The sequence below is a fragment of the Cibotium barometz genome, chromosome 9 (genome assembly GCF_041138505.1).
Source record: "Cibotium barometz isolate CiBa-2024 chromosome 9, ASM4113850v1, whole genome shotgun sequence".
NCBI classification, from domain to species: Eukaryota; Viridiplantae; Streptophyta; class Polypodiopsida; order Cyatheales; family Cibotiaceae; genus Cibotium; species Cibotium barometz.
In genome coordinates this window covers 14,617,761-14,761,939 of record NC_141054.1, presented here as the reverse complement: position 1 = coordinate 14,761,939, position 144,179 = coordinate 14,617,761, and the positions used below count along the sequence as shown (strand labels likewise).

Sequence of the window (144,179 nt, the reverse complement as noted above, 5' to 3'; positions counted from 1 at the left end):
ATGCATGTATTTACATGATACCAAAGCGATATCCAAAGGGCCTTAAAATGTATTCGAGTATATGCATGCCCTTACAAGCCACATGTGACAGCACATTACGCACCATTACTGACATGGATTCATGGAGTTGACACCCTTCTTTTAAGGGATTCAACAAGACATGGCCACCTCCATTTCTCTAATTCATTGCTAAAATGGTACCACATCACTTTCAAGTGCACAATAATTTGGTAGAGTTAAAGGAGTCAAATGAGTCATTGCTAGAATGGTACCACATCACTTTCAAGATCCTTGCGTGCACAGTAATTTGGTACAAATAAAGGAGTCAAATGAGTCATGATCCATCCGCAGTCCACCCCTCATGTGCTTCTCTTATTGCCTTGCTTTTGTGTTTCCATAAAATGCAGGTGGATAAAAGTACATATTGTAGAAAAAGCACTTAGAAAAACATAACAAGCTGGCAGCTGCAGTTGCCATGGCAATGGTGAAGACACAAAACCACATCTCCACGAATACTTAAACTAGCAAAGACGTATTTTCTTTCATGGTTGTTGAATGTTTGGCTGCTTATATATACCTAGATAAATCCAGGAACATGCCCAAATTCACCTTATAATAAGAAGGTGCAATTTATAACCTCATGGTAGTCATCCACAAGACAATAAACCATCAACTCCATCCAGTATGGACTAGATACTATGACATCCCCACTAACGTCTTCAGTGCCCAATAGTGGGTGTAGAACTTGGTATCAATATATGCTCCCACACACACCCCCAATAGTGTTGAATGTCAAGTGAGATTTGGCTGCTTGCCTAAAGGGATGCTCCCAAGACCTGGAAGAAGTACATTTCAGGACTATTTTTAAGTTGACCTGTCAAGTGTGAACACTAGCCATTTGTATATAAGTAATTTTGACATTAGTAAAGGGTTGCCATATCTACATTGGGGTTCCTGGCCTGAATGAAAGCAGGACAAACATTAAGATAATGACCACCATTGCCGCATACAACATTGCATCTCCATTGCCCCAAAACTCAAGAATTCGATCTGCTCCTTCACCTAGCTGGTACTTGCCTCCTCTTACACTTCCACCCCACTGTAAAATGAACAATTCCATTTAAAAGCAATAAGATACAACAGAAAGTAGCCTCAAATAACCATTGAATTGGGGCCAAGCAACACCTGCATACTCGTTTCAAAAAACATTACTAAGCCTGCTGTTGTTAGGTTTGCACTGTACATTCAGAATCAGACGGCCTTTGCAAAGGTCATCATCAGGTTTCACATATCATTCAAAGGGCCAATTTCTGCTGCAAGTGCTAGACACCAATACTCAATGGTGGTACTCAATGGTGGGACTACCAAAGCACGGTCCAGTTAACTGAGTGACAGAAGTCCTAGTGAGAACCAAAGCTAGTACACTCTTCAGCACTGTATTAGAAAATTGTAAAGGCCAGAGGGTCCTTGAATGCATGATGAGGAAAGGGTCAATATGTATCACTTGTGACCTGCAAAAATGTCAGCTGAGTACCAATTGTCCCATACTGCATTGTGTTAATTTGTGGCAAGTGCTCTCCATCTGCATACAAGTTCACACCATGATAATAACCTGCATAGCCTTGCCCAGAAAATCATTGCCAGCTTGACAACCAGGCAGCTTTCATTGCCATCATAGTAGATGGTGTTGATTTATCACTCTCTGTGCATATGGTAACCATGCCGGGCATCTTCAAGACCATGAGCTTGAGAGGACTACCTTTGTGAAAGTCAGGACCAATTTGAAAGAATGTGCACAAGCGGAAGCAAATAAACATGAGAGAGAAAGATTGCAAGCAAGAACTAGAGCTTTATTAGCTTGAGGTTACAGAGTACAAGAGCCAGCAAATAGGGCAATGAATGATGATTGAATGAATAAAAGAGAGCAACTTTTATATACTTGTGCGTGAAGCAATCGGCTGTAGAAAACAGGCCGACAGGACTCCACGACAGCATTAAGAGAAAGATGCAATATTTTAACACCCCCTGTGCATCTTGAAGTGTGCAAAAAAGTCAGAAGGAAACTGATAACGAAGGTGCGACTATGGACACCTCAACATGGCCAGTACTGAGTACACCTCAGAAAATGCACATGTCAGCTTGTTGTCTTCAGAAAACATAATGCCACTATAAAGAGCAAAAGAAAATCTGCTTGGCTCCAAACTCAAAGTAGAACTGTGAACACATCACATCCAATAACCTCGAACAAATGAGCATGAAACACATCCTGTCCATGGTCTCTGCTGACCAATAATTCTCGAACTCATCCGAACCATGAAGCAAACTTGGTTAATCCTGGAACTCATCCGGACCATCAAGTGAACTTGCTTGTCTTTATACTTGGAACTCTGACACACGGGTCCCATGCTCCAGATTTAATATAAGAGAGCTTTTGAAAGCTCCCTCTCCCGTTGTTAAAACCCTAAGATCTCTCTAGATAATTGTTATGCATAAATCAGGCATAAATTCATCCACCCGACCACCCCCGAGCCCAAGGGATGCACACATGAAATATAATGAAATACATCATACCTTTACCTTGATGTCCCATACCATCAAGAGGTATAACTCAAATCCAATAGCATGTAGCTATAGTGTGAAATGGTAGGTGAGTAGATATGATCCTCTACACAAGAGAGCATAACATAACCTCGCCTCAAGCTAACATCAAGAGACCATAGCCTAAGTCATCATGGAAGTCCCTGCTGTAAACTTCATGGAATTACCTTAACCTTCATCACAAATGACTGCATGGAAGTCCCTGCTGTAAACTCCAGGGAAAAGAGCTAACCCAATAGATTGACAGACCACATTGTAGAGTCCCGTGCATATAGATCTATCAGCTTTCTCCAAACAGAAGCACCACAATCCAATGTTTGTACGGCGGGGGAGACCTCTGGTGAGATGGCTCGTACAAGTGCAAAGTGAGCTTTTGAGTATTGATTCTCCCAAGCTGAAAGTTCTACGAGAAAGGCATCCTCTTGGTCCTGAGTCCACTTCCTAGAGCTGGTAAGGCGTTCGGGCTTTCGTTCGTGGCCCTGAACAATCTCCCAAAGACCCTTGTGTGTGAACCAGACCTTCACCTATAGCTTCCAGTGATCATAGTTTGAACCACTGAGCTTGTCCTCCTTGTTCGTGCAGGGGGGACCCATGTCTGCCTCAAAGAAGCTATGTCTCAAACAACCTTTGTAGCTAAGCAATCCACGTGCTCTCTCAAGCACCTTTCCACAGGATCCAACTAGGGACTAGTAGCCCCCTCTGAAGATGCAGGCTGGACGGCAGCAAAAGAAACCCAAAAAACACACCACCGGGAACCTCCTACCGGAAGAGGGAGGGGATCTTGGATGGAGAAGAGCGATGTGCCACTTGTTTGATGCACTTACTGAATCTGCAGCTAGAACTCCTCCACTTGCCTTTGTAGAAGAAAATGCAGCCTGGGGGCTGGCCGACAACAATTGGAGAGCTTGTAGAGTAAAAAACGCAGCTAAGAAAGAAGAAACGCAACCACTGTTTGAAGGATCTACAACCTAGAGAAACTAGGGAAGCAGAAAACGAAGAGAAGCAGATTGTGAAGCAGCCAGAGCCTAGGCGTATGATACCATGAAAGAATGTGCACAAGCGGAAGCAAATAAACATGAGAGAGAGAAAGATTGCAAGCAAGAACTAGAGCTTTATTAGCTTGAGGTTACACAGTACAAGAGCCAGCAAATAGGACAATGAATGATGATTGAATGAATAAAAGAGAGTAACTCTTATATACTTGTGCATGAAGCAGTCAGCTGTAGAAAACAGGCCGACGGGACTCCACGACAGCATTAAGAGAAAGATGCAATATTTTAACACAATTATGGGTCGTTTTTCATGTCATAATGGCAATCTAAGATGCCCCCACAATTAAACAGAACCTCCTATTATTTAAAGTAGTTAACAAACCACCTTGAACTCATAACATGGGTCACACACGTAAAGTCAAAAATTCGAATGAATATTGAGGTTGTGTATGTGTTTATAGACACACTTAACATACACATATATGTGTTTATATACACACTTAATACACACATATATGGAGGGGTATGTGTGTGTATTTATATGCACACACATGTATGGATATGTACACACGTATGTGTATATGTAAATGTATATGTATACATTTTACTTGGTGAGGCATTTAAGTAGAGTATGATTGGATGATGTTGTGCTATTTCTCCTATGTTATGCATTCCATTGATATGTTTGCAATCTCCCTCACATTTATATACGTTTTGCCATTTTGATAGATATGCTTCAAACCTGTATGATCTTTAAGAAAATGCAATGTTCCACTTCAAAAATACCTTGGTGAAGCGTGGGCCGTTGTCACGCCCACCACCGACATCCTTGACCTCAAACTCTCGTGATATCCTCCCAACCTTTGTTATCTCCATTTCAGAAGTAGTATCAGGAAACTTTGCATTCTCTCTTGCCTTTCGCCAAGCAGCGTCCCAATCGACGGTTTGTTCCGAATCTTTGCAAAACAAATCATGTATCTGTAAATGGTAGATTCTGGCTCAAGAGATCTGCAAATTCATGTTTAAAAAAAGCACATGCTATGGTATGTTCAATGAGTCACATCTATACATTTAGATCAATTACGAAACAGCCAAAAATTCAGAAAAATAAGCGAAATGAGGGTTCTGAACCATCAGAAATCATCAAGGCATTTGTTTCCATACTCTAGCGCTAATGCTATACTGAAATAAATGAAAATTAAAACTTCAACGGTCCTTGATTTTACCTGAGTTATCCGATTGAGATCCGGCCAAGCAAACGATGGGCGAGGATTTTTTCGCAGGGGCGAAACGGGCTCCTGTTGGTGTCCACAGATGCACATGAGACAGACAAGCATGGATACCATAAATACCCTACATGGGGGGGGGGGGGGGGGGGAAACAGGCGATACAGAGCTTGACAGAACTTAACTTGTGGAGGTGTCCCGATTAAGCACCGAACTCCCACACCCACTAACAATATTGCCATCTTCTTCCCTCCACCCACACACACGCACACACGAATCAAGGCACAAACTCGTCAAATTGGAGGACCAATGGACCTTGTGTGGACAAAACACCAGATGGGCGGCCTTGTGTGGACAAAGGACCTGCTTGGACAGGGTGGCCTCTTTCTTCCACACACACACACACACTCAAGGTGGTCCTGTGTGGATAACGGACCTTGTGTGGACAAACAAATTGTGACCATGTGTTCACAAGGGACCTTGTATATGAACCCACAAACGGTGGCCTCGTGTGGACAAAAAATTGGCAGCCCTCATATATGAACAAAGCACCAAAAGGGCAGCCTTGTGTGGACAAAGCCCCAAATGGGTAGCCTTGTGTGGACAAGGCACTTGTATAGAGAAAGCACCAAATTGGTGGCCATGTGCAGACAAAGTACCCAATGTACCAATGCACATGACTAACTATCTAAACTATTAAAACAATGCACATGACTAACCATCTAAACTATTGTACCTTAAGCAAGCATTAATAGCATTCTTTTTTCTCATGCCAAAACAAGGATGACCCACAATTACAGCATCTACCACCCACACAAAGTTGCTAGGAATTGTTGCCAACCTTTGATCATGAGCAAGTCAAACAGGTATAGACATACCATAACTCATGATGTGTTCAATGGATGCAACACATTATGCAATAGTCATATCAAGGCTACTTTTGCAACCATACCATGAACTTACCCTACCATGGAGTGGCTATGTTATAGAGATTAATAATATATACGTAATGTATGGTGTCATATAGGATAACCATATGATATTGGCGGAGAGTGAGTGATTAATGTTGGGATTCAGAGCTTTATGTGTGTAAATCAACCCTTTGGAGTGGCTATGGTATAGAGATTATTAAAATATAGGTATTGTATGGTGTTATATAGGATAGCAATATGATATTGGTGGGATTCAGGGCTTTATGTGTGTAAATCGACCCTTTGATAGTGTATGCGTGTGAACCACCCATGTACGTGTGCCTATGTGTGTGAACAGCCTCTAAAGCAGTGATGTCATCACATATACCATGTGTCACTTTTTCAATGTGTGTACTTGAGTCATAAGATAAGGCTTTAAGCCTATAAAAGCATTGTCCTTGATGAAGGATTTACAACATCATCATTAATCTAATCATCATTGAGACATGCAACACTCTGAGCTTTGTCATCTCTCTCTCTTATATCTTATTGTCTCCACACAGTCACACCACCATTGTCTTTCATCCACCCTAGCCTATGCAACATTTTAGTATTAGAGACATTGTCGCCCACCTCGAGAGTCTTCCTAAATCGAACATCGACATCGCCAGTGCCATCTTTGCTCACTTGCAACTTTCTCAATTTCGCCAAAACTCTGCCACTCGCAATGCCATCTCCTCCACCAGCCGCCAAGAGTGGCAAAGCTTGTGATAGCCCTATCGGGCCGGGCTAAGCTGAGGTGGTGGCTTCACCAGTTGGGCGAACCTAGAGGGCAAGGAATGTGGCTGAGCCGCCTACTCCTTGGGTGGTGCTCTCTTGCCTTTCCCTTCTTTCTTTCCTAGTCACATTAGCCCGCTCTAACACCTATGTGTTGTCTAACTGATCTAGAACCTTTGCTGCATAATTTTCCAACATGGATTGGGCAACCTCATCCAGTACCTACTTCATGGTCAAGTTCAACAGCAGCAGCTCTTCCCCACATGGCAAACACAGATGCAGCTCATGGAAGGGCAGTAAGTCAAGAAAAGGCGGGTACCCAATCCCTTCCCAAAGAACCCTACATGATACTTGTGAAGGGTGGGCTCTTGGAACATTGTCGAAGGAGTTGACAAGAAGCCTCAAACTGAGGAGGGTTGAGAAAAAGTTCATCTGATCATTACGATCGTGTGACTACTCTTACTGGCCTCAGTCTTGATGATAGTTTAATACATCACCTCGATCTTACAAAGTCGTCCAATGAGGTATGGATAAAAATAGAAGTTCTATTTGGGAATAAGATTATCAATTCAAGAGTATTTTTGAAGAAAAAAAAAATCTTTGGTCTAACATTAGGGGGCATTTGAACATATTTTGGGCCTTTTGCCAATGAAAGTTATTATCAATGGACCAATAGGAATAGAGGATTGTGCACATTTGGTCTCCTTTGAACATAGGGAGGGAGACTAGGCTGTAAGGAGGGGGACTAGGCTTTCAGCACTAATAAAGGATGGTGGCAGCTCTTGGTGGAGTGTGGAGGACCTGGCTTCCCATCCACAACAATATTTGGAGAGTTTTTATGAAGCCCTTTTAGAGTTCTAATATTTTCCTTTTAGAGATGTACTCGAGTCACGAGATGACATCTAAAGGCAATTCTAGCACAATATCTCAAAACCATAGCCATCCCATTACAAACTCATGTTCCTACCTTGAAAAATTTAGTACAAATGTGTTTTGATTAAAAAACATGATAAAATGAGAAGAGAATTTCTCAATCTTTACAAAAAAGATTATAAAATTAGAAGAAAATTCATAAATATTTAAAATGATAAATAGGGAGGAGAATAAAGCTTTCTATTTTGTCTCCATCTCCTCTAGTTTTGTCTCCATGTCCCCCTTTGTCTCCTCTAGTTTTGTGGCCTCCTTTGTCTCCATGTCCATTTCCTTTGACTGTTTCTAGTTATTCTTACTAGCAAACTTGAGTTCCTTCTTACCTTTCTTGCCAACACCCTTCTTGGCACACCCACTTGAGGACCACTTTTCTTTGAGGTACTTCCTGGTTTTGTTATGAGTGCGTTGTTGAGGAGCACCCTTGGTTTCTTTATGTAGAGTTCCTTGCTTAAACATAAAATGCTTCAGTGGTGAATGTATAGGCATATTCTTCTTCTTCTTAGATGGAGAAGCTTGGGGTGGTGGAGAGTCTAGATCATTAGGAGTAATTGAATTATTCAAAATAATATTGATTGCTCTTACATGAACACTCCACATCCAAAACTCGTGAGATCCAAGAGTCTGTTAAATTAAGAAAATTTCTCAGATTTAAGAACCTGGAACTATAGAAAATAAGTTGAAAAATTAGGTAAAGATTTACTACAAAAATAGTGGGTATTTAACATAACCTACATTGCTATTAATCTCGGTATATTTAGACAAAAGATATTTCCACACATTGGCAATAACATGCCATCCACATGAGGTAGAATCTTTTTGTAAAGCAACTGGCTGATTCAGAAACTTATACTCTGCCTCCTTTTTCAAATTTGGATATTCGTCTTTAATAACTGCAATAGCTCTCTTACATGCCCTATTAAAAATTAAATTTGAATATAAGGAAAAATAAAGTATGAAGCTTAGAAGGAAGATTAATATTCAAGTTATTAAGGAGAACTACTTACAATTTAATTTGCCCATGCATGCCAGTCAGGCTATTCATAAAAATAACACTTCTTCTCAAAATATTGATAACGCAAGCACTCCAGTGTCCACTGGAAAAAAGTAAAAGAAATATTTAAGAAAGCAAATATCCTTAAAATAATTCTACACATATGTCATATAGTAAATACATAGGAATCATCAGTCAGAGACGAACCTCTCTACATAACTTGAGGTTAGCAAGACATAAAGTCACATCCATTTGGATTGTACAGTTGTTTTAAGGTGTACTTACATCACAAACATGTTCATTGTCTTTGTGGAGGCTTCTATTTGAAAGTCATTATCAATTAGTCTACCCCCTCCATTTCAGCACTCAATCCTAAGCGTGTGCATGTGAAATTGAGAGTGACACCCTCTCTCAACCTATAGCACAATATTACATGATGTCATCTTATATTCTAAATCTTGAAGCAAAAAAAAAACAATCATGATTGTAAATATTACCTTTCTAAGTGGGTTTTTTTGTCGCCCAAGTTAGGGCTCATGCACTCGATCATTCCGTAAGAAACTCTGAAGACTACTTCGTTCTTGGCCATGCCGGGTGTAGGAGATCGAAGAACCTCCAAATCCTCCTCACCTAGGCGCTTCTCAAATACCTTAATTGGGGAGAAGGTATCATAATCTCTTCTTTGAGCATCTTTCTTTCGTGCCATGCCCGCGTGCTCAACCTTTATTCATGACAATGTTAGTATTCTCTCAAAATGCTAGACATGTGGACAATGCGTGCCCAGATTCATAGACTTACCGGACTCCCCGGGATATCCATATCTTCGTTCTCCTCCTCACACGCTGTGGTCTCGGCCTCCGCCTCTCTTCTCCATTTCTACAACACATTTGCTCAAAAAGTATAAGTCTAATTCTCGTTTTATAATAATGTATTTAATTTATTGTAATTACATCACTCACAGATTTGTAATTCTCGTTTTGTAATAATGTATTTAATTTATTGTAATTACATCACTCACAGATTTCTCGTAGCCACTCTTGATACGGCTGTCGATGTGCGAGATGCGACTCTCCTTTGTCTCCATGTATGAGATCTCGGCATCTTTAAGTTTGCCCGTTATAAATGCCTCTCTCGTAGTGGTGCTCTTATCCTCAAGAGCCTCCCACTCCCCCTCTATTTGTCGTTGACGCTTAAGAAACTTGTGTAAGTTCCTCTCAAACTTCTTCGCCACATTCCCAAACCTAGACTTCGCTTGTCGCTCATAACGAGGACAAGGTAAGATCTTTGGATGCTCACCAATGCCCCACCTTAAGCTTGGGGACGTCCACCACTACTTGGTGTTCATTCTTCAAATGGCACATCATGTGGACTCTCTTAACATACATAGTGTCTCTCTTGGAGCATGTTTGTGATGCTCGACATTGTCGAGCATGACCAATTCTCCCATCAGGGAGTGTAATCTCCTCGTAATATGGATTCATCTATAAGTAACATAATAAGGTATGAGATTATTACTACATGTATCTCTCTCTCTCTCTCTCTCTCTCTCTCTCTCTCTCTCTCTCTCTCTCTCTCTCTCACACACACACACACACACACGCACACGCACACGCACACACACACACACATGCACACACATGCACACGCATGCACACACACATTTGGCATTCATGTATATTATCATTCATTCATGTATTCTATCATTCATTCAAATATTATTCAATTTGAGTTACACATTCATTCATGTTATTTTATTCCTCACATATGTCATATACATATGTCATATACACCTCTCTCTTGCCATTCATTAATAATCTTTAGCATTGATTCATTTATGTCCACTGATCTGTCTTCTCTCATGGCCGCTCTCTCTCTCTCTCTCTCTCTCTCTCTCTCTCTCTCTCTCTCATGGCCGCTCTCTCTCTCTCTCTCTCTCTCTCTCTCTCTCTCTCTCTCTCTCTCTCTCTCTCTCTCTCTCTCTCTCTCTCTCTCTCTCTCATATATATATAACTCGCATTCATTATATATATTATACAAAGAAAATGGAGCCTACCTGCGCAAAACCCAAGCGCTGGGGTAGGATGTAATGGCCACAGGCATCGAGCGGTGGGCGTCATGTAGCAGAGGACGTCAAGTAATGGTTGTATCTGTAAATACCCTACAATGACAATCATGCACAATAAAATTACAACCTTTGTTCAATATCACACTCCTGCACTAAATCTTTAATGTATGCAGTCCAATATTATCACCTCCTTGTTCAATATAGAACTCATGCCTAAATCTTTCATGAATGTACTCCAATATAGTGACTCTTCTTCTTACGTGTCAATATGATTAGTATTAAATCCATAACAAGAGTGGCTCTTTTCTACACCCTTCTTCGGACCACAAGTAAACTTGGCCTCATGACTAAGTCACACGTGGTTGGAGTGTTGAGATCAATGGCTAAAAACGTTGGTGATCACATCTAGCACCCATCTAGCACCCTCACCGCCACCAAAGTGAACTTGGACCACAAATACTTTAATACTAATTTTTTTGCTTCATTTTTTTTGGAATTTATGTGTTTGTTAATTAACTTACAAGATAAATGGTAGCAAGAAAATCACTCAGTCAAAGACTTCCACTAAAAATTAATAGGGTGGCACCAAACTGAACCCTTTATCACCATGTTACTATACATAGGTGATTGCCTAGGACTTATAAGAGATGGGTGACCATGGAAGGCCCACCCTTACTTATTAGAACTTGGGCAAGTTTATGTTTATGGATGCTATAAAGAGCCACATACATCCTAGCCTATCCTGGCTCTTTCTCTCTCTCTCTCTCTCTCTCTCTCTCTCTCTCTCTCTCTCTCTCTCTCTCTCTCTCTCTCTCTCTCTCTCTCTCTCTCTCTCTCTCTCTCTCTCTCGTTTAATTGTAGCCATGTGGAAGGTGCAGTGTCCTAACCAAGTACCCCTAAATCAATGTTGTGCACACATTGTCTCATGACCTATTAGTCACATGTTGTTTTCGCACAAGTTTTTCTTCTAGTGTGGAAGGTGAAGTAACCTAACAAAGTACCCCTAAATCAATGTTGTACACCCTCAATGTCGTGCACACATTGCCTCATGACATATTAGTCACATGTTGTCACACAAGTCTTTCTTCTAGTACTTCTGGGCTGCATTTACTTGATCTGATCCAACGGTGCGTGATGCCCGTATCCAGCGGGACAACACCTACAACCATTGATCCCAACACTCTCTCCTCGTGTGACTTAGTGTCGATGCCTACCTACCTTTCCTACCTCAACACTCTCTACAACCCCTTTGACATGGCCGAAGTCTACTTAGTGAATCAATACATGCAAAAGATGTATATCGAGAATCAGAGGAAATTGGCATTATAGAGATCCATGGTTACTACAAAAAGCCAGTAGATCATATAAGAGTGCAACCCGAGTGGTGCAAGCCCTATCTCTTAAACAATTATGAGATGTGGGCAGAATAATGCATAGCCATTCTAAGGGAAGTCTGGATTGACTTTGTCTGAGCCAATGCGATTGTTGGATAATGAAGGAGAATCTTTGCCCCCATCAATGCTATGGCCCTAGTAGAAGCTTCTGAGAACCACTGATCCCAACAAATTGCAGCAAAGTGAGGGAATATATGAGAATCCAAGCTTATTGGCATAGATGCATTGGATTGATATCATTGTAAAAAAAGACCATGCATCATTAAAAAATACCATGAGGAGTCTTTATTCCAAAGGTTATGGAACAAACGTCTTTTGATTCTCTCAAAAAATGCTTTCACTAAAGCACCCATTATGAAACCACCAAAACTTCTGATAAGCTCACCAACCAGTTATTAGGACTCTTCACACATTGAGAGAGAGAGAGAGAGAGAGAGAGAGAGAGAGAGAGAGAGAGGGAAATGAAATGAAATCTGTATTAATGTCTTCGAAAGGCCAAAATGACCTATGAGACCAAAAGTTACAAAGAATTTGGTCAGATGAAGTACAAATGTCAGTGGTGTGTAACAAAAAAAAAGTGAGAAAAGATCTACAGATCTATAGATTTAGAGATCAAGAGTAACATGGGAAAATGGGAAACCTCGAAAGCTACTAAGAGGGGACAAAAGTGTCCACACATAGACATCTCTGGGTGCGTGAGGCTCATGAATGTGTGAGGGTATAGACACGACCTCACTGGATGAAATCCCTCATAGGTTGTTGAAGCATGAAGACAAGCACCTCTGAGGTGAACTGCCTGGAGGGTATCTGCTGGTGATTTGTGAAAGAAAGAAAGTTATATCAACATCCACAAAAGGCGAGCAGATATATCTTTGTAGAGTTATATCTTTAGAATGAGCCAATGCGATTGTTGGATAATAAAGGAGAATCTTTGCCCCCATCAATGCTATGGCCCTAGTAGAAGCTTCTGAGAACCACTGATCCCAACAAATTGCTGCAAAGTGAGGGAATATATGAGAATCCAAGCTTATTGGCACAGATGCATTGGATTGATATCATTGTAAAAAAAGACCATGCATCATTAAAAAATACCATGAGGAGTCTTTATTCCAAAGGTTATGGTGTGATTCCCAACAAACGTCTTTTGATTCTCTCAAAAAATGCTTTCACTAAAGCACCCATTATGAAACCACCAAAACTTCTAATAAGCTCACCACCAATTATTAGGACTCTTCACACATTGAGAGAGAGAGAGAGAGAGAGAGAGAGAGAGAGAGAGAGAGAGAGAGAGAGAGAGAGAGAGATGAAATGAAATCTGTATTAATGTCTTCGAAAGGCCAAAATGACCTATGAGACCAAAAGTTACAAAGAATTTGGTCAGATGAAGTACAAATGTCAGTGGTGTGTAACAAAAAAAAGTGAGAAAAGATCTACAAATCTATAGATTTAGAGATCAAGAGTAACATGGGAAAATGGGAAACCTCGGAAGCTACTAAGAGGGGATGAAAGTGTCCACACATAGACATCTCTGGGCGCGTGAGGCTCATGAATGTGTGAGGGTATAGACGCGACCTCATTGGATGAAATCCCTCATAGGTTGTTGAAGCATGAAGACAAGCTCCTCCGAGGTGAATTGCCTGGAGGGTATCTGCTAGTGATTTGTGAAAGAAAGAAAGTTATATTCACGTCCACAAAAGGCCAGCAGATATATCTTTGTAGAATTATATCTTTAGAATGAGCCAATGCGATTGTTGGATAATAAAGGAGAATCTTTGCCCCCATCAATGCTATGGCCCTAGTAGAAGCTTCTGAGAACCACTGATCCCAACAAATTGCTACAAAGTGAGGGAATATATGAGAATCCAAGCTTATTTGGCACAGATGCATTGGATTGATATCATTGTAAAAAAAGACCATGCATCATTAAAAAATACCATGAGGAGTCTTTATTCCAAAGGTTATGGTGTGATTCCCAACAAACGTCTTTTGATTCTCTCAAAAAATGCTTTCACTAAAAAACCCATTATGAAACCACCAAAACTTTTGATAAACTCACCAACCAGTTATTATTAGGACTCTTCACACATTGAGAGAGAGAGAGAGAGAGCGAGCGAGAGAGAGAGAGAGAGAGAGAGAGAGAGAGAGAGAGAGAGAGAGAGAGAGAGAGAGGGAAATGAAATCTGTATTAATGTCTTCGAAAGGCCAAAATGACCTATGAGACCAAAAGTTACAAAGAATTTGGTCAGATGAAGTACAAATGTCAGTGGTGTGTAACCAAAAAAAGTGAGAAAAGATCTACAAATCTATAGATTTAGAGATCAAGAGTAACATGGGAAAATGGGAAACCTCGGAAGCTACTAAGAGGGGACGAAAGTGTCCACACATAGACATCTCTGGGCGTGTGAGGCTCATGAATGTGTGAGGGTATAGACGCAACCTCACTGGATGAAATCCCTCATAGGTTGTTGAAGCATGAAGACAAGCTCCTCCGAGGTGAATTGCCTGGAGGGTATCTGCCTGCTGGTGATTTGTGAAAGAAAGAAAGTTATATTCACGTCCACAAAAGGCCAGCAGATATATCTTTGTAGAGTTATATCTTTAGAATGAGCCAATGCGATTGTTGGATAATAAAGGAGAATCTTTGCCCCCATCAATGCTATGGAACTAGTAGAAGCTTCTGAGAACCACTGATCCCAACAAATTGCTGCAAAGTGAGGGAATATATGAGAATCCAAGCTTATTTGGCACAGATGCATTGGATTGATATCATTGTAAAAAAGACCATGCATCATTAAAAAATACCATGAGGAGTCTTTATTCCAAAGGTTATGGTGTGATTCCCAACAAACGTCTTTTGATTCTCTCAAAAAATGCTTTCACTAAAGCACCCATTATGAAACTAGCAAAACTTCTGATAAGCTCACCAACCAATTATTAGGACTCTTCACACATTGAGAGAGAGAGAGAGAGAGAGAGAGAGAGAGAGAGAGAGAGAGAGAGAGAGAGAGAAATGAAATGAAATCTGTATTAATGTCTTCGAAAGGCCAAAATGACCTATGAGACCAAAAGCTACAAAGAATTTGGTCAGATGAAGTACAAATGTCAGTGGTGTGTAACAAAAAAAAGTGAGAAAAGATCTACAGATCTATAGATTTAGAGATCAAGAGTAACATGGGAAAATGGGAAACCTCGGAAGCTACTAAGAGGGGACGAAAGTGTCCACACATAGACATCTCTGGGCGCGTGAGGCTCATGAATGTGTGAGGGTATAGACGCGACCTCACTGGATGAAATCCCTCATAGGTTGTTGAAGCATGAAGACAAGCTCCTCCGAGGTGAACTGCCTGGAGGGTATCTGCTCTGGTGATTTGTGAAACAAAGTTAGAGAGAGAGAGTTGTATTAACATCTACAAAAGGCCAAAATGACCTATGAGACCAAAAGGATTACATCATGTCCATGGAATACATCATCATGGGTACTAAAATGAAATGAAAGAAAATGGCAAAGCTAGAATGCTAGAGTTGAGAGAGAGAGAGAGAGAGAGAGAGAGAGAGAGAGAGAGACAGAGAGAGAGAGAGAGAGAGAGAGAGAGAGAGAGAGCACTCTTCATTGGCATGGATGCATTGGATTGATATCATTGTAAAAGACCATGCATTAAAAAATAACACCACAAGGACACTTTATTCCAAAGGTTATGTCATTGGGGGAGAGAGAGAGAGAGAGAGCACTCTTCATTCTAAAGATATATCTTTGTAGAGACCACGTATTAAAGAGCTGATGTATAAGTGTGTACATTAGTGCTGGTCTGTATATTATGTAAATAATTTGAATGATAATCTTTTTGTTGAGCTAGTCCAGGTTCTGCAAGTTGGGATATGTTGAGTTAGGTCCAAGTTGCACAAATATCAGCACATTCTAGGGCATCCTAACAATTGTTGATATGTGGTAGGTTTACATAGGGAAAGACTTGAAGATAAAGTATCCTAAATTTGGTCCCAAATCCAGGAGATGGTACCAAAAGGAGAAGTAGCCTGTGCACACATTTGTGGCCTTAATTGAAATTCCCTTGGGTAGAAGACCAGATGGGAAAATTTGGACTAAAGGGGATTACTGGGAAAAATAGACTCCTAAGGGATGTACCTCTAAATCATTACATGTGGCTTGTATGCAGTTGGGGTATCGTATTTCATGGGAACATTCATGTTTTGTTTGGGAGGAGGAGAGATGGGACCAAATTTGTAATATGCTTAATAGTGAGTGGGGGTAAGATAGCTATGGTAGGTGTAAAAAGAGCTCTTTTGTATATGGTAGTCTTGTATATGACACCTTCAGCTTATAAATATAAATATCTATTGTTACCCAAAAAACAACAACGGGAGGACTCTATATCATTGTAGAGAGAGAGAGAGAGAGAGCACTCTTTATTCCAAAGGATATATACTTGTAGAGACTATGCATTAAAAAGTAATGCATGCACTCTTCCGAAGTCATTGTGTAGAGGGAGAGAGAGAGCACTCTTTATTCTAAAGGATATAACATTGTAGAGACCATGCATTAAAAATTAACTCAAGTTCTCTTTATTCTAAAGGTCATATTATTCTAGAAAACATGCATGAAAAATAAACCATTATTAAAATATAAAAAATTAAAAAATTATCACTTCTTCCACCCTTAAGAATCATGGTTGAAGATAGGTCAATTCATTCCTTTATACAAAGCAAGTTTTTTTAATGTTCTTGTCAATTATATCATCCTTGATATGAAAATGTTCATAGAAACATGCTCTCTCTCTCTCTCTCTCTCTCTCTCTCTCTCTCTCTCTCTCTCTCTCTGATGTAAATGGGTATTCTTGAAATTTCATCACAATTTAAACACACCGATAAAATATAAGCATTTATAGATAAGTTAAACATTTGCACGTCGGTTTAGAGTTACAAATGGACATCCCAAAAACTTAGTGGGCGTAAACATTTATTTGACATACTACTAGATAATATCCTTACAATGTCTTCCTCTTTGAGCTAAGGCTGGTGTATGAACATATTGTTGTTGGCATCAAGGCTGAAGACTCAAAGATACATGAAGTAAAGGTGATTGCATGCTACAAATGCACGTTCCCCACAAACTACACTAATGGCATCAAGGCCGAAGATTGGAAGGTACATGAAGTAAAGGTGCTTGCATGCTACAAATGCACGTTCCCCACAAACTGCAGTAGTGGCAAGTGCAACTTGGGTGTTTTGCAATAGGGACAATATATCTTTGACCTCTAATGGCATTATTCATTATGTCCATTACAAAGATCTCGTGCTCGAGTTTCTTAATCACCCTTTGAGCCACAATTGCACACGACAATGTAAAGGTGTGGTCAATCCTCTTTACTACACAACCTCTGACACCTTGCTTTTGTACTTTGTTGTTCGTGACCATCTAGAATCTTGCTCCTCTGCATTGTCTTCCATCTTGAACATGAATCCTAGCCTTTCTAGTGTATCTACCTCTATCTTGGTTAGATTTATTCCCGTTTGAAGTGGCCACATGAACGGTAGCCTCACCGGTTTTTGTGAAGATTCTCCATGTATGCTCCATGCCAATGTTGCAAAACAATATGAACTTACTTCATTGTTCATCACTCCATTCTTGCAAGCCGTAGAAGCTCGATGATGGAACTCCTTTGCCTGATTGCTTGATGGGTTTCTTACACTTACTCGCTTAACCATGCTTAGCATGCAACCCTATTGTTAGTACATATGTAGTGGAGGGAGGTTCCACTGTCTCTTTAGAGAGGATTTTGGACCCTTATCTAGGATCATGGATTACCCACATCAGCGGCGGCGGTGCCTAGGCCTCTTCCTACTAGAGCTTCATCACCACAGAGACTCACTGATTAGGGAGGGAGACATCCACCCCAGTCCCAGGTGAGGACCATCACTCAATTCTTCTGACCATGAGAGGACACCACACTAGTCATGGATGACGTACCCACAGCCTCATTAAGACACACATTCTTGAGTGCCCAACCTCCCGCTAGACTCCACTCTAGTTTGACTCTAGATCAAGCCACAACACTATAGCAAGCCCGACGTCCTAGACTCTCTGGACCTCACCAGCAATACAGACATCATTTCTAGGTTCAGGAGATCTTAGGAGTGGCAAAGAGCCACCTTCCCTAGTAGATCTATAGAGCCTTCTACTGGATACCCCCATGCTTGATATTGGGTAGTGTTGACACTTAGCCAGTCATGGCCACTACTCCCAGCCTTAAGCAAGTATATACATGAATTCTATGACTTTTCCAAGTATAAGGTAAGGAAGCTTTATATATTCCAATGCTATCTTATAGAAGATAGGCTTTTGTTACATATGGGTTAGATGGCAAATTCTTATGATAGAACAAGCGCAAAACCATGTTAACCAAAGTGGTTAACAACCCATCAACTTGGATTGGGAGAGCTAAGGGAGCTAAGGAGCACTTAGAATCTCTTGGTATTTCATAAAGGGTCTAGTCAGGGTTTGGATTTGTCAGAGATGATTTTTAAAGGGTCTAGTCAGGGTCTGGATGTGTCATAGTCGATTTTTAAATGTGTGCATTATTGTTGGTTTGTGTATTATATAAATAGGTTGAATGATAACCTGTTTGTTAAGCTAGTTTAGGTCTTACAAGTTGGGATAGCTGATGTAGGTCCTACCTGTTGGGTTATTAGCACATACTAGGGTACCCTAATATATTCTAATATGTGGCAGGTTTACACATGGAAAGATTTGAAGATTAAATACCCTAAATATGGGCCCACCTCTGACTCATTGGGTAATAATAGAATCCCATTGTGGAGACTTCCCCTTGGGTGCATTGTGGTATGCTTGTTCGCATTGCCTTAAGAGCCCTCTAGGCCTTTGTATCTCATGCTCCCCCCACAGTCTGTTAGACTATTTGCTAAATGGAGAGTGGATTTTGTTGCACACTTTATCCCGATAGCTAAAAGCATGTTGATATCGATAAGTCTCAACTGATGTGCTTCTAGGACTAGCACTTTTGGTCTCACCATCATCAAAGCACTTTTGGTTGTAATGTGTGTACCATATGCTTGATTTTTAATGTGTCGTGTCCTTAAAGATATTTCTCAAAATTGGGCCTTTGTCCTACATATTGCAACCAAATAATTTGCAACAGTAAGGATGGGGTCCATACATATAGACTTACAAAGTTTGGTCACCATCGGAGTACATTTGGTTGCAATGTGAATGCTAGATGTTTGGTTTTTAATATATCGTGGCCTTGGAGAGCCCTCTCAAGATGGGTACATTACAACCAAATGAGCTCTGATAGTGACCAAACTTTGCAAGAGTTAGAATGGGGTTCATATATTTACATAATTATAAAGTTTAGTCACTATCAAAGCACATTTGGTTACAATGTACATGCCAGATGCCTCATTTACAATGTGTCATGCCACCAAACAAATAGAGACCAAAAGTTGCAACAATCAAATAGAGAAGAAAAATTAGAATTACAAAAAGTGACACACTAATAATATAATAATAAAAAGCCAAAGTACAATTCGTGAGATGATACCAATCTAATTATCAACACCCCTCTTTAGCTCTTAAAATATCTAATATGCTCTCATGCTCATCTACATGAAGTAGACAAAGAGGTTGAGCACCACTTTACAGCTCTAAACTCGATCAAGCCGAAGCTTAATCTTAATCACAAGATGAGAGAAGATGTAGGCATCATGATCTCAACCTCGTATTGCTAGAACTAAATGTATCTCCCATGCCTGTAAACCTACTGAAAATAGTAGCCTACCATGACCATGTTATGGGCATCAAACTAACCATCCATTGGCATCCTCATTGAGAGTGCTCTTTTGCTTAGAGCTCTTAAACAAATAGTAGTCCACGTGCTCCTCATTTCCATTGGGGGAAACGATAGCAAAGATATCATCCATGGTCAATAAATATGTAAGATCGTTTGTTGTCAACTGCAAACATGGCACCATCATTATGTGGTGTAGGTATAACATACATCAGATGCTCAAGTGTTATCATTCACTCGCTCCAAGGATCTGCCCATGTGGACATGACACACTCACCCGAGTCACCCTCTATGCATGCTTCACACAGAAATATACAAACCGTCATGTGAAGATAGTGGGGTCGATAGAGGTGCTCCGAATGGAGTGGAGTCAAAAGTGCCTGGAAATATCTGGCAATCAAATGCCACTTAGCGATTGATAGTGCTACCATCCACACACCAAAAAATTCTCCTAATCATTCTCACATCACATGAGGGATAAGAAGAGGTCACGCTACCACTCAAGTGCCCCTTATACACCACTCCACCACCTGCTCTGCATCTCTAAATCTCTTTGCATCGTGTCAAAGCTGGTGATGCCATAAAGCGCACTTCCTGCATACACCAGCACTGTTGTGCTCCCTCTCCCATGGTGGCCAATCTCAAAAAATCTCCAAATGACATGGTTGTGCTAGTCTCTGAGCGCCACCTATATAGCCAATAGAATTGCCTCAAAGACTTAAAATAACCACCACATCTGTCAGACCAAATCCACTGCTCATGCCATATGGCTCCATGATCCATTATAAATGTATCATGAAGGGAGAAACAATGATGTAAAAAATGTGCATCATACAAGTGATCATTACTAATGTAAAAATGGTACTCCCTGATAATGATACGAGCCTCAGGGGTGCTAGCAACTCCATCCAAGTATATCTCTACATGATGATAGTTGATACATACCAAAATAGCATATATAACTAAAGTGCATTATAATTTTATCTTAATACAATGGTCAAAAGTGATCTATTACATCACAAAGTAATTGAAGATCTTATACCTACTCTAAAAGGTAGTACTTAGATTGTATCCCTTGGAAAGGCAAGAATGTGTATGAGAATGTGTAGTTCTCAGCAAAGTCTACCACTAAGATAACCACACCAATGGGAAACTGCTCCAAGCACGCATAAAACTGGCAATCCTGCTACTTGGCACAATGGGTGTGCTGTATATAAGGGTAGATGTCTCTAAAAGATGTAGTGTGACCAATACATGTGGAGTATGTTTCTCCATAAGCTACAACCTCCTAGATTACCCCCCACCATCATGCTGCTACTAGTACACTACGTACTTATATTATTGCTAATTGACTACCTCGATGTCGCTAACATCTCCCTCAAGCATACCCCCAATATGTACCACCACACATCCCCTTGACATATCAAAGGTGATAGTATAAGGCATTTGGCTTTCTTGGACATAAAAGAGAGTGTATGAAATCATACGGGCTAGTAGGCCTCACATTGTTTCCACTAAAGGAATGGAACACATCATAGTAGAGTTGAAACTCTACACGGTATCGACAACAACGCGTGTCATGAATGATAAGAGTAGTGCACAAACCTGTTGGAGTGGAGATCAATGTAGCAACACACACATAGATGCATCAAGCAAGGAGAGGTAGATAGAAGCACAACACTCAAAGTAGATTAATGAGAATAAGTGAAGTGACATGATAAGGTCACTTAAATAAACTCATAACTGTACGTACACACGCTCGGGGGAAAAAACCTCCTAAAGAGGGAAACTCAACGAGCCCAAATCTTTCATCTCAAATGACACATGTAATTTAGCCTTAAAGGTTGAAATCTTCTCCTCATTAGGGCTTGTGAGCAACATGTCATTAATGTATAAAATGATGACCAAAAAACATTCGGTACTCTTTAAATAGAGGGTACTCTCAGTTAGACTGTTGCCAAAACCATTTGTAACCATCTTCTTATACCATGCTCTGGGAGCATGATTAAGATCGTATAAGCTTTTCTTAACCAACATAATTTAGATTATTGCCCCTTCTTAAACAAGACCATGAGGCTGAGATACATAAGCCTCCTCATGTAAGTCGCCATTGAAGAAGGTAACACTACCTTCAACTTTGTGCTTTAGCTTATAAACCCACTTTATAAATACCAAGTGTCTTTTTTAGGATTGAGTTGTACTCATCCTACATGGCCTGTATCCAGTGATCATTTTCTTGTGCTTTCTCAAAGGAAACATATTTCTCTTCATTACATATTCTGGCAATGAGAACATGATCCATAAAAGAATAGGATACATGATGAGAACCTACATGTGTCCTGCTAGGTAAATGAGTAGCTAATTTATTGTCCTACAATATTTGCACTAGCCATTAGGCTGATATATAGGCTGAAATTTGAGCTGATTTTTAGCATGGACTGATTCGCATCATCTTTTTAAACATTCATTCGTCGCTGGCTACCTGGTATTGTATAAAGGTAAGAGTGTGTCAAATATGTCCTATGTGAAGCATACATTTTATTGTTTTTTTACATAAAAGCATGGGCTGAATTGAGTTCTCAACAAAGACAATATCTCTACTCACCAAAATCTACTTTGTGCTAGATGGTAGAGTCTATACCCTTTACTTTCTAAGATGTTTCCCACAAAAATACATTTTATCACCTTATCATCTAGCTTATTGCATTGTTGGTGAGACACAAGAGCATAAGCAAGACAACCAAAAACATGCAAATGGGCCACATATGGCTTCTTGCCATTCTAAGCTTTATAAGGGATATTTTTTTGCAAGGCCTTGGTGGGGCATCTATTTAGCACATAAGTGGCATACATAACTGCCTCTAACCAAAAACCATGAGACAAATCCTAACCTTTAACCACATAACATGCCATTTCCACATGAGAGATCTATTCTTCCTCTCAACTACACCATTTTTCTAAGGTGTATAAGGCACCGTGCATTGATGTTTTACACCTCTTTCAGCCATATATACATGAAACTCCTTTGACATATACTCCCCCCTCGATCTGTATAACGAAGGGTGCTTACTTTACATGTAGACACATTTTCAGCCATAGAAACAAAGGGTCTGAAGCATGTAAAACCCTTTAACTTTACCTTTAATGGATACACCTAGGTGTGCTTGGAGTAGTAATCAATAAAAGTCACAAAGTAGAGATATCCCTCGATCAATGATATCCTCATAGAACCACATACATCACTATGTGTAAACAATAATTTTTAGACAGTCCTAACTGATCCATATTTTGGGAATGATCGTCTTTGCATCTTGCCCAAAATGTACCCCTTCACATACATGTTTGATGGGGGGGCCTCGAGCTTTGGTAACTCTAACACCATCTCCTACATTTTAAACTTCCAAAATTTAAGTGACCAAAGTAGGCATGCCATAGCTTCATGTCACTCATAGCACATGTGGTAGTAACTGAACAAGCGTTATGTGCCAATCTCTTATACATGTGGTTTTGATAGTGTATATCTTAGGTGGAGCGATCCACAGTAGCATTTCAACTTGCTACATATCCTTCCATCTTTTCTCCATCTAAGGTCTCTATTTCGCTGCACCTTAAGGAGAAATTTTCATGACACAATAGAAACCTTGGCCTCTCTATACTTGAGGTTTCATTTGGTGTTCTTGATAATGTACATGTGTATCATATCCCCCACTTTTATGCCTTCGTCCTTAAGTTGGTTATCAAACCTCTATACTTGAGTTTTCGTTTGGTTTCCTTGACATTTTACATAAGTTATACATGAGTACCATGTCCCCCCACCTTCATACATTTGTCCTTAAGTTGAGCATCAAGCTATTTCTTACACCATAGTTTTTCAATTTGTAAAAATGGATTGTAATCTTTGCTCACTCAGTTCACTAAACTCTATGTGGGTGAGTGGGTCTTCTTTAAAGTTATGTCTTACTATGATTCAGAGGTTTGGAATGAAGTGTTCCATTAGCATGATTGTGTCAACTCCGAATGCAAGATGGAAAGGTGTGTGGTGGCCCAAAGTAGAGTGAAACTTATACTCCCAATTACTTCTGGATGCCTCTACCATCTTAGTGAAAATGGCACACAATGTTTTTCTGGTGCTCCAGCTTGGCCATTTGCTTATGGATAGTAAGGCCATTCTCTTGTGGGTATAGTAAGGTGTTGATTTTCTATGCACCTTAAGGAATTCTTTGAGAAAGAACTCCACCACTTTGCTTATAAAATGTGTACAACAAATTCTCACTTTCTAGTGGGTAACCAAAACAGGTAAACATGTTTTCATAAAGGAACTTTTGGTAGTAGATCTTGTATCATCTTTCTATGTAGCTTTGGACTGAGAGCCCACTTAGTAAAGTAGTTGGTGTGGTGAGCACTTCACAAAGCTGGTGATCTCACGTCATTTTTTTGTGTAGCGTTGGTCTTAATCCACTTAGTGAAGTATTCAGCATGATGACTATGATAAAACACACTTGGGTTCCGCAAGAGCTAGGTTAAAGGGACCCACAAAGTCTAAGCCCCATTTTTCAAATGGTTTTCTTGAGATTAGTGGGGTATGCGATCCTTCTCTTGGTCCATGGAAAACCTTTGGCATTCAAAGTAACATTTGACAAATTATATTATGTCTCTAAAGAGTGTAGGCTTGGAGAACCTTAGGTAACCTTGCGAACTATTGTGTCCCCACCATAATCTAGCTTAGAGAACCTTTTGGGATATTGTGTCCCCGATCAAGTGTCCTCTGGCTATGGCAACATAGTCTTGGTCATCATGAATGCATTTCCTCATGATGCCATCTTGATCCTTCTTGTAAAGCATTCTTGTTTATCAAAACAATTGATAGGGATCATCCTTCCTAATGAGGCTTTTGGCTCTGAGAATTTCTATTGGGAATCCATTAGCTAAGAAGTAGGTAATGTCTTCACTCCATTCTACTATATAGTGTAGAGCAAAGGACCATTGAGAAGATCATCTTCTTCCACTCCGAGAGGGGGTTTTCCATTTGGAATTCTAGAAAGGTAATTAGCATGAATATGCAATGACCCCTTTCTCACTATGATGGTGAAGTCAAATTCCAAAAAAGAATGGGAAACATTTGGTGATACGTCCTATGGTGTAAGGCTTATTCACTAAATAAAGCAAGGGTTGACGGGGTTGACAAAGAAAATAAATTATATAGCTAGGATATAATATATGTATTTCTTTACAGTGTACACCATGGTTAACCTCTCTCTCTCTCTCTCTCTCTCTCTATACATATACATACATATATGTATATGTGTGTGTGTGTGTATAAAATTGTGTTCAATGGTGTCATTGAGTTAACATGGCTAGCAAATGTCATAGGGGAAGTCTATGTTGTGCTCCCGTGGTTGTGTTAACTTTTACCTTTTATGGATCCGATGCCATCTGTGGTATTTCATGCTAAGCAGGAGGGTAAGAGTGATGCCGTACAGAAAATCCTAATCCGAGCTTATGGCTCTGCCAAGGGCCTCCAGTTTGTAGTCCTATTTGACATGGGCAGTTCTGAGAATGCCATCTCTCCCTAGTTGGCTATCAAAATGAGCTGTACTTTAGTGCCCTATCATTTGGATGTGGATGAGTTTACACCTGGTCTCTGCACCCACATTTTTGAAAAGGCACAACAATTTCCTTTTCAAGTTCAAAAGGCCTCATTCCAATGAGATTTCCTTTTCAAGTTCAAAAGGCCTTATTCCTATGAGATTTCATTGTCTCACCTCTTTTGGGGTGTGACATGATTTAGGAATCTAGTGGTTTTGCTAGTATGAACCTATTCCCGATTGGGGGCAGGACACTTTTACTATCTTTAAAGGTTTTCTCTTGAGTGCGTCATGACTCATGGGGATAGGAGCACTCTTGGAATTCCTTTTATTTCTCATCTCCAAGCTTGACGAGCTATCTGCAACAACAAGGGAGCGGAAGGAGCATTGATTTATGTTCGTGCTTAGATAGCCTCTACCTCATTGATTTATGTTCGTGCTTAGATAGCCTCTACCTCATTGATAGCGGCTATCTCATCTTCATCTCTAGTCCCATTAGTTAGCAATCCTCCTATCTCGACACCAAGACATTATGCTTAGGGACAATCTCCCACCTAGTCTCCCCCCCCCTCTCGTCTTGAGGACCATCATATCGTTTGGTCCCTAGAGCAGAACCTCCTAGCAGGTTTTCCTATCATCTTTCTAAGACCTTAGAGGGAGAGCTAGAAAAACAGTTATCTGAGCCCCTCCAAGCTAGATTCGTTTGGCCATATTCGTCACCATTTGCTACACCCATTCTATTTTTCCAAAAGAAGTAAAAGTTTGCACGCCTTTCTGTAGATTATATGGCATTAAACAAGCTCACCATTAAAAATAAGTTTCCTATGCCAAGGATTGAGTACATTTTGGATCGTTTAGACGGTGTAAATTTTTTCACCAAGATCGATCTCAAGAGTGGTTATCATCAGGTCCGCATTTTTGATGCTGACATTCTAAAAATAGCTTTTAGGACAGAGCGTGGTCACGAGTTTGTAGTCATACCCTTTGGGCTTACCAATGCACTAGCAACCTTCAATAAAATGATGTCCAGGATTTTTGTAGTGCTCATGGGGGTAAGTGCATTTTTCATATTTCTTAATGACATACTTATATTCTCAACCATCACTGCAAAGCAGCATGAGAATGATGTGGAGAAAGTCTTGCAACTTTTGCGAGATAATGGGCTCTTCATAAATGCCAAAAATTCCATCTTTGACGTTACATAGGTTCAATACTTGGACTACATCATCGGTTCCTCTGAGATTCGCTTGGACAAGATCATTGCTCTCAATAATTTCCTCCTTCTAGTCCTTCATGTCAGTGCTACAAACTTGCTCCTTCTTCTTCTACTTCTTCTTCTTCGGCATCTCTATGTCAGCAGTTTGCCCTTTCTCCTCCTTAGCCTCCGTTGAGAAATCAAAATCCCTCTTAATAGAGCCTCTGGCGAGTAGGTCGTTTAGAAAAGGGACACCAGACTGAGAACACCTACTTTCTCCTATTCATCTTCCTCCATATCCTGGTCTTTTGAATGGGGTTCGTCATCATTATGATGCTTTACAAAGTAAAGGGGGGAACTTGATTCTCTCGGCTCCACAGTTGGAAATCCTTGATCCTTTGTCTGTCCTCTCACAAGTTGTGGCTCCTCTATCTATGCCATAACCTCCGTAGGGTTGTCAATAGTGAAGTCAATAGATCTTTTCTTCGTGGTCATCAACAGTTTTGGAGACTTCATCCGCACGTCGCTCCTCCCCGTAGCACTAAATTCAAGATCCAGTGCCGTGGCTCCCCACTTAAGCTTTCTTTGTTCTGATCAGGAAAACACTAGCAGGAATTAGAAAAGGAGAGACCCTCTATTTATATTTGTGTGATTGGGCGCGATAACGCACGTCCATTACTCTTACAAGCGCCATATCGTGCCAAACTGCACAAACCTCTCTCTCTCTCTCTCTCTCTCTCTCTCTCTCTCTCTCTCGTTGTGGGTGTATTGTATGTGTGTGTCTGTGTTGTATATTCTTCTTTGTGTGTGTCTGTGTGTCTATCTGTGTGTGTGTTTGTTTGTTTTTGTGTGTGTGTGTGTGTGTGTGTGTGTGTGTTAAAGCTTGTGTCTGTCTGTTCTTTCTTGCATGTGTGTGTGTGTGTGTGTGTGTGTGTGTGTGAGAGAGAGAGCAAGCGAACTTACCTGTTGCCATTGCTTCCTGCTTACGTGGGAGTGGATTCGCTCTCTCTCTCTCTCTCTCTCTCTCTCTCTCTCTCTCTCTCTCTCTCTCTCTCTCTCTCTCTCTCTCTCTCAAAAACGAGAACCGTTTAATAATAGTGTGAGGTGAGGTATAAATAACTTTATACGACTCCACGTGTGATAGTAATAACTGAGATGTGTGATGTTGACCATTGACACATGGGGTTTGTGAATATTAAAAATGACACATTTTTTATTCTATTTATAATGGTGCGAGAGAGAGAGAGAGAGAGAGAGAGAGAGAGAGAGAGAGAGAGAGAGAGAGAGAGAGAGATCCATCGAAAACACGACAAGGCACCGACAACTTTGGTATGTCTTTCTCTTGATGCACACACACACACACACACACTCATGTACGCACACACACACACACACGTACGCACACATGCACACACGCACACACACACACAAGGAGAAAGACATACAACATAGACATACACATCCAGTACTGCTATAGAGAGAGAGAGAGAGAGAGAGAGAGAGAGAGAGAGAGAGAGAGAGAGAGAGAGAGAGAGAGAGAGAGAGAGAGAGAGAGTGGTTTTTGCGATTTGGCACGATATGGCACTTTTTGCAAGCCAAACTGAAGAGTGTTATCGCGCCAAACCGCAAGAATTATGATAGAGGCATCGTTAGTGCACACACGTACACACATACATATACATTGATTATTATGCATAGAAAGATGCATAAAGGATTTTTTTTATTACAAGAGTGTTATTCTCATTGAATTTAATTTTATGCATATAAAGATGCATAAAGGATTTTTTTAATTACAAAAGTGTTATTCTCATTGAATTTGATTTTTATGCATAGAAAGATGCATAAAGAAATTTTTTTATTACGAATGTGTTATTCTCATTAAATTTTATTTTTATGCATAGAAAGATGCATAAAGGAAATTTTTTATTATGAAAGTGTTATTCTCATTAAATTGATTTTTATGCATAGAAAGATGCATAAAGGAAATTTTTTTATTACAAAAGTGTTATTCTTATTAAATTTGATTTTTATGCATAAAAAGATGCATAAAGAAATTCTTTTTATTATAAAAGCATTATTCTTAAAAAATTGATTTTTATGCATAAAGATATTCTTTTTATTTTAAAAGTGTTATTCTTATTAAATTTGATTTTATGCATAAGTAGATGTATAAAAGGATTTTTTTATAAAAGAGTTATTCCCACTGAAGTTTATTTTTATGCATAAATAGATATATAAAGAATTTTTATATCAAAATTAGAATTCTTTTAAATTCTATGTTTAAATTCTATGAGTATTTGATAAATGAATAATTAAATACTCTAAGAGAGAAATTTATATCGTTTTATATTCACACGGATTGTAAAAAGAGAATTCAGGAAATCTATTGAGATTGAAATATTCAGATAAATGATTAATCTGTTTCTTATTGGAATTCGTAACTAATTTAGAAATCAGTTAAGTGAATATTCAAAGAAAGAAATTCAGTAAAATAGTAACTGAATTATCAAACCTTTTCGAGAAAGATAGATCAGGAAAAATCTTATCCGACTCGAACCTTGAATCACACTATGACCAAGACCAAACTCTTTCGTCAATTTTGAGGAAAGAAGGTGTGACCAGTTTAGAAAAATACACTCAAAACCCCCGCCAAATCTGAGACTAAGTTTAAGACCCTTCGAATTGATTTGTGGATCAAGGTTATAGAATTTGAGGAATTCTGATATAAAATTCAGAATTTCGATCAAGAAGTTTTGGGGATACGGATTCAAGAAATACTCCTTGTATTCAAAAGAAAATTAAACTGAAAACTTGCATAGAAATGAGATGTGATGTGAATAGATGTGATGATATGTGATGTGAATAGATGTGATGAGATGCGATGTGAATCAGATAGATGTGAATAAGTGGATGAGATGTAATGTGATGTGAATCAGGATGTGAATCAATGAGATGTGATGTCATGAGAATCGGGATGTAAATGAATGATATGTGATGTCATGGAAACCGGGATGTAAATGAATGATATGGGATGTGAATGTGTATGTGAAGAATGGATATAGATGTGTATGTGAAGAATGGATGTGAATGTTTATGTGAAGAATGGATGTGAATGAGTATGTGAAAGAATGGATGTGAATGAGTATGTGAAAGAATGGATGTGGATGTATGTGAAAGAATGGATGTGGATGTGTATGTGAAAGAATGTGATATGTAAAGAGATGTGATGTGACATGAATATATGTGGATGTGAAGTGATAGATATGAATGTATGGATAGATGTGAGTAGTTGTACATGTGAACGATTGGATGGATGTGGATGTGAAGTGATAGATATGAATGTATGAATAGATGTGAGTAGTTGTACATGTGAACGATTGGATGGATGTGGATGAATGAGATATGTGTATGAATGAGATATGATGTGGATAGAAGTGATGTGATATAATGTGGATAGAATGTATGTGATGGGATGGTTATGAGAATGAATGTGGTGGATAAGAATGAATGAATGTGATGTGATGGATGTAAATAGATGTGATGTAAATGAATGTGATGGACGTGAATAGATGTGATGTGATGTAGATTGGGATAGATGTGAATGGATGATATGTGATGTGAATGAATATGATGTGATGAGATGTGGATATGGGTAGATACGAGTGGATGACATCTGATGCGGTTAAATGAGGAAAGATGTGATGAGATGAAAATGATGTGATTAGATGAGAATGGGAATACATATGAAATGGATGTGGATTAAATAGTGTGGATTGATGTGGAACAATGTGGAAAGATGAGAGTTCGTTATAGGAACTGTATTTATAACCTGTTTTTAAATGACTGTTTTATGTCAAGAATGCTGGGGAAGCATTTTGACCGTCTTGTGAATGAGGTTGTGGAGATCTAACTGATAAAGTTGCAACAGCTGACGGAGAGTCAATGGAGGACATCTCACGTAGCAAGGTCATCGGCCGAGGTCTTGACCAGCCTCGGTTCGATTTAAATGGTGAGCTTCCGGTATGGTGGATGAGGGACTAAAGAAGCGGCCTATGAGTGAAGCGCTAGGTGACCTGCGAAGGATCCTAGAGGGTGCTGACCATATGGTGCTTGAGCTCTAGGTCACCGAAGATACCCACACATGCATCGTGGAAGACATTGGAACAAGGAGTAAGTGTTGTTTTCTGAATTCGGGCATGGATCTGGTTGATTGACCTTGCTGGTCCTCAACGGATGAGTCCATGGCTCTTTTATATGGATCTGTTGGTTGATCTTTTTGATCTTCAATGGAGATTCTATTTTGATTTTTATAAGTGAAAATATTATCGATTACTATGAGCTAGGAACTATCGAAAAGACCCCTCAATGGACAAGTGGTGAGCATTCTAGTTGCCAATGATGACATAGGTACATCGATGAAGCAAAAATTAGAAATTAGGATTCAACCGGATATTTAGGAGGATTATGATCAGTGATACTATAGTTTCATTAAAAGATTGTTTTAAAGACAGCTGAATCTGTGAAAAAGGCAATTTCATATTGGGTGTGTAAGTGGTGTGACTAGTTTTAAGTTTGCATGAATATCCGGCTAGGGGACCTGGGAACTCTTTTCCCTGGTACCCGGGACAAAACCTAACCAAATTCTTAAATAGATCCCATCACTACAGTGGTTGGGTGATTGGATAACCCACGGGACTGGATGGGGCTGGACTGCTCAATCCCTAAAAAGAGACTCAATTCTGTTATGGTACGATAAATGAGGTAAATCCCAGATAAAAATTTGTTCTATGGAAAAGAATCAACGGCTGTGCCTCTCAATGAGGAAAAAAGCGTTGATCTCTATGATCCAAGTGCAAGTCTTTTCCTTGATCTGACTATGGGACTTACGGGTTCGGTCAGATCAGTTTAGTTAGTTAAGGCTCTTGACTACGTTAGAGTAAAATTTATCCTGGAGGAATCGCCTGTGCTTTCTGGGTGAGGAAAGTTTTTTCGGGTTCGATTTTGAAAGAACCGAGGGATTAGTCTCTTGTCCAGATATATGTGGGCGAGGCCCTGTGTGAGGGACCCTGCCCCACGCAAGAAGTGCTACTTTCATTGCTAGCACCCCAGAATTCGTTGCACGGTGGGGACAGGGATCTTTCAGCTGCTGGTATCAGAGCGAATTGGCTAAAGTGGATCAACCGAGAAGCCAAAAATGTCAAAAATTTATGAAGTAGCAGAGTAAAAGGTTGTAATTGTGTGATGAAATTCATACAAATTGATATTTACATTGAAATTCATAATTTAGTAATTGGGTCTTTAGATGGAAGTACCGTAATTGCATGGAATCCCTGACTTGCTTGAGGCCTAGACATGATGGTATTTACCTTAAAATTCCAAGGACCTTGACTACCCGTATATACCTAGGATATAACTGCAGCTCTTTACTGGCAATATATACGAGTAAATCTAAGACCTTGAAATTATAAGCAAAAATACTATCCAGATGATGAATTCGAATGTGATTGATATGATTTTAAAATTCTGGTTGAGAACTGATGAGTTGAATTGGATTCTGATTGAAAAAATGATGATTCCTGAATTTTGGTAATAATTCAATTGTTTTCGGCCTAATGGTGTTTATGCACTCTTACTCTGCTCCTGTCCTGTCTTGAGCCATCTACATTGAATTTTTTAATAATTCAATTGTTTTTGGCCTTATCCTCTGCAAAGTGAATTGGTGGCCACTCTCGCTTCAAACAAGAGTAGAATCCTCAATCCCTCAAGCCAAAGGAGAGCTTACAAGCTCCATGTAAACTAACTTTCTTACTTATTTATGAATTTTAAATCTATGGTTTTCTTGATTTTTATGTTTTGCAGTTGATTGAATTAAATTCAAATGCTATGCCTTTGAGGAAAAGGCCACCCCCTTCTCTTCTTTACATTCTAGCCTTTCTTAATCCTAGAAAGTTTAACTAAGAGATTAATTAAACTCTTCTTATTATTTACCCTCTTGAATTTAGAAAATTGTGTAGATTAGAGTTCTATAAATCTAATTTGGGTTAATTTAAGTTAAATAAAGAATGATAAAAATGAGAAATGGTCAGCCATACAAAGGAGGTTATAGCAAAATTTTCCAGAATTTTGTGGAAAAGAAAGTTTGTTCTTATGTTATTCCAAAAGAGTAATTCCCACCATTTTTGCATCTAAAAGAAATATTCTGATTACTCCATGTACATATTCATCTATGAATATGCATGGATATCACTGATATTAATTATTAAATTTGATTTCTATGCATAGAAAGATGCATAAAGGAAATTTTTTTATTACAAAAGTGTTATCCTCATTAAATTTGATTTTTATGCATAGAAAGATCCATAAAGGAATTTTGTTTTATTTTACATAAGTGTTATTCTCATTAAATTTGATTTTTATGCATAGAAAGATCCATAAAGGAATTTTGTTTTATTTTACATAAGTGTTATTCTCATTAAATTTGATTTTTATGCATAGAAAGATGCATAAAGAAATTTTTTTATTACAAAAGTGTTATTCTCACTTAATTTGATTTTTATGCATAGAAAGATGCATAAAGGATTTTTTTTATTACAAAAGTGTTATTGTCATTGAATTTGATTTTTATGCATAGAAAGATGCATGAAGGATTTTTTTAAATTACAAAAGTGTTATTCTCATTGAATTTGAATTTGATTTTTATGCATAGAAAGATGCATAAAGAAATTTTTTTATTACAAAAGTGTTATTCTCATTGAATTTGATTTTTATGCATAGAAAGATGCATAAAGGAAATTTTTTTATTACAAAAGTGTTATTCTTATTAAATTTGATTTTTATGCATAAAAAGATGCATAAAGGAATTTTTTTTATTACAAAAGTGTTCTTAAATTGATTTTTATGCATAGAAAGATGCATAAAGGAAATTTTTTTATTACAAAAGTGTTATTCTTATTAAATTTGATTTTTATGCATAAAAAGATGCATAAAGAAATTCTTTTTATTATAAAAGCATTATTCTTATAAAAATTATTTTTTATGCATAAAGAAATTCTTTTTGTTTTAAGAGTGTTATTCCTATTAAATTTGATTTTTATGCATAAGTAGATGTATAAAAGGATTTTTTATAAAAGAGTTATTCCCACTGAAGTTTATTTTTATGCATAAATAGATATATGAGGATTTTTATATCAAAATTAGAATTCATTTAAATTCTATGAGGATTGTAAAAAGAGAATTCAAAAAATCTATCGAGATCGAAATATTCAGATAAATGGTTAATCTATTCCTCATTGGAATTCGTATAACTAAATTAGAAATCAGTTAAGTGAATATTCAAAGAAAGAAATTCAATAAAATAGTAACTGAATTATCAAACCTTTTTGAGAAAGATAGATCAGGAAAAATCTTATCCGACTCACACCTTGAATCAGACTATGACCAAGACCAAACTCTTTCGTCAATTTCGCGAAAAGAAGGTGTGACCAGTTTAGAAAATTACACTCAAAACTCCCGCCAAATGTGAGACTAAGTTTGAGACCCTTCGAATTGATATGTGGATCAAGGCTATAGAATTCGAGGAATTCTGGTATGAAATTCAGAATTCCGATTAAGAAGTTTTGGGGATACTGATTCAAGAAATACTCCTTGTATTCAAAAGAAAATCAAACTTAAAACTTGCATAGAAATGAGATGTGATGTGAATAGATGTGATGAGATGCGATGTGAATCAGATAGATGTGAATGAATGGATGAGATGTAATGTGATGTGAATCGGGATCTAAATGAATGAGATGTGATGTCATGGGAATCGGGATGTAAATGAATGATATGGGATGTGAATGTGTATGTGAAAATGGATGTGAATGTGTATGTGAAGAATGGATGTGGATGTGTATGTGAAGAATGGATGTGAATGTGTATGTGAAAATGGATATAGATGTGTATGTGAAGAATGGATGTGAATGTTTATTTGAAGAATGGATATGGATGTGTATGTGAAGAATGGATGTGAATGAGTATGTGAAAGAATGGATGTGGATGTGTATGTGAAAAAATGTGATGTGATGTAAAGAGATGTGATGTGACATGAATATATGTGGATGTGAAGTGATAGATATGAATGTATGGATAGATGTGAGTAGTCGTACATGTGAACGATTGGATGGATGTGGATAAATGAGATGAGATGTGTATGAATGAGATATGATGTGAATAGAAGTGATGTGATATAATGTGGATAGAATGTATGTGATGGGATGGTTATGAGAATGAATGTGGTGGATATGAATGAATGAATGTGATGGATATGAATGAATGTGATGTGATGGATGTGATGTAAATGAATGTGATGGACGTGAATAGATGTGATGTGATGTAAATTGGGATAGATGTGAATGAATATCATGTGATGAGATGTGGATATGGGTAGATACGAGTGGATGACATCTGATGCGGTTAAATGAGGAAAGATGTGATGAGATGAAAATGATGTGATTGGATGAGAATGGGAATACATATGAAATGGATGTGGATTAAATAGTGTAGATTGATGTGGAACAATGTGGAAAGACGAGAGTTCGTTATAGGAACTATATTGATGACCTGTTTTTAAATGACTGTTTTATGTCAAGAATGCTGGGGAAGCATTTTGACCGTCTTGTGAATGAGGTCGTGGAGACCTAACTGATAAAGTTGCAACAGTTGACGGAGAGTCAATGGAGGACATCTTGCATAGCAAGGTCGGCCGAGGTCTTGACCATCGATTTAAATGGTGAGCTTCTGGTACGATGGATGAGGGACTAAAGAAGTGGCCTATGAGTGAAGCGCTCAAAGGATCCTAGAGGGTGCTGACCATACGGTGCTCGAGCTCTGGGTCGCCGAGAAGATACCCACACGTGCATCGTGGAAGATATTGGAACAAGAAGTAAGTGTTGTTTTTTGAATTCGGGCATGGATCTGGTTGATTGACCTTACTGGTCCTCAACGGATGAGTCCATGGCTCTTTTATATGGATTTGTTGGTTGATCTTGCTGATCTTCAACGGAAATTCCATTTTGATTTTTATAAGTGAAAATATTGCCGGTTACTATAAGCTAGGAACTATTGAAAAGGCCCCTAAGTGGATAGGTGGTGAGCGTTCTGGTTGCCAATGATGCCATAGTTACACTGATGAAGGAAAAATTAGAAATTAGGATCCAACCGGATATTTAGGAGGATTATGATCAGTGATACTATAGTTTCATTAAAAGATTGTTTTAAAGACAGTTGAATCTGTGAAAAAGGCAATTTCATATTGGGTGTGTAAGTGGTGTGACTAGTTGTAAGTTTGCATGAATATCCGGCTAGGGGGCCTGGGAACTCTTTTCCCTGGTACCCAGGACAAAACCTAGGACCAAATTCTTAAATGGATCCCATCACTACAGTGGTTGGGCAGTTGGCTAACCCACGGGACTGGATGGCTGATGGATCCCTAAAAAGAGACTCAATTCTGTTATGGTACGGTAGATGAAGTAAATCCCGGATAAAAATTTGTTCTATGGAAAAGAATCAACGGCTATGCCTCTCAATGAGGAAAAAAGCGTCGATCTCTATGATCCAAGTGCAAGTCTTTTCCTTGATCTGACTATGGGACTTACGGGTTTGGTCAGATCAATTCAGCTAGTTAAGGCTCTTGACTACGTTAGAGTAAAATTTATCTTGGAGGAATCGCCTGTGCTTTCTGGGTGAGGGAAGTTTTACTAGGTTCGGTTTTGGAAGAACCGAGGGATTACTCTCTTGTCCGGATGATATACGTGGGCGAGGCCCCGAGTGAGGGACCCTGCCCCACGCAAGAAGTGCTACTTCCGCTACTAGCACCCCAGAATTCGTTCCGTGGTGGGGACATGGATCTTTCACTGGGGACTTAGAGGCATCAGTAGTATCCTAGCTAAGCATCTCCTCCAGCCCTCTCATGCCTCATTCTTTCAATATTCATATTGCAGTGGGACCTCACATGGACTTCCTCCGGACCTCATGTCTTCTCATTGGGACTTACGGGCGTCTGGTAGTATCGCAGCTAAGCGTCTCTGTATTCGGGACCTCGCATGGGCTTCCTCCGAACCCCATGCCTTCTCACTGGGACTTACAGGTGTCTCGATGGTATCCCAACTAAGCTTCTCCTTGACCCTCTCATGCTTCATTCTTTCAATATTATTATCATTTTTCCAATACCATATTTTAAGACAATACTTCAATAATTGATGTAATTATATGGTCCCATTACTTACCATTCAAATTCATCAAGTCATCCACCTTGAGTTTCCCACGGAGGTGAAGGGCATGTTCCATGTACTCCATGCAGTAGTCATAGATGAGTGGGATCATCAAAGCCAACATGTCATATGCCATATGTGTGTGCTTCTTTTTCTCCCCATTTTTAGTGTTTGATTTGATCTAAGCCCCTGCAGCAACTAGTGCACCACACTTAGAGGCGCAAGACCAAGTGTGCTCCCAACAAGTAGAGCATGGTGCAATACCAAGGTTCTTGCCGTTCACACACAAGGCAGGCTACTTGATCTTAACTTTAGTGTTCATTTTATATAAAAACCTCTTGCTTATGTGTATTTCTTGTACATGGAAAGACATTATTCCAAGGTGCCCAAGGAATCATAATAATTGTATCATCCTCAATGACATGAGGATCATCATTGAGTAGCTTATGTGCATCATTGGCCATGCCAACATCTACATCAAAAGAATCTCATCATCATCATCATCAACTATGTGAGGGATAGCATCAAGTAGCCCATGTGCATCATTGGCCATGGCTACATCATTTACAAATAACCATAACAATATAAGTGAGGTGGTGGAACAACGTTCTTCACCTTCCTCATCAATACATACAATAGGAGTCGCAAAATAGATTCAGGATGGATGCATGAAGCATCCCCATGGATTTGCATAATAGAATCTGGACACTCTGAGTAGAGTATGCACCGTGTGGTAGATCCTCGGTAGATCTTGGTTAATAGTTAATGTTGTAAAGCAATGCCTCCCCCTCATCTAGTTTTCCAGCTCGTCCAAGGAGGTAATTGAAGTGTTCTATTGTGGGTTTTATGCCATGATTACTAAACATAAAGCAAAACCAGTGGTGGCCTAAAAATGTATGGATAAAAGAAAAATAACACTAAAGTAGGTAGAATCAGTTGGTACCACAACCTCCTCTCGATCAGAATACCCTTAGCATAACAAGATCTTCAAGGACGGCATTAGCATAGGTGACATCTTCCATAGTGCGATTGAGGTTCTTTCTCTTTAACTCTTTTTTCACGACATTTTGTAGCTAAGTTGAATTTGCACATTGTCTCATTAGTTCTCGCCCATGGCTATACAGGAAGAAAAGCTTGTGCTGAGCAAGATATACATGGGAACAAGATCAAGAAAGACCTTGGTTATGGTGGAAGTGGAAGTGGAAGCCAAAGCGGTGATCTAGGCATGCGGCTACCACCTAATTAAGAAAAGGGTGTTGAAAATGGTTATTGGCTATGCTTTTAGCATGCTTTTAACTGAATGGGGCCACCCAAGATGCAAGCAGCACTTAATGATGCATAATAAAAATATCAAGAACACTAAGAAGCATGCTAATTTTTCTTGTCATGGGGTTTTGAGAAAAGCAACAAACATCATGGTTACTCTAAAATCAAGAAAGAATCATGCATGCTATTAATCTCTCTTCTAATCAAGAGCTTGTAGGCAAGGAGAAGATTGAAGCTTCTCGTCTCATTGTGATGGCCAAGTGTTAGCATCACCTTGCTAACATGGGGGAACACACATGCTCCTACACAGATAGCCATGGAGTACACATGTACACATGAGCATGGAGCAGGAGGCATGGATCAACAAAAAGATAAAAGACACAAGATAAACATAAAAGCATAACAACAAGATAAAAGACACAAGCATAACAACATAACATCATAGTGTATTCCATATCCATCATCTTGTATCCTTGAATCATGTACATACCATAGTCATGTCATATCATGTCATGTCTAATTTTCATACAAGAGGAGCTTTATATAGCCATCCAACCATGTGACTCTTGGGATACCCATGTGTCTCTTGGGCCACCCATGTGAATATTGGGCTTTGGGCTCTCATAACCTCCACAAGATCCTAACTCCCCACTAACCACTTATTGATATGACATCTTGTAATAACCAAATCCCACAACTCATTAGCCTAAGCTAATGCTACTAATGCTAGGGGCTGTTCACACCCAAGCTTGGGTGTTCACAACCAAGCTAATGCCAAAAATGCTAGGGTGTACACACCCGTCGCGGCGGCTCAATTCAATGAAGATATTAAGTCTCTTTTCATAAAATCATACTCGCCTCTCTACTCTTGTTTATGTTCTCAGTTTAGCTCACAAGATAAGTCACTCTTGCTTAGCATTAATGATGCCTAAAATATGTAATTATGATCGTCCTTAGCTTAATCCTATCAAAATCATCTCTAAAGCCAACACAAGCCCTCATGATCAGTGATGTGAACCTCAAATTCATGCCCATAGGGAAAATGTTGCCAATGTTTAAGGGATTGCATCATAGTAAGGAGTTCTTGATTGTAGATGGAGTAAATTTTCCATGTAGAATTAAACTTATAGGATATGTAAGCCAAATTCTATTGTAAATTCTATAGTAAAATAGCTCTTATAGCAATGTTACGCAAATTTGTGGATAACGTGGAATGGATCATCTAATAACGAGAAACAAGGAGGCCTGGTTAAAGCAATCTTAAGGTCATTTTGAAAGCCTACAGTCCACCTTGATTCATGTGGATGTGTTGCCTACTACGAGTCTTGACACTCTTCAGAAGAATAGATCCTTTTGAAAGCCTACAGTCCACCTTGACTCATGTGGATGCACTTCCTATGGGTCTTGACACTCTTGAGAAGAATAGATCCTTTTGAAAGCCTACAGTCCACCTTGACTCATGTGGATGCACTTCCTATGGGTCTTGACACTCTTGAGAAGATATGTGATGCACTTCCTATGGGTCTTGACACTCTTGAGAAGATATGTGAGAGCTCCCAAGAGGTTAGAAAACTTGACTCGTGTGGATGCACTTCCTACGGGTCTTGACACTCTTGAGAAGATATATGTGAGAGCTCCCAAGAGGTTAGAAAACTTGTTGATGCTGCTAAAACATGCCTGGTAAATTCCCACAAATGATGTGCGTTATATGTTGCAATCAGGATCTCCGAATTGAGTATTCTGGCCACTTTAATGAGATCTAATCGGATGCCATTTTAGCTAATGATGTAGCCAAGGTAGTGAGTCTCGACCAAAAAGAACTTTTGATTTTTTTCCATTGACATAAAGCTCATTGCTTTCTAGCAACTTCATCACTTTTTTGACGCTAATGTCATGTTCTCTACTATAGATTGAGAGTATAAGTATATCATCCAAAAAAGATGAAGATTGTCAGGGCATTTTCAACCCAACCACAAACTCTTAGTGGACCCATTTAGTGTAGAATGTTGTTTTGGGGATGTCTCCCTCTACTATTCATATGTGATGGTACCCACTCTTTAGGTCACGTTTCAAGAAAACCTATGCTCCGTTCAGCCTCTCTAAGATATAATCAATCCAAGGCATTGAAAACTTGCTCTTTATTGTCAATTTATTGAGAGCATGGTAATGCACACAAAGTCATTGATGAGGACCCATCCTTTTTCTTGATATAAAAAGGATTGCACTATGAAAGAAGATACACTAGAACATATGAAATAGGACAACAACAATTTGCAGAGTTGATAGTCTAACTCGATTTCCATAACCTTGCTTAGGCTCTCCGAAAACTTGCTCGGTGGTGGGGAGGAGATAAATCTTCTAATCCTTTGGTATACACAAGGGGAGCTTGGGGTCAGGTTATTCTAGAACTAATCATGTAGGGCCTTGTACTTCTCACACAAGCACTATCAATCACCTAGACATGGGGAGCTTAGGGGCAGGTTCTTCTAGAACCGATCATGTTAGGCCTTGTACTTCTCAGAAGCACTTGTGATTGCCTAGGTGGTTTGAACATAGGTCATTGCACACTATGCACCTTTGCAAATCTCATGTTTAGCCCCTATATATGGCTTATGAGTGGAAGGTTAGGTATTCTTGGCTCACACAGGATGACCACACAGAGGATATTTGGACACATTCCAGAGAATCCAAAAAAGTGTCGTTCCTTTTCAATGTGTGGGATGAAATTGTGAAACCAAAAAATCACTAGGATTATATACGCTCCTACAAGAGGGGAAACCATGAATTCTTGCACAAACTCCATGCCTTGGACTCATTCATGTGCTAAATCCCTCCACGTGTGTCTATCGAAGTCAAAGGAAATGGGCTATCAAGCAACCTATTTCATAATCACATCCTTCGTGTTGCCATTGTCAAAGAATACAACAACCCACTTGCATAGCCAAAACTCTTAAGTAACTCCTTACACTCATACTCCTTATCATGGGAACCCTTCTACTTATGTATAAGCTCGTGCAACTAACAATGGCACCAACCATGGAACTAGGAGCTTGGGGCATGATTAGTAGGCATTTTGGGGGTCTCTATGGGAGCCTAGCTCACCATGAAAGTTGTAAAGGCTAGCATTGTGGTCTTAGGACCACAACCTTTAATGTATGCCCCTATTTGTGATAGTAAAAGCATCACCTCTCTTTCTTATACCTAGCTTACCACATTAGTTTGGTTGCTTTGAGTGAGTTTCGGCACTTTGTCCAAGTCCTTAGAGCTAGAGGCTCCTATGATTTCCTGGGGATGACCCCAATTGGGTGGTCTGGCCCTTGCCACTTGCCACTTGATGCCTTGGGCTATTGGGTAGAGTAGTCTAGGACTTTCCACCATTGTTCTTCATTTCAACACTTTGCACAAGCATGAATGCCCATTAAGGTCTGGGCTCAAACGTACACACATTTTAAGGTCCGGGCTCAAATGTACAAACATTCCCCTAATGGATTCATGTGCCCAAGCAAAATAGGAACTTTCCTTTCTTATCCTCCTCACATTTGCATAACTATAAATCCAAGTGAGTGACCTTGTTGATGCCCCTGAACTCTTAAGATAGTGAGAGGAGGTAATAAGCATCTCTTGATGTTGGTGATGAACTTGTCTAGAGGGTTACAAAGACATGCATATATAGGCATTGACATCATGTGGGGGACATGCATAATTGACCATGACCATGTATGAGACTTGTGCACCTGACCATGATGCTCTATAGTGGATCCCTGACTCATCCACAATGTGACTTGGTAACCACCATAGGCCTTGTACATGTACTATACAGATTTGTCCTTGGGGCATCTAAGTGTGGGATGCATGTGACATCATCGATCCTTCTTTTAAATTTGTTTAACAGCATGCAATGTTTGTTGTTCCTTCTTCTTAATCAATTGCTGGAAAATAAAAATAGATTACATGCACACTACTACTTTTGATGGATACACCTACCACCTTGAGAACTATCTTGAGAACTACCACCTTGAAAACTACCAGCTTGAGAACTACCATTTTGACCATGCACAATGAAATTATGTTTCCCCACTCTTGCCTCTTCGAAGTGGGCTTTGGTGGCAATGTTAAACATCCTCATCTTCTTTTACACTGAAAATAGCAAGTGGAATGGCTAGGATTGATCAAGACATGCTAATAGACTATATGATTCTATGGGCTTGTAAGAGCTTACTTGGACACTTGAGCTCTGGGCTCCTTGAATTTTCTCTTAAGTTGAGTTCTAGCTATGTCATGATGTTAGTGCTCTTTGTAGCTTGTTTGTTTTGAAGAGATAGCTTAGGATTAAAGTCAGCTTTGCCTTACTCTTAATAGTAAAATTCGACCCTTAATCTGTATGTTGTTCTACCATTCTCTTGGTTTTAGTCATATTTTCACAATCGTAGTGCATTGATACAAAAACTACTTGGCTTGGTAGCCTGAGTGGTTTTGAAGATTTATTAGGATTGAACTCAGTTGTACCCTATTCTTGCAAAAACTACTTGGCTTGATAGCCTGAGTGGTTTAGAATATTTGTTAGGATTGAAGCCAGTTGTACCCTATTCTTGTAATGGCTTCCTTCTTTTCATAATAATTATACATCCTTTTGTAGGTAATAGGCTATCTACATAGGTGGTAGCCTAGTGCTTCACCTATGTGAACTTACTCTCAAGTAAGGCTGTTTACGCACACACACACACATAGGTGGTAGCCTAGGTGGTAAGGGGTAAGTACACACACGCACACACACAGCAGTAGGCTATTCACATAGGTGGTAGTATCCTATTTCTTCACATGTGTGAACTTACTCCCGAGTAAGGGTTGGTACACACACACACACACACAATTCTACTAAGACTTAAATTATTTTCTTTTACACTTGTATACTTACATATATGGAGGATCAATTATCTAAAGCTAAATGTCCTAAAATAAGAATGTAGCACTCTCCCCTTCCATGTCTGTCTTTCACTCATAATAGTGTCATTTGGACATCTACCATGATTTAGTCTAAACTATAATTAGTGGTATATCTTTAGTTCTAGTTACACGATCTTAGTGCTCTTTGAGGCTAGTTTTAGTTACACGATCGTATAACTCTTTGAGTTTAGTTCTAGTGACACAATCTCAGTGCTCTTTGTAGCTCTTTGAGTTTGGGTTCCTTGAATTTTCTCTTGGAATTTAGTTCTTAGTGCCCTTTGTAGTTCTTTGAGGGTTCCTTGATTTTTCTCTTGGAATTTAGTTCTTAGTGCCCTTTGTAGCTCTTTGAGGGTTCCTTGATTTTTCTCTTAGAGTTTAGTTCTAGTTACATGATCTTAGTGCTCTTTGTAGCTCTTTGAGTTTCATTAAACAATTTGTAAGAGCTTACTTGGACACTCTAGTTTACTCTATGGACTTATAAGAGTTTTGAGCCTTGGGTTCCTTGAATTTTCTCTTAGTGCTCTTTGTAGCTCTTTAAGTTTAGTTGAATTTATAGGATCTTAGTTCTCTTTGTAGCTCGATTGGTTTGAAGGATAGCTTAATGATTAAACTCAACTTTGCCTTACTCTTAATAGCAAACTTTGACCCTTTACCTCTATGTTGTTTTATCATTCTCTTTGTTTTAGTCATAGTTTCATAGTCTTAGCGCATTGATACAAAAACTACTTGGCTTGGTAGTCAGAGTGGTTTAAAAGATTTCGTAGGATTGAACTTGCATGTAGTCTATTCTTGTAATGGCCCCCTTCATTTAATTAGTAGTGGGCTACCCACATAGGTGGAATCCTATTGCTTCACCTGTGTTTGAACTTACACTCAAGGGTACACACACACACACACACATTATTTTACATGTCTTAAAGGTAGCCAATTTATCTTATTTACGATATCGGCTCTAACAGCCCATAGGATAGTATTATATATTTGTTGCTTCTTTTTCTCTTCATAAAGAAACATCCTTGCTTAAATACTTCCTTAATTAGATTCTCTATATATGCTTTTAGTAGAGTTTCTGTTTTGTTAACACAAGGAACCCTTGGTTTGTCTTCTTGATGGCACAAGGATTTTTTTTAATGTATCTCTAACATAAGATTTAAATTTAGTCCTAAATTGGACTTGTCTTTTAAACCTTGGTTGTCAAGTGTATACTAAACACTTTGCCATTAACTCAGTGACTTTGAAGACTTAAATTAGGATGTTCACTACCTGTTAACCTTTTCCCATGTCCATATGGCAATTTATCATTTTAGATAAAATCTTGCACTTTTTGCTTAGGGAACCTCTTGATAAAAATATATGAGGCAAATAGACTCGTTTTTTAGTTTTTTTTTTGGTTTCTATGATTGTGTACCTTGTAGTACACTTTTTAGTTTTCACTCAAGTTAGACCTTATTTTTTATGTTTGTGTGTACGTTGTAGTACACTTTGTACTTTTCGCTTAAGATAGACCTTGTGTTATGGCTTTCTAGTAAGGACAATGATTTGTATGCCTTTACCTTTAGAAAGTTGGGTGGTTGTATTATAAGGGTGTCCTCACTTTGGGATCATGTCATGTGGATGGGATACCATTGATATAGCTCGATGGAGTTATGCTTCCAATCATATCATGCTAAGTGGTAGGCACTAGAGGCTCGAGAAGATAACTTGTGAAAGGAAAGTATCTAGGATAAAAGGACCAAAATTTTAAAAATATGTGGGATAAAAGAACTAGGAAAGTATGTGGGATAAAAGGACTAGCGCTTTCACCTTTCCCTACTACCACATGTCACTAGTGTGGACATGCCAAGAGATTTTAGGGGAGAGAAGAACATGTAGAAAGTTAAACATTGGGGGAAATTTTTTTAAGGACATATCTTTACATTTTGAATCCTTTTTGGGAACTTCTTTAGAGATGGATGAATATGTTCATAAGGTTATAATGACATATTAAAAAGTGCAGAAAGAAGTCTTTAAAATTAGGGAATTTAAGTGAAGAAAGAAGTCTAGAATAATGTGATTTGGTAATTAGTGAGTATCTTGAGTTTTAAATTATTTAATACAAAAAAAAAACACATGCGAGGCTCCAAAACGTTATGTTGTTCTCAGAGTGCAATATCCTAATCAATACGGGGTAATATTGGGTGATCCCAATGGCTTGGAATGTCTCGGATTCATAGCTAATCCCTTAGGATTCTCGGGCCAAGGGCCATGCCATATATGTTCAAGTTGAAAATACGACGTAGCGTTACCAAAACATGTGCCACTGGGAGCTTTGCCTTAAATCTGCAAAATGCAATTTTGTACCGGTTGTGGGTGTACTAGCTTGTTATCTAGATCCTCACTCCATTGTCCTCATAGCCATGGGTTATGGAGGAAGAGCTTGAACCACCTTGATGGAGATGAGAAGATACACTATGGATCAATCTCACAAGAGGTGGAAAGAGAGGGGAAGCTTGTGGAAAGAGAGGGGATCCTTGTGGAAGCATGCATCCATCTACTTATGCAAGGATTTAAAAGAACACAAGTAAGAGCGCATGGAGAAGAGGGAAGAGAGACCAAAGTATTATATTACAAGGGGAATGATTATAATTAATGCCAAAATTACCTTATATACAAGTGGCTAGTGTTTACACTTGGCCAAGCCATGACTTACACACATAGTCCATGGTGACTATTTGTAACCTTAAGCAAGTATATATCTAAAGTTACAAACTTTCCCATTTAGTATTAAGAACAATTAAGGCCACTTCATATATTCTAATATCATCTTACAAATAGGCTTACAAGATAGACCACTTCATATATTCTAATGTCGTCTTACAAAATAGCCTTCCACTATGAAAAAGTGCCTTACAAAAGTAGGAGAGGTGATGCCATGTTAATTAGAGAGTTTAACGTGAGATCTCACTGGCGATGATGATAGGGTCACTTAGCTATATTTAAAACCTAGAGTTACTCACGTATGGTTGAAAATCTTACTTCTCTGAAAGTTATCCACTTTACACAGTGAGATAGGTTGCCACTACAATGGGTGGGGCTCATTATAGTGGTTGTAGCGGTACATGGGTGGGACATTGAAGCTCAAGGGTGGCTGGATGGTTATGATCTCTTGCAAGAGAATGTATTCCTTCTTATAGAAAACCAGATTAATGAATGCTATATATTATATTTATGATTTTATCTTGTTTTTAAAAAGTTTTTTTCCAGCTTGTTGTGTCTTTCTTAAATTATGATCTTCAAACATGCAAGTTATGGAGTAAATTTATATGGTTGTGTCCTGTTTATTTAAAGTTTTTTTCAAACATGTTGTGTCTTTCTTAAATGATTTGAAGTGTGAATCAAATGAAAAAATCAACATGTTTTATTCATCTAGTATTCTCTCAAGTGTTATACATCTAAGTGTTCAAAGTATGAAATGAGGTTCCCTATGTTTTAAGAAAATTTTATTTTGAAATTTTTCTAATGCTATCCACTATATTTTTTTAAAATGCAACAAGTTGAATGCTTAATAATTTGGAGCCTCACATACATGTGTAAGAATGATCTACAAACTTGGAATAGCTTCAATGTTTAGCTACAAGGGATCATTAGAAATTTGGGAAATAGAGAGCTATATGATAAAGAAAACAAGAAAGGTGACTAGCCTGCCACATATTTCAAGCATGGGGCTGATGAGTATGGCCGAGAGGTCTCCCTCAGCTATGTCATGTGGAAAGGTAGCTCGATGGTGGTGGAGCATGTCCTGGATTTGGAGCTAATGAGAGAGAGAGAGAGAGAGAGAGAGAGAGGATTTATTGACGCCGTCGAAAGACCAGATGACCTATAAGAGCAAAAAGTAAAGCGCGTACACAATCTATAATAAAAAAGGCCTAAAGCATCCCCAAAATGCATTTATAACAAAGAAATTAAATGGTTTCTAAACTTGGAAGTGCCAAAAGGTCATGTGATCTTCTAGTGGATTCTTGACGTATGCTTCTTTGCTAAGGTTTCAAGCTCCATTCGTGTCGAAAATTACGTAACAAAGTTAATAAAAAATCTAGGAGAGGTGAACCCTCCATGTGTCCATGGAACATGTCAATAATCCTCATCTATCTTGGCAAACATGATTCTTGTCTCCTGTACAATCTTTATGATCTCTAAATGTGACTCCATTAGGTAACAAAGTTAACAAAGAATCTATTGCCTAGAGGGTGAACCCTCCATGTGCCCATGGGACATGTCAATGATCCTTGATAGACTACACAATTCTTGTCTCTTCTCTAAATGTGACTCCATGCATCCTTGGTTCTACAACATACTACAAGTTACCAAGATGTCTCTAGACAAGTTCCCTTAATACAAGGTAACTAAGCCATCCTAGAGACTAGTGTCTTCTAACTCCCTCAATCTATGTCCACCAATCTATGTCATTTGGTTTATCTCTTTGCCCTTTCAACTTTTCCTTTTTCAAGAGTCACTCCTATGCCTATTTAAAATACCTTACACACACAGAAAGCCACTCATCTTTGATCCTCATATGCGATGATTTTTTTGTAAAAGAAACAAACCTCTTCTTAAACAAAAAAAAGGAAAGTGCCCTCAAACCTCATAGCATGTTGAATGACCACGGATGTACTAAATACCATGCATGCGGAGTTCCCTATCCCTTGTGAGTTACCTCTCTCAACTTGTTGAGAGAGAGAGAGAGAGAGAGAGAGAGCATTTTAAAATTATTTGAAATGCTTTACTATTAGGGGATGGCTAGCTTGGAATCAAGCTACATCTAGCTTTGTAGGACCAAAAAAATAAATAGTTTTATTTTGATTAGATCTTCAAGGACTCCTCAATAAACTCTGGTATCAATCCAAGGTTTCTCACTTCTACGGTGGTCCCGGTGTGGTGGTTATAAACTTTTTGAACCATAGGGCTGAATCTTTGGGATATCGTTTGAGATCATCAGCATAATCCACAAACACGATTCCAAAGCGCTTTGTATACCCCATTGCCCATTCAAAATTATCCAAGAAAGACCAAGCAAAGTAGCCTCGTATATCCGCCCCTTCCCTGAAGGACCAATGATTAAACAATGCCATCAATTAGGATCATCACCTCCATAGCTTTTCAAAGGTAAAATACTTACATTCATATGAACATGGGTTTGAAGGTAAATTACCTTCACCTACTTGCATCATGCAGGCACCAATGCTCGAAAAAAACAGCATTCTAGTGTATTTTTACCATTTAGAATTACGAAAAATTCGTTGAGATTTTAAGTAGCCCTTATTTTAAAGAATAACTTTCCATATATTCTAGTTTCAAAACCGGAATATAGTAAAGAAACATTGGATTAGATTTAAGAGTTGTCCTTATTTTGATTGGTTAAAAAATATGTTTTTTTCGAGCACTGCCAAGCACAAAGGGTTTGAAAGTAAATTGCCTTCAACTACATGCATCCACACACACATGCACACGTGCCACCTCTAGGGTGGGTCATGAGCTAACAAACTAAGGCACGGTTCAGATGAGGGCGGGAAAGTGCTTTCATGCTTGAAGTGTTCAGACAAGGTGGAGGCAACCTCTGAAGGCCCCCCTATCATCTAGCAGGAAAAGCTCCACTTTCTGCATGACATGGCACGTTTTAACTGCCACATCAGCCGTTCCACATTTCGGCCGCCCTCGTCTGAACCGGGCCTAAGGCAGAAGCCGCCCACCATTTTACTTTTATATAAATATGGGTTTGACGTTAAGATACCCTATTGCTTTGGCAACATAAAACAGGTAGTCTTGGTAGAATTTGACTCTCTTCGTGTCGTGCAGGAACTCGGCTAAAGATTTTGATGGATCGTTCTCATCATCCATACCTAAACAGCAAGTAATGTTTCTCAGCAAGAGTAATTGTAGTTCGTTCTTGAATTAATTATAATTGTTCTCTTAACTCTCTTGTTTCACCGTTTTCTGTCACAAAAAGTGGTGGGCGGTTGTATCGTTCTGTTATCCAGTTGAGTAGCTTCCCGAAGCCCCACGGAACCAAGTACATCCAGTTCGAGGAACCCTGTGAGGACATCAACTTGAATAATGAGTTCTCTCCTTTAGACTTCTGAACTCAAGGACACGCTTAATGAAGAGCTCCTTGACATCAGGTGGTAGACAGGGACTGTGAACACACCATTCAATGAGCAAACTCCCATATCATGCACACAACTGCCCACAAATATATGCTCCCATTGTACTTGCAAATAGCTCAATTCATTTAAGTATGGTGTGGCCTGCATGGGAGCATGTGTATGAGTGCATTGGTAGTACGCATGTGTGTACGTGCATGCATACATACATGTATTTACCTGTGTATGTACATGCGTACATACACATGCACATATGTACTTACCTGTGTGTTTTAATGGGACTACGTTACGTTCATATGTGTGTTTCAACCTGTGGACACGTTAGACAACCACTACTTATGTACATATTTGTACATGCACATGCACATATGTACGTACCTGTGTATGTATGTACAGAACGTGTGTGTGTTTCAACCTGTCGACACGTTAAATAGCGTATGGTACAACATATGTATGTATTTATACTAGGATGTTTATACCTGTGCACACATTAAAAACATCATGGAATGAGTTAACACTATGTTTTGCTATCATCCCTCCACCATCTTTGCCCTGAATTGACTGGCACACAACTGCATCATAATGGACCATACATGCTGAGCAAACCTCACAGTTTATAGCAGGTTCTTACACTAGGCCTAACCTTCACTTCTATTGTCCTTATTCTTCCACTACTTTGAGATAGTTCCCATCTAATCTTTAATCACCCAATAAGGTGTGCACCTCCACACATTCCCCTCGGGCCTTGCCAATTGTTGACTCTATACCCCTAGAGATGTCTGACACGCCTCGAAGCCTTGGGGCCTTAACTCACGCTGGACATGCCCAGTCACCATGATTTCAACAAGCTTCCTGACATTCTTGAAATACACATGCAAGAAGACACTAGAGATTGGAAAAAGGTTACCCTGTCCCCAATCGGCTTTCCATCTCTCATAACTGCACACAGCCCAAAGGCCATACATTCAGATTCCAGAAGAACATTTCAAACCAGCATTGGATTGCACTATTTATAAACAGCTTTTGTTTGTTAAAATGAGTAGAACCTACACAAAATCTTGGTGTTCACATCTTTCTGCCATCCTATGTCAGAGGTTCCAGTGGGGCTGGCACTTGTGACATATGCTGAGAAGTAATGATTGATCCCAATAAAGTCCACTGATCCCTGAACCAAGTTCTTCTGCTCTGCAGTGAACTGCGGAAGACGCTCACCAACAAGTTCACACATGGAGGCCGGATACCGTCCAAAGTATATAGGGTCTAGAAACCTGCATTATTTGACTTTTCTGGCTAGTTTGTAAAGATTACATGATGGATGCCCAAATAACAGTCTCTGTGTAAATTCAATTAAGTATAGAGTCTTTTAAACACATTTAGCAGGTAAGAAATTGGCCAAATGTGCATATATTACCAGCCCAAAGTGAATTCCAAGTGCCTTTGTGAAGCCTGTTTATCCTCGAGAGAGCTTGTAAGAGGTTCCGCCCACTCAGAATCTACCGTAATGCCAATAATACCACCTTGTTTTTCCTGCAACATCAGGTAGAATGGGTTTTGGGGTAGTATTGATAAATGGGTTTTATGTTGTATAGGGATAAAAGGGTCTTGGGGGGATTGGTTGTTGGGGAGATTGACTGAAACTGAAGGGGCTATTAATTTGGTGCTTTGCCTTGGGAGATCTAGAACTCCGGGAACTGGTTGGCGTTTCAGGAGGACCCAAATCAGGCGCTAGATGTGACTGAGCTGATGTATAGATGTGTTTATGAATGTTGGTCTGTATATCATGTACATAAAATGAATGATAGTTCTTTTGCTGAGATGGTTCACGCCCTACAAGCTGGGAAAAAGGTCCTTATTAGTTACTGAAAAAACAGCCACGAAGGGCTAGATACAAACTCGCCTCATGTACATGGTGGGAATCAAGTAATCAAAGGAGGGGAAAGAGACACTTCTCCTATGGCTGGCCGCTCTATGGGCAGGGAGGGGGGGGGGGGGGGGGGAAACAACCACACAGGTGGTGTGTAATGCCAAGTGGGATCACCACCTCTATCAATGAGAAAGAGGCCAGGCCACTAGCGGCTAGAGCCTCAAGAAAGTTTCACGCTGCTTCGGCATGCGGTCAGATCCACCCTGCAACTTCCCCCACTGACCGCAAAGGGTATGTATGATATCCTACTGCATATCTCCCATCTTTGGCATGAGCCTGGTTGCCAGTGATCTGTAGGTGGGTACTGCCGGAATGTAGTGGTGAGAGACCTGAAGGGCTAGCCCTCCCCCATCCTCGTAAGCCCTGACCACCTCTGCCTCTGTGGCCCAAGCGACACTACCCCATGTAATGATCCAGGTTGAGGCCCTATCCATAGTGAAGATGCGGAGAATCTGCCACCAAACCTGCTGAGCCTTCGGGCAATCCCAAAGACAAGTCGCTGTCTGAGACTCCTCAAGGTGGTCGCACCTTGGGCAACCAACTTCCAACCAAGTGCCAACTGCCAAGCTCCTGTGTGCTATCAACCAAAGAAAGAGGGTGATCTTTCTAGGCCGAAAGCTATCCCAAAGCCTCTTCCAAAAATCTAAGAGGAAATGCTGTGAGAGGCCTTGTGACTGCCAATGTGCTGTTGTTGCCGGGGTCCATCAACCTCTGGCATCTAGATCCTCCGGCCTAGCTGTGTTGTATATGCAAAGAAGGGGGCATCTAGAGTCTCCTCCCGATCAGCGGAGCCATGCCAAGTCCACTCGACCAGGTCCCACTGAAGGCGCGTGAGAGGTTGGCACTCCCATATCCATAGCTGCCAGAATCTCTCCTTGGTCGGTGGTGGGTCTATGTGCCACTCGTGCCTGAAATCCAATCACCCTCACGCTCTGTAAGGTGCAACCACTGAAATCCTCTAAGGGGAGGTCGAATCTCTCTAATCTGCCATGGGATCCAATAGAAAAGGTGAGTAGACCACTGCTTTCATCCGCTCCATGGACTGCCACAAAAATATCATGCCTGGTAAACACGCCTAGCCACATTGGGTGAGTCGGGTTTGGTATAGGAGTCAGCTACTCCTGAGGAATAGCTGAGTCGATGTCGATGTTGAGCTTGTCTCTACCCTGGATGGCTGGATCCCTGTCAAGTCTCTCTCCTGCACCTCCGGGGTAATTGTCTGTGTCCGATCCAATTTGACAAGTCCTATGTTCAATGTGCCCCATGATACATGAGGCTGGGTCCCCAACATGTGGCCACTGGGTAAACGGATCAGGGGGTTCCAGACCAATGGAGGCTACCGGAGCTATCTGCCTAAGGGCCAGCCTAAGGTGATCCCAAGCTTTAAGTAAACTGGTTGCAAATCTGTCCTCAAAAGCTAGACTAAAACCGCAGGCCCACATCTCTGTGAAGATCCATTTGGTACTCTGCAGCCAAGGGCCCTTGGTACTCTGCAGCCAAGGGCCCCCTAGACTCGGGGTGCAGGCTGAAATCCGGGTCAAGAGGAAGTCCTTCCAAGGCTCACCACCGGAAAGGAATCCTCTAACAATCAGCTTGCCCAACAAGGCACGGCTCTTAATAGCAGGGTCAATGAGGCCTAGCCCCCCCGAGCCCTCTACGTCGTGGCTGAATGATCACTCGCCATGCCACCTTGGCCCTGGCAGGCCTCTCGTCACTACCGGCCCATAAGAAGTTCCAGAGAACCTTGACCGAAGAACCCGTCTCTTTTTCCACCTCAACCCTCCAATCACAAAACTGTTGAAAAGTCTCATCCTTGGACTTCAAAAAGAAATCCCAAGTAAATCTGGAGAAGTCATCGACGCCGCCTTACTCAAAGACACAGTTCTCATAGGACCACATAAGTCTCCATGAACAAGAGCAAGTGATGTCGAAAATTTGTGCGTCGCCTCCTTTGGAAAGGCGGCTTGGTGTTGCCTCCCTTTCCTCTTGTAAACAAGAGGAACAAACAGAAGTTGGAGCCTTGATGATCAGTAAACCCTCAACCAACCCATTCTTTGAAGCTCGTTGTAGAAGCTGATAGCTCAAATGGCTAAACCGAGCATGCCAAAGAGCTGAAGAAGAACCAGTAGAGAGCAAAGCGGTCAACTTGTACAAGCCACTATCTTGGACTCCTTGAGCCAAGATGCTACCAGTCTCCTTATCACGAATAGTAATATTGTGACGAGAGAAGATCACCTCCATACCGAGCTGTAAGAGCACTCACTGACAAAAGATTAAACGCCAAATCTGGAATGTACAAAACGTCAGAGAAGTACTTCTTGTCCTCGGAGGAGTGGAAGATGGGGATGGTGCCACGTACATGAACTGGCATGGAAGAAGAATCACCCAAAGTGATATCGCCTATCCTGGTAGTAAATTCCTCGAACCAATCCTGATGAGGTGTCATGTGTGCAGTAGCACCGCTATCCACAATCCAAGACCGAGACTGAGAAGTCACAAGAGCCAGGACACGACGAGCACCAACTAATGAAAGAATACCATCATCCTTCTTAGTCTGGGACACTGCTTTAGAGGTAGAGTCCTTTGCTTTTTTAGAAAATTTATTTTTGTCTTTGTCTTTATCTTTGTTGTTGTCCTTGGAGTCCTTGTCAGAATCCCCTTTCCCTTACTTTTGTCAATTCTTCCCTTTATCTCGAGTAGCCAAAGCTCCATTAGAACCACCAGAGGTGCCAGTCCGCTCCTCAAAGCGAGATTTAATCTGCATAATGGAGGGGAGAACTCCCTCCCAAGTGACTGGGACAAGACGAGGAGAAGAAACAAGAGACTGAAAGAAAGCATCAAACCTCTTTGGAAGCTTGGAGAGAAGCCGAATAGCCATATCTTGTGTAGAGATACCCTTGCCACATACAGCAAGCTCGTTTCGGAGATCTTTCATCTTCGTGATGAAAGTAGATAAAGATGGGAAGGCAGAAATTGAAAGATTCATAAGCTGCTTTTCCAAAGCCAAAATCTGACCTGGAGACTTAATCTTGTAAAGATCTACAAATGCCTTCCAAACTTCATGTGTAGCATCTGTTGTACGCACATGAGAGAGAATAGAATCTTGACAATTCAACATCAGAAAGGAGAAAACACAACGATCATTCGCTTGCCAAACATCAATCTGTGCCTGAGTCACACCAACGGTAGAAAGGGTGGGAGGGGTGGCATTGGCAGCTGTAACAAGCTAGTCCCAGAGATCCACTCCACGCAAGGCAGATTTCACCTTCACCTTCCATAAAGTATAGTTGGAGCCATCCAACTTTGCAGACTCAGAGAACATATGAAGAGTAGTCGGGGCAGCCATCACTAAAACTGGGGCTCAATCTCAAAAAAAAAATGCACACCTCAGAAGAGAGAAGTGGACACCACATGTACTAAGGTTGCTACCAAAGCCAGAAGCACCACAAGATCCCCTCTGTAATAGATAGTGTCCACTGGAGAAGAAAACGCAGCCAAACAGTGGGCTGCAGACCTGAAAATACAGGCCAACCAGTTCCACACTTCTATAGAGAAAAACGCTCATAAGAAAATACCTTTAGGCTGTAAACGATGAAGCCTAGAAGAAGGTAGAGCAATCAGCAGTAATCGTCGAGACTCCACAGAGCTGAAGGGGCTGTATGTAGGGCAAAATCTGGGGCAGCAAAGAAAACTCAGAACCTAGAGCGATGATACCATGAACGAGTGCACAGAGCGGAAGCAAGATGAGCACTAGAGTGTGCTGATCTGAGATGTGCAAGAGAGAGATATGAAGCTAATAAGCTGAATATAGCTGCAATGAAAGCAATCCCGAGCAAGAGACAGAATAGTCTCTTAAGTGAAGGATACAAAAGGTGAGAGTGTGTCAACACATGAACCACACCTCAAGCAAAACACTGAATGAAAAGGGGAGACACCAGCCCACCTATATATAGGTCATATGGGGCTGGCCGATTGGAGCAACAGACCTAGCTGACTAGACAAAATAAGCTGGCCAATTGGAAAAGCATCACCCAACCTGGGAAAAATACCAAGAAAATGGGGAAAAATCACGAGAAAATAATGGTGGCCAGCACATAACCAAGGACCATAAAAGGGATCAAATATGGGCACAATACATGGGCAAAATATGGGGTTGAATATGCTAACACTATCCACATATCAATCTTTGTGGGAGGCGGAACTGCCCTCCACTCAAAGAGTCTTGGGCGACGGTTTAGATGGGGAATAATCCCAATCCGTCCTGGGAGGACGAAGGCGCTCCAAGTGGGCGTGGATCTTGTCCTCCATGTGACAAGAGCATTCATACTCCAAACTCCATCGATCACAATGGAGGTACCTGTAAGAAGGGCGGAGAGGCACTGCGACTGAAATATGCATGAACACAAAAAGCACCACCTCCAAGCTGGAGGTCACCATCTGCTCGTCCTGGTCTCTGTGGCCTGAGCCTTTACGCTCTATCCTAGCCACTGGCCATAGATAGGTGAGTACATCGGTGATGCGAAGGTTGTGAAGATGGTGGGAGAGCTCAACTACCTGTCCCTGGATGGCAGCAGCCATTGACTCCGAGTCCCACTCCGTCCTCGGAGCTACACTCAAGGGAAAGAGAAGTTCATTGCGCCATTCTCTAGCGTAGAGGGGCTAGAGTGGTGAAAAACCACATATTTGAATAGGGGCGCTACTGTCTCCTCAAACATGTGTCCCTTTCACCAGAAGACTTTCAAAGAAACTATAATCCACAAGCTACCCCAAGATCCTGGGGGGGGGGGGGGGGGGGGGGGGGGGGGGGGGGCACCTAGGGACTATAGCAGGAGAGCCCTCACCGGGAAAGCGGCAATGGTCATCTCTACTGGCTTGGAAAAACGGTGAATCAAGCAACGAACGAAACTCGCTTGCTATCTTTGCTCTGGGTCGGGGGTTGCACGGGGTTGGCGGGAGTGCTCTGGAGAGGTGGAGGGAGGGGGGACGGCGGGCTCCGATGAGGAGGACGGGGCAAAAGGAATGGCTATAGGAAGAGTCGGAGGCGAGGATGGAGGAGGAGGGGGAGGGGGCGAGGAAGGAGAGGGAGGAGAGGGGGCGGCTAGGAGTGATCCACTGGAGAGAAAGGTTGCTGGTAGTGGCTCGCCGGGGGCTCACTGGGGTCTACTAGCCGCACTGGGCACTGAGGAATCGCGATGGGGAATCGGCCACCAAACCGGAGGGGCCGAAGGGACCAGCTCCGTGACTAGAGGGAGCCCGTTGCCAACGGATGGGTGCTGTGATAAATGCTCAAAATGGTTCTATGACAGAACTGAATCGGTTCTCTGACAGAACTGAATCCTCCTGTACTCTCCCAGCCTGGCGTGCACGGCGGTGGCGCTCAACTCTAGTAGTCGGCTGGTGGCTTGGGCGCGGGCTAGCCTCTTCCGCAGGGCAACTAGGTCATCCGTGATCGGGACCTAGTGCTCCACTGCTTGAGAATTTGCCTCTCTCTCTCTCTCTACCCCCTGGTGAGGATCTAAACGGAAAACAGGCGCCGGGGCAGGGGGGGGGGCACAAGAGGCGGTCTCCTGTACTGACACCGAGAGCAAACTCTTGCTAGATGTCACATTTGCTTACAAATGAAGCATTGGCCTAGAAGGCCTGAATACTCCACTCGCTGAATGATGGGGTAGACTAAGTTGCTTTCAGGCTGTTGAGATATTAGTACATACTAGGGTGACCTAACAAATCTTGACATATAGCAGGGTTACACCGGCAAGGACTTGAAGGCAAGATGCCTAAAGTTTGGACCTAAAACCATGAGATGGTATTTGAAGGAGAAGCAGCCAGTTTATACATTTGTAGCCTTCATTGAGAATCCTATGGGCATGAGACCTGATGTGAAGATACGGACTAAAGAAGATTTTATGGAGGAGCAGACCCCCAAAGGCTGTACCATAGTTGTCATGTGTGAAACGAAGGTACGAAAAAACGGTACCGGTACGGGACTTTTAAATTTTGAAAAATAAGTTCAATTGAGGTATGTCCACTTTAAAAAACACTTGAAAATAGATATTTGTACACATTTAGAGATGCAAAGTCTAGAGAAGTTGTCATAAAGTAGATTCTAGAAACAAGTTAAAACATTAGTACAAAGAGACATGAATGGTGAACATATGCATGCGGCATGCCGTAAATAAGAGCCATGGCCCGCGGCCTGCAATAGTAAATACAAAAAAGTGTGTAGTGACTAGTCACAAAGCTAATGTCTAGACTAAACTCTAGTCTTGACTCCTCCTCAGAGGAATCACTAGGGGAAGGAATGCCCTCGCTAGAGACACTCCCATCATTAGTGGCCAACCCAAAGCTGCCCTCACTACGCACATTGCTCTCATCCATTTTCATGACCCGGAATTACCAGAAGGTTTCTCGCCCGTGGTGGTATGTAAAGCAAAAGCCTCATGCTTTTCCTTTCCTGTGGAGTTCGGACCTCATAAAGAGAGCGAGCAAGTGAGAGAGAGAGAGAGAGAGAGAGAGAGAGAGAGAGAGGGAGGGAGGGAGAGCCTAGGTAGTAGGCCCTAGAGAGCTTGAGAGAGAGAGAGGAAAGAGAGAGATGGGGCCCAAGCGGGCTACCTTGCTGCCTTGGGGGCCTGAGCAAAGGATGGGTGTGTGGGTGCACCACGCAACAAAGAATGATGGGCTCAAGGAGAGGCTAGGAAGGGAGAGATAGAGGAGTGTCAAAATACGCAGCGGAGATGATAACCAAATCTGAGACCACAAGAGCAAGTAGATTGCAGAAAATAGACAGCACAAGAGAAGGAGAGAGATATGCGTGTAACTCTTCTCTATATACACAAGATCCCGAAGTGTAAACAAGATGAATATGGCAAGGGGCTATGGGGCCGTTTTATATGGCCCCAAGAGAGCAGTCGGCAAGTAGAAGGGGTAGCCGACAGGGACTGTACTCTCCACCCACGACCAGCAAACTGCACCAGTCGGCCAGCTGTATCAAGTCGACCAGCAGCAGTGAAAGGTTGTGGACCTGAATGAACAGTCGGCCAGCTCATGGTGATGAACCCATGCAGTCGGCCAGCTACTAGCTACTACTGGGACATGCTACGGCCTGCCATCACAGGGTAGCCACCCAAGCCATGGAAAACTGGGAAAAATGGGAAAAAAATACGGGGAGTGAGGAAAAATGAGAAAACACCTACAAACAGAGGCCCTGGTGTTTGATAAAGACAGGAGATGACTTCTAACAAGCAGGAGGCCAAAATGGTCAACAATGCCAAAAATGGTGAGAAAAAATGGCAAAAAACATCCGAAAAACTACCTTTTTTATCGTAACGGGTACAGAGTAGGCGTTATGCACCAGGCAACGGAGAATGGCAGGCTGAAGGAGAGAGGCTAGGAAAGAAGAGAGGAGGCCAAAATGGTCGGCAATGTTGCCAAAAATGGTGAGAAAAAATGGCAAAAAACGTCCGAAAAAACTGTCTTTTTTATCATACCGGGCACAGGGCAAGCGGGATGCACCAGCCAACAGAGAATGGTGGGCTGAAGGAAAGAGGCTAGGAAGGGAGAAATAGAGGAGGATGCCAAAACGGTCGGCAATGCCAAAAATGGTGAGAAAAAAAGGCAAAACAACGTCGGAAAAACTATCTTTTTATCGTGCCGAGTACAGTGCAAGCAGGATGCACCACACACCAGAGAATGGTGGGCTGAAGGAGAGGCTAGGAAGGGAGAGATAGAGGAGGCGGCCAAAACGGTGGGCAATGCCAAAAATGGTCAGAAAAAAACGACAAAAAAAAAAGTCCGAAAAACTATCTTTTTGATCATATTGGGTACACAGCAGGTGGGATGCACCGGGCAACAGAGAATGGCGAGCTGACGGAGAGAGGCTAGGAAGGGAGAGACAAAGGAAGAGGCCAAAATGGTCTGTAACGCCAAAAATGGTGAGAAAAAACGTCCGAAAAACTGTCTTTTTTATTGTACCGGGTACAAGGTAAGCGGGATGCACTAGGCAACAAAGAATGGCGGGCTGAAGGAGAGAGGCTAGGAAGGGAGAGATAGAGGAGGCGGCCAAAATGGTTAGCAATGCCAAAAATGGTGAGAAAAAACGACAAAAAAAACATTTGAAAAATTATCTTTTTAATCGTACCGGGTCCAGGGCAGGCGGGATGCACCAAGCAACAGAGAATGGAGGGCTGAAGGAGAGAGGCTAGTAAGGGAGAGATAGAGGAGGAGGCCAAAACAGTCGGCAATGCCAAAAAATGGTGAGAAAAAATGGTTTTAAAAAAACGTCCGTAAAAACTGCCTTTTTTTATCATACCGGGTACAGGGCAGGGGGGGATGCACCAGGCAGTAGAGAATGGTGGGCTGAAGGAGAGAGGCTAGGAAGGGAGAGAGAGAGGAGGCCAAAATGGTCGGCAATGCCAAAATTGGTGAGAAAAAACGGCAAAAAAATGCCTCTTTTATCATACCGGGTGCAAGGCAGGCGGGATGCACCAGGCAACAAAGAATGGCGGGCTGAAGGAGAGAGGCTAGGAAGGGAGAGACAGATGAGAAGGCCAAAACGGCCGGCAATGCCAAAAATGGCAAAAAAAGTCCAAAAAACTGTCTTTTTTATCGTACCGGGTGTAGGGTAGGCGGGATGCACCAGGCAACAGAGAAAGGCGGGCTGACTAAAGGAGAGAGGCTAGGAAGGGAGAGAGAGAGAGGAGGCGGCCAAAACGGTCGGCAATGCCAAAAATGGTGAGAAAAAACGGGAAAAGAAACGTCCGAACAACTGTCTTTTTGATTGTATTGTACTGGCCAGGTACGAAACGAAATGATCCGGTACGAAACGGATCGTACCGCAACGACGAAACTATCATGGAAAAAAAAACGTCTTGGATCTCATACCGTACGCTCGTCGCGTTTTGTACCGGATTTTACGTACCTGTGGTGCAGTGGCGCAAACAACTGTGGGCTGTTCTACTAAGTCTCTGCTTGTGGCATGTATGCAGCTGGGCTACCATGTTTCTTGGGAACACTCTTCTTTTGTTTGGGAGGATGAGAAATGGGACCAAATTTGCAACTTGCTTAATGGAGATTAGAGATAGGTTAGGTGGAACAGATGCGAAAAGAAGTCTTTTGTAAATGGCTGCTTTTAATCTATAAATATAATTATCTTATGTTCCCCGAAAAAAAACATGGTTGCTTGTAGCTTTCTGTTATGGACCTGGACACTAATCTACAGATTAGGGAACTAATCCAATGGGGTTAGGGGACCCCAGGATTAGGGATTAGCAGGCTGATACTCTTGGCTAGAGTTCCTGGATTGATAAAACAAGCTTCATGGCCTTATATAGCAAGTTAGCTATTTATGGCTTAGTTATCATGCGCGAGGCATGAGCATGTCTGCTTTCCTGGTCCAAGCTAGACTGCCATAGTGGTGCATCCGCACAACTGTGTCTCGTAATAACCCAAGCTCTCAAGCATATAGTGGCGAGTATGTAGGTTGATGAGTCGCAAGCTTCAATGGTATGGGATGCCGGAGTTAGACACGAACCTATGGGATTGTGCAAGATGCCCTAGCCTTGGCTCGGGGGAGATCGGTAGAAGCCGATCGCGGTTGGGAGGTGAGTTACCTTGTTACCTCATGATTTGGTTAAGGACTAACCTTGCTTCAGCTGTGTTTAGGGAGATTCAAAGACTTTACAGTTGGTATCACGGTGGATGCTGGTTGTGGTTGGGAGGTGAGCTAGCCTGTTACCTCATGATTTGGTTAAGGAAAAACCTTGGTTTCCGGCTGTGTTTAGGGAGATTCAGGGAAGGACTTTACCTTTCAAATGAAGGCCACTCATAGGGGTATTGCTCCTCAAGGGTAGAGAAATCTTGGGAGAATTTTTGATTGGCATGGCCAACCAGAGTATGAGTAGCCACTCTACTTGGGAAACTGCCTCACTCTATTAACTTAAGCATGATCTCACCCCAACCCTTCTAGGGTGCCACTGGCAGTGATTCTTCAGAACTCATTCCCGTGGGGGGCCCAGTGCATATGCAGTTTTCTTTTTTTATGCCCTAGCAGAATAATTACCTTGAATTTTATTTTGTAAATTTCTACAGCAGTAGCATGAGCCAGCAATGCATGATGTCCAACGATATAAGTCTCCACAGACGAATCTCCATAAGTGCACAATCTTCTGTTTGAGGATCTCCCGGGTGCATGTACTCCAACAGAATATCCCAATAATGCATACCGAAGAGGCTCATTCAGAGTAATCCAATGTTTCACACGATCTCCAAAAGCCTTGAAACATACCTCTGCATATCTTGCAAAATACTTCCTGCAGCATCAGAAATAATATCTCACTTTAGCATGTATGCATACATACACACATACATTCATGTCATACATAGACATCCATCCATACATGCATATGCACATATAAACATATGTTATGTATGTATTTATATACATATGCAAGTACATATGCATATATATAAGCATGCATGTATGTGTATGTTTGTAAGAATGCCAAGGTGGTCTTTTACTAGGCTGTGCTTACGGTATGTCAGGACTTAGCCAACCTCCTATTTCATCCTCCAGTACTTGGGGTAGATCCCAATGATATAAGGTTACAAAGGGTTTGATATCTGCCCCACAGTGAAAAAAAAAAGATTTTAGTACCAAATCAGCCTCCTTCTAATGAGGTAAGGTTAGAAGACACAGACTTCAAACTGTTTTTGAAGAGGACAATACCCGCCTAAGTGTCACCCCCACTAGCTTGCGGCTTCCCGGTACCCGTGTAACATGGGTGATTAGTGGAAGCGGTTTAAGATTAGTTTATCACGAAAGATCTGAAGATGGGGCTGCCACCATAAGTAAGAATTGCTGAAAGGCGCTCTCCGTTTACGGGTGAGGACAACTGTTGGGAGCTGCACTTAAGCTTGCCTCAAAGCTCTACTAATTTGTTGCTTGAATGGAGCCCGGCTTTGTAGAGGCTATTGCTTTCCCTCTCTTCTAGCTGCCTGCTATAGGTGAATGAGCATCTACAACGTTGCTTCTGTCTTTCTCTTCTTTGCACCTATCTGTTTGCTAATAGATTAGCTGCCTAGTATTGATTGTTCATTGTTGGTACTGCACAGAGCATGTGAAGGAAAACTCCTGCTGACTGCTGGTAGACGCACACATTTCTATTAGGGTTTCTAAAGCCTTATCAATCTTTAGTATTGCTAGCTGCCACCACAATTAATACTAAAGATTGATAAGGTTTTAGAAACCCTAATAGAAATGAGTGCATCTACCAGCACTTAGCAGGAGTCTTCCTTCACATGCTTTGTGCACTACCAACAATCAATACTAGGAGAATCCTAACAGCGGCAACCCATCTACGTGTTTTCCTCTAAGCAAGTAAACAGATTTGTGCAAAGAAGAGAGAGACAGAAGCAATGTTGTAGATGCTCATTCACCTAGAGCAGGCAGCTAGAAGAGATGGAGAGCAATAACCTCTACAAAGCAGAGGCTAATCTGTTAGTAAACAGATTTGTGCAAAGAAGAGAAAGACAGAAGCAACGTTGTAGATGCTCATTCACCTAAGCAGGCAGCTAGAAGAGAGGGAGAGCAATAGCCTCTACAAAGCGGGGCTCCATTCAAGCAACAAATTAGTAGCTTTGAGGCAAGCTTAAGTGCAGCTCCCAACAGTTGTCCTCACCCATGAAAGAGAGCATAGGGGTCTTTCGGCAATTCTTACTTGTGGTGACAGCCCCATTTGCGCTAGCATGTATCCATCCATACATGTTGCATATGCACATATAAACATATGTTATGTATGTATGTATCCATATGCAAGTACATATGTATGTATATAAGCATGCATGTATGTATATGTTTGTAAGAATGCCAAGGTGGTCTTTTACTAGGCTGTGCTTACGGTATGTCGGGATGTCACGACCCTGTGTTTTTCTCTGGACAGTATGCAGGTGTGCACGGGGACATGGTGGACAGTGTGAATGGCATCAAATTGGAGTTAAAAAGGAAACCCATGTGTGGACAACCCCAAGTGTGAAGGGGGCGAAGAGATTTTAACTCAAAAGGTTTTAAAAACCTTTACAAACATTGTAATGCCCTTTATGAAAGTAAACGTGGCCCATATGCTATTATTGGGGCCACGTGTGTGCTTTTTGGAAAAAGAGGGGCTGGCGGGCAGAAAAGAGGCGCCTCTCTTATGATGAAAAGGAGCTTTGGCTTGTGGAAAAAGCAGGCAGGCTGGTCGGGCCAGGGGACTGGGCTGCAGCTCTTTCTTTCTCTCTCTTTCTCTCTCTCTGGTGAGAAGCGGACAGGTCTGCAGGGAGGGCTGTACGGGCAGATGCAGCAGAGATACGTGCTTTTCTCCTTGGAGGACTGTTGAGCTGCAGGAAGCGCACAGCCGATCTCTCTCTCTCTTTGCAAGTCTGGGGGAGGTCCTGGAAACTGAAGACAGGTCTCTCTCTTTCTCTCTCTTGCTTTTTGGGAGAAAACAGGGGGCTGGCAGGCTGCTTTTGGGCGCTTTTCTGCGTGTGCCAAAGTTGAGGGCTGAAGCTGCGGCACATGCTCTTTTCTCTCTCTCTCACTTGGTGCACAGGAGGGCTGGACTGCATGCGCTCATGGCTGCATGCTCTTCTCCTGGGTGGCCAGGGGGCTGGTTTCTCTGGACATAAAGGTGGACAGGGGCTGGTTTTTCATGAACATAGACATCATGTCGATGGCGTTCAACTGATGGAACTTTCAGCTTCTCTTTGCTTTGGTTCGGGACTGTTTTGAGATCAGTTCGAGGACAATTTATGGGTTGTTTTTGGTTGGCTGTAAATTCAGCTATGTGCTTGGGTTTCTGGCTGCAAGTACAGGTCAATTGAAAGTGTTTCTTGGCATGGGAGTGATGCAAGCTCGCATGGCTGCGTGCTCATGGAGCATATTGTTTTCTTCATGCTAGAAAGGAACAGAGGGACCTATAGTTATGGGCATCTCTATGTTTCCAGATGTTTCATGAGGGAACAGGTAACTAGCTGTATGCCGTTGTTGGCACTGTTATTGAATAGTGCCATGAATGGTTCTGTATGGAAAGAGGACAAAAGTTTCAAAGGGAAACAGGCCTAAGGGTTTCATGTGGAAACAGGTCGTAGGTTTCTCGAGGAAACATGTATTTGGGTTTCTCCAGGAGATAGGTCACATGCAGGCAGAAGGTACAGGAATGGACACATGTTTGGTACAGCCTTGCTACTGATTAGGCAGGGGACAGGGAATCCATGACACAAATGGATAGTACCCTTGGAAGGTAGAGAGGGTTGGTACAGGTGTGTCGACTGTATGGTATGCTGTGCTGTGGTGCGAGTTCTCTTTTGAGCGACAGTTTGGGAGTCTGTGTTGTGATGCAGAAGCACTGGATGTGTCAGGGTGTGATGCTATTCATAGGGTGAGAGGCTATGGATGGTTGTGGCAGCCCTGATCATGGGAGAAAGCTTCTGTATGCAAGGACTCAATGTGAAAGAGTTCTTTTGATGCGAACAATGGCTGGATTTCTTTGTGGATGCCGAGTGGATATGAAGCCATGATGCAGGGTCTTTGCAGGCTTCAGGAGTTCTATTGCGATGGCTGAGTTTCCAGCCTTATTGTAATCAAAGCTCTTATATTCAATTAAAGAAATACCGCAAGGGGCGCTACTGTGATTTGGGGCCAATCGGTGTCCGTGTACTGTTTGCAGGAGCACTCTAGCTCCCCTTGTTTGTTTTCCTTTTCTAGGTCCTCCATGGTGTTGAAGTGTTTTGTGTGCAAGTTTGTTTTTGCACCGCCCTTTGGTTTTGTCTGAAGACCGAGGCCGGTTTACAAGGTTCCGTTGTCGGGACATCGTCGACTTTCTCAAGGAGGCGAGTCCGTGGTTGCTTTGGTCGGGACAATCGCCAACTTTCCTAAGGGGGCGAGCTCGTGGTTGTCTCATGAGACTCACATCAAAAGCTTTAACATGTGGAAAGTGAAAGGGAAGTGCAAGAGGCAGTGCAGGATTGTGTGTCTTTGCCTATATGAGGTGAAGAGCAAGAGCTGAAGATGAAGCTCAAGAGAAAAGACACCAAGGACAAGAAGTAGTCGGCCACGAACAAGAAGCAGTTGAAGTGTTATGGTGCAAAACATGGGTTGAAGGCTATGGCTTTCGACAGTTTGTCACCGGTCGTATCTTCATAGAGGCTTCATGGGTTCGGAAGACAGTTTCTTTCTATGTTTAGCAGTGGTGATCTACTATGCTTCATCGGGGACTTGTGCTTACCACTTGGGTGGAGCGCAAGCAGGTTTTGGGTGCCTGAGGATATATCATATGAGGCTCAGACGGAAGCGGAGGAACTTGACGAGGTTCTTATTCCCGAGCAAATACTGGCACATAAGGAAAGAAAGGTACAAGGTAAAGTTTCCCGTCGCTATCTTGTTAAGTTCAAGAACTATTCACTGATGGATGCGAAGTGGATGGAGGAGGGTGACTTAGCAGATTCACCTCAGGATTTGCAGCTTTATCTTGATGCCTTTGAGTTGGACTTGTTAGAAGTCATCTCCTGTCTAGATTTATACACCAGGGCCTTTGTTGTGGGTGTGCCCGCCCTTATGAGGTGTTTTATCATTTTTCCCCACTCTCCGTATTTTTCCCCTATTTTTTCCCATTTTTTCTGAGGCTTGGGAGGGCTGCCAGGTGATGCCAGGAGCACTCTGAAGCTGGCCGACTGCATCTGTAGCAGTCGTGGGCTGTCTGAGTGCTGGCCGACTTGTTCTGTGCAGACATGGGGCACCAGATGCTGGCCGACTGCTGTTTTTCAGCAGTCGTGGGTTTTTGTCCAGTCGTGGGCCTCTTCCAGTGCTGGCCGACTGCCCTCTAGGGGAGTATATATAGCTCCTCAGCCCCCATGCCCTATTTGTATCATATTCGGGATCTTCTTGTGTATATCAGAGCAGAGTTACACGCCTACATCTCTCTCTTTTTGTGCTGTTTTTTCTGCCTGCGTTTTTGCTCTTGTGTTCCCAGATTTGGTCATCATCTCCGCTGCATATTCTGACATGGTATCAGAGCCCTAGGCTCTAGATAGGTCTTGGGATTTGAGCAAGAGGGGGCTGTTTTGTGGCTGATTGGTGGACTGTTTTGGGCGGATCGGGAAGAGGAGAAGCAAGAGGAAGGCGGGCTGATTTGCTGGACAGCCACTTGCAGGTATCAGTTCTTCTTTGTTCCCACCCACCCACCCTTTCAGAGTACATCCCCGCTATGGCAGATCTGTTTGAGATGGCCGAGAGACATGTGAAGATCCCAACACTCCCCACGTTCCCGGTGGACCGTCAGTTGGACGGGAACAACTACGGCATATGGAAGGTGATGATGGAATCCGTTCTGGAGTCCTACGATCTCGCCGATTTCGTCGTTGTTGGTGTTCCACGGCCGGAAGTAGAGGAAGGGGAGTTACCGTCAACCCGAAAGGACCGGGAGGCCCAGACGCAGATGTGGGATCGCGTCAACGCCAGGGTCCGTTCGTTTATTTTCCTCAACTGCACACCACAGGTAATCAATCATGTAAAGCACATGACGCTGGCCAGAGGTATATGGCAGCATTTGGCTTCTCTGTACAACAGGGTATCACCCATGAAGAGGATTTCTTTGGAAGTACAGATGCGGGTTATGAGCCCTGCAAAGTCGTCGACGATGCGGGAGCATATTAACAAGCTGCAGGCTCTTCAGCAGGAAGTTCTTCAAGCTGGGAAGGAGATATCGTCAGAGGACATGGCCATCACGTTGCTGTCACATTTGCCCTCTTCGTACTCAGCATTTTACTCGTCGTTGATTACCAGTGGCAGGCTCAGCACCATCACGTGGGAGGAGCTTGTGCCCATGGTCCTGGACCAGGAGGAACGATTCACGAACCCTCCTCAGGGTGGAGGTTCGGAGGCCTTTACTGGCCAACGGTCGAAAGGCCGTAACTCGGGCAAGGGGAAGGCTTCATCGGAGAAGTCTTCTGAGAAGATGTCCGACGCTGACCGCGAGAAGCTAAAGGCAGAGAGGACCTGTAATGATTGTGGCGAGAAAGGCCACTACTGGAGGCAGTGTCCCAAGCGGAAGACCGAGAAGAGTGAAGACTCCTCAGCAATCATGAAGACTCCGGCTTTTGTGCACCTGGAGGTGATGGACACCGATGCTTCATTTTCTTCAGGCGGGGAGGAGATTGGAGGACTCTCCACAACGGATACTCGGGAGTGGATTCTCGATAGTGGTGCTTCCAGGCACATGACTCCTTCCCGTTCCGGTTTACAGGATCTCTGCAGGCTTTCTGGTCATATTCTTACTGGGGATACGTCCACTATCCCAGTTCACAGTGAGGGCAGGATGGAGATAGTTCCCGATGGCAGAGGGGGGAAGCATTCCTCCCAGGTGTTGTATGTTCCGGCACTTGGTTTTCATCTATTGTCAGTGCATCAGGTTTGCAAGACTGGCGTACGGGTGGAGTTTGATGAGCATTTTGTTGCTCTCCGGGACAAAGCAACAGGCCAAGTGGTTTGGGAAGGCGGAGTGGAGAATGGAGTTTACAGGCTTTCAGCACTCTCTCTCCCAGGTCCTCAGGATTGTGATGAGTGGCAGTCTGGTAATGGCTACTCAAGTGTGGATACGCTGCAGGTACGAGTTTTCCGAGACCAGGTGGTGGATAGCTTACCAGTAGATGGCAGCAGTTGGCAGGAACTTTCCAGTACTGAGGTTGGTAGTTCTTGTGTTCGTGAGTCAGAGGAAGCTGAACAGGTCACTTATGCTCTGATGTCTCGTCGTGTTCGGGACATAGAACTTCCAGTAGTTGAGGATGTTCTTTCCACGGGGACCTTTCGGAAAGCCAGGCAGGTGACAGGTGCTTACTTGCAGAAGGAGGTGGTTTCTCCAGGCTTTGTGGTTCCGGATTCAGAGGGGGTTGTTGACAGGTTTCATCAGGTTTCCAGGACTTGCTTGTGCACCGTAACAGGTGTTGATCCTTGTGAGCAGTGTGATGTCTCTGTGACTCAGAAGCTGTACAGTTCATTGATCTGGTTGATGGACACCGGATTGGACGGGAGCTCTCTGATGAGGCAGTTGAGCTCTTGGTTGCAGATGTCTCTTTGTGAGGCAGGATTGCGTTGGTTTCTGCGACATGCGAAGGATCATGGACTCTTGTACACAGGAGGGGGATTGTTGGATGGAGTTCGACTCCGCGGTTGGAGTGACTCGGTTTGGGGAGGAGATTCGGACACGAGGGGATCTACTTCAGGCCCAGGAGCAGTTTTACGGAGCAGGAGGAGGTTACATTGCAGGTTTGGGCTTCCACTGGAGGAACCCATGGTCATCCAGAGGCACTTTGTTCGTGAACAGATTGTTGCAGATGACATCTTGCTGGAGTTCTGTTCGACGGAGGACAGTACGGTGGACCTCTTCACGAAGTCGCTCTCAGGATTTGCTCAGGCGGCACCCCAGCTCCCAGTGGTTGGTCACACAGCCAGGAGCTGAGAGGGGGTGTTAGAAGTCATCTCCTGTCTAGATTTATACACCAGGGCCTTTGTTGTGGGTGTGCCCGCCCTTATGAGGTGTTTTATCATTTTTCCCCACTCTCCGTATTTTTCCCCTATTTTTTCCCATTTTTTCTGAGGCTTGGGAGGGCTGCCAGGTGATGCCAGGAGCACTCTGAAGCTGGCCGACTGCATCTGTAGCAGTCGTGGGCTGTCTGAGTGCTGGCCGACTTGTTCTGTGCAGACATGGGGCACCAGATGCTGGCCGACTGCTGTTTTTCAGCAGTCGTGGGTTTTTGTCCAGTCGTGGGCCTCTTCCAGTGCTGGCCGACTGCCCTCTAGGGGAGTATATATAGCTCCTCAGCCCCCATGCCCTATTTGTATCATATTCGGGATCTTCTTGTGTATATCAGAGCAGAGTTACACGCCTACATCTCTCTCTTTTTGTGCTGTTTTTTCTGCCTGCGTTTTTGCTCTTGTGTTCCCAGATTTGGTCATCATCTCCGCTGCATATTCTGACAGGACTCGACTCTTGTTACGGCTCATTCAGGTTCAGCCGAGCATAGGTCTGGAGCATTACCTGATGCTCAAGAGGGGGGTAGCACCTCCGCTCCCTTGTTACAGACAGGCTCAGTTGTCATCTAAGGAGTCGCTTGGTGACATCTTTGTATTCACCCGAAGGTACTGAGACTGACAATACATCTGCTTATGGGACTTCTATGATATTGTGTACCAGTCACATGAGATGGTAAAGTTGGGTATGGTTCACAGTCGGCCACACCTTGGAACTATAACTGCAACTATGGAGGGCATAAGTCTTGCGAGCAGTCCTAGAGTTGGTTTGGTTCATGGATATATGGATTGAACTCTATTTGTGCATGTATGCATACACTTTCTGAGGTATTATTGTATTCTGGTGCCATTGGATCCTGGTACCATTGAGAATACATTGGGTAATACTCTGGATTGTGTCGTGTGCTGCATGTATATTGATATGATACATCAAGTGCTTTATTATGTTCATGGATGCACCATTGGGTGTGACTCCTGCGGGATGGCCATGAGACATATGTGGGAAGTACTTAGTGGATGTATTGTTTGGATGCATTGAGTGCCTTCATATGCTCATGTTGTACCATCAGTCGTGGGTCTTGCGGGATGTCCATGGGCGTAAGGCTTGGGAGCAGCCCTTAGACTGTTACTTTAGAGTAGGTAGAGCATTTTGAGGAGCATATTGTTTGCGAATGCATATATGTATCATGCATATGTGTGTCATATGTAGAATGATGCATGGTTTTGTTTTTGGCTAATGTTGGGGTAAAGCATTATGCCCACCCTTATAGTGTGTACAAGCCCATGTGTTTTATAGTACATAGTACACTTAGTACTTTTAATGTACTAAGTGCACTATGTGTACTAGTGCAAATATACATGTGTGATAGGGGAGTCACACACTCACACCTTGAGTTGACTTATCCCCCCATGTCTCTCTCTCTCTCCCTTCTTCTCTGTGTATGTCTCCCACATGAAACCCTAACTCTAATCTCCCTTCAACTGGTATCAGAGCTCTGGTTTTAGGGTTTTGTTCTCAAGGGTGCAGAGCTGGAAATTGACTGTAGAAGCCCGACCAGCAAACCATCTAACGCCTCCTGCAGCCCCTACGTCAGTAGCAAACTACGCAGTGCCCATCAGCCATTCCCTTGGTGGTGGTTTCCGTCCGGCGGTATAGACGGTTCCCTCGCATTTAGAAACCTTCTAGTAGTTTGGCTTCTTCGTGTTGGCTTCGCATTGGCGTTGATACGCTATCGTTCCAAGCTTGTGCCATCACCAAGCAAACTTGCGTGTAGCGAAGCGATTGCGCCCCAGCAGCAGCACCGGCTCAAACATCATCGTCTCACTGGAGCTGCTGGATAAACACGTGGCGTGTGTAGCGCTGGCCAAGGCGTAACAAAGGGCACGCTTACGTGTCCCCGTGGAGGTCTCGTCGCCCACGAGGAGAGCTACACATCAACGCCAACATCGCATGCATACGCCTGCTTCTCGGGAGATTCACCCGCGAGCTTCTACTACTGGAGTTTCGAGCCTGGAGAAGAAGCGACCAGGCATACGACCAGAGCTCCTCAGCTATCACCTTCTGCACAGCAGCAGCAACATCAGCACGACGCCCCCCAACACCCCCCTTTTCCTGCAGCAATACGACTCCTCCCTTTCTGCAACATTAATCAGAAATTGCCTGAGGTATTTGCTTCAATTTTGGAATTTGCATGTCCAATCATCAATTGAGCAGGTACAATCATCAATTGAGCAGGTACAGGTCCAAATTGCTCAATTTTTGAGCAAAATTGGCAACATTGGGTGACATTGGTCACATTCAAAGTCAATTTGCAGGAAATTGGATGTCAAAATTTGGGGCTTTTGATGTAATTGTGCCATTGGGCATTCATACACGCTGTATGATGTGAGCAATCTCACATTTGCGGCAAAATTGCAAGAAATTGGAGTGCAAATCAAAGGGCTTTTGTGCCGATTGGGTTGATTTGCATGCAGGCACTGGCATTTGATGCTTTGGGCAATGTGTTGATGCCTGTCAAGCACTCAATGTGCCTGTAAATCAAGGGGCTTTTATGTATTGGATGTATATGTGGCCAGGGGGAAGCATTGTGAAGACTCTGGATGCCTTCATGTGCATTAATGTACCATGTATGATCAGAAATTGATCTTGAATCAAGGGGCTTTTCAAGATTTTATGCTTGTTGAGCTTGGCAAAGTAGCAGGGAAGACTTTTATGCCTTGAACCCTCAGAAATCCACTTGCAGTCAAGGGGCTTTTGCTCAATTTCTGTCCAGGACTGTTGTATGCAGTGGTGAGGACTGTCAAGGTCTGATTTTCACTCATTTGGACAGCCAGGAGAGCATTTATTGCTCCTGTACTTGCTGGTACAGATTTGGTACAACTTTGTACAAGTTTTGGCATGGCTGTACATTGATTTGAGTGAAGAAAAGGCTCATTTTCAGCTACTGTACTTGCCGGTACAGATTTGGTACATCATTGGTGAGCACTTAGTACTGTTGTACAGTACTTTGGAAGGGGAACAGAGCACATCTAAGGTGCTGTCCTAAATCTGCAGCAACCAGATTTTGGTGATTTTATCACATTCAGTGGGAGTAGAGTTGCATTTGTGCTTCCGCAGTGGGAGATAAACTTTGGGAGAACAATTGTGAGCACTTTGTGTGCTTTTGGTGCAGTGTTTGCACATCTTGCAGGGAGTCAGGCATTGACAGGTTGCATATTGCTATGGCAACCACAGGTGAGAGCTCTTCATTGCTTCACATCAAGAAGCTTGAAGGCTCACATAATTATGACATTTGGCAAACCCAGTGCTATAATGTGTTGCTCCAGAAGCAGCAGCACAAGCCCATCAAAGAAAGGGGTGTAATGCCCGCTTCTCTTACTGCTGAAGAATGGGAAGATATGGATGAGCTAGCAAGATCCACTATCATGTTGTCTGTGTCAGACACTTTACTTTTCAGCATACGTGAAGAGAAGACAGCTCGGGGAATGTGGCAAAGATTGCAGGACTTGTATGCCCAGCAAAGTGCCTCAAGCAAAGTGTATTGGTTGAAGAAACTCATAGGTCTTCAAATGAAGGAAGGGGCGTCTATGACAGCCCATCTAAATGAGTTTAATGGTGTTGTCAGCCAAGTAATCAATCAAAAGTTGGCAATGGACGATGAGTTCAAAGCCACCTTTCTCTTATGCACTTTGCCAGAGAGTTGGGACACATTCAGGACAGCCACTAGCAATTCAAATGCTATGCTGTCATATGCAGATGTGGAGGGTGCTCTTCTTCAAGAGGAGATGAACAGGAAGAAGAACTCTGTTGGAAAGTCCAACGCAATGAATGCACGTGGGAGATCCCAGCAAAGGGGTAAAAGCCAAGAACGGGGAAGGAGCAAGTCCCGCTCCAAAAAGGACTTGGAATGCCATTATTGTGGCAAGAAGGGACATATCAAAAAGCAATGCTACAAATGGAAGAATGATCAAAAGGAAAAGGGCAAAGGAAAAGACAAAGACAAAGATGAAGCCAAAGGGCAAAAGTGGAGTCAAGATTGAAGAAGTCAATTTGTCACATGCAGGTGATAGTGAGGATGAAGTCCTATTCACGTCTTCACTTGATGCCCATTCACTTCTTGCAGGAGATGGTCATGGTATGCACTCATGGATCATTGATTCAGGTGCCTCCTTTCATGTCACAGGTTGCAGAGACTTGTTTGTCAGGTATACTGCTGGCAATGAAGGAGTAGTTTATTTGGGTGACAACCATGCATGCAAGATTCTTGGCAGAGGTGATGTGAGGCTTGTGTTTTCAGATGGCTCACAGCTTATGCTCCATGATGTCAGGCATGTGCCTGAGATCAAGAAGAACCTGCTTTCTGCTGGACAGCTTGATGATGCTGATTATGTTACCACATTTGGTCGTGGAAAGTGGAAGATTAGTAAGGGCTCACTGGTTGTTGCCAGAGGCTCTAAGGTGGACACTCTTTACTTCATGCATGCTGGTGTTTGTCACCATGCTAATGTAAATGCAACCGAGCTGCCGGAAATCTCTATGTGGCATAGCCGGTTGGGACACATGAGTGTCAAAGGAATGGAGCAATTGTCTCGTTTTGGTTACTTGCCTTCTCTAAAGTCCTCAAGTTTTCAGTTTTGTGAGCATTGTATATATGGCAGGCAACTCCAGTGCCCCCACAAGAAAGCTCTTGAACAGAAAGATGCTCACTTAGAGCTTGTGCATACAGATGTATGTGAGATGCCTCAGCTTTCTTTGGGAGGGGCAAAATATTGTGTCTTTTATTAATGATGCCACACGCAAGGTGTGGGTTTATCCTCTTCGTTTGAAGAGTGATACATTCTCAGTGTTTGAGAAGTTTGTTGCTCATGTTGAGAATCAAACTGGTAAAACATTGAAGGCTTTGCGTTCCGACAATGGTGGAGAGTATATGTCCAAATAGTTTCAGGACTTTTGTGATGCTAAAGGCATCAAGAGGGAGCTCTCTACTCCTTATGATCCTCCACAAAACGGGACAGCAAAGAGGATGAACAGGACCATTCAGGAAAAGGTCCGTTCTATGTTGTCACATGCTGCGTTACCTCATGGTTTTTGGGCTGAAGCTGTTATGACAGCCGTTCATCTTATAAACAGGTCACCTAACACGAGACTTGGTGGGAAAGTGCCAGAGGAAGTATGGACAGGGAAGCCTCCGTCCTACAAGCACTTGAGAGTGTTTGGTTGTGTTGCGTACGTGCACATACGCAGGGAAATACGCACCAAACTTGATCCTAAGTCTCACAAATGTATATTCCTAGGATATGGTGACAGAGGTGAAATGGGGTATAGACTTTGGGATCCAATGAATAGAAAGATTATACGCAGCAATGATGTCATTTTTTATGAAACATGCATGTATAAGGAGCCTGCAAGGCAACAGGAGCCTGGCAGAGTCATCTTTGATGATGATGGACATCATGGACAACAACCAAGGGCTGTAAATCAGCCATTACAGTAGCAAAACCAGCCCTTAAATGGTGCTGAAAATGGTCCAAATGGACAGCCAGAGATGGCAGATGATATCCCTATGGATATCCCACAGTTAGAGGAGTTACCGGGCATGATTTTTCAACCTTATGGCATGGAACAGGAGATACCAATAGGTGATATGCAGGCTGGACAGCAACCTGCAAATGATGGTCATTGGGTACGGAGGTCCACAAGACCTCCAGAGCCCCTGACAGGTTTGTTCCAGGGGTTGACTGCTTGATGCTCATTGACTGTGGGGAGCCCTCTTGTTATAAGGAGGCTTTACAGAGGGCAGACAAGGCTCTTTGGGAGCGTGCCATGAAGTCAGAGATGGATTCTCTGCACAAAAATGGAACATGGAAGTTGGTGCATTTGCCTACAGACAAGAAGGTTTTGCCATGCAAGTGGGTTTACAGGCTCAAAGTTGCACCAGATGCAAAGCCAAGATACAAAGCCAGGTTAGTGGCTAAGGGCTTCAAGCAGGAATATGGTGTGGACTTTGATGAGATCTTCTCTCCAGTGGTCAAAATGACCATACTTAGAGCTGTATTAGCTTTGGTTGCTCATGATGATCTGGATTTGATTCAAATGGATGTGAAGACTGCTTTTCTTCACGGTGATCTCCATGAGGAGATATATATGCAACAGCCAGAGGGTTATGCAGTGAATGGAAAGGAGAAGCTTGTATGCAAGCTGAAAAAGGGTCTTTATGGGCTCAAACAGGCACCAAGGGAATGGTATCATAAATTTGATACATTCATGAAATCCCAGGATTTCAGGAGAAGTGACATAGATCACTGCTTATACACCAAGGAAGCTTTGGATGGCAGTCTATTGATCCTCATCTTGTATGTTGATGATATGTTGATTGCCGGAAAATCTCGTAAAGAGATGGATGCTTTGAAGAAGAGGCTGCATCAGACCTTTGATATGAAGGATTTGGGTGATGCAAATCACATTTTGGGTATGCGGATACTTCGGGACAAAAATCAGCATGTGTTGTATTTGTCTCAGAAGGAATACATTGGCAAAGTTTTGCAGAGGTTCAATATGGACGGGCAGAAGAAGACTAGTACTCCTTTGCCTCCATATGTGAAACTCAGTGCTATGGACAGCCCACAGTCGGATAGTGACAGGGCTGATATGGCCAAGATTCCGTATGCTTCAACTTGTGGCAGTCTCATGTATGCCATGGTTGCTACCAGGCTGGACATTGCATTTGCAGTGGGAGTGGTTTCTAGATACATGGCCAAACCTGGCAAGAAGCATTGGGAAGCAGTGAAAGGTGTCATGAGATACCTAAAGGGCACACAGGATATGTGCATATGCTTTGGCAAACAGGATGCATTAGTGCATGGTTACACGGATTCGGATTATGCCGGTAATCCAGATAACCGGAAGTCTACTACCGGTTATGTGTTTACATTCACAGGAGGTGCTGTGTCATGGATATCTAGGATGCAGAAGTGCACTGCCTTATCTACTACAGAGGCCGAGTATATTGCAGCCACAGAGGCTTGCAAGGAGGCATTATGGCTATCTTGGTTAGTGGTTGATTTGGGTTATACAGGGGATATTCCATTGTTGCATTGTGACAGTCAGAGTGCCATCCAGTTGGCAAAGAACCCTGTCTTTCATGCAAAGACGAAGCATGTGGATGTGAAGTATCACTTCATCAGAGAGGTGATAGAGAACAAGCAAATTCAGCTTGTTAAGATTCATATGGATGACAACCCGGCTGATCTGTTGACAAAGAGTTTGCCTCCAGAGCGGTTTGCTCATTGCAGACACTTGATGGGCATTGGATGAGGCCAGTTTCAACCTTGATATGGCCTTGTATATTATCATGTACATGCTGATTTTTCTTTTCCTTCATTTAAGGGCACTTTGCCTAAGTCGGAGGTTGTTGGTGTAAAGGCATTATGCCCACCCTTATAGTGTGTACAAGCCCATGTGTTTTATAGTACATAGTACACTTAGTACTTTTAATGTACTAAGTGCACTATGTGTACTAGTGCAAATATACATGTGTGATAGGGGAGTCACACACTCACACCTTGAGTTCACTTATCCCCACATGTCTCTCTGTCTCTCCCTTCTTCTCTGTGTATGTCTCCCACATGAAACCCTAACTCTAATCTCCCTTCAGCTAACACAGTTAACATGTTTCCACTTGGTTTTAAACGTTTGCTGCTTGTTCTGCAGGAACAAGCAAGAGTTGTTTGTCACTTTGACGTGACGGTGTGACCTTATTGTGCAGGATGATTTTTTTTTCATCACCCAGATGCACTTGAGGGCCATTGCTTTTGTCGTATGGGGAGTCTTTGCTCATAAGATGCCTTACTGTGCCATTGAGTGCAATCGAGGACACTTGCTATTTTTCAAGAGGGGGGTATGTCACAACCCTGTGTTTTTCTCTGGACAGTATGCAGGTGTGCACGGGGACATGGTGGAAAGTGTAAATGGCATCAGATTGGAGTTAAAAAGAAAACCCATGTGTGGACAACCCCAAGTGTGAAGGGGGTGAAGAGATTTTAACTCAAAAGGTTTTAAAAACCTTTAAAAACATTGTAATGCCCTTTATGAAAGTAAACGTGGCCCATATGCTATTATTGGGGCCACGTGTGTGCTTTTTGGAAAAAGAGGGGCTGGTGGGCAGAAAAGAGGCGCCTCTCTTATGATGAAAAGGAGCTTTGGCTTGTGGAAAAAGCAGGCAGGCTGGTCGGGCCAGGGGACTGGGCTGCAACTCTTTCTTTCTCTCTCTTTCTCTCTCTGGTGAGAAGCGGACAGGTCTGCAGGGAGGGCTGTACGGGCAGATGCAGCAGAGATACGTGCTTTTCTCCTTCTTGGACTGTTGAGCTGCAGGAAGCGCACAGCCGATCTCTCTCTCTCTTCGCAAGTCTGGGGGAGGTCTTGGAAACTGAAGACAGGTCTCTCTCTTTCTCTCTCTTGCTTTTTGGGAGAAAACAAGGGGCTGGCAGGCTGCTTTTGGGCGCTGTTCTGCGTGTGCCAAAGTTGAGGGCTGAACAGTAGGAGGGGGTTGAAGCTGCGGCACATGCTCTTTTCTCTCTCTCTCACTTGGTGCACAGGAGGGCTGGATTGCAGGCGCTCATGGCTGCGTGCTCTTCTCTTGGGTGGCCAGGGGGCTGGTTTCTCTGGACATAAATGCGGACAGGGGCTGGTTTTTCATGAACATAGACATCATGTCGATGGCGTTCAACTGATGGAACTTTCAGCTTCTCTTTGCTTTGGTTCGGGACTATTTTGAGATCAGTTCGAGGACAGTTTATGGGCTGTTTTTAGTTGGCTGTAAATTCAGTTATGTGCTTGGGTTTCCGGCTGCAAGTACAGGTCAATTGAAAGTGTTTCTTGGCATGGGAGTGATGCAACCTCGCATGGCTGCGTGCTCATGGAGCATATTGTTTTCTTCCTGCTAGAAAGGAACAGAGGGACCTACAGTTATGGGCATCTCTACATTTCCAGATGTTTCATGAGGGAACACGTAACTAGATGTATGCCGTTGTTGGCACTGTTGTTGAATGGTGCCATGAATGGTTCTGTATGGAAACAGGACAAAGGTTTCAAAGGAAAACAGGCCTAAGGGTTTCATGTGGAAACAGGTCGTAGGTTTCTCGAGGAAACATGTATTTGGGTTTCTCCAGGAGATAGGTCGCATGTAGGCAGAAGGTACAGGAATGGACACATGTTTGGTACAGCCTTGCTAGTGATTGGGCAGGGGACAGGGAATCCATGACAGAGATGGATAGTACCCTTGGAAGGTAGAGAGGGGTGGTACAGGTGTGTCGACTGTATGGTATGCTGTGCTGTGGTGCGAGTTCGCTTTTGAGAGACAGTTTGGGAGTCTATGTTGTGATGCAGAAGCACTGGATGTGTCAGGGTGTGATGCTGTTCATAGGGTTTTGGGTCTTGCGGGATGTCCCTGGGCGTAAGGCTTGCGAGCAGCCCTTAGACTGTTACTTTAGAGTAGGTAGAGCATTTTGAGGAGCATATTGTTTGCGAATGCATATATGTATCATGCATATATGTGTCATATGTAGAATGATGCATGGTTTTGTTTTTGGCTAACACAGTTAACATGTTTCCACTTGGTTTTAAACTTTTGCTGCTTGTTCTGCAAGAACAAGCAAGAGTTGTTTGTCACTTTGACGTGACGGTGTGACCTTATTGTGCATGATGATTTTTTTTTCATCACCCAGATGCACTTGAGGGCCATTGCTTTTGTCGTATGGGGAGTCTTTGCTCATAAGATGCCTTACTGTGCCATTGAGTGCAATCGAGGACACTTGCTATTTTTCAAGAGGGGGGTATGTCACGACCCTGTGTTTTTCTCTGGACAGTATGCAGGTGTGCACGGGAACATGGTGGACAGTGTGAATGGCATCAGATTGGAGTTAAAAAGGAAACCCATGTGTGGACAACCCCAAGTGTGAAGGGGGCGAAGAGATTTTAACTCAAAAGGTTTTAAAAACCTTTAAAAACATTGTAATGCCCTTTATGAAAGTAAACGTGGCCCATATGCTATTATTGGGGCCACGTGTGTGCTTTTTGGAAAAAGAGGGGCTGGCGGGCAGAAAAGAGGCGCCTCTCTTATGATGAAAAGGAGCTTTGGCTTGTGGAAAAAGCAGGCAGGCTGGTCGGGCCAGGGGACTGGGCTGCAGCTCTTTCTTTCTCTCTCTTTCTCTCTCTGGTGAGAAGCGGACAGGTCTGCAGGGAGGGCTGTACGGGCAGATGCAGCAGAGATACGTGCTTTTCTCCTTGGAGGACTATTGAGCTGCAGGAAGCGCACAGCCGATCTCTCTCTCTCTTCGCAAGTCTGGGGGAGGTCCTGGAAATTGAAGACAGGTCTCTCTCTTTCTCTCTCTTGCTTTTTGGGAGAAAACAGGGGGCTGGCAGACTGCTTTTGGGTGCTTTTCTGCGTGTGCCAAAGTTGAGGGCTGAACAATAGGAGGGGGCTGGAGCTGCGGCACATGCTCTTCTCTCTCTCTCTCACTTGGTGCACAGGAGGGCTGGACTGCAGGCGCTCATGGCTGCGTGCTCTTCTCCTGGGTGGCCAGGGGGCTGGTTTCTCTGGACATAAAGGCGGACAAGGGCTGGTTTTTCATGAACATAGACATCATGTCAATGGCGTTCAACTGATGGAACTTTGAGCTTCTCTTTGCTTTGGTTCAGGACTGTTTTGGGATCAGTTCGAAGACAGTTTATGGGCTGTTTTTGGTTGGCTGTAAATTCAGCTATGTGCTTGGGTTTCCGGCTGCAAGTACAGGTCAATTGAAAGTGTTTCTTGGCATGGGAGTGATGCAACCTCGCATGGCTGCGTGCTCATGGAGCATATTGTTTTCTTCCTGCTAGAAAGGAACAGAGGGACCTACAGTTATGGGCATCTCTATGTTTCCAAATGTTTCATGAGGGAACAGGTAACTAGATGTATGCCGTTGTTGGCACTGTTGTTGAATGGTGCCATGAATGGTTCTGTATGGAAAGAGGACAAAAGTTTCAAAGGGAAACAGGCCTAAGGGTTTCATGTGAAAACAGGTCGTAGGTTTCTCGAGGAAACATGTATTTGGGTTTCTCCAGGAGATAGGTCACATGCAGGCAGAAGGTACAAGAATGGACACATGTTTGGTACAGCCTTGCTAGTGATTGGGCAGGGGACAGGGAATCCATGACAGAGATGGATAGTACCCTTGGAAGGTAGAGAGGGTTGGTACAGGTGTATCGACTGTATGGTATGCTGTGCTGTGGTGCGAGTTCTCTTTTGAGAGACAATTTGGGAGGTTGTGTTGTGATGCAGAAGCACTGGATGTGTCAGGGTGTGATGTTGTTCATAGGGTGAGAGGATATGGATGGTTGTGGCAGCCCTGATCATGGGAGAAAGCTTCTGTATGCAAGGACTCAATGTGAAAGAGTCTTTTGATGCGAACAATGGCTGGATTTCTTTGTGGATGCCGAGTGGATATGAAGCCATGATGCAGGGTCTTTGCAGGCTTTAGGAGTTCTACTGCGACGGCTGAGTTTCCAGCCTTATTGTAATGAAAGCTCTTATATTCAATTAAAGAAATACCGCAAGGGGCGCTACTATGATTTGGGGCCAATCGGTGTCCGTGTACTGTTTGCAGGAGCACTCTAGCTCCCCCTATTTGTTTTCCTTTTCTAGGTCCTCCATGGTATTGAAGTGTTTTGTGTGCAAGTTTGTTTTTGCACCGCCCTTTGGTTTTGTCTAAAGACCGAGGCCGGTTTACACGGGACTCAGCCAACCTCCTATTTCGTCCTCCAGTACTTGGGGTAGACCCCAATGATATAGGGTTACAAAGGGTTTGATATCTGGTCCATAGTGCAAAAAAAAAGATTTTAGCATCAAATCAGCCTCCTAATGAGGAAAGGGACCTTAAACTGTTTTTGGAGAGGACAATACCCGCCTAAGTGTCACCCCCACTAGCTTGAGGCTTCCTGGTACTACCCATGTAACATGGGTGATTAGTGGAAGCAGTTTAAGATCAGTTTATCGCGATAGATCTGAAGCTTAACACCTAATCAGAGTCTTCAACTCATGCACAAACTTCTTCATGCAAGATACACAGTAGGTAAAAGAGAAGACCTAAACTACTGATGTATTCGTATGCATGACTTATTACAATGGAATAGAGATACTCAATGGTAGCACAAAATCTGCACTCTCACTGACTTGATGATGAATGAATCGTATGAACCTCAACCATAGCCCTCTATTTATAGTCACTTTTGGGCTAGTTGGGCTGGCCAGCCCTAATTTAGGGAGTTCACACCATAATAATAATAATGCTGTCCACACTTAGCTGCTCATTGGGCACCTGGACAAGATTGGCACAAATGCCCTTACATACACATGAATCCGGCCACATACTCTAACTTTGAACTCGCCATTAGAAAATGTCCACGTCACACCTCGGAAGAGAGTGCATGTGACATCCCCTCTTGCTTAACTTGGAGCATGGGTGCACATGATGCACCTTTGCTCAACGTTGTCGATCTAATTGGGAGCTCAACGTCCAACATGTTACCTCCACCACTATCTCCTTGGGAACTGTGGGCATCATGTCTTGCACGTCTACGTAACCCTCTGGAATGATGTAGAGGTGGACCAAGCTTTGCTTAGCTTCTTGACTTATGGCAGCCCATGGCCCACCAAAGGGCCAGCCCAAGACCCACGAAGAGTCTCCATGGGTATGGGGGCTGGCCTATGGAGCCCAATCGGCGGCCAGTAGCAAGAGCAGCCAGCCACGCAAGGGGAAAATGGTAAACTCGACCCCACTGCTTTGTATTCTTGGATTCATCAATTTGAAGCTTATTTTGCTACGGGTAGAAAGTCAGGTGTGGAAAGTAGTGTTAGCTAGTTGCTACAATGAGGGGGAGGCCATTTCTTGGTGGACTCATTGGGCCCAAGCCAATTCCTGTTTGGAGTTTGAGACCAATTTGTCACCGACCTCAAGAAGCAGTTTTTACCGCCTCATTATCTTGAGCATCTTGAGGACGAGTTTAAGGATTGCACTAGACTGTGCAGCCAATTCTCTACTTTGCCAACAAGTCACTCACCTGGCTTTATAGTTGAGTTTCCAAGTACCAGGCTCTACATGACCGATTCCAAGCAATTTTCCTTCAGGACACTCTCCCTCTTGAGCTCCCCCCATCTAGACCGTAGGATCACAGGATAGATCTCTTCCCAAGCTCGAAACCCACCGAGCAAGTTTCCATATCGCCTGAGCAAGCCTATGGAATTGGAGTTGGACCGCCAACTCCAAGAATTGTTGCAAAGCACGTTCTAGTGTGTCCCCCTTTGCAACACCAATCCCTTTCGTTAAGAAAAAGGATGGATCTTCCAAGCTTTGTGTGGATTATCGTGCTCTAAACAAGTTGACAGTCAAGAGCAAGTTCTTGATGCCTCGGATTGATTATCTTAGAGAGGCTGAAATGAGCCAAGGTGTTTTCAAAGCTTGACCTAAAAAGTGGATACCATCACATAGAGATTGTCAATGGGGACATTCCCAAGACAGCACACTGAGTTTCAGCTTGACAAATGCCCCGCAGTGACATTAAACCGCATGTTGATGTGTGTTTTTAGGGACTTAATTGGAAAGTGTGCCTTCATTTTCTTGGGCATCCCACACTTGGATGCCATGTGGACATATCTATCGAGTAGGCGTAAGACTTAGAGTGGTAACTGGCCATTTGTGAGCCCTTGTCCAAGATGAATCAACCGGGGATCCACTATAGAGGGTCATGGTCAGGTGTGCATGTGCAACATGTTTGGCAATATAGGATCCTTCACCTTTACACAACGGTACAGTCAAAGCCGCGCACCATGTGTGTGTGTGTGTGTGTATTGGGGGGGGGGGGGGGGGGGTCGCTAGCCTAGGTGATTGAGGCCGGCCACACTCTTTTCTATGAGGAGGCAGCAAGAGGACAAGCTATACAGCTCTCTTACTACATGATTGATAAAGTACCCTCTCCCAACAGATCATCGATTTCCTAGTCTCTCGAGACTTGTCAGAGATGGGAGACCATCAACAACATAGTTGCATGGGAGATGAGAGATCATCACCAGCATAGCTACATGGCATATATGGTGGGCCCATTGTATAGCAAGGCATTGAGAACCCCCCCCCCCCCCCCCCCAAAAAAAAAAGCAAATCCATCTATTCCATTTGGATTGACATCGTTCATACCCTCCACGACTAGTGGGGGAAGCTTCAAGGTGGTTCAAATTGCATGCATAGACGACATGAGGCTTTTTTGTGCACTTGGCACGGGGGCCCCTTTCTCTCTGATCCGGCCAGTGAGATCACTTGGCATCACAGGCTGCTGATGTGGCTTTTCCCCCTTCCTCCCAATATGAGGTAGGATCCCTCCGAGAGCACCAAGCCATATAGGGAACCACCCTTGTCTTTTCTCTGTTGCCTCTTACAAGGAAATTGAGCACGCACACTTAGCCTATGGCTACTATTTTTAACTAATAGAAGGATCTCTTTCCCGGTGTAGCATGCAATAGGTTGGCCATCGTAACACACAACAAAGCCTTCTTTAAACCTATGAGTTTATGCAATCCACTTTATTTTAAGAGAGAAGAGTAGAGAGAGAGAGAGAGAGAGAGAGAGGCGACACCAGATTGGGTACCAATTACCCACTAAAGGCCCCCCCTACAAGCAGGAGTATTTGCTTGTATTTATTTGGAGAACTTTGTACAATGATAATGAATGATACTGCCCAACTCAAGGACGAGGAAGACCGAACACAGGCTGAACCAATAGCACTGTAGAAGACTCTATGAAGCCACTTATGCAAATCCATAATTGATGAGGATGTGCACATATGGTGGCTGAAGATGAGAGGATCTTCTATGTTGCCTTGAACTAAAGCACGGAGTGCTTGAGGCTGTTTGTATGCTCAAGAACCTGGGGGATCTCAAGCACACATGTTCTTTTGACCTGCTTTGCTGAATTCTGATTGAATGAAGTGATTTATGCAATGGACCATGGGCTGCTTATATATGATTATTTGCTGCTGGTCACTGGAGGAAAAGGGGTTGTCGGCCAGGTTTAATGTCCCACGACTTGTGAATATTAGCATTAAATGCTATAGTTGTTGGCCGACTTACATTTGATGTTGGCTGTCTGTTATTTGATGCTGGCCGATTGATGTTTAGGGGGTGTATGGTGTGTGAACACCATGCACAAGGCATCCCCAATGTGGGGAGCCTTATGGATTGTATGGCTTGGCCCATGCCCTAGATGATCTTTAAATGCTTTCTATATGACTGCCCTAATGCTAGGCTGACTTCTATACGCCTCCTCATGATGAATTCTCCAAGTGTGTAAGAGGACTGACATATGCAGACTCTTTAAGGCTTGGAAGATTGACCTACGTAGCTCGTGCTTGGGCTCACAATGGGACCACGACATATGACAAATAATCCTAAAAAGGTATTAATATTGTATGATGGTATAGATAATGCTGAGCCAATGTGTCACATAGCACCAACATGTGGCATTCCCTCCTGCTTAGCTTGAAGGCAGGTTCATGGCTTCCAAGTAGTCCGACACTATTTGTGGGTACTCCTTGAAGAATTCATCCATCCATATGGCTTCATGAGCGCGTCGATCCTTGAACTTCGTATAGAACTGTCTTTGTCTATGATCGGAACCATACTTCCATCCGTGGAGGAGAATTTGCTCGAGCTTGATGACTTCAAAGTTCAGCTTCATCAACCATCTTAGGCTGTCCGCTCGTCGAAGACCACCTGCAATGTTGGTCCAACATAGGGCTTCAACCAAGAAACATGGAAGACATTATGCATAGTCCAACTGTCTGGTAGCTTTAGCTTCATGGAGACATCACTGATCTTTTGGATGATCGGAAAAGAGCTAAACCTTCGAAACAAGAGCTTGGGACAACACTTGCCCACTTTGCTTGACAGAGACTTACAAAAGAGTGGATCTCCTAAGCATTTTTGGGAACATCCCATTCGAGCATTGCCCTTACCTTTTCATTAATCCCGTTTGCACTGATGACATATCACAGAGAGTGGATTTTTTCTACTCCAAATTCACTCTCTTTTGCATTGATACAGAGCTCATTGTCTTGTAATAGTTGCAAGACCTTTTCAACATCCCGCTCATGCTGCTCTGCAGTAGCAAAAAAGTAGAGTATATCATCTAAAAAGATGAACACACACTTTCCTGTGAGCTCCACAAAATCCCGAGACATCTTGTTAAGCATCGTCGGTGCATTGGTGAGTCTGAATTGTTAAAATATTGCATCTCTCTTAATGCTGTCGTGGAGGTCCTGTCGGCCTGTTTTCTACAGCCGACTGCTTCATGCACAAGTATATAAGAGTTGCTCTCTTTCATTCATTCAATCATCATTCATTGCCCTATTTGCTGGCTCTTGTACTCTGTAACCTCAAGCTAATAAAGCTCTTGTTCTTGCTTGCAATCTTTCACTCTCTCATGTTTATTTGCTTCCGTTTGTGCACATTCTTTCATGGTATCATACGCTTAGGCTCTGGCTATTGCACAATCTGCTTCTCTCCGTTTTCTGCTTCCCTAGATTCTCCAGGCTGTAGATCCTTCAAACAGTGGCTGCGTTTTTGCTTTCTTAGCTGCGTTTTTTGCTCTACAAGCCCTCCAACTGCTGTCGGCCAACCCCCAGGCTGCGTTTTCTTCTACAGAGGCAAGTGGAGGAGTTCTAGCTACAAATTCAGTAAGTGCATCAGACAAGTGGCACATTAGCTCTTCTCCCTCCAAGATCCCCTCCCTCTTCCGGTAGGAGGTTCCCGGTGGTGTGTTTTTGGGTTTCTTTTGCTGCTGTCCAGCCTGCATCTTCAAAGGGGGCTACTAGTCCCTAGTTGGATCCTGTGGAAAGGTGCTTGAGAGAGCACGTGGATTGCTTAGCTACAGAGGTTGTTTGAGACATAGCTTCTTTGAGGCAGACATGGGTCCCCCCCTGCACGAACAAGGAGGACAAGCTCAGTGGTTCAAACTATGATCACTGGAAGCTATAGATGAAGGTCTGGTTCACACACAAGGGACTCTGGGAGATTGTTCAGGGCCACGAACGAAAGCCCGAATGCCCTACCAGCTCTAGGAAGTGGACTCAGGACCAGGAGGATGCCTTTCTCGCAGAACTTTCAGCTTGGGAGAATCAAGACTCAAAAGCTCACTTTGCACTTGTACGAGCCATCTCACCAGAGGTCGTGCAAACATTGGATTGTGCTGCTTCTGTTTGGAGAAAGCTGACATATCTATATGCACGGGACTCTACAATGCGGTTTGTCAACCTATTGGGTCAGCTCTTTTCCCTGGAGTTTACAGCAGGGACTTCCATGCAGTCATTTGTGATGAAGGTTAAGGTAATTCATGACCAATTAGTGGCAATGGGTACTGCCCTAACCTCTTCTCATTTAGCTGCTCTCCTCCCAGGCTTCCTGCAGATTATGACATGGTTTCCCGAGCTTTGCGGGTTCAGATCACAACACGTTCCCTCGAGTTTGATGATCTGTGTACTCTCCTCTTGGAAGAGGAATCCATCCTAGTTTCACAGGGAAAGTTGAAAGTTTCATCGTCTATTGGACCTGATCAAGCACTCGCGACAGTGCAAAAGAAAGTTCGGAGTCGGTGTTACAAGTGTGGGAAGAAAGGCCACCTGTCAAAGGATTGTCAGTCAAAGGACAAAGGCAAAGCGAAGGACAAGGGCAAGTCTTCAAAGAAGGGCAAAGACAAGTCACATGACACTGACACAGACTCGTCTAGTGATAACCCCAGCTCTCCCAAGGCCTTACAGACTGGAGAGAACATGACTGGTATTCTGCTCTGATCCTAAGGGCATCCCCCCGCGTGCTGTCTTCTAGAAACGGCTTGTGGGCGGGAGAGGGAGCTTTCAAAAGCTCTCTTATATTAAATCTGGAGCATGGGACCCGTGTGTCGGAGTTCCAAGTATAAAGACAGGCAAGTTCACTTGATAGTCCGGATGAGTTCCCAGGATCAACCAAGTTTCCTTCATGGTTCGGATGAGTTCCAGAACTATTGGTTAGCAGAGACTATGGATAGGATGTGTTCCATGTTCATTTGTTCGAGGTTATTGGATGTGATGTGTTCACAGTTCTACTTTGAGTTTGGAGCCAAGCAGATTTTCTTTTGCTCTTTATAGTGGCATTATGTTTTCTGAAGACAAGCAGCTAACATGTGCATTTTCTGAGGTGTACTCAGTACTGGCCATGCTGAGGTGTCCATGGTCGCACCTTCGTCATTAGTTTTCTTCTGACTTTTTTACACACTTCAAGATGCAGAGGGGGTGTTAAAATATTGCATCTCTCTTAATGCTGTCGTGGAGGTCCTGTCGGCCTGTTTTCTACAGTCGATTGCTTCATGCACAAGTATATAAGAGTTGCTCTCTTTTATTCATTCAATCATCATTCATTGCCCTATTTGCTGGCTCTTGTACTCTGTAACCTCAAGCTAATAAAGCTCTTGTTCTTGCTTGCAATCTTTCACTTTCTCATGTTTATTTGCTTCTGCTTGTGCACATTCTTTCACGAATGGCATCACCACAAACTCGTAGTGGCCACATTCAGTCCTAAAGGCTGTTTTTTGAGTGTTAGCCGTAAAGATCCAAACTTGATGATAGTCACTTTTGTGACCTATCTTCAAAAAGAACTTCGCGTCGCTCAAGAAAATACTCAATCCTGGGCATTGGGACCGAGCTTCTTGAGTGCTCTATAATCCACGCATAATTGTGCCGAGTTGTCTTTCTTTTGCATAAATAAAATAGGTGGAGCAAAGGGTGAGAATGAGGGCCGGATAAATCCAGCTCCGAGTTAAACTGGGAAAGTTGCTGCTTTAGTTCGCCCTCTAATGCCTTAGAAAGGTGAAAGGGAGAAAGGTGAAAGGGGAACTTACTGGGGTGGTTCTGTCTCGGGGACCAACACAATGCGATGATTGTCAGGGCAACTAATGATCCTTAGGGCGACTGGATGGGAGCCGAGACGAAAGCTCATCCTTTAGCATAATGTCTTGAAATTGTGCAAGGAGACCATCTATCACCATTTGGCCACCCAATTGGTCCACCCGTGCTTTCTCATCATGTATGTACATTGGATTGGTGTCCATGGCAGTTGTATATGCCACGGATTGATGCCACTCATGTGATGCTGTGGACTTGGCTTTCCGTTGGGACTTGTGTCTCTGTATACATGCCCGAAAATGCCTATTGGATTGGTGTTCCATTGGGTCTGGTACTTCGTGTACTTGCCTGGAGCATGTCACCAGCCTAGACATTTCCCAGTATGAAAGGAGTCTGGTGGACTCCAGGATGTCTAAATATTTGGAAAGTACAAGCTTTGGGAATGGGGGATTATCCTAGAATACAAAGGGACCACACTCCTAAAATTTAGGAGAGTTGCTATTTTTGGCCCGACTCCGATGGAAATTCTGTTCGCGTCATTACATCTGGAATTGAGCAGATACCAAGAGTTGGCAAAGTGCCTATGACAGAATGTCTACCAGTTGGGATATTTTTAGAGAGAAAGTTTATGGAAGGACCCATCTCTTAGATTGGGACATTTGGCAAGAAAGTGGACCAAAGTGAGACAAGTGGCCTGACACTCGTTAGAAAATGGATCCAAGTGAGACAAGTGGCCTCACACTTGTCACTTCAGCTATTGTGTGGCTCTCCACTTGTCATTGTAGCCTTCTCTTGCCATTTTAGCTCATGGGAGGCCCAAATCTATAAATTGGAGCTCTCTCTCTTCATTAATGGAGGCTCTCTTGCTGCACACTAGCCTCTACCACCGTTGAAGGCTTCCCTAATGATGGCTACTCTCTTTTTCTCTCTCTTGAAGGCTGCCCATGAAGAGTACCGGCTGTTGGTGACTGTTTTGGAGGCTTCCATCGCGAAGAAATATTGAAAGCAAGGGTATTTAATCATTTATTATTATTTCTAGCCATTGTACTTGTTGTACTAGCCTTTGTACCTGCTGCATCAGCCATTGTATTGGCCGTACCAATCCTTGTACTTGTTGTACTTGCTGTACCACCCATTGTACCGACTGTACCAGCTTCTATACTTGCTGTACCAACCACTGTACCGACTGTACCAGCTTCTGTACTTGCTGTACCAGCCACTGTACCTGCTATACTAGTCATTGCACATGTTGTACCAACATTTGTACCTGTTGTACCTGCTGTACCAACCACCGTACCAGTTGTACGAGCCACTATACATGCTGTACCAGCCATTGTACCTACTGTACCAGCCATTGTACCTGCTGTACCAGCTGAATGGAGAGTTGTACTTGCTGTACCAGCTCTATTGCATGAAGACCCATGGTTTTTGGGGAAGAATCAGTACCCACACGGAGGTATATGGATTATGTTGTTGGCTCGGCATTTCTACAGCCTATGTTCCAGCTTGGTTGCCTCGTGTTGGGCTGTGTTATGGGGGTCGGCCCATTCCGACCTCTATGCGGTCACGTGTGCAAGCTCCATTTTCAGCATTTGTGGATGTTTTGTCCAGCTTTATGTTTTATGCAAAGTGATGATGGATATGTGTTAAGGCTGTGGCCATGTTTAAATGTTTTAATATGCATTGATGGTATCAACAAGTGTGTCAAAGGTCCTAGTCCCCCGGGCACCCACCGTAAGTTTCATTGGTATCAGAGCATAGGCTTTCTTGGAAGCGGAGGCTTCCTTCTATCAATAAGGAAGAGAAAAGATCTCAACTGGGGACCACACTTACCATCATTGCTGTTAAGCACGGCCAGTCGCTTCATAGCTTATGAAGCAAGAGCATGGACAGTAGACAGCTTGTTAGTCTAAGAATTTATGAATTCACAGAATTTATCTTGGAAGTATGGAGTTGGCTTTATGTGCACACGTTTAGCACTCTTTCCATATGGATATTGTGGATTATATTATCAAGCTTACAGGCAAGCTATATGGAGATATATCTCGGGATATCTTAAGGATATGGTGACGAGATATTTCTTTTGGCTTCATGACCAACCTGGCAAAGAAAAGCTAAGTATACTTTGAGTTTGCAAAGTTGGTGCTTTGGCTATTTACTATGAAGTGTTTTTGATGTTCACTAACCCTTGTATAGCCATGCAAGGAGAAAGGTGTTGTTTGCCTTGAGATGGTTTCAGGGAAACACTGTTTATGGCTCCCTTTATTGGGATGGATTATATCTATGGAGATTTCTTTCTTGGACAAGATTATGGACGAATCTGTCCCAGTTTATAGAGAAGAAATATTTGGATATCTCATGGATATAATGCTTTTATGGATAAAGTCCACCTCTACTCCAAGGTGTGTGGTTAGCACGGAGTATGTGGTAAGAGTTATGGTATACAAGGATTATGGTATACAGGTCTATGGAATCCTGGACTTCTTTTCTAGGGATTTGGATCGATCGTCAGGATTATGGATTATCGTTTATGACTCCCTTTTACTGGGATGGATTATTCTTTATGGCTCCCTTTATTTGGGATGCATTGGACTTATGGAACTCATGGTTTACATACCTTGTGTAGTGTTCTCTTGTCCTACGTGCTCTCTTGAAGATTGTTTCTACCATGTGTGGGTGGAACAATAGAGAGCAGATGGAAGGGAACATGGGCACATCAGAGGGTAGTGTTGAGCACAACATGCCGTGTGTAGTGTTCTCTTGTCCTACGTGCTCTCTTGAAGATTGTTTCTACCATATTTGGGTGGAACAATACAGAGCAGATGGAAGGGAACATGGACACTTGAGAGGGTAGTGTGAGTTGGTGGCCGAAATGCCTACAAACTATTGGTGGCCAAAACGCCTATAAACTATGTGTCGCAGAAATGCTTATGGAACACCAGGTTATCTATGCCTGCGCGAGTGATTGTTTTATCTTGTTACTTGAGCCCACCTCTCATCCAAGGTGTGTGATCAGAGTACCAACACGGAGTGCAAGTGGTAAAGTGGACATGACGCCTAGTTGGCACGGGACTTATGTCTATGCCAAGGGTCATGTGGACCGATGCCTTGTTGGCAGGAGACTTATTTCGTCTCGCCCATTTACTTGGGACATGGATTATGATATTTGGACTTATGGGACTGATTTGTCTCGCCCATTTACTTGGGACATGATTATGATATCTGGACTTATGGGACTGTTTTGTCTTGCCCATTTATTTGGGACATGGATTTATTTATTTATCTTTATGCCATATTAGAATCACTATCTCCCCATACAGAGGCCAAGAGGTTCATTGTTCATCTCACCATGCATGTGGATTCATGTTGGGATTGTGAGAGGGCAATTCAATGAACACTCCACCATACACGTGGATTCGTGTTGCGATTGTGGAGTGAGTGTTTCATTGTTTTCACACCATGCTTGTTGATCAGAGTTGGGATTGTATGGGAGAACATGGGAACTGTTGGGATTGGGAGAAAGGATTGCCAGAACTATGGAGAACCAGCTTTTCTATCACCATAGTTTGTGCTCTTGAATGGCACCAGTTTGTGTGCATAGCACATGTTTCTGTGCGAGGCACTAGTTTCTTGTGCATGGCACTTATTTAAGTGTCTTAGCACCTGATTGGTGATTTTCATTAGCATATGATTATCTCATTGATATTGGTGATTAAGACACAATTGGCTCTTGTGTCTGTGTCTAGCATATCTTCCATGGAATTCTCGCCCATTTATTTTGGGACATGATTTTGATATTGGTATTATGGAGACTTATTTAGTCTCATCCATTTCTTTGGAACATGGATTCTTCAGTTATATTGGATTTTTGAGACTGTCTCGTCTCGCCCACTCGATGGGACATGATTATATCTTGAATATATGGCTTCAAGCTTAAAGTTGCTGACAACTTTTAAGAAGTTGGGGAGGATCTCACCATCCTGGACATTTCCCAGTATGAAAGGAGTCTGGTGGACTCCAGGATGTCTAAATATTTGGAAAGTACAAGCTTTGGGAATGGGGGATTATCCTAGAATACAAAGGGACCACACTCTTAAAATTTAGGAGAGTTGCTATTTTTGGCCCGACTCCAATGGAAATTTTGTTCGCGTCATTACATCTGGAATTGAGCAGATACCAAGAGTTGGCAAAGTGCCTATGACAGAATGTCTACCAGTTGGGATATTTTTAGAGAGAAAGTTTATGGAAGGACCCATCTCTTAGATTGGGACATGTGGCAAGAAAGTGGACCAAAGTGAGACAAGTGGCCTGACACTTGTTAGAAAATGGATCAAAGTGAGACAAGTGGCCTCACACTTGTCACTTCAGCTATTGTGTGGCTCTCTAGTTGTCATTGTAGCCTTCTCTTGCCATTTTAGCTCATGGGAGGCCCAAATCTATAAATTGGAGCTCTCTCTCTTCATTAGGCTCTCTTGTTGCACACTAGTCTCTACCACCGTTGAAGGCTTCCCTAATGATGGCTACTCTCTTTCTCTCTCTCTTGAAGGCTGCCCATGAAGAATACCGACTGTTGGTGACTGTTTTGGAGGCTTCCATCGCGAAGAAATACTGAAGGCAAGGGTATTTAATCATTTATTATGATTTCTAGCCATTGTACTTGTTGTACCAACCTTTGTACCTGTTGTACTAGCCATTGTACTGGCCGTACCAGTCCTTGTACCAGCCACCGTACCAACTATACCAACCATTGTACCTATTGTACTAGCCATTGTACCTACTGTACCAACCATTGTACCTACTATACCAACCATTGTACTTGCTGTACCGGCTGAATGGAGAGTTGTACTTGCTGTACCAGCTCTATTGCATGAAGATCCATGGTTTTTGGGGAAGAATCAGTACCCACACAGAGGTATATGGATTATGTTGTTGGCTTGGTATTTCTACAGCCTATGTTCCGGCTTGGTTGCCTCGTGTTGGGTTGTGTTATGGAATTTGTATATGGATAATCCGGCATCTCCCGTGGGGAGAGTAAGGCCCTCAAAGCTTGTACATGATATTATTCTCCTTGGGTAATAAAATACTCCAAGGCGGGGGGGTCGGCCCATTCCGGCCTCTATGCGGTGTCACGTGTGCAAGCTCCATTTTCAGCATTTGTGGATGTTTTGTCCAGCTTTATGTTTTATGCAAACTGATGATGGATATGTGTTAAGACTGTGGCCATGTTTAAATGTTTTAATATGCATTGATGGTATCAACAAGTGTGTCAAAGGCCCTAGACCCTCGGGCACCCGCCGCGAGTTTCAGAGCACGTCTATTTTGGTATAGTCTCATGAACGGGGATTGTCCATACCAATGCTGCATTGCATAGCATCTTTATGTGCTTGCTTGCAATTGAAATTGCATGCTGTTTTCATGCTTGCTTGACCAATGTGTAGTTTCGGGTAAGGGGACGCCCGCCCATGAACCGTGCGTGTGAAATTGTCTGCTGACATGGTTATGTGACATGTGACAGGTGGTAAGTATTGGTCATAAACCTAGCCTTAGGAGTTAACACTAATTTATAAGTGAGTGTGTACACACTTCATTAAGTTTTGGACGACCAAAACTCACTTATAAATTATGACCAGCCCAATGTTCACACACACTGTTGTCCCGAGGTGGACAAAACCCAATGTCCACCGCCCAGACCTTATCCCCTTTGTACAAAGAAAGTAACCAGCCATGTGTCCACTCTAGCTTGCTCCACAAAGCACCTACCTGCCACCTACACCGGACAACTCACCACCTCACTCCTCCTCTCTCTAGAGATATGCGCCTCCTTCATGAGGGCAATTAGGCTGTATTTTCTGCACTTTTTCCTTTTCTACTCCATATCCAAGTTTGCTAAGGTGTTTTCCAAGCTTCCAAGAGTGTTTTCGAGTGCTAATCACTCTCCTACACACTCCCAATGATTGAAATTCAGCAAAACAGCTCTCTTTATTGCTGTAATTTTTGGTCTTTTTGCTGAAAACCCTAATTTCAGATCTCCTTTCTCAAGTTGAACCATAGGGGAAGCTTTCCCAAGATTCCTTTCACTCTTGAAGACTTTTGTCGCGAAGAAATGCGACAAATCGAAGATCTCATCACTCCAAGGACTTCCATCGCGAAGACTTCCGTTGTCATCGACTCTACTTGCAATTGGTAAGCTTTTATGCTTAAATATGGAAGCAAGTAGCAAGAGGAAGGAACCGGATTACAAGATCACATACACTGTGTAGTGTTCTCTTGTCCTACATGCTCTCTTGTAGATTGTTGCTATCATGTGTTGGTGAAACAATAGAAAGCAAATGGTAGGGAACATGGGCACTTGAAAGGGTAGTGTGAGTTGCAAGTCGTACATCGACCACTTGTTTGCAATATTATATTCATATGCATTGGTATAGAAATCTGGTCAAAAATGCCCATGACACTATGTACTTGATTCTCTCAAGATTAATATACTTTATTTGAGGGAGGGGCCAGCCGTTCTGGCTCATTGTCCATCTCTTGTCAATTCAGCAAATTTACTTCTTGTATTGAGCATGTGTCCATCAAATCTTAGTGTATTTAAGTGTACCGATTAGCATTGTGTTCAACCAAGTTACATTGGTATCACAGCATACGGTTCTCTTTCACGTCTATCGTGAGAGACAATCACCGTGAACACTAGCTATCTCTACACTTACAACATTATGGACAGCCATACAATGAATGTTGGAGATGCTAACACAAGAGGTAGGGACAATGAAATGCATGCCTCCAATGCTTTACAGGATGAGCAAACTCATGTGGTGCACAATAGGGAACATGAATATGTGGGACAGCCGTCCCGTGGCAAAGAGAAGATCAGGAAGAAGAGTCCATAGTCTTGAGGGCTGAACTTACTCGTATGCAGGCTCTCCTTCATGCACAACAAGAAGAATTGAATCTCTACCGCCGCGAGGATCCATTGGTACATGACCGTTTGAAAGCCAAGAAAGCTGAATCTTATATGGATCATGCAATGGCAATGATTGCTCAAGAGTTGCACATGCAACCTAGGGATGCAACACATGCATACTTGGCTCGTACCGAGGATGCCTATGCATAAAAGGCAACCATCCCACATGTCTTGGAATCCCCGCAGGTGCCCGAACAAGAACTTATGTCTAAGAGGATGAATCTCCATGCTATGGGAGAGGAACAATTGGCGACTTCACGCCATGCAGGAATACCTTATGTAGCCCGTGAAGAACACAATGTTTATGGCAATGGTCAAAATGTATGTCATACGCCATTGCCGGTTGAAAATGTGCATGCACAACACATGCAACATGGGCTGCAATTTTCTGTTGGTGCAGGAATTCCGCGTATCTCTCATGCCACTCATGCCTTCAAGTGTGCTTGTGAGGGAGAAGCTATGGCTGAAAATGTACCAATGTATGTTGAGGGACCAGCCATGCCTCATGCTTACAGGACGCATGTATCTATGCCTTATGCTTCACCTTTTGCTCCTAAAAAGATGCCAGTCATCTCACAGGGGCTGTCCCAATGGACAAACATGGGAAAAAACATGTTGAGATGCAAACACATGCATCAAAGTCTCGTGACTTCAAAGCCAGAGACAAATCTGTGAAGTTTGACGCATATCATGGGGAATATGATGCATCAAAGGCACTTGCTTTTATTGCCCAGTTTGATATTGCTTTCAGTGGATGAGGATTTCACTCAGAAATCCATGATCCGGCATGTAAGCATGTTCATGAAAGGCACTACTGCCCATTGGTGGCTCATGGAGAAGCTTTCACCAAATCCTGTTAGATCATTGGAAGAGTTCAAGGACAGGTTCTATGCCTAATTCTTGCCTCCCAATGCATTGAATGAGATAACAATGAAGTGGGATTGGGTGAAGCAAAATGAGGGGGAAACAGTGAATGCATATGTACAAAAGTTTTGGAAAGTGCTTTTGGAGGTGTCGCCATTTATGCATGTCACCGAGGCGGAAAGGAAGAGAAGGTTTCAATCGGGATTGCAACCCTTGTACAAAACAGGACTGCAAATGTATCCTGGTTACACTTTACACCAACTAATCACAGCCGCCACTGCCACCGAGCAATTGGAACTCAAATTGAGTCGATCCAATAAGGCTAAACCCTCATTTCAAGGCAAAGAGAGGGCTGTCCAAAACTTGCAAAATAATGGATAGCCACCTAAAAAGGACTAAAACCAAGATAAAAATGGTCCAAAGGCTGAAAATAACACTACCAAGAAGTGTCCCTTCAAAGTGAGAGACTATGGTCTCACTCAGGAGCAGAAAAAGCAATATATGAGCGAGGGAAAATACTTTACTTGTGGTAGTACCGAGCATATTGCAAAGGCATGCCCAAACAAGAAAAAGCGTGATAATACAAATGCATCAAAGTCTAATGTGCATATGGTTCCGGATGTGCAGGGCAACACTACACATGATAGCAAAGACGGGGTTGTATGTAAAGCTTGGGGACAACTTAAGGATCAGCCCGCTTTGTTCATGTTTGATGATTGTGCAACTGAGAACTTCATATCTATACAGATGGCAGCTTCTTTGGGTATTGAAATGAAGGACATGGGTCCTCAAATTGAAGCACGGACTACCTTTGTTGGTAGAGAAATGCAGGTCATGCCTATTATTGGCAAGTTGCGCATACACATTCAAGGCTATGTGGATCATGATGATTTTCTTGTGGTGCCTTTGAATGGCTATGATGTATTGCTTGGAAAGCCTTGGCATACACGTATTGATCCGTGCAAGGCTTACAAGACCAACAGGATCATCTTCATGCATAAAGGCCGAAAGCATGTAATTGATGCTGGTGAAGAGGGTAATACCATTCTCCTTATATCTCATGTACAAATTAAGAAAGTAATGAAAAAGAGTGTTTTTGCGTACTTGATTTTTGTACGGGATCATGTTGAGGAAAATAATGTACATGTAAACACTCTTAGTAATGATAGGCTGAAATTCTTGCAAGAGTACAATGATTGTTTTGCTGATGAGTTGCCACCAGTACAACCGGAAGATCATCGCATTGATCTTGTGCCGGGTAGCTCACCACCTAATAGGCCAGCCTATCGTGTAAGTGCATCCCAAAAAGAGGAGATCATGAAGCAAGTGAATGAGCTTCTTGAGAAGGGTTTGGTTCAGCCAAGCTCTTCCCCATATTGTTCACCCGTCCTCTTGGTTCAAAAGAAGGATGGATCCTTTTGTATGTGTGTGGATTATAGAGCTTTGAATAAGTTTACCATCAAGAATCGGTTTTCGATTCCACGCATAGACGACATCCTTGACAAGTTGGATGGATCGGCATGCTTTAGCCGAATTAATCTCAAGAGCGGGTATCATCAAGTACGTGTAGTGCCTGAGGATGTACACAAAACCGCTTTTAGGACAGCATTTGGGCTTTATGGGTATCTTGTTATGCCTTTTGGTGTTACTAATGCCCCGGCTACATTTAATAGAATGATAGATCGCATATTCCGTGGGTATGTACAGGAAATTTACATGTGTCTTCTTTGATGACATCCTAGTCTTCTCGAAGATCGAAGAAGAGCATAAAGCTCATTTGGCTATTGTTTTTGAAAAACTCCGTAAGCATAAACTCTTCATAAATGCAAAGAAGAGTGAGTTCTTGTCAGAGATACATTATCTTGGGCATATTGTGTCCAAGGATGGAGTGCGGATGGATCCTGCAAAGATTGATACAATTCGGAATTGGCCCGAATTGAGTTCGGTGCATGAGATCCGTAGTTTTCTTGGATTATGCTCTTACTACCGCAGGTTCATTCGACACTTTGCATGGATTGCTTCTCCTTTGCATGATTTGACAAAGAAGAAAGCCGCATTCAAATGGACTAATGTAGAGAGGGATGCATTCCTCAAACTATTTGGGCTGATTTGGCTGGTCATGCACATGCCTCATATGTGATCAAAGAGGGTTATCTCATGAAAGATAATTGCCTATGTATGGTGTCTGACATGAGGCAAAAGGTTTTGGATGAGTGCCATGCTCCTCCGTATACTGGTCATAGAGGCATAATGCCTACTACGCACATGATTGAGCGGTATTTGCTTGAATTCCTTATCTTTCTTACTTGCTAAGGTGTCCTTGGAAACTTTCTTTGTATCCTTGCTATTCTGAGCTCCCTTCCCCAAGATGATGACTATTGTTTAGTAGATGACTGCTACTGCGGATTGAAGCTAGCCTTGATCTACGTGGACTGTAATGAGCGCGGGCATCCGGATAAAACACTCCAATCCTAGTATGAATACATGTGCAAAACCATGAGAAATGAATACATGTGCAAAACCATGAGAAACTTTACATAAAATGAAAGCTATCCTCTCGCAACACATCATTGGGGCCGGAACAAGCTCCCCCACACCCCCCCCGCGGCCTCGAGGAACAATTTCATTCCAAAGAGTATTTGTTAAATCACATCGGGCTTCTTTGGCCCTTCATTCTTCATCCTTTTTGGCTTCTTCTTTTTGTCTTTATTGCTCCATGATGAGGAACAATCTTTCCAATTCTAAAAGTTTTTTTTGGCTTTTCAACTATTTCCTTGGCTTTTTTAGTCTCCTCTTTACCTTTTTTTTCTTTGGCTTTTTCTGCTGCTTCTTCTCTAGCCTCAATTTGTTGCCTAAGCAATCTGTTTTGTTCCAAGGTTGCTTTGACAAAGTCTTTACTGAATTGCGGAAGCGTTTCTGTGGTGGTGTCTTCTTTGTTGATCTCTCCTCCCATGTCTTCTTTGTAGCTTTCTGAAGAAGTCTCTCTTGACATTGTGGAGACCTAGGTGGTTTTTCTTGGCCGCAGTTTTACCATCCACGGAAATGCTCTCACTTTTGGGTAGCTCAGTTGGGTCACAACCTGCAACTCTGATACCAATGTAGCATGCAATAGGTTGACCATCGTAACACACAACAAAGCCTTCTTTAAACCTATGAGTTTATGCAATCTACTTTATTTTACGAGTGCAGAGTAGAGAGTGAGAGAGTGAGAGAGAGAATAGAGAGGGACCATGGACTGCTTATATATGATTATTTGTTGTTGGTCGGGGGAGGAAAAGGGGTTGTCGGCACGACTTGTGAATATTAGCATTAAATGCTATAGTTGCTGGTCGACTTACATTCGATGCTCGCCGACTGCTATCTGATACTAGCCGACTGATGTTTAGGGGGGGGTGTATGGTGTGTGAACACCATGCACAAGGCATCCCCCAATGTGGGGAGCCTTATGGGATGTATGGCCTCACCCATGTCCTAGATGATGCTTGAATGCTTTCTATATGACTAACCTAATTCTAGGCTGATTTCTACATGCTTCTACATGATGAATTCTCCAAAGAGGACTAACACATGCAGACTCTCTAAGGCTTGTTGGATGACTGACCTATGTAGCTCGTGTTTGACATGTCCTGGATTGGGGATGGGCCACGACATATGACAAATAATCCTAAAAAGGTATTAATATTGTATGATGGTACATATAATGCTAAGTAGTGTGTCACATAGCACCATAGTGCAGGGTGTATGTGACACCCAGGCAGGGCGGGGCGGGGCGGGCGGGGGAGTAGAATACCTTCAAAAACCTAAAATAAAAATTATAACAATGCTATTAGCATCAATGAAGGCAGTCTTATGTAGGGTAGCATCCTTCCACCCCTTTTGTTCTTTGGTCGTCCCTCCATACATGGAGGCGAGTTTGTATTTTGCCCTTCGAGGCTGTTTTTTGTTAGCTAATAGAAGGATCTTGTTTCCGTTTTTAAAAAAAAAATTGACATAATATTTAATACATGTAAGGTACCTTTTTTCAAAAGCAAATCAATAAGATTGTCATAATATTGAATACCCTCCTGATTTATTAGGGCTCCAAAACCATCTGCACAAAATACAAATAGAAGGTTCCCATGTGACATAGCTCATTTGCAAACATTAAAACAGTGTAGAACCAACATTACCGGGAAATATGCGAGACCACGAGATGGAGAAACGGTATGCTTTGAATCCCAAATCAGCCATGATTTCCACATCATCCTGTCAGATCGTTACAAAATCAGAAACTTGCGTTGTAGACAAAAACTGGAAAACTTGAAAGGTGAGATGCTAGAGTATGCCTTGAAGCGGTTGTACTGATCACATGCAATATTTGCAGTGCTTCCATCTCTGATTTTTCCTGTATAGACAAGGCATACTTCCCCTAAGGCACCTTACTTGTCACAAACCTCGCTCACTGAGATGATAATCATCCATTTCAACTGACCAGGTATAGATGCAAAAGTATCCCAGATGCAAGGTCCTCTGTTTCCTCCTGTCGTGGCACCTTCAACCTGAAGGAAAACACCCTACGTTATGTTGCTTTTGTGTGTTATCGTACTCAACTTTATGTGAAGGAAAACACCCTATGTTATGTTGCTTTTATGTGTTATCATACTCAACTTTATGTGAGAGCCATGTGCATGGGTAGGACCCTTATTCAGTGCTGAACATGCTAGGACATGTACCAACAGTGTCATAACATAGCATGTTTTTTGTTGCGGCGTCATTTTTAGTGTGTGTGTGTCATGTGTGTGTGCATGGGGGTGGGAGGGGTATATGCATGCACCAAGCTATCAGGCTTTTGTGACTCTCTCACACATAACAAGAAATTTGTCCCTGCATCAGTCCCTACCACCACTCAGATGCATGTGTTCTTGGCAAAAAAAAACAAACAAATGGTGAACCCTTGATTTATAAAGGGACTGAAGAGGCTATGAGATTACAAGTGGTGCAAGAGAGAGAGGTAGGGGAAAGAGAAAGGATTGCACTCATTGCATGGAGTACCAAATGTTTGCACTCAAAGGGAGTACCACCATAGTCAAAGCTTCATGAGCAAAAAGCATGAAAAATGCAGTATGGTTAATTGTGATTAGGGACTTACACTCACTTGCACGGGATTTCCACATCATCTTGTCATGCTGATACTTGGCTAGGGTTCTTGGATTGATACAACAAGATTAATGGCCTTTTATAGAAAGCTAGCTATTTATGGTGTAGTTATCACTACATAAATGAGAGCTTGGGTTATTATGAGGCACAGTTGTGTGGATGCACCACTGGTGGTCTAGCTTGGACCAAGAGAGCACGCATGCTCATGTCGTGCACAGGGTAGGTACATAGGTTGCTATGTCGAAGGCCCTCGGACGTGCTTCGGTAGTATGGGACGACGGAGTTAGTCATGGACCTGTGAGATTGTGTTCGAGCCATAGCTTTGGCTTGGGGGTGGTTCGATGTATAGAACCTATGGTTGGGGGAGAGCTAGCCTATTACTTCATGGTTTGGTTAAGATCTAACCTTGGTTTTCAACTGTGTTTAGGGAGATTCAGGGAAGGACTTTATAGTTGGTATTAGAGCAACCCTAACGTAGAGGCTGAAGAGGTATGACCAGTCAGGATCCCAACGTAAACGAAAGTTTAAGCATGGAAAGGATTCTGAGACTCCAGCAAAAACCCAAAGTCAACCCCAGACTTCAGGAGACCCCGATTTAAAGAAGGTGAAGAAAGTAGGGCAGACGCTCCAATACATTAAGGAGGGTCGGTGCTTCACGTGCGGTCAGCAAGGGCACATGAGATGAGCTGCCCAAACTTCAAAGGCTAAGGGCAAGTCAAAGTCGAAGAGAGCCCATTTGACCGAGATAAAGGAAGCTGCGAGTGAGGATGCAGCTGAATGATTATGTGTATTTGGCATGTATCTCAATCACTATTATTATAGGTTGTCTTTTGTCTAGATAGTGTCCACGTCAAGTGATTTTGTTGTTCCATCCATGATTTAGTGAACTCTGTTTAAACTTTGCAATAAGATAATTATGAAGCGTGTTGTTCCATTTTGTCTAACGCTAATTGGAAGGATTCAGTTCGCTTAGATGTATCAAAATATCTCAAGGTGGGTAACAGTAAATCTTCTGATGTGGACGAGGGTGCTTCTTGAAGCACAAGATTGACAAAGGCAACTATATATCCCTTCCCGTATGAATTATTTTTAGAGATAGGTTGCAGAGTGTTGCCTATTTGGAAGGTTGACCTTTGTACTTGTGAAATAGCTAGTACCAATTTTGTAATAACCTTTTGGGCTCTTAGATACTCTTGCTATGGTTAGCAGATATGAGATGATTTCTTTAGAGCATAGATAGAGCAAATCCACAGGGAGATTGACTGGTGGACCATCTCACTAGGTCAGAGACCTTCACATGGTTATGGGATTTACCTTCTCTTTTAGGGAGTGGGTGAGGGATTAATTTGAGCACACTACTCCTTTCACAGCCTACCTACAAGGAAACCATGACATGAGGGGGGGTATAGTCGCATCAAGACAAAGATTGGGAAAGGATTGATCACCCTAACTCGGTCTTGCAGTCTAAAGGAAGTTCTATATGGGGTATATCTTGACAGTATGGAACACTAGGAAGCGTGTAGAATTTCCCGGATGACGCTGTACTATCCAAGGTGAAGCGGTAATCTAGGTGCAGGTGGGGGTGGGAGGTACGGAAGGGTTAGAAAAGTTGAAGGCCTTAAAAAGAATTGGGGAGGCGAACTAGTTGAGTTTCGCAAAGAAGAGGACTGACTTTTGTGATTCCCTGAATGGGCTATGTGAGACCGACATTGTGTAGGTCAATATTGGTAGTAGGTCCAGGCAGGGAGCTCCATTCGATTAGATGACTCCTCAGGGATCATACCCTTTATTAGGGTGATTATTGGTCAGTACTTCTATTGGAACACGGTGTTCGAGATTGATAGGTCAAGGTATCGCATAATGTTGAGACTAGGAGAGGATCCTTTAGTGCGCTTTACTCCTTCAACAAGTATCCAGATATACAATAGACCTGATTTTAGGGATGGAGGAGCGTTACTCTAGAGATCTCGAAAATGAATGAGGAGATTATACCAATAGAGAGCATGATGCTATCTGGGTGGTGGTATATGACCATGGAGACAACCAAATGGCACAACAGTTGTTGGGCAACATTTCAGATTGGACAGTTGAGTGAATTTTTCCTGATTATCCTCAGTTTGTCAGGCAACAGGAGGATCAAGGCGTGGTGGAGATCTTTCTGCATATCCCTAAGAGACCATATGATTGGTCATTCTGCCTATGAGATGATGAGCGTGATGGTAGGTTACGTTTGGTATGGCTATTGCTAGATTCCCTGACATTGAAGGACTTGAAGGTATGGCATGCTCTTTCAAGGATCGCTACCCTAAATAGAGCGAGTATTCTTAGGGATCGCGACCCTGATGAGAATACTCGAATGTATTTGTTTACCTTATAGTTCTACATCTTGACAGGGAAGTATGTTATGTTATCCCCTACAAAGATTAATACCACATCCTTGTATGGATAGGCAATTGACCGGAACTGACACTAAGGATTCAGGTGCCACTGTATTTTCCGAGTGAGGGAAGTGGTGAGACTTGTTGAGGTTGGGTGATCTGTCAATGTTTTCTGCGAGATTTGGCAGATCAATCAATTATTGAAGGAGGGGGGGATTCGTCCTCCGAACATATGGAGTGTACAATGGATTAGCAATCCGACGAGTTCACATTGAGGCTTCAAAGGCAGAGGATCCATTTGAATTGTTTCTGATGGGTTTGATTGTGAGCAGGATTTCAAAGACAGAGTGTTGAAATCATGGGTGTACTATCTGAAATAGAAAAGTGAGACTCTTGATAAGTTCCGTGAATAGAAGGCTGAAGTGGAGGTACAATTAGAACTAAGATTAAAGTTCTCAAGTCCAATCAGGGAGATGGATGCAAGTCTACAGAACTTGAAAGTATTGCAAGCAACATGGCATCTAGAGGCAGTAAGACTTCCTACACCATCCCAAAATGGGGTGGCAGAGAGGAAGAACAGAGAGATGGCTAACGCCATGCTTCACGATAGAAACATGCTATGCACACTATGAGCGGAGGTGGTTGGAACAGCAATCCACATACTGAACCAATCTCCAACAAAGTTAGTGTGTCACCTGCATCCCACACTTGGTATGCCGTTGACATTCTGTACAAGACAAGTGCAAGGCCCTGCCAGGTCATTGCTAAATTTGATGAAATCTTTCCAAAGTTTGAACTCCTGATTCTTTATGCCTTGCATAGTGGCAGGAGAAAAATTCCTACAGTGCAATGTCAAGTGATAAGGAGCCACTTACAGGCTCAAAAGATGGCACTTGAAGAGCACTAGAACCCACATGGTAGTAAAAATACTCAAAAAGTGATCCCAAGTAATGAGAAGCCACATTATCCTTAGAAGATGGCAATAATGCAAAAGGACACTGTCACAAAATCATGTTGTGTAACAGAAGATATGCCAGCAAAGTATGCCCAGTGTGGGAGCTCAAAGTCAGTCTGACAGCTTGATATCTTGCATGTGATGCATACAGAATAAAAATGACACCAAGCCACTACCTACAATAGTAGGTACACACCTTGAGAGGCATTTCAAAGGTGATCCAGAACTACAGAATAAAGATGGAGACTCTCGAGATGTCCACATCTTCAATGCAACACTATAGAACCATTATATAATTTGATATCTTGCATGTGATGCCTGCAATCGTAGGTACATACCTTGAGAGGCATTTCCCAGGGTGTTCCAGAACTGCAGAGTAAAGATGGAGACTCTCGAGATGTCCACATCTTCAATGTGGCGCTATAGAACCGTTACAAAAGCTATATACCCTTACACCAACACCCCTCCCCCTCCCCCTCCATCCTGCGTCCATCCATAATGATATGCTGGTCACGAGTTTTTGTGAAAGATCACACAAAGTATGGTCTCATTACATTGTTTAGATAGAGCAACGCTAAGAACTCATGACAAACTGCAACATCATCAAATATATTATGGTCAAAATGATGAGCATTCAAAGCGTTGGCACCTGGAAAGCAGAGGTTGCAGTGCCGAAGAGGAAGCCCTCTGGAAAGTCCTGCCTGCTGAGCTCCTGCTTGGGACCTTCACTACTAGTAGGGGGGGACATGCTGAAGAGATTCAGCTTCGTGATTAGCACAAAGTGCGCGATTACCTTCGTGATTAGCACAACGTAGGCGATGGCTAATTGGAATTTTCTTTCGACTTAAGAGCGCTGAAGCTTGCCAGGTCGTATGATGCAAGACTGGTTATGTCTGCAAAAAGGTAAGCATTAGTGATTACTGTGAATGCACACATGCATAATTTCTGGTTGCTTGCAAACTATTCGGCACGGGCTTTTCTGTATCATGTGTGGGGTGCTAACTAAGGGGGGATTCATATGCATCCTCCAGTTAACGAGTAAAACGTGGGTGGTTAAAGCACCCCGAGTCGCTCACCTTTCTTTCTGTGCAGGCTCCATTAACAATAGGGCCTGCATGTGGCAGACAATTGTAGAAAATTTCCTCCATGCCCCATGCAATTATTGCAACGAAGCCTCCAGTCGCTTCCATCCTGCGTTAGTGCGTTTCATGCTTGCAGCCTCATTAAATGCTCAATTTAAGAGGCTGCCACTGGATGCATTGCTTAAATTTGAAGCCCATTTTGGGCTTCAATGGCCTTTTTGGGCTTCACATGATGCCTAAAAGTTTACTGAAGGTTGCAACCATGAAGGCTAAAATTTTTACTAAAGCACCGTATCATATCCCAAGTATGGGGTGTTAAGCTTTAAAGGATGTAAGGACATGTGAGTGTGTGCATCGTTTATTGGGATAAACGTTATTCGTAATTTATAGGAAGACATGAATGTAAAAAAGAGAAAGGGTAGAGATTTCCTATGTCATGGATGATGTAAGGACACATGGGCCTTTCCATGCTTTGTGTTTGAGTAAATAATTAAGAAGAAGAGATGAATGCAATGTGAAAAAGTGCTCCTAGGAAAAGGATAGAAATTTCCAATGCCATGGATGATGAAAGGAAACATGGGCCTTAACATACTTTGTGTATAAGTCAATAATTGGGGAGAAAAGATGGATGGACTGTGAAAAAGGGCTCCTTATATCACGGATGTTGTAAGGACACATGGTCCTTTACACTCTTTGTGTGTGAGTCAATAATTGAGAAGAGAAGATGAATGCAATGTGAAAAAGTGCTCCTAGAAAGGGTAGAAATTGCATATGTCATGGATGATGTAAGGACACATGGGCCTTAACATACTTTGTGTCCGAGGAGTCAATAATTGAGAAGAGAGATAACACAATGTGAAAAAGGGCTCCTTATATCATGGATGATATAAGGACGCATGGGCCTTTACACACTTTATGTGCGAGTCAAGAATTGAGAAGAAGACATGAACACAAGAAAAAGGGTAGCTTTTTCTAAGTCATGGATGATGTAACGACACATTGGCCTTAACATGCTTTGTGTCTGAGTCAATAATTGAGAAGAAGATATGAACACAATGTGAAAAAGGGATCCTTTTGTTATGGATGACATAAGTGCACATGAGACTTCCTGTGCTTTGTGTGGGAATCACATGGATTGTGTGTGTAGTCACATGTATTACATTGGACACAAGGATAGTGTGTTGATAGGGCACCAGGCTAAAGATGAAGAGGATAACTTTTACGAATCCTTAAAAAAAACTAGGATGGGGCACCAGTCTTCTGTCTAGAGAAGAATCTATGTAAGCTAATCGGTCTCACTCTTTTGATACTTTAGGCAACAAAGCACCTACCCAAGAGCCAAAACCCAATCGTTGATAAGCAGCACTTCCATAGCCAAAACCCAATCGTCGGAATAAGGAGCACTTCCATAGCCAAACCCAGCCCCCATGCAAGGAGCACTTCCATAGCCCTCCCAATCACCACTCCAATTGACACACCTCTACACCCCACCCATAACCCTCCCATCAATCTATTCCCAACATCCTCCATGGAAGCCCCTACTTCATCCACCATTCAACCCCAAAGCCTATATCTTCTCCCCCAACTCAACCACCTCATCAACCGAATCCATGAGCCCCTATCCTTGAATCATTCCACGAAGGGGTAGATCTTAATGAAATCTTTGAGTTGGCAGATTACACACATAGGGGCCACACCTTCCACCCATTACCTTTGCATGTTTCACTACGGGCATCACATCTTTTTTCACATCTCACGTCTCACGGCACACGATCTACACATGCACTTATTACGACTATAACCTCATCAATGCCAATCCTATAGGTACATTTTTGGATGGGGAGACCATGGCAGACTACACACATAGGGCCCACACCTTCCACCCATTACCCATGCATGTCACTTACATATTTCACTATGGGCATCACATCTTACATCTCATGGCACACACTCTACACATGCACTTGTGACTATAACCTCATCAATGCCAACACATTGCTGGATGTGTAAAATTTATATCACAAATCACTATTATAATCATAGTTCCTCTCTTAATCGTTTTTAAAATTATATACCCATGTGTTCTATTAATATAAAATATTCCTATTTTATTCTTTATTTTTTAATGTGATTTTTATTGAGAATTATTTCACACAAAAAAATCACATAAAAATATTTTAAAAATTTATTTAATCTACTTCAATAAGACATACTTTCTTTTTGATATGTTCTTTATCTTCTTTAAAATAAGGCATGTATTTAAATAGTATTAATCTACTTAGAACACTCTACCACTTATTTTATTCATTACTCTAGTATCAATAAGCTACATAGACAGCTAGATCACTTCTTTTATTCATTACTCTAGTAGCAATAAGTTAAATTTTCTTAATTAGGTCATAATTTGCTTAAATCTTATGAAGAAGTCCAAGTTAGATATTATTTTATCATCATAAAAAGTAGAAATTAGATGTGTCTAATATAAAATATGTAGCTTATAATATGGATTTATCATAGATAAAAGTTAAATATTATTAACTTATTTTAAGAAATTAAGCTTTAAAAAAATCTTTATATCAATCTTTTAAAATTATTATGGGTGAAATATGTGTCATTTCTCGCTTCTTTAGAGACTATGCACTAGAACTATATTTCTTTGAGAAAGTAGTTTTTAAACGTGTCTAAAAGATAGCCACTCGAAAAATATTGAGTGTCTAAAAGTAGTTTTTTCGAGTGTCTAAAAGATAGCCACTCGAAAAACATTGCTTACAGATTTTTGCTCAAACTATGTATGCATCCCTTCATAGGTTAACATGGTTTTACTCGCCCGGCCCTTATCTTTTGTAAGACGATGCTGGAACATATATGGCAGCCTTACCTTGAGCTTAATGTCAATTAGGGTAAGTCAAAGGACTTCGTGTACATACTTACTTAAGACTAGTAATAGAAGCCATACCATTTTTAAGTTTGGACGGCCTAGCGTGAAAGTCACTTTAACAATAAGCAAATCACAATCACTCCCTTGTAAATGGAATAGTTTGTGAGCTCTCACTTGCATGCTTGATTTATAAGTTTAGCCGGTCTAGCATGAAAACTATTCGCTTGTATGTAAGTCACTTTAACAATAAGAAATTCACAATCATTCCCTTGTAATAGAATACTTGTGAGCTCCTCCTTGCATGCTTGATGGATGCTTGCTAGAGAGAATTATTTGGAAGTTTCCCTCTTGCATTAGCTTCTTCTTCTTCCTCTGCCTTTTGTAACAAAGAACCACCGCAAGATGGATCTTAAAATTTACCTCTATCTAGGCGAAGAGAGCTGTCTCTTCACCCCATTGGCAAGGATCATTCCGGTGTGAGGACACGATGGGGACGAGCTAGTGCACCCACATCGGGAACTTGCAATTATGACTATTAGGCAAGGCCCAATGACATGCTTCGAAAAGGCTAAGGTAAGATCTCGATTTGCGTGCGCGCGCACACACACACACACACACACACACACACACACACACATGCACACATATACACATAAAGAGATATCATAATGAAATCTATCATCAAAATAATGATAGATCCATTACTCTAAGCCACCCCCAAGTATGAGAGAGTTGTAGTTGAAGCATCTATACATGAGACCACCTAATTTATAGACCACCTTGCAACCAAACCACCATTGTCATGCCATATATCATGCATTACAAAGCTTGACATCTCATAATATCATGCATGGTATATAATGATCCCATAAATCTTGGTATCTTATGGTTAAAGCATCTATGCATGGGGCCACCTTGCAACCAAAACACCACTGTCATGCCATATATCATGCCTAATATATGATTCTATAAAGGCACCTTAGATCCCATGCCCTATTCATTATGCTAATTTAATGGGATTACTCATTGACACACTTAATCTCCTATATCAAGCCCTACATTACACTTCCATGGTCCATAGAGTACTATCCATACCCCATGCTAGGGATGTAACCCCTTAAAAGCTCACTGATGAATTAATTTATATGAAGGCAATATATTAATGTATCTAGATTGTTCCATAACTTTAGAGAACATCCAAAGTCCTTAATTTGGCCCTTTGGTTGGTGTGATAATTATACAAAGATGGCTCTAATGCTTACCCAAGGAGATATTGATTATGAGAAGACGTTCATCTTGGTTGTTAGGATGGTAAAAACTTTGAGATTTTAGTATCTACAGTTTATTTGTATTAGTCCAACCAATCCACAAAAAAATTATAAGGTTAAAATTTTGACTTATCTTAATTAAACCTCTCATTCAAGTCATGTTTGATTCTTGTGCAAACTATATAGACCCTCAAGTGTGTTGATAGATTGCAAGAATCTTTTGCTTGGTTTAAAAACCTTAAGCCTTATTACCCAAAGTTAAAAAGAAACCAAAGGAGGATCTCTACTTGGAAACCTATGAGTCTCCTCACCATGATATTTATAGTTGGAATTTGTATGCCTTTAAGGAAATACTCTTCTAATCATGCCCATAGTTCTCTTATTAATGTTTTCTTAATAATATATTATTATAGTATTTAAAACCTATGGTTCTCTTATGAATGTTGTCTTCTTAATAACATATTATTATAGTATTTAAAAACTATATCCGGCCACATATCCTTTTCATGAGACTAGTTCTTGTACGAGACACTAATAATAATAAGTAAGGGTTCTTAGAATATAACTAGTTATCATATGAACAACTGATAGCACTTTGTAAGGATCCTTAGCATTCAAGGTAAAGATTCATAAAAGATCATTGGTAAACTAGGTTGATATTGAGTAACTCTTGATCCTTGAGATACTATGGTTTGGATCACACCTTTTAATCATCACACATGGTCCTTTTTTGATTCCTCATAATCATAAGTAAAATTTATAGGGTAAGGTACCATTTCTAAACTAGTTTCTCATGTGAAACCTTATGAGTTTTTCGTGGTATCATGTTGTTGCATTTGGGTCAAATAATTGATTAGAGTGAATAGGCATGCAATCACTCACACTCAATTTGACTAAATCTCATCAATGATAAAAACAAGTCCACATCAATAAAAAAGCAATGAGTTGATCTCATCAATGATAAAGAAAGTATAATGGATCTTACACATTAATGATAAAGCAATGAGTTGATCTCATCAATGATAAAGTAAGTATAATGGATCTTGCACATGAAAAGTTTATCTGATACAAAAGTAGAAATGTAACAACACCACATAATAGCCATAAAGCTCAATGCATATTTATCAAAAATGTAGATGAGATGGAATAGAGGCACGTGTGTAAAGTAGATGCCATGCCAAGTCAAAATAATCATGTGTGTATTGTCAAGAAAAGTACACATTAAAATAGCAAAGTCAACAAGATAAGATTTTCATAGGTGGGTGGTGCAAAGCTAACAAAATGACAAATTAATTCAGCCAAGTGTGCTAGAACTAAAGTCTATTTCTACATATGCTACTACTCCAAGGTTTACAACATTTGACTTCTTAAAATCCTAATTATGAAGACTTAACTCGATAACTTATCATAAATGGTTTAATATTTATAACAACGAGAGAAGTGAACTACTTGATTTTCCTAGCAAGACTGTGAATTCCTCTTGTTTGATTTTATCGAGATGTTTCGTAAGAAAATGTTGCTTATTATTTAGATAACCCAAAAGTTCTATTTCATTATTCTTATTCTTGAAATGATGTTGAATTTCTAAAAATTTTATTTGAGCATAAAATAGTAGTCTTTAGCCAACCTAGTGGAACTTTGATTGTCTATCCATATTACATAAGGGTGTTAAATTACCTTTCTCTTGTCCTATGTCCTTCAAATTCTACTAAGTTAGATTGATTCATTGGTAGCATCAACGGTAAATTGATAGTTTGCCTTATTGGATGACAAAGCCTCATACTATGACATCATCCCAACTCTAGGTAAGAAGCAATAATCTAAAGTGGATGCTATATTGGTTTTTTCACTGACCCTGTCACTATCCAAACAATCAACTAGCTTCAAATCTTTGCAATGTGTGGTGATTCAAAGTTCCTTTAATTTATCAAAGTAATAGCAACTTTTTGTAGCAACTTTTTGGTGACTCTCCATGGGCTTGTTCATACATTAGGATACAACACTTAAGGGGTAATTTAGATTAGGCCTAGTAGTAGTAAGATAAATTAAATTGTGAACAACTTGCCCACATAATGGCATTAGGCCTAGTAGTAGTGAGATAAATTAAATTGTGAACAACTTGCCCACATAATGGCATTAACCTTAGAGCTTAAATCCAATGTTTTGAGTTTGATATTGGATTCCATCAAAGTTGGATTAGACTTTGACTCTTTCATTATAAAACTTTTTATATATCATTGTCATATTTTTTATGGGTTTAAGAGTTTCTACCATTGTCTTTTGAGACTTTTAAACCCAAATAAAATTGCACCAAATTCTATCAATAGATTCTTTAAGGCAATCTTGACTTAGTTAATAATTTAATAATTGTTTATTATGATGATAGTTTATTATGATTATAATATTATCAACATATAGAACAAGTATTATGAGATTACCCTTTTTATCTTATTTAATTTTATAATTGTTTATTATGTTGATATTTTATTATCATTATAATATTATCAACAAATAGAACAAGTATTATTAGATTACCCTTTTTATCTTATTTAATTTTATAATTGTTTATTATGATGATGATTTATTGTGATTATAATATTATCAACAAATAGAAAAAATATTATTAAATTATCCATTTTTATTTTATTTAACATAAAGGGTAGAACTAGATATAATTTCCACAAATCTTTGTGCTTACAAGTGTACTGGGCATGTGGAGCTTGTTTCAAACCATAATAAGATTTTTTTTAACCTTATACATTTTATTCTCTCTACCTTGGATTGTAACAAAATTGGTCTTCTTCTTAAAATCCCCATATAATAAGACCATTTTGATATAGAGGCCAATTACAGTGTGTGGCAAGATAAAAAGGATTCCAAATGGTTTTTGGTGAAAATGTTTGATGCCTTATTTTCGGGAATAACCTCTTGCTACCAGCTTGTAACTTTACATTTTTTGATACTCCCATCACTTTTAACTTCTATCTTGTAAACCCCATATTTCCAATAATGGATTTGCCTAAAGGTAAATATACCAACTCTCAACTTGCTTACCTAATTGCTCTTCTATTCTTCATTTATAGGTTTTTCTTAATGTATATTTTATTTGACTTCTTCATATCCTTGTAGTCCAAGTATTTTTGTGATATTTTTATCATTTGAGCATGATTATAACTGTTGCATCCCTACATTAAATAAGATTAGTTCCAAATTAGGAGTCATGCATACTTGTTGTTTGTTGTGCTGACTTGTTCACCGCCCACCCAACCATAGGTTTACATCGGCTAACCACCCCTAAGGACAAGGCGCAAGATTTGGAGTGGACCATGTCCTAGGCTAGGCATAAGCCTTTATCATTTGCGCATGATAGGATAAAGTAGTCCACTTAATAGGCTCACCTCCACTTATATAGCCACCATTGATAACCTACTACTATTAATAGTTATAACTTATGAGATAACTCTAATTAACACCCTAGCCCATGTAATCAGCCTATTACTCTAATATTTAGGGTTTTTTAACCCAAGTTTAAGCTGGTTAATCTTGTAGTTATCATCATGTAAGTGTAACATACCTTGCCTTCTCATACATTTCCACTCTCAAAAATGATTCTTAAAAAGTCTAGCCACATCAAACAATTGACTTTGAAAAGTTAGGTTTACACATCTACCTAATCTTTGCACAAAGTTACATGTTTTGAAACTAGCTTAATGATGACGAGCCATTGTTCCTACAAGACTATCTTGGTGGAACAAAAGATAAAATCAAAACCAAATCAAAGATGAGAGGAATATAAATAACTCCTCAACCCAACTCCTCAAACGGAATCAAACAACATAAAATCTCAAAGATAATTATCGTAGTTAGTTGTATTATATTATCCACATCAAAATTGGGTAATTTATGGATATATAAAATACTTCTTTGTTGAAAAATCATAGAACTATTAGGTGTCTTAGCATTCTTATCATGGGTAATCTTAGAGAATGTGCACATTACTCAGCACATTAAGACTCTGTTCAAACTAGAATTCCATTGATAAAAAGCCATTAAGACTGTGTTTGAACTACAATGCTATTGATAAACCCCTCTAGTGCAAGCTATCATCCTCTTGTATGCTAGCACAACGATTATATAGTAGGTCAACCATTTCTCAGAGCTTACTGTACTCAGATCTATACCTTGAAGCTCTAAAGTTTTAGGGAAATTGTTGAGATATCGAGCTCAACTAATGCTACAACAGACATTGATGAGACCCGCTTGGGTGACAGCTTCCACACTTATGCCACTAGCATGGTTGGTGCAATTATGATCGATAAGCCGCCAGTAGATGACCGACTGTGTGACAACCACTTTAGAGTACTATAGTTATAGCATAGTTATAGCGCCAGCTCATATAGTCATGTTCACACTATAGACCGACCATTTTGTATGTTGTTATAGGAGAGTACTTTCCCTTTATATATATACTCTTATCTTTTAGTTATATGGTTGTAGAGAAGAAAAGAAGATGGAAGAAAATTCAGCCATCCATCTCTCTCTTGTGTCTTACACTCTCTTGTTTGTGTGTGTGTTTGCTTGCACTCAAGCTCTCTCTCTCCCTCACATTCTCTTCATGGTATATCAGAGCTTCGGTTTGTGTGTGAGAGCTAAGGAGGCAAGCAAGAGGAAAGAACAAGCAAGCAAGGAAGCGGTACACATGTAAGAGCATCATCATTTCTTTCCCTTCTTGGTTTAGGTACAGCACCCCTCGGTAGCTTTGAGAGCTACACATCTCGGATCGAGGAGTTGTCTTCGCAAGCTTGGAAGTGCATGTGTGGTACGTAGTCCTTTGTACTATAGTTTTACAGCTTGAATCGCGTTTCAAGCTTATCTCGGTCTCCGTTCTATCACGGTAAGGTATTTTCGACAGTTTCGGGAAGATTTGGTTGAGAACTGTCTCTAGTCGAAATCTAGTTCTTGTGGTACAACAGTGCATTTTGGGAGTACAGACATTGTTTACACATGTATTGTTGACATTGGATATATGTACATGTACTTTCGTTAGATCTAGTGATCTACAAATTATGTTGAAGTACTACTGTAATATAGTCACACAGAAGATACTATTGTGTTACAGGTTGCATACAGAAATTTTCTATTATAGTTTTTTGATTATTGCAAGAAAACATGTCTGACAAAATCAATCAGAATATCAGTGAGAAGCTAGACAAGAACAACTTCCATGCCTGGAAGTTCAGAATGACCAATTTCCTTATAGTGGGTAAAGGATTTTGGGACTATGTCGAAGGAAATAATGAGAAGCCTCCTGAGTTGTTTAACGAGAATGCCACTCCAGCAGACATAAAGGCATTCAAGGATTGAAAGCAGGGTGCAAGGAAAGTCATGTATTGGCTTTTAACAATTATTGTTTACAGACACGATGATAGGACACATATACAGGATGCCAACACTCCAACAGTTGGGTGGTAGAACCTGGTGCAAATGTTCTAGACTAACACAAAGGCAAGAAAATTATAGCTAAAACAAGAGCTGCATACTATGGAAAAGAAAAGCATGTCTATCAATGAGTATTCTTTAAAGAGATTAAGGGCGTTGCTGAATCCCTTGGGTCTATCAATGTATCGGTGGAAGATGATAACTTGGTAAGTGCCTATTTGAATGGGCTTGGCAAAGAGTACAAGCCATTCAAGGCCTCCATTGTAGTTAGGGAGAATGTTCCCAACTTTTGGGACTTGGTGTCTATACTGATCATAGAAGAAAAGTCTTTAGGTGAGGACTCTTCTTCACAAAACAAGAACACATCAGAACAAGCCTTCTACTCTAATTCAAGTAGAGGCAGAGGTAGAGGTCGTGGTTAAGGCCAAGGTGGTGGGGCCAACAAGGAGATCATAATTCTAGACAACAACAGTCCAATGATTCACAACAACAACAATCATACATAGGTGGAAGAGGCCAGTCTAGAGACAGGGAGAGCCAAAGAGGCCGAGGTGGTTCGCAAAGAAATCAGAATGCAAAGAGTGCTATTATTGTGGCAAACTAGGGCACATGGAAAATGACTGCTAAAAAAAGAAAAATGACATTAAAAGTGGAAAGTTAGCAAGGCAACTATGCATTATCTAAATAGGGAGGTGATGAGTGAGCAGCTGTTTATGATGCAGCACATGCTCGGTTCCATAACAAGAGTTATATCAAGATCTCAAGATACATGGTATGTGGGTTTTTGTACCTCTAACCACATGACCAGTCATGCTGAGTGGTTTAGAGACATGCAGAAAATGAACAAACCAGGTTATGTAGAAACATGCGATGATATTGTGCATCCTATTGCGCATGTTGGTAAAGTACCATTATCTATGCAGAATGGCAAAATGAAGTACTTGGCAGATGTACTTCATGTTCCAAATATTACAAAGAACCTAGTTTCTGTTGGATAGATGGTTGAGCAGGGTCTGCAAGTGAGATTTAATCCTCAAGGATGTTTTGTGGAAGACTTCAAAAATCAGTGTCATTGTCACACATCGATTGCTATTGTATATGGATAAACTCACTACTGTGGGACGTTTGCATGGGCTGCAGCTACCGAATGGAAAGTATTTTGTCGTTCATGTGTATGCAGATGACTCCCCCCCCCAAATACTGTAAACCTACGATCCATTATGGATGCTTTGGATTTGTATGGGTTAGCTATTAGGCTACTGCAAATTAATTTTCACAAGTCAAAGCTCTTGCCTTTGAATGATAAAAATTGGCATGACATTTTGTGGCCAGGGAATATTATGCACCAAGACAAATCATACGACACTTGGGCTATCCCATAGGCTCGTCTGTTTTGCTCAAAGATGAAACCAGATGGGTGATGCATCGCATCCAACAGAAGCTAGATTATTGGAAGCTCTCAACATGGCCTTTGCATGTCCGCCTAAGAATTGTTCAATTGATCATTATGGCATACATACAGTTTTACTTACCACTTCTAGCATGGAACAAAAAGGATTTGGATGCTTTTATGTCACAAGCTATGGAATGTCTATGGAAAACCCACACTGATAAAAAAGCACTCCACCTTCTGAAATTTGAGCTGGTATCCTCTCCTAAAATGCATGGAGGACTCAATATCCTGAACATTCACTATCACTTAACTACAAGGAAGTACCATGATCCATACTTTTGTTGCCCAAATGCAACCCTGGACAAAAATGTTGGCTGAAATGTGTATCAAGGTGTAGACTGATGCATTTGGCAATTGGGAGACCACTCTATGGGACTTTATCATGGGATGTTTCAAAGGTACAATTCCTAGTAGCCCTTTTGCAAAGGATGTTGCAATATATGTGTTGGTCAAGGAGACCTCCTCGGGTGGGCAACAGCATGCTGTTGGAAAGTGTGCATTGGAGTCGTATGTTTCAAATGCCCCTTGTAGTGTGCTTAACCCGGAAAGGCAATCTTTCTTGCATGTAAAGGATTCAAACATGTGCAGGATGTTATACAACCTGATGGTTCTTTTATATCTTTTCCGTTGGCCAATAGGCGCTAAGGTTTGGGTATGCACTCTCGACCAATTTGGCATAGACTGTGAGAGTTGCTTCAACCCTTCCTGTCTGCCCCCATGTTAGAGATGCAGAATTGTCTAGATGATCGGCAAGAGACTGGTTACACTTCCATTCCTATGAAGGAAATAACAGCAAAGGCCTATAGAATATTGATTCCCCCACCGTGGATAAAGCAACATGCCAATCAGTTTTGGAGACTTGATAAACCTCTTAGATGGTGGACTCGGTGTCTACACTGTATATGGAAGAATGGTCTTCTTTTGAAGCAAAATGTTTTCATATGGAGATGTATGCTTGGGGTGTTATCGTTGGGGATGACATTGGCAAAACAACATATTGCATTGTCGCACTATGTGTGCTGCTCCTGCTGTAGTGAGACTGTTTCTTCACACCTATTATGGCATTGTTCAATTTTACTAGGCAGTTCATTGCGGCATTGTTGGCATGCCTGCAGATTCGTTTCCCATTGAAAAATTTCTTGAAGAAATTTTGGCTCTTTGGCAAATTCCCCTCATCGCTAGATGCATATGCCCATTTCTTTGCTTGGGTAAGATTTATTGCCTTTTGGACTATCCGGCATGATAGGAATCATTAGACCTTCATGCATGCCCCCTTAGATACGTATGGATTTTTCAGGCATTCTTTGCATACCTCTCTATATGATGCCTATCATATAAGAGATTTCTTTGCATATCTTAGAAGTGTTTTCACACTATTTTTAGCTTCCATCCACTCATCCACTCTGATGAGTGGTAGCAATTCTACATTAAGTTAATGATAATCAGTGGTTTCACTCAAAAAAATATGTATGTGTGTGTGTGTGTGTGTGTGTGTGTGTGTGTGTGTGTGTGTGTGTGTGTGTGTGTGAGAGAGAGAGAGAGAGAGAGAGAGAGAGAGAGAGAGAGAGAGAGAGAGAGAGAGAGAGAGAGAGAGAGAGGGTACATGGGCATGTGTGTGTTAGTTGTGTTAGGAGTAAAAAGCCCTAAAACATAGCCCTAACCATAGTCATAAACAAGAATAAATTGAGACTTAAAACTGGAGTTATAATATGATTTGATTCAGAATAAATTAAAACTCATAAAATTAATACAAAGTGGTTCTAAAACAAATGAATCAGCGAGTAAAGTTTAAAATCCTAAACTTCACTTAGACCAGGAACCAACAAGAGTGGAAAGGAGGAGTCTGTTACCTGCCACCATCAATACAAAGTCAATTGTTAGTACAATTCACCTCAATGTTGGAAGACAGGTGTTAATAACATCCCCCCACTTGTTATCGAGGTCACCATCTATTTGGTCCTACTCTGAGTTAAAAAATGTGCATCAGATCAACTTGGTAAAAAACATCTCATGAAACATTATAGGATGTCTCATGTGATAGTGAGAAGGTGGCAGAAGATTTTTTAAGTTTATTATAGGTGTTTAAATGTTTAATGTTTGTAGAAGGTAAAAAAATAATTGAGTTAGCTAGGGTGAGAAGTACCAAACTGAAGTACTTGTATGAAATCAATATAAAACATTACAGAAGTTGGTACAACCAGCCTTAGTATGTGTTGGACTATCACAAATTATGTATAGAACTGCTAGAACCAAGGGCAGCTCTATATACCAGCCATGAATTAGTAGTATATGGCCATGTACACATGCACAAATAGTGACGATGCCACTAACTTAAAAATGTAGTGCAGGCACCTGAAATCCAACAAAGATGAGACTTGTACTAGTAGAGGGATAGCTCTACCTGGGCCATTGTTTGTAGCAGAAATCTTGCAGTTGAGAGTGGAAGCAGTTGTGTATGTTGGAGGAGAAGGCACCCTACTTATATAGTCAAAATTATGAGCAAAAACCCTAGGTGGGAAGGTGGATACCTATCTGATTTGACTGTGGCATTGCCAAGAATAGTGCTATGGGCATTATTAACCCATGATTGCTCACATGCAAAGCAGGTGAAGAACCTGTCGCGCAGGAGAAGTAGAGGCCGTGAGTAACAGAGTGCCAACAAATGGTAATGAGCTATTAGGTTTCACACAAATTGGGCCAACACTTACAATGACCACAAAAATGAGGTATTATTTGTCTATAAAAAGACTATTTTTAGCTATTATTCACCCAATAATGGAATAAGGGGATAAAACCAGGTGAGTTGGGGTAAAGGTTGTCAATATCCCAAAAAAGGGGGGGAAAACATGGCTAGGGTAGGAAGACTATAGTCACTTGATTAGAGAGCCAAGAGTACCTTGCAAAGGGAGCATTAGAGTGTTAAAGTAAGTGAGAAGGGAAACCATCAGGGTGAGTAGTGACCTCATTTTATGGAGTTAGGGTGGTACCCGGAAGGGTAAACCAAGAATAAAAAATACGGGACCCTTTAGGGATGCACCAAGACCCCATTAGGGGAATGAAACTATCAAGATAACAATTTATGTGTGTGTGTGTGACCCACCCATGACCCGGGTATAGACATAATCCACACAAGTGGAGCAGTAGGCTTCCACTTGTGTGGAAAGCCTACTGCCCACCAAATTTTGTAAGCAATTGATGGACTATGATTTTATCAATCCTTAGTCTAGGAAAATTATTATCTTGAATAAATTTTAAAATGAGATCATGAATATGAATCGGAGATGAAAGACGCTATTGGTAAATAACATAATTAATTTCCTAATGTCACAAAAAGATATGAATTCAAATGATCCTAAATAAAGAATAGGCATAAGTTGTGACGACAGACAAACTTTATAGCTTAAATTTTTAGGTCGATTACTATCCATAAAAATGTAAGACACATTGTCACAAGGGAGTTGATCTTTTTTCCAATGGATAGATGAAGTATAAAAACTTGTTAAAGGGTTATGAATTGTAATACCATAGCACAAGTAAGTCGTGCTTAAAGTGGAATTGTTAAACCTTACCATGGTTGGTTTTAACTGTATTACATTCAAGGGGTATATTCCTTCTCTTAAAGTAGGGTTAAGTTCATTGTTGTTAAATAAAAAACTTGGTACGTTATTGTTATTGATAAAACAAATATCATCAATAAAACGAAAGGATAACTTAAAGGCTTCAATATCTTTAATGGCTCCAAGAGTAGAAAGTTTTTTAACAAACTGAATTTCATAGAAGGTGAAGTATAAATTACACCACAATGTGGAACAAGAGTGTGGAACAAGAGTGTCCCATAGGTATTCCAAGGATTTGTCGTTTAATAATGGGACCTAGTTTGGTAAAGCATTGATTAAGTACAAAGATATTGATGTTAATAAATGAGCTAAAAGAATAATCAAGTTTAAACTTTTTAGAAGCCCTCCAAGTATCTTTTTTCAATTCCAGACCATAAAAGCCTCAAGTTCTGCAAAATTTAACCAATCCTTATAGAGCATCAATTAGACTAAAAAGGTCCTTGATGAGGGATAGCTTCATAACACTGAGTTATATCATAAGTATGAATGTTGTGACCAGTATTGGGGATATTAATTAAAAATTGATATTGGGATGCAATAAGCCAAAGAGCATTACCTTCAAACCTAGAAAAAGTCTTAAGCTTATGATGAAATTGATCACAATACAATTTGATAATATCTAATATAATGTTTAGACCTTATGTCATAAAGTTAGTGGTAGTAGAAAATAAACAATCATGTGCATTCGTGAACCATTAAAAGGAATCCTTGTGAATTTTATAAGTACCCATGATGTAGGGTATTTTATAAGTACCCATGATGTAGGGTATGGTAACACAAGTAGGGGTAGGGATAAAAGGAAAGCTTTTAAGTCCATTAAAAAAAGAATGATAAAAGAATTCTTCCAAATCATAATAATTCATAAATTCATTAGAAGAGGATTGTTCTTTAGCTTTAAGTCTAATCATTTTTTTACACATGATAGTGATAGTTTGGCTAGATTTATCCAAACCAGCAAAATAAAAATGTGTCATAAGCCAAGAAATTTGACTAGAAATGGTAGGGTCCTTAAGAGGGTTGCTTGGATTATTTTTGTGAGTAGGGAAAAGAGAGGAGAATTTGTTAAAAAAACAAGCATTCTAAGGTAGCTTTATGCTCTAAACAGGTACTAAAAATAAGCAAAGAAGCAATTTTTTTCCAACCTGCCCATAGCTCTTTAAAGGTAGCAAAAGGGTCTAGGGATTTATTAGGTATGTGATTTAGACCTTTATCAAGCCAACTACTAAGTAAATCATTGTTATAAATAGAAAGGTCTATAGTAAGTACATGAAATCCATAGGGAGTAATATCCTTACAGAATGATTTAAGTCTTTTGCTTGTAGTGCAAATGTAATTAGTTTCAAAAGAATCAAATTCAGCAAAGACTTCTTTAGGTCTATAAAAAAGATGTTTTAAATTATCAATATAAGACCATCCAAAGTTTGAAGAATCAAATAATGGGGATTTATTTGGTTCATACTTTTCAATAAGTAAAGAATATAACAACTTGGGTCTGATAAAATCAAATATTTTATTGGTAAACTTTAAATGTATAAATCTACATTTAGAACAACGAGTTGAAAGAAGAGTAGCCATACCATTAACTTGTAAGGAAGAGTGCGAGATGTATCAATAACTCCCGCCATCTGCAATTGAATTATGAAGACCAATCAATAGTCCGTTGGACATCCACAAGATCTTTAGGTTTGACTCTAGCACCGTGAATCAGATGTCCACTAGATGCTGAAGAGGCTATGGAGGTGCTAGAGGCAAAAAGTGAGGTGTGAAAAGAGAAGATATGATAGCTTTGACTCTAGCACCGTGAATCAGATGTCCACTAGATGCTGAAGAGGCTATGGAGGTGCTAGAGGCAAAAAGTGAGGAGTCCAGTCTAGCTTTTTTAGTCATATTTAACGGGGTGGAAGCTTTATATCAGGTGTGAAAAGAGAAGATATGATAGAATCAACAATAGTATTGTTTAAGCGAGCATGAATAGGTCGATTTGGGATCATGAAAATTTTTAGTTTTTTCAAGCATTAAACCATGAAAAGCATAATAATCAATAATACTCTCACGGACTTTCTTGGGAAAGAAGTGAAACCAGCTAATGCATGCAAATAAATTAGCTTGGGTAGTAGAAAGGTTGAAAAAGTTAATAGGCCAATGCAACATGTACCAGATGAGATGGTCAAGCCACATGATTCCATCCGTACATCCACTCCTAGGATGACAGTAGCACTTTATATAAGGTCTGAAAGCATTCCATACATTTCAAAGATAGTTAGGTTTATCAAAATCATGCGGGTTAGGGGCCTTAGAGCGAAAGATAATAGTGCTGTTATCACACTTAGAATTATCTACTTTAGATAGGGAGAAAAATTTAAGATCAAACAGGATGTCCTTATTATTAAGGAGTTGGGTGCCCATCATAGCTTCATTTTTACTAGTCTCAATATCACATCTATCCAGGCGCCGAGAAGAAGACCAAGAGACTCAATAGTAAGAGGGACAGGGAAATTCATAGTGTGAGGCTGCCACATCATATGAAGATTACAAATGCATTCCAGTTCTACTTGCCTCCTGGGGAGAAGAGGAATAAGTAAAGCCGGGTCAATTTTAGGTTTAGCTTTTTAAGAAAACTTGGACGGAGTTTTAGAATTATCGGTAGTAAATGAAGCAATTTTGGCTCTATCACTATCTGATAAAAAAGAGACATTAATAAGACCAATGCTAGGAATAGGTAAAGGGGAAGGACACAAGACAGGGGAATCCCCTAATAGACCTTCTAATTTTTCGACTGATTGGGGCAATAAGGTCTTAAAATCCTCTAACTCTTTAGCATTAAAGTCTTCCATAGTTTGCATACATTCGATTAATTTGTTAATTTGTTAAGCTTTTCAATAAGAGAGTTAGGCTTCTCATTATAAATACTTAATAGGGTGAGCCATTCATTACAAGAAGCAGTCAAAAGTATAGAGGGGTTAAAAGCGGTTATAGCAATTATATAATGATCTATAATAGCCTTATGGAAGGCAGGAGAATTAATACAAGCTAGTATAGACTGGGTGCAGGTAGTAGGGATAAAGAGAGGGTTCTTATACCCCAAGGTGGCTAATTTAGGAAGGTAAGAGGGAATGCACTACAAGGAAAAATCTAACCGTTGGTAAGTAATTAAAAAGGATAGAAGTTTTAGAAAACATGACATGGTCAGGACCAAACGTTTCACCATTTGGGAGGGCAAATGATTGTGTGTGTTAGGAGTAAAAGGCCCTAAAACACAGCCCTAACCATAGTCATAAACAAGAATAAATTGGGACTTAAAACTGGAGTTATGATATGATTTGATTCAAAAATGAATTACAAAGTGGTTTAAATGTTTAATGTTTGTAGAAGGTAAAAAAATGTTTAAGTTAGCTAGGGTGAGAAGTACCAAACTAAAGTACTTGTATGAAATCAATATAAAACATTACAAAAGTTGGTACAACCAGCCCTAGTATGTATTGGACTATCACAAATTATGTCTAGAACTGCTAGAACCAAGGGCAATTCTATATACCAACCATGAACTAGTAGTAGATGGCCACGTACACATGTACAAATAGTGACAATGCTTATCACTAACTTAAACATGTAGTACACAGGGATAGCTCTACATGGGCTATTGTTTGTATAGTAAGGCTCTTGCAATTGAGAGTGGAAGCAACTGTCTATGCTGGAGGAGAAGGCACCATACTTACATAGTTAAAATTCTTAGCAAAAACCCTAGGCAGCAAGGTGGATACGTATGTGATTGTGATTGTGGCATTGCCAAGAATAGTTCTATGGGTATTATGAGCCATGACTACTCACATGCAAAGCAGGTGAAGAACCCACCACCGCAGGAGAAGTAGAGTCACTGAGTAACAAAGTGCCCAAAATGGTAATGAGCTATTAGGTTTCACACAAATTGGGCCAACACTTACAATGACCACAAAAATGAGGTATTATTTGTCTATAAAAAGACTAGTTTTAGCTATTATTCACCCAATAATGGAATAAGGGGATAAAACTAGGTAAGTTGGGGTAAAGGTTGTCAATATCCCAAAAAAGGGGGGGAAAACATGGCTAGGGTAGGAAGACTATAGTCACTTGATCAGAGAGCCAAGTTTACCTTGCAGAGGGAGCATTAGAGTGTTAAAGTAAGTGAGAAGGGAAACCATCAGGGTGAGTAGTGACCTCCTTTTAGGGAGTTAGGGTGGTACCTGGTAGGGTAAACCAAGAATAAAAAATATGGGTCCCTTTATAGGTTTATGTGTCTAAATATAATTATTATAATTATATATTTGCATGTGTGTGTGTGTGTGTGTGTGTGAGAGAGAGAGAGAGAGAGAGAGAGAGAGAGAGAGAGAGAGAGAGGAATTGGGGGGGTGGGAGAGGAGTGTAGGGCTGTGTTGAGATAAGAAAATTTTAAATAATGAATCTTGATTCTGTAATTTCCTGGAGTGAATGTATGTTGATAATATCCCAATCTATCTAATGGTTGTCTAAAATCAGTATCTACAACATTAGTGGAAGGATGTATTTGTCTATAAGAATCTATTTAAGAAGATAAATAATTATTCTATTTTTTGGATTAATCGGTTATGGTTTTGGATTGGTACTGTGACCATATAGTTAGGTAACTGATCCTCACCTTTGTCCGCGAGTCCTGATGTCGGGACCATTAGGAACATGTTGAGCTAGTGGAGGTCGAGATCCGAATGGACGAGGATACATCTCATTTGGAGATTGTCTGCTATGCAAGAGGTGGAACTTCTTTGCTAAATTAGCTAGCACATTTTGAACAGCACCCCAATTTGGTGGAATGAACAAGTCATCGGCCCGCAGGGTCTCCACAACATTCTAGATAAAATTCATGTACCTGTCTAGCTCTCTTTATAGCACTCGAATAAAAGTTTTGAGCTCCTCAGCTTGTGTCTCCAAGAGCTTATCTCTACTTTCCATCAAATTTGCATACTCTTCATGATTTGCTTTTAAGTTCCCGATTTCCTCTTTATATTTATCCAAGTTATCCATAACTGCTCTTAATTCTTTGGATCTAGTTGCTTTCTTCTTAAGTTGGTTGATTCTCTAAAATCCTGATCCTGTTGGTCCTCTAGTTTAACATTTCTTTTCTCAAGCTCATGGTTGGCTAATTTTAAAGCTGTTACTTCCTTCTTTAGTTGTTCTGCATTGTTGTGGCATCATTGGATAGAATTTCAAGCTTATGGATTGTCACTGCTTAATGGTTGATGTGTTAATTGAAATATATGCTATGAATGCACCATTGATGCTTTGGATTGCATATTGAAGCCATTTACATGCTTATGAGATTGTTCATGGCCGTCTACATGCCATTATGGTTTGATTGAGTTGAGAGGGCATTTATCAAAGCTTCTACACTCATTTGATGCCTTGGAATGCTATTAGGCTTATATGCATGAAGAAATAATGTGGCAATATGCTCATATTTGGCATGATTTGTGGTTGTTGGTTGTAGTTTTGATGTTTGGGAGCTACTATGGACAATGGAAGGAAGCATGATGCCATACTAAGTTGGTTAATGATATGAAATTATGGCATGGGTTCATGCTAAACTCATTGTTGTAACCATCTCTACCCTATATTTAAGATTTATATACACTAACACTACACATTGTACGCACACATTACATTTCCTAGAATACTATGATGTGTGAGGGTACCTTAGCATATGATGGAGAGGCCAAGGGGGGCATGTCCCAACTGTGCTGTGAATGCTTTGGTAAAGTGGTACAGGAGGGGATTAGGTATCCAGTGTGAAGATTTGGGCCCAACTTTTGCCTTGGACATAAACTTGGTAAGAGAGTGGGGAGTGCTTGGCTAGGATATCTGCAAGCATCAACGCGCTTCTTCGACATTTGAAGACTTCAAAGGATTCTTACATGAGGGCAATGGGGCCTATTGACACTTGAAGACTTGAAAGGATACTTGCATGAGGGCAAAGGGGCCCATCTCATGGACACATTAGCACATAAATGGTCAAAGAGTTTGCATTAAATGATGCCAAATGATGTATGCAGTGTTTCAAAGTGCAAGTGATTGATTGGATATTGGATTGGATGTAATAGGAAAATTGAGATTTGGCTCTAATTGCAAAGAAGACCATGCAAAAAAATTTCCAAAATTATTTACACATAAAGGATTGAAGGCAAGATAAGATGTTTATAATGTGCTTTGGAACGCTCATTATGCTAATGATGCAAGGGAGGATCACCTAATGCAATTGGAAGACAATTGGAGTCTACTCTTGGAGTCGCTTTGACAATTTCTGTAGAAATTGAAACCCTAATTCAGTCTATGCACATTTGGATTGAGATTTGGGCATCTAGATACTCTCAAAGTACTCCTTTAGATCTTCATATCAAGTCGTCAACTATTCAAATCAGGCACCATTTGACTTTCCAAATTGCCAAACTTCACTAGAAGGCAAACTTTGGCCCAATAAAAAATAGCTAGTTGTTTGAGGCATTTGACATCATGGGATGATTATACAACCTTGGGGCCCTCCAACAAGCCAAAGTACACCCAATTCTAATGTCATTAGGATGGTCAAATCTCTAGGGTTGACTTTGACCTAAAAGTAACAAAATAGAGAATGATTGCACATTGACCAAGTTCAAACCCCTTATACCATTGTTTAGTACACTCCTAGAGCATTATCAAGGACCAAGAAACTTTCAATTTCGATAAGAGGATTTTAGGAGCAAATCTTCATTTTCAGCTATATCCCTTTCAACCCTAAAACATAGAATACTAGGACACATCCAATTTCCTCTTTTTTTTTTCCTTTTTTTTTTTGCATAGATCGATAGGGCATCTTGAGAGCTTTCTAACAAGCCTTAGATCACCTCATTCCGACATCTCTACTCTATTTTATCATGCACTTTTGAAAAAATTATATTTTCATGGCCGACAAGCCAAAAGGGAGACCAAGAAAGTTGTCATTGGCCATTGAGGAAATGGATGGAGGGCATATGAATGATTATGGTACTATGGACAATATGGAGGACACTATGGGTCAAGCCTCAAGGGAGGTTGAAGACGAATTGAATGTGGGGAGTGCTCATGAGTCGAATCCTCAAACCTCGTAACTCACATTGACTAATGCCCTTCTTCAACTATTATAAGAAGTTGGATTCTATCAACTATACTTTGCTCCAAGTTTGGCACCATGGTCACCTTCTAAGAAACTTATGTTATTTTTTTTAAATTTGCGTAACTAATTCCTAGTTGATGAGAGGAGTCCTCTTAGGGCACCACATGCCCTTTTACAAACACCACACCCCACACACACCCACGAGCAACATTACAAGGTAGCATTATTCGGGGTAGGTAGCCAATAGGGTTTGAACCCATAACCTCGGGCACATCAACCAAACACCTTAACAACTGTGAGCTACAGCCCAAGCCATAGGAAAGGAAAACAAGCTAGGCAAGAGGCTTCCTTGAAGGCTACCCATGATTTCAACATTAAGGCTCCCTCAACCGGAGTCATGATGGATGCTAGAAGACCACTCCTAAAGGATATGGGACCAACTTCATTCCATGTCAGTTCATCTCAATTGAATGGGAAATCACCACAATTACCATTCAAGCCTGTGGATACATCTTATGGGGATGCCAAGAGAAAAGGAAAATCAGTCTATGATGGTGAAAGAGGAGATGTATTGGGATGAAGAAGAGGTCATGCATGACACACAAGTTTGGGATCATATGTCCTTCATAGAGAGGCAATGGGATGCACATGATAGATGGATGGAACTACCTAATTTCATCAAGCGGGAGTACAAGGATTTCTCTCAATTCTTAGAGAGGCAACGGGATACACATGATAGATGGATGGAACTACCCAATTTCATCAAGTGGGAGTATAAGGATTTCTCTTATTACAATCTTACTCCAAAATACAAAAATTCAAACCTTCACCATATCAAGCAAGGCCAATCGGAGACTTTTCATCTTCAAGGGCAATGGGTGGAAACACCTATCAAAGGCCTTTATCAATTGAGAGTTAAGATAAAGGAAAATATAGTTTTGAAGACATAAGGAGTATAGAACATTATGGTGGCAATGTTCAAAGTCAAAAGTTTGTGGATACAAAAGCAAGGTTTAGGTTTGCCATGATGTATGCACTTATGCATACAAGGTTGTTGAAACCAATGAAAGTGCAAACTTTTCTTAAGTATATGATGTTTACTCAAGTGGGTAGTTTATGGTTCAAAAGAGAAGAGCCATTTACACAAACATTATTTGCATTTGATGGTGTAGGAGTCATTTGCATGGGACTCAAGGATTGGATTCATAATTGGAATGTCTATTTTCATGCCTTTCCTTGTCGCGAGCTTGACAAAGTGAAGAAAGTGACTTCTCATTTCAAGGGAAGAGCTAGATCTTGGTGGATGAAAGAAATGCACAAGTATGATTGGGATTGGTTGAATTTGGCTTATGATGTGCAACACTTTGTGACCACCCACGAGAAAAAGTGCTTTAGAGATCAATGCATGGTATTCTCACATGAGGACTCTCTATCTAGCTATATGGAGAGATATTGGTACCTTTCCTTTTTCATCCCCAACAACAAAGAGAAGGAGAGTATATAGGGTTTTGTGCAAAGATTAGACAAAGACTTCATCCAAGTATCTTAAAGTATTGTAAAAATTGATGGTGAGGACATTAGCCTTGATTAAATCATGGTGTTGGTGGGACTTTTCCACATGCACACCCAAAAGGGCCAATCACAAGGGTGCAAGTTTATTGAGTTAAGAAAGATAGAAATGAATGAATCGATGATACCCATTCTTGGCTACACTTTATGTTCGAGAGGGGATGGAATGCTTCAACTCATGTTGAAAGATTTGGGTATCAATAGTGGTTACCTGCTCACTCAACCTTTTGGTCATTGCATGGACTATGATTATGTGGGCCTTTATGAGTTCATAGAGGGTATCCTTAGGGACAATACACTTGCTGAAATATTCACAGAGCTGTTCCAACATTGTTAGAGAAGCATATGAAGGTTCCCAAGTATGTGAAGCCTATTCAATGTTGTTAGAGAAGCCTATGAAGCATGTGAAGGCTCCAAAGTCTCCTATCATCAACAACCAACCAACAAAGGAGTCTGAATCTTCACATGGAAAGAGGAAACACTGGATTTGAGACATTTAAGATAGATCCTTGATAAAACAAACTTACTAGTGCTAATCTTAAAGAGATCTTGGCAAAACATTTTTTGCATCTTCCAAATAGAGTCATCATATTCTTGAGACTCGGCATTATCAAAAACCTTGATTTTGTTCTCTTCAATGACATCAAGAAGATATGAGCTTTCAAAAGTGTAGCCTACACAGGGACATGTGGTAAAAGGACTTCAGAATTCTCAAGGAGTCGTGTGACTATTATCACTGAGCTCTTTAGCTGGCAACTTGCTACGACTTGCTATGCCTTGCTAGTAGCCTTGATCTATGAGACAATCTCTTAAAAGTGCCTAGGTGATCGCCCACTGTTAACACTTCTCAAGGAATCGTGTGACTATTATCACTAAGCTCTTTAGCTGACAACTTGCTACGACTTGCTATGCCTTGCTATAGTAGCCCTGATCTATGAGAATCTCCTGAAAGTGCCTACATGATCGCAGAGCTAATAACACTTCTCTCTGTAGCTCAACGAGCAGATGGAAACACGTGCAAATGGAGCAAACATGTGAAAGAAAAGCCTCGGGCAACTGTATTCACCTTTAGAACAACAACTTGCACCAAGCTTGAAAGGATTTCTACAAGATTCACTTCAGATTATGTGGCTTATTAATGTAACATGCCATCATGACACATTCATTTTAGATCAGGGTGGATATTCATATCATGATCTTGGTGGCACAATTTGGGGATTTTCGTTTGATCTTGGCATTCTTGGTGATTACCTTCCGATGGTTGGAGGGCGACACTTTGTGTTTGACTTAGGTGTGGTAGTTTATTTGTGGCTTGGGATGATGTGACTTACCCTTTTGATCCAGGTGGCACGAGATTTATGGTTATGGTTAGACAACTACTTGGCTTTCCATTTGATCGAGGAGGTCTTTTCTTCATTTAGCATTTGTATATAGCCCTTGTATATGCTTTTGTATACATGACCACCCTTCGATTTTGAGGAAAAAATCATTATAGGAGGGGATGGTTTCTAATGAAGAAGCAATTTTAGGTGCACATGCATATATATATCTCTCTCTCCCTCTCCCTCCCTCTCTCTCTCTCTCTCTCTCTCTCTCTCACACACACACACACACACACACACTTGCACATGCACTAATGCAAATGCACACTCTCTCCCCCACATACACTCTCTCACACAGAGAAATTATTTTCCTCTCTCTCTCTCTCTCTCACACACACACACACACACACACACACACACACACACACACACACACATCCTTTCTCTTCTCTCACACACTCTCCCACACATAGAAACTACAAGGAAAGAGAAGTAGCTCTGATACCAATTCAAGGAAGGGATATAGTCAGAGATAAGAAAGAAGGTTGCACTCATTAGCATGGAGTACACACATGTCTACTCATCATAAAGAGTAGCCACCTAAGCGTGGAAAGTTTGCCGTGAATTAATTAACCATGAAAGATTGGGCCATAAGCTCCAAGAAAGGTAACAATGTATAATAGGCCAAAAGGTCAAAAGATAATAATGTTCCTAGTACACAAGACGTGCATTTTTATATTCCCAAGGCCCATGTGCACACATGTATAAATGGCCATAAGCTCCTATGTGCCTAGGGCCATCCCCAGAGTTTCATCATTTTTGTGTGTGTGTGTGTGTGTGTGTGTGTGAGAGAGAGAGAGAGAGAGAGAGAGAGAGAGAGAGAGAGAGAGAGAGAGAATAATATTAGATTTGTGCTTGTGACAAAAACATAGGAGAATGCATGTGAGAGAGACACATAGATATGTGTCTATGTGAGAGATTCACACATAGACACATGCACACATGCATATACACATATGTCTGCAAATACACATATGCCTCTCTCTCTCTCTCTCTCTCTCTCTCTCTCTCTCTCTCACACACACACACACACACACACACACTTTTAAACAAAGAGAAAGAATATTAGAGTGTCTTTAAGAAGAAAATAAAAGGTTGCACTTACTATTCCTCTCTCTCTCTCTCTCTCTCTCTCACACACACACACACACACACACACACACACACACATGCGGCCTATTATACGATGGTCACTGTCATGTACGTTATCACTCCCATAAATATTACATTTCAACCTCTCTCTCTCTCTCTCTCTCTCTCTCTCTCTCTCTCTCTCTCTCTCTCTCTAACACCTTGTTTGGTCAAGGTCTCCATTTGGAGAGCTAAGCTCTAAAAGTCTACAAACTATTGCGAACATATGTGAGTGCATTGAGAAAAATCAAGTTGCTTGCAAAGAGTACTTAGATGCCCTTTGGGATGAGATCCATGGAAGTGGCATCCAAATGGGGAGATATGCTATGAGATAAGTTGACTCATCATCTCCATCGCATTGAGAGTAGTGGTCGCATCATAGAGGCTAACCAACTAGACATGATTTCTTTCATTAAAAATATGTATGTTGAAATTGGGGAGTGTTTAGGTGGATGTAATAGGGAATGTAAAGAACAAGTCAATTCTCTAAAAGAGCAAGTACGTACATCAAGCTTGGAGGTATTGAGTCTAAAGATATATGTTAATCGACTCAATGCTATTATGAAAAGATTAGCTGTATGTTGGAAAATCAGGGTAGTTGCCTTGAGATTTTGTGACAATGGATGATGTTTTTGCTTAAGGGACAAATTGTATTGCACCTTTCCAGATTTGGCTCTCCATGTGATATTTATGAATTTCCTATTTTTGTAAATTCTTTACATCTCTCGTCTATTTTGTTCTCTCGCTCTTTTTTTTTTCTGTCTCTCAACCTATTTTATATTTCTTTTTTTTTAACTCTCTCTCTCTCTCTCTCTGTGTGTGTGTGTGTGTGTGTGTGTGTGTGTGTGTGTGTGTGTGTGTGTGTGTGTGTGTGGAGACGGAGATAGGTTTTCTCTTATTAGTGTCATAAGGAGATGGATTGTATATGTTAGACACACTTATCTATTATAAATTTATCTAATAATTACATCATGTTTTCTACTGTGTGGAGTCTATCTGAGAGCAGGGTCACATGTGTGATAATGGCACTTGAAGTAGAATAAATGTAATAAGGTAATATTATGTTGTCCGTTTGAAGTTAAGAATGTTTGTAAAAAGTAAATTAGTATTTGTTATTTTGTGTTTTGAAGGAGGTTGAAGATGGTTAGGAGTTGTATATACCTAAGTTTGAACCAAGTTCGTCGGCTTTGAATTTTGGATGCAATACGCGTGTCTCATCGTAATTGTTCGGCGAACAAGGGTTTGCATTCAAAAACAAATTGTTGCTAATTTAACAAAGTACTTTAATGAAAATAGAATCGAAACATTTGGAAGGGTTGAAAATTAGGAGGAGCATAAAGAATTCCATTGTAGAATCCACTTAGATTTGAGTAACAGAGCAACTGCTAATGTTAAGGTACTTCAAGAACCAATCAATGAACATCAGAACATTCAGGCACATAGAGATATGGCACAAGGCCCTATTTCTTTTGATTTAAATGACCTACCTATAGATGAGATTAATCCTATTGATAATTTTCAATTTATTTGTTGTGCCGTTTTGGCAATGTGAAAGGTATTAAATCCACATGTCACTTTATAATCGTGTGTTTTTATTTCCTCAGAATGTTAAGCACCCAGCAATTATGGTGGTATATTGTAAAGATTGTACTCTTCACTCAGAATGTCAAGCACCCAGCAATAATGGTGGTATATTGCAAAGATTGTACTCTTCACTCATTAGAATCCCTTTCTTATAAGTGCCATTTTTGTGGTATAGTAATTTAGAAATGTGAGGCGTTAAGAAAGCTTGGACAATATGTCGGCAAACACTATTGTGCAAGTGGGAATATCTCTTTACTACCTTTGGAAAACCCTCCACCTACATTGCTTGAGTTGTTACTTGTGGTAATGATAATGCAAGTAAAGAATAGAGGAAGAATATATGCTCTTATGAACAATGTCTTGGCATTTGTTACATTGGGTGCTCACTTGGATAATTAGTTCACTAGGGGGAAGGAGTATTCAAATTTTGAATCCATGGTACTACCTATCAACGTGTTGGTTTTGTAATAACTAATGAAACACAAGATGCGGCTCCTCAATTTGCCCAATTATATGTGTATGATACGGAGCATGAATTGGAGAATAGACTTCATGCGATGCCTTCTTTAAATCATAACTTCTTGAAAGGTTGCAAACAATGATGTATGAACATGATCCGTATGCCTGTGCACTTCGTACAATGAGCAAAATGTTGTAGTCAAGTCCACATGCAGATTTGAGAATGGTCATCATTGAAGCATGATCAACCTCAATGAAATAGTTGATTCCTACAGGAAGTGAGGTAGCAGCTATCATGGCGGGTCAAGGAGATGATTTTCATGTGGGACATAGAGATATTCAAATAATGTCTCACACAAGTTCTAAAAAAAAATATATAACTTGCATCGTTTATATATGCCTCTATTATATGTTATATTCTATTTCCTCGAGGAGAGGATGGTTGGCATGTTGGAATTTCAGTCCTTGGTAGGAATAGACAAGGAGACAAAGATTGTAACTCAACGGTAATATTATGCATATAGACTACAGATAAGGGAAGATACAAATGCCTGCCTTCTGTGTGACGATTGACTTTTGCAAACAGTACATTATTGATGCATATAGTAGCATGGAAGAATTAAGATTAGTATATGGATACATAATAACTAGAAAGTATTACGTGCTAAGTATACCAAGGTCTTGCAGATATGGTTAATTTAAGCTATGAAGTCAATAGAGTCTCTGGGGGCATTACTGAATGCAGGGTAGTTCTACCATCTACATATACTGGGGCCTTGATATATGCATAAATTGTACTAGGATTCAATAGCAATTGTTAGGAAGATGGGTAAACCTGACCTCTTTATTACCTTTACTTTTGCAATCCTAAGTGGGATGAAATAAGCAATGTTTTACTGCTAGGTTAGGCTGCTGCCCAAGATCGACCTGACTTGACGGCATAGGTCTTTTATGATAAGCATAAGGATATGATGTACTTATTGGGGAAAAAAGCATTATTTGGAAGGTTAGTGTGGGATTTGTTTCTGTTATTGAATTTCAAAAAAGAGGCTTGCCACATGCACATATATTATTGATATTGGAAAGTGGATGTAAACCGATTGAGATTGCTTACTATGATATGTTGTTTGTGCTGAACTTTATGATAAGGTGATGTTTCCTAAGTTGCACAACATAATCAGTCATTGTAATGTCCATGAACCATCTGGGGAACTAAATATGTGCTCTCCTTGCATAGTTAACGGGAGTTGCAAACATCGGTACCCTCGAAAGTGTTATGAGACTACTAGTATTGATGACCATGGGTATCCAACTTACATGTGGCGAGACGATGGTAGTTTCATCCAAGTAAAGGATCATAGGGTGGATAGTTGATGGGTTGTCCCATATAACCCTTTTCTCTCATGAGATACAAAGCCCATATTAGCATAGAAGTATGATCTACCATTACAGCAGTGAAGTATTTATATAAGTATGTATACAAAGGACATGATGGAGCTACTATAGAGTTGCAAGATACACATGGGATTATTGACAAGGTTAGTCAATATCTGGATGCACGGTACATGTCCACGTCAGAGGTATGCTTGCGCTTATACCAATATGATTTGCATGATGAAAAGCTTGATATACAAAGGTTGCATGTTCATCTCTCGATGTAGATTAATGTGATATTAAATGACCATGATGATTTGCGGGATGTAATTAGTTGTGATAGAAACCAAACAACTTCTCTCACCGAATGGTTCAGAGCTAATCAATTGCATGCAGATGCAAATATCTTGCTATATGTTGATTTCCCTTGCAAGTGGGTGTGGAATACAACTCTTTTGATCATGGGCTAAAAGAAAAAGAGAAAATATGATTGAACATATATATAATGTTAGTCGACTGAAGGTGAGCAATATTACTTATGCATGTAACTCACAGTGTGAAAAGGCTATAAATCTTTTGAGGATGTATGAACAATGAATGGACATTTGTATCCTTGTTTTAAGGCTGCATGAGAAGCTAGAGAAATGCTAGAGAGTGATGAGGAGTGGTATATGTCTTCAAGAAGTTGCATTTCAGAAAACAGGATTCCAACTACATCAACTATTTGTCATTATACTGGTTTTTTGTGAGCCTATATCTCCTAGACAACTTTGGAATAAATTCTCTATCGAACTTTTAGATGATTTTTTTCATGCCTTGCAAAGAGGGTGTGCTGATGTTGGTGTTTGTCATTCTATAGAGCAAAGAATCAAGCTTTGTTACACATGCAATTCCTCTTACAACAATATGGAAAACGGCTACATGATTTTGAAGGGTTTCCTATTCTTGATAGATCAAGTGTTGCTACTATCAACAATGGTTTGGTGATGAAAGAGATGATGCTTGATTCTGTTTAATAGGCTGATTTGTTTGTTTCCATGGCATGGGGAAAGGATTCTAAATAGTTGTCAATCCAGAGCATTTGATACTATCCTTGAGGCCATTTTTTTTGAACTAGGGTGGTGTATTTTTCCTTAATGGACCAGGTGGATCAGACAAAACATATCTTTATAATGCCTTGCTATCTCAATTATGTGGAGAGAATCGAGTTGCATTAGCATGTGTATCGTCTGGAATAGCTGCATTGTTACTTTAAAATGGTCATACAACACACTCACGTTTTAAAATCCCATTGGTTCTCAATGCTTCTAGCACATGTGGTATTAAAGCTAATAGCCCATTGGCTGAGGTTAATCATTTGGGATGAGGCTCCAATGATGCATCAGTACGTATATGCAGCATTGGACAGAACAATCAAAGACATTATGCAAAGTGATATAGTGTTTGGTGGGAAAGTTATGCTCTTTGGTGGTGTCTTCGATAAATCTTACCCGTTGTGGCAAAGGGATTGTGTGAGGATATTATTGATATAACATTTTGACGGTCACATATTTGGAGATATGTGAATGTTTTAAAGCTCACACAAAACGTGAGGGTTAGACAGAGTGCTTATGATTGTACAGAACTAGAATATGTTAAATGGACTTTACAAATTGGAAATTTCTCTATAGGCCATCCAAACAATCAAGGCATAGTGGTAATTCCACCTTGAATATTGATCCATGGTAGAATGGGTATAAAAAGATCTTCAAAGAGTGGAGGATTATGCATGCTTCTTCAAAGACCATGCTATTCTTGTACCATGAAATCTAGAGGTTGATGAGATCAATGAACTAGCCTTGAGTGCATTACCCGATCTTGAAAGAGAATACCTCAATGCATATTTGGTTGTTTCTTCTGAGAATGACATAATATTGTATCCAATTAAGTACTTGAATAATTTGAACTTAGGTGGTGGTTACCCTCCTCACTGCTTGCTTCTAAAGATTAATGCTCCTATCATATTGCTTTGAAATTTGGACCCTCGGCGGGGACCTTGTAATGGTACCAAATTGATATGCAAGCAATTTCACTCAAAGGTGATAGAAGCAGAAATCATTATAGGTACAAACATTGGAGACATGATCTTTATTCCCAGGATAACATTCATACTACCTATGCTTCAATTGCCTTTGATATGAGAAGGAGATAATTTCCTGTGGAGCTAGCTTTCGGTATGTTAATAAATAAGTACTAAGGACAAACATTGAGTGTGTTGGGACTTTATTTGGCCACACAAGTATTCACACATGGACAATTGTACGTTGCTATGTCATGTGTTAGATCATCTGTGATGCAGTGAAAGTGTGTGTAGAGCATACTGTGGAACAACGAAAGCAGCATAGAAGGTTCAAACGAAGTCTTCACAACCAATTTTGTCTACAAAGAGGTATTGCAAATGACATGCAAAAGAATATAAATGTAATCTAGAATGATAATTATTATATTGTGATGTAAAGACATGACATTAAATAGGGGTTGGATGGAAAATAGGAGTCTCTCACATTGTTGCTACCCTTGCCGGTAATATTGAATTGATATGTATAAATCTACTTACATTGTGTGGATTAAATGATTGACATTGAGGTAAAGCCACCGTGCAGATCCACAATATCGAGTGCCCCATCATTGCTCAAGGGGTGGTTCAAATTGTTGAGATGGTTGAAGGGGCTTGGTGAATTCCTGTTTATTTTTTTAACATTTGGATAAGCAAATGTTTTGCTTTTGACTTGCTTTTATATACAGTGGCATTCTTTATTTTTCTTACTTGGCTTGAAATACTGAACATCCAGAGAGAGAGAGTGAGTGTCATATTTGATATCATAGGTATATTACTTCGGATGGATGTAGCAAGGAGATCATTTTCATTTGTTTATGGTGATGGAAAAGATATTGAAGGTATTTTTCTCAAGACGGTTGCTATAATATAGGTATCATTGTTTTCCAAATCTATTTAATATTCATGGCTCAATTGTAGACCCTCCATTTTGGGAAGGACAAGCAACAACATATCTAATTATCAAACTATTAGAGAGCACCGGTGTTTTATGGTATATATAGAAATAGAACCTAAATTATTGCTAGGTTTGTATGGTCGAGACAATTACAACGAGAGCTTTGGGCTCCTTGGAATTTACAATCTAAGATTGTGAAAGATTGCAGATCAGCTTCATCCAAAATGGGCTTCAAATATAAGGCTTATCTCTACTCACCCCCCCAAGATGAGCCTTTTGTTTTTATGCATGCAAGAATACTCTTGCCTGTCTCATGGACGGGTTATGCAAGAATACTCTTGCCTGTCATGGACGGGTCATGCCACTAGTCTCCATGATGTGAGGGAGAGTGGAGACTGAAGAAACTTGAGAGAGATGTTGAAATATAACCCCGTGATTATGTAAGTGTGTGTGGGTGTCAGTGGTGTGAACTCACCCTTAGAATAAGTGAGATAGGGTTGAGTAAGAGTGTAGAGAAAATAAGGTACGTGTACTCAACAGACTATGGAATGAAGAAGCTAAAGATGGAGGAAGGTTAAAGAAGAACTCTGTGTCATTGTCTCATTTTCATCACACTGTCCACGCACACTTTGTCTCAAGAGCGTGGTATCAGAGCCACATGGAGCAAAAGAGCAGCAGTGAAGAAGGAGAAGCACAGAGCATAGGGTACAACTCAGAGTACAAGGAAGCGGGTGAAGAACCACACACAGGGTGTGAACAAGGTCTAACCAAGAGCAAGAGCTAAAAGAGGAAGCAAAAACCCAAAAGAAGAAGAAGAAGCACTCTTGAAAAACACAGTCATGGCTCTTATGGAAGGTATGTGATACTTGAATCTCATAAAATCAAGTATTTTTATGGTTCTTGGAGCTTTTCAAAGGTGTGTAAAATAGATTGCAGCTCATGCACGAAAAGTCGTGGTCAAGTAGGTAGCTAGACATGGCGGCATTGTTTTGGACATAACTTTTGATAGAAAAATCAAAATGACAAAGGAAAAGAAGATCTGAAAAGCTCACTTCAAGCTCTACGACATTGTGAAGAAGTCATCATTAAAATATGTATGAAAAATAGAGAAAAATGTAGATAACAAAGACTGAGTTTTCAGTTGTATTTGGAGGCTGCAGGGTTGAAGAGTGCAAGGAGATCCATGTATGAGCACATTGGAAGCAAGGGAAAGGTCAAAGATTGAATGTGTGGATGCATATGCAGCTTTTATGAGCAGAAAATGCAGGTTTAGAGCCATGGACACGAGTTTTTTGAAATGCCATGCTATGTATAAAGGTTATGTAAGCCGTTCGTTTGGTACCGGATCAATGCACAAGTGGTTTGATGGTCATGTTGGATGCAAATCAGTGAAAATGCAAAAGTTATGAACATATGCTGAAATTGTACGGGTGACTGGATGTACATAATCAGTGGATGTATAACATACATGTTGTGAGGAGTACATAGAGTTGTTGACTTGTATGCAACTAGTTAGTGGTTACATCATGGTAGAGAGCTCACGGGTGATAGTAGGTTAATTTTGGGTCTTAGTGGCTGTAGGTAACCCCACTATCAGAAGCCTTGATGCTTATGGTCCTATATGTGGAAGTTGGATGCTCACAACTTGTATTACAACTGAGATGTTTGATGCATAAAGTGGATTGGCAAATGCCTATGTGTTGGGACTGATTTGGTGGTAGATGTATGTCAGATTTGTGACCTTTTTATGGTGATACTCTGCTGAATTTTTTGCTAGTTTTGTTTTGCTGATTTGCTTCATGGGTGAGACAACCTAAGTAACACAAATAGTAGGTGAAAATATCACCAAAGACAACTATAGTGTGTGGAGTTATAGGATGGAAAATTTTTTTAAGAGGAAAAGGCATATGGGAGCTTGTAAAAATAGGTGATGATAGTTGCCCGCAGTTACCGGAATCTAATCCGTCAGATGAGCAGAAGCTTGCCTACAAGCAGTGGATAGAGAGATTGCCGAAAGGTCTTGCATTGGATCTCACTTTGTATATCGGAGTCCCTTATACCACATATCAAGAAGGCAAATACACCACAGGAAGCCTGGGAGATCATCCATAAGCTTTATGGAGCAAGTACGGAAGCACGAAAGATTTAGTTGAAGCTGCGGTTACATGGCATATGGCGAGGGAACCGTAGCATTACAGATTATGTGGCTGAGATTAGGCAAATTACAGAGGATCTGGCTAGTATTTGCCAGGTGGATGATGATGATCTTGTATTAGTCACCTTGAATGGATTGGGGCCACAATATATGTCACTAGATACATCAATTTCTGTGCGAGGTACTATGCCGGACATTGAGGAATTAGTTGCCTTATGCATGACCGAAGAAGTGAAGTTGGGACTCGGAGCTTCTAGCAGTGGAAGCAACAGGGATCAGGTGTTCTATCATAGTCGAGGCCGAGGTGGTAATCGAGGCCGAGGTGGTTTTCGTCGTGGCCGTGGGGGCGACAATCATAATGTAGGTCAAGGAGAATACTCATTTAGAGGCAGTGATTATGTGCCTAGAGGTATGGGGAGAGCACAACCCCGTGGTAGAGGTCGTACAGGTTACCAGCAGACAGATGGAGAGTGTCATTACTATGGGGCAAATATGGGCACTTTGAGCATGATTGCTACCTCAAGCAAAATCAACAGTATGGTCGAGGACAAGGTAGAGGCCGATAATATGGAAATTATGCGGGATATGACAGTGGCAATATGTATGCTAACAAGTCCAGTGGTCACTTGTTTCCTATGGAGCATGTACTGGGTAGCATGGCTGAGCCGCAGCACTCAGATGACTGGTTTCTTGACTCGAGAGATAAAAATCACATGACATATCATGGAGAGTGGTTTGATAGGTGAGTTGCAAGATGATGAATATGTGGCCACAGGTGATGACACTATGCATAGGATCACCCACATTAGGACAATTCCTTTGCTAGAACAAGATGGTATGCAGAACAAGCTAGGAGATGTGTTGTATGTCCCCACAATCACGATCGAAGAATTTGGCTTCCATTGGACAAATGACTGATCAAGGGTTGCAAGTCCGTTTTAATCAGTATTATGGATGTTTTATTGAGGAGTTTCATGATGGTAGACCAGGCAAGTACTTGCAAAGGGGTCGGAAAAAGGGTCGCCTATTTGCTTTGGATGCAGGAAATCCATGTCTACACACTGGGATGTATGCAAGGACCGGATCTACACAAGATGAGTGGGCTGAGTTATGGCATAAAAGGATTGGACATGTAAATTTTCAACTACTAAAAGCTATGCAATCGAAGGAAATTGTTTGAGGGCTGCCCAAATTTGGTCGCATAGACTTTAACCATGTATGTGTAGCTTGCCACTTTGGTAAGCAGTCTAGACTCCCATTTCCAAAGAGGGGAAGAGTATGACGTTATCCTTTGGAAATTGCGCACTCAGACATTTGGGGACCATGTGACAATGTGATGCCGTCAGGGTCATGTTACTACATTGCTGATGATTTTAGTAGAATGACATGGGTGTACTTTCTTAAAGCCAAGAGCAAAGCATTTGAGGTTTTTCTTGAGTATAAGGCAATGGTTAAGAAGGAGTTGGGTTTGCTACATAAAATGCCTACAGACAAATGGAGGGGGAGAGTACCTCTCGCATGAATTTGATGCATACCTGAGGGAGCAGGGCATGCGGAGATAGATTACATGTCGGTACACCCCACAACAAAATCCAGTTATTGTTGAGAGAAAGAATTGAAGTTGCTAGAGCAATGATGAATGAGATGAACATGCCATTGTCATATTGGGCAGAAGTAGTGCATACAGCAGTACACATCATGAATAGGACACCAACGGTTGTGATACATGAGATTTCGCCTTATGAGAGGCTTTATGGAGTCAAACCAATAGTTGCATATATGAAAGTCTTTGGCTGCGTTTGTTATGTGCATGTGCCAGGTGAAATAAGGAAGAAGATGGAGCCTAAAGCGGTCAAATGTTCTTGGGATACCCGGTTGAAAAGAAAGGGTATAAGTGTTATGATCTGACCACAAGGTAGGTATATGTGAGTCGAGATGTGAGGTTCAGTGAGCATGAACAATGGTACAAACCAAAGCCTGTGATGATAGATGATGCATATGAGGAGTAGCAGACATGAGTAGATGTACGTCATGCAGAGCCATCAAGTAGGACTATGTCAGGTCCATTAGAGTGTGAGGAAAGCACATGCAGTGTGAACTCGTCGTGGAGCGGGAGATTACCTGACATACAACTAGTTGGCAAAGGCAAGAAGAAGGTAGATGTGGAAGAGAGCTCAGGTGAGGAGAGTATGGATAAAGAGCATGGTTTGGCACATGTTAGGACACCAGGCACAAGACAGGCAGAGAAGTATGTGCCACCTCATGCAAGAGAGGATGAGAAGAATGCACCGCAAGTGAGGAGATCAGAGAGAGTCCGTTACCCAGTGGACAAGCTGACATACAATGGCTACATGAGGATGCATTATGCATATATGGTGTCTCGGGTACAACACAAAGAGCCAACATGTTTTCAGGATGCAGTTGGAAATGTAGGTCAGACGGGTCAGTAGAATGCTATAAAGCAAGGCTGGCTGCAAAAGGGTATGCACAGACATATGGTCTAGACTATGATGAGACATTTAGTCCGGTTGCAAAGATGACTACGATCAGGATGGTGATTGCATTGGCAGCCATGTATGGCTGGAAACTATGGCAAATGGATGTTAAAAATGCCTTCTTGAATGGAGATCTTCAAGAAGAGGTTTATATGCAACAGCCGGATGGGTATGTGCACTCGAAACATCCACAATATGTATGTAGGTTGAGGAAAGCCTTGTATGGGTTGAATCAGGCACCTCGCGCATGGTGTGAGCGCATTAGCAAGACACTACTGCATTTGAAATTCAGCCAGTCTAGGGCTGATTATTCACTTTATGTGAAGCATGTTGATGGAAAGATGGTTGTGGTTGTCATATATGTGGATGACTTGATTATTACTAGAAGTCATGTGGCGTGAAATTTCAGCAAATCAAGAAGACGTTGTCTGCTGAATTTGACATGAAAGACCTAGGAGAACTTCGGTTCTTCTTAGGCATTGAGGTCATAGACACTCTTGCAGGAATCTTGATGATACAAAGGCAGTATGCTTTGGATATGCTTGAGAAGTATGGCATGACTAGGTGCAAGCCAGGAGATATACCGTTGGATCAGAATGTGAAGATGTTTGATGATGAGAGGTACATACATGATGTCATGATGTACCGTAAGATGGTGGGTAGTCTTATTTATCTAACCATCACACGCCCCGATTTGAGTTATGCAATAGGGGTGATTAGTAAGTTTATGCAAAGGCCGTGTAAGAGCCATCTTGATGCAGTTAGAAGGATCCTACGGTATGTGAGAGCAACTACAAGTTATGGCGTATGTTATGACAAAGGTGGAGGGCTATACATGTATGGGTAGAAGTTGATGTCATTTAACGACCCTTATAGATTTGCATATAGGGCCACATACTAATAGAAGTTGATGTCATTTAATGACCCTTTGATTTACCTTTATTCAAATGATTGTGCATGAATAGTAAATGCCATCGCATGCTAAAGATTAATTGGATATAATTTTTTAAATCTGATTTAAATTTTAACTGAAATCACTGCTCTCATTTACCTCTTCTTGCAAGTATCTGCACTGACTTCGTAGTTTGTTGATGTACCGGTAAATTTTATAAATTCTTTGTTTTTTTTTCTTTGAATTTCAAATTTAATGCTTATGTAGCTTGGCTTAATTAGATTAATTATCACACCAATTTGACTAGTGCATATTATTTATTTTGTAAAGTTTTACATATTCTTTTCTCTCTTTATCTATGATGTAGGGAAATATTAAGAATGGAAAAAAGAGAAAGAGAAACAAGGACTGGAAAATTTATAAAGTCAAACAATCCAACTATTGAGCTTTCAAGCATAGAACCAAAGAAGTTATCTAATGATGAGGCATTTTCTAATCAACCTAATGTCAACTTTAAAGTTCTTCATTTAAGTGTGACAATATCATTAGGTGTGGCAGGGATTTTGATGAAGCATCACTAAATTTCTTCATGATTTTATCACAGAAGAATGCCTTGCTAGAAGTTGCTCATTGGAAAGAGGAGGTACAATCTTCCATCTACACTATCAAATGGTTATTAGAATTCATGTAAAGTCAATTAGTGCAGTCAATAAACTAATCAAAAGGTATCTTGGATGGAATAAGAAGAATCCTATCAATGGAATTGTAATCTGTAGAGCTCGAAGACAAAGAAATATCCACACATTTCATGGGACGATCGGTTATTGTATGAAAGATCTAGACAAGCCTCATTATAAAAATGTTTCACATATTATTAGTGTAGAAGATATTTTTATGGGAATAGAAATTTATATGCAATATGGTGCAAATGACCTCAAGAACAAAGTTTGTCTCACTCCAACAAACATTTTTGAAAGAGCATTGATATTTTGGAAGTTCTATTTAAAGCATCCTTTAGGAAATAATTTCTGCACAACAATTCATAAAATGATCAAGATCACCCATGTTCTAATTGGTCCATATTAAGGAAGAGGAATGGAGCTCCAGAAAACTGACGCTCTATGGAGGACAATGGTATATCCATCCAACACAACAATGAAAGATATCTATGATATTTTTATTAGAAAACAAAATTTTGACGCTTCACATCCAACACTAGATTGGTTCATGAACACATAGAAAAGTAATGAGAATGAAGCTGAGGATTTGAGGTATGCGTATAATACATAATACAGATGAAATAGTAGAGAATGCATACAAGACCAAAAAGAATAGTAGAGGATGAGCAAACACATAGACATGGAAAAGATATAGAGAGAGAAGGAGAACAACATTACTATAGAAAGTGAAGGTGATGATAGTGACAATGCGGAGAACATCATCGACAATATATTCCTTT

At 41.2% G+C, this 144,179-nt stretch overlaps 2 protein-coding genes across 5 annotated transcripts; both read right to left on the bottom strand.

Moving 5' to 3' along the window:
- Positions 1 to 897: 897 nt before the first annotated feature.
- Positions 898 to 5,151, bottom strand: LOC147635287 (uncharacterized). Its single transcript, XM_086802531.1, has 4 exons — positions 5,003 to 5,151; positions 4,817 to 4,890; positions 4,377 to 4,546; positions 898 to 1,099 (listed from the first exon to the last, which is right to left on the bottom strand). Exons 1-4 carry the CDS (start codon positions 5,056 to 5,058, stop codon positions 941 to 943), a joined length of 459 nt encoding a protein of 152 aa, XP_086658657.1. The 5' UTR covers positions 5,059 to 5,151; the 3' UTR covers positions 898 to 940.
- A 42,561-nt stretch (positions 5,152 to 47,712) lies between these two features.
- LOC147635286 (beta-glucosidase 42-like) lies at positions 47,713 to 105,089 on the bottom strand. 4 transcript variants are annotated; one of them, XR_015266622.1, is made up of 15 exons: positions 104,891 to 105,089; positions 104,464 to 104,707; positions 99,817 to 99,883; positions 99,671 to 99,729; positions 99,515 to 99,590; positions 99,361 to 99,435; positions 61,535 to 61,622; positions 61,063 to 61,312; positions 50,493 to 50,608; positions 50,132 to 50,349; positions 49,989 to 50,020; positions 49,126 to 49,225; positions 48,909 to 49,011; positions 48,712 to 48,820; positions 47,996 to 48,023 (listed from the first exon to the last, which is right to left on the bottom strand). XR_015266622.1 is itself a non-coding variant. In XM_086802527.1 (14 exons), exons 2-14 carry the CDS (start codon positions 104,560 to 104,562, stop codon positions 47,840 to 47,842), a joined length of 1,476 nt encoding a protein of 491 aa, XP_086658653.1. In that variant the 5' UTR covers positions 104,563 to 104,707; positions 104,891 to 105,084; the 3' UTR covers positions 47,713 to 47,839. The 4 variants fall into 4 exon arrangements, 3 of the variants coding, with proteins under 3 accessions (XP_086658653.1, XP_086658655.1, XP_086658656.1); XM_086802527.1 differs by lacking the exon at positions 49,126 to 49,225 and having other exon boundaries at positions 47,713 to 48,023; positions 104,891 to 105,084; XM_086802530.1 differs by lacking the exon at positions 47,996 to 48,023 and having other exon boundaries at positions 48,683 to 48,820; positions 104,891 to 105,088.
- Positions 105,090 to 144,179: the final 39,090 nt, after the last annotated feature.

Coding starts and splice junctions, on each gene's coding strand:
- LOC147635287 (XM_086802531.1), bottom strand. CDS start 5,058: ATGGCAATATTGTTAGTGGGTGTGGGAGTTCGGTGCTTAATCGGGACA. Junction 4,891..5,002: donor TTAATCGGGACACCTCCACA/AGTTAAGTTCTG, acceptor GTGGACACCAAC/AGGAGCCCGTTTCGCCCCTG. Junction 1,100..4,376: donor ACGGCCCACGCTTCACCAAG/GTATTTTTGAAG, acceptor TTCATTTTACAG/TGGGGTGGAAGTGTAAGAGG.
- LOC147635286 (XM_086802527.1), bottom strand. CDS start 104,562: ATGTCCCCCCCTACTAGTAGTGAAGGTCCCAAGCAGGAGCTCAGCAGG. Junction 99,591..99,670: donor ATCAGTACAACCGCTTCAAG/GCATACTCTAGC, acceptor ACGATCTGACAG/GATGATGTGGAAATCATGGC. Junction 50,021..50,131: donor TGTGAACACCAAGATTTTGT/GTAGGTTCTACT, acceptor GGCTGTGTGCAG/TTATGAGAGATGGAAAGCCG.